The following is a 120,176-nucleotide window of genomic DNA, read 5'->3' on the forward strand; positions in this document are numbered from 1 at the left end:
AACTGCTTTGCTTTATCTTGGCCAGGTCGTAGTTGTAAACGAGAACTTGTTCTCAACTGGTTAAATAAAGGTGAATTGGTGAATATTTTTATATATAAAAAAAAAAATCCCCTTACAGGGCTAGAGAGACTAGCGGGTCAAAACTGTCTCCCCAAACTCAGACCTCTGTGACCAGGCCACTGATAGGTTGCTGGGGTCAGGTGGTTGGTAGGGGGCTGGACACCTGATAGTCCTCTTGCCTGCTCAGGTCAGATCTGCCTCAGTCTCTCTCCAAGTGGACATGTGTGATGGGGTGAGTGGACAGAAGTGAGTTGGTGCTACTTTTGTAACTTGTGCATTTACTTTGTACAGTTACAATCTCTGTGTTATTGTTCAGTCGTTGGGCTTTGTCTTATACAGCCCTTTGCTTATGCCACTGTCACTTTATACAGTCCATATTATTATTGCTCTTCCACTATCGTATCTGGTTAACCATGCATTGCCATGCTATGTTTATTATGTATAGTATTTTCATTCATATCACTCTTTGTAGGTTGGCAGTTATTGTCATGAATCTTGTTCTGGAGGCAGCTCTGTAGAGTGGTCACTAGCTGGCACAGCCACAGTCATAAAATCTGATTTTAAACGTAACCGTATTCTTAACCACACTGCTAACATTAACCTTAAATTTGGACTTTGCAGCTGGCCCAGCAAGCAGAAATCGCCCAGTTCTGCCTCCAGCGCAAGATTCATGACAATAAACGTCAACATGCGAACCACGTCCATCTCATATCCCCTCTGGAAATAAAGTTCCTTCTTGTGTGTAATTTCTCTGTGAGGTTGCCTTGTTCCTCTGACTGGGAAAGTTGCCGGTGAGTCACAGACCAGCCCAACTGGAGAGCCGCTCTATTTTAGATTAGTTGGCGTTATTCTTCACAGGTGCTAATAGACAATCAGCTCTCATCTCTTTCACAGTCCCTCTCCCCCTCTGGGCTAGCTGGCCCAGTTTGACAGATTAAGCATTGGTTTCTGAATTAATGCTCTGGATTACATAACTCTGACTAGAAATGAATATACAGTATAAAAGATGTCACACAGACACATATACCCTTAACAACCACAGATCTAGGGTCAGGTTTTACTGTCATTTCTAATCATGGGAGGTGATTAAATGGACTTCTGATCTGCTGTGTGGGGGCGATTGCTAGCCAAGCATGGCTGTCTCTTTCTCTATTCTCCCCTCTTGTTCTCCTCCTGTCCCTCATCTGTTTCTTGCTCTACTAATTATTTATTGTTTATACATTTTATTTATTACACAGGTATACAGAACCTAAATAAATAAATAAAAGAACATGATAATGGACTCCAAAGCAAACTGTAACAATTTACTCTATAGCGGTAGACATTGATATTGTGTACCTGAAATTTCCTTATATACCCCTCTCTCCCTCCCCGTAATTACTATACCCATATGGATTTCCTGCTAAGCCCTCACTACAACAAGAATTCTACATGACCCAGCTATGCCCATATTTGCAGCTCCTGCCAGATTAAGACACAGAAATGGACTCATACATACACACACTCACAGACACACCTGATACAGTCACTCCTCTGGAATGCTGGAAATATTTCTCTCCTGTGTGTGTGTGTGTGTGTGTGTGTGTGTGTGTGTGTGTGTGAGACTGAAAACTGACAGTGCACTGACTGTTCCTCTCAGGATGATCTTGTTCAACCTCTCTCTTTAACATCTTATCTCTGCTTTGCATCTAAGTCCCAACATTTCTCACTCATCCACTCAACTTCACTCTCTATTTCACCCTTTTACTCTCAGCTCTATTTGTAGCCTCTTCTCTCTCTCTCTCTCCCTCTCCTCTCTGCCTCTCTTTCTCTCTCTCTCTCTCTCTCTCTCTCTCCTCTCAGCCTCTCTTTCTTTCTCTCTCTCTCTCTCTCTTTCTCTCTCCCTCTCTCCTTTCTGCCTCTCTTTCTTTCTTTCTTTCTTTCTTTCTTTCTTTCTTTCTTTCTTTCTTTCTTTCTCTCTCTCTCTCCCTCTCTCTCTCTCCATTCTCTCTTGTCCCACTTTCCTCTCCTGCTGTTCTTCTCTCCACCAGAGGATGCCAGTGAACATCTATCTAGTTCATGTAGCAGGATATTCCATTCAGTTTATCATCTTTCATAGGAAAGTAAATTTCCATAAAGAAAGACCTGCTCACAGTTAATGCTGCTTTATTCCTGCACAGCAATGAACAAAGCGTTTTTGGCCAAGCATTATTGTGGTTATTTAGGACTAGAATTCGTTTTACAGTCAGGAATTGAGAATACAGACTTCAGCAAACAAGACACAGTTGATTGACGATGATGATGAAGATTGTGATGCTGTTACTACTATTTAGGATGATCTTGATGAAGATGGTGTGTGTGATGATACACAGTGATGATGATGCTCTAGGCTACATTAAGTACTTATAGAACATAAAGACATTCTTCGTTTTATGGCACATTAGCCTGAAGATACAATAACACTTAACCTAACCTTGGATCGAGTATTTTTTCTATCTCACTCACACCAAGTGTGCGTGCGCGTGTGTGACATTGTGGGCGTCCCTGTTTCCAGGAGAACCGCCCGCCGCTCGTGCTGCTTGGCCACTCCCGGGGAGCGCGAGACTACACTGTTTCGGGCGCTTTGCTTTGCTGTCTCAGTGTGTATGCGAATGTGCTCACTGCTCTCTCGTGGAGTGTGTGTGAGTTTTCACCATTCACTCGTGCAGGGGGCCGGTATAAAGCATGTAGTACCTGGATCACCTCGGGGTCTCGAGCCGTATTCCCACCGGGATCAAACGGAAAAACGGATTATATTACCCATTGTGGAATAGTATTAATGGACGCCTAACGGGGATCTAACGGGGACTATAACGGCTGGAGGGGAGAGAGGGTTTCTCTTCTCAGTAAATGATCGGAGAGGAAGCTTCCATTTTGAGAGAGAATCATGGCGAGCGACTCCCCTGCCCGGAGCCTGGATGAGATAGACCTGTCAGCGCTACGGGTAAAGAGAGTGTGTGTGTTGATTGAGTGTGTGTTCGTGATAAAATGGAGACTGTATGAATGAGACACGGCGTCTCGGCACCTGACCCATCCCCCGTTAACGACAGTTTCTCTTCACCTTACCGACTGTGTGTATGTCTGTGTGTGGTTGGCGTCCTCGAACCATCGTTAACGGCCATGCACGCGACAACATCCGCTGATCAGATATAATTAATTTGGATCAACCGACGTCTGCTATAGCCTACTACAGCGATGCGACATAACAGCGATGCGACATAACGAGGGGAGGGGGGTACAGGGGTATAGAAAAGGAGTTGATGATTTGATCCTCGTCTCTCCTCGGTAATGGCAACTCCCTCCCACGCGCTTTAGAACCTCGGAAAGCGTTTTCTTCTCAACAATTGGAACGTGATGTAATGGAGCCCTGGGCCTGTGTACTGTAGTATAGCCCTCTGTATTTGGGGCAGATGTTAAACTGTCAGTCGTGCAGCCTCACGCCGCCCCTGACACACACACACACACAGCCTACACACACACACGGTTGAATAATATTAGAGATATCAGCAGAAGCGGTTTCCGCCATTTCGTGGCATTGTGGGGAGTCCGTGACAGCGGCCTCATAGCACTAGTGTCTGTTGACAACCTTTAGTCTTGCTGGGTGAGATGAGAGGCTCATTACAGGCAGGTCGTTACACAACATGATCTTACCTGCAGTACCTGGATCAAGCCCCAACATGACCCAACAATGCTGTGTGTTTGCTTGCTTGCATTTGTCCTAATATGGCCATGGCTGTGAATGATGCACATACTATGCAAATACATACACATTTGCGGAATCTTTGGACTGTGTAAATCTGGCACATCCAACAGCACATCGACTTATTCATCCTCTCTCTTGAGAAATGTAGCCAAACAATTTGCAGAGCTCTCTCTTTCTCCCAGCCTGTCTCCCTCACTAGTTATATCTCTATCTTCTCCATCTACCTCTGATAGATGTGTGACAGTTATTACACACACACACACACCTGGCCTCTCTCTCTCTGAGCTCATGTCCAGAGTCTGCGGTGCGACTGGAAATGAGGTCACAGAAAGCTGGGGAGGATTTCAGTGTTGTGCACACTACCCATGATAGATGGGCATTTACTCTTCCTGGTCGGTCTCACTTCCCCTAGACCAGGGATGTTAAGCAAGACCTGATGAGAAGCCCTAGACAACCACGCAAAGGCACTATGGAGTTATTTTCCCTGGTTGACACAGACATGCTCAGGAAAGTGATTTCACAACTTAAGCCTTCTACCTGCCTTCTCAATCCTATCCCCACCACCTCCTTCAAAACTGTTTTTAATTGCATATCTGAGGAAGTGCATGCTATTATTATTATCTGACCTTGCTGGTTGTCTATGAACGTTTGAACATCTTGGCCATGTACTGCTATAATCTCCACCCGGCACAGCCAGAAGAGGACTGGCCACCCCTCACAGCCTGTTTCCTCTCTAGGTTTCTTCCTAGGTTCTGGCCTGTCTAGGGAGTTTTTCCTAGCCACCGTGCTTCTATATCTGCGTTGCTTGTTGTTTGGGGTTTTAGGCTGGGTTTCTGTATATCACTTTGTGACATTGGCTGATGTTAAAAGGGATTTATAAATACATTTGATTGATTAATTAATCACTTTTCACAGGCACTTTCCCTCTGCACTAAAAACGGCTATGATGAAACCTGTTCTGAAGAAAAGTTATCTAGAGTCTTCAGATGTTAGCAGTTTCCGGCCAGTCTCCATTCAACCAGTTGAGTTTATATATATTACCCCTTAGAGTAGTGTTATCAGAAAGCACAGCATTGGCCTCCCGAGTGGCCGAGCTGTCTAAAGCACTGCATCGCAGTACTTGAGGTGTCAATACAGACCCGGGTTTGATACCAGGCTGGTTCACAACCGGCCGTGACCGGGAGTCCCATAGGGCGGCGCACAATTGGCCCAGTTTCGTCCGGGTTAGGGGAGGGTTTGGCCGGTGAGGCTTCACTTGGCTCATCGCGCTCTAGCGAGTCCTTGTGGCGGGCCAGGTGCCTGCAGGCTGACTTTGGTCGGCAGTTAAACAGGGTTTTCTTCAACACATTGATACAGCTGGCTTTCGGGTTAAGCGGGCAGGTGTTACAACTTCTTAGCTATAGCCCCCTTTTCCCCCAATTTTTGCCTAAATGACATACCCAAATCTAACTGCCTGGAGTTCAGGCCCTGAAGCAAGGATATGCATATTCTTGGTCCCATTTGAAAGGAAACACTTTGAAGTTTGTGGAAATGTGAATTGAATGTAGGAGAATATAACACAATAGATCTGGTAGAATAAATTACAAAGAAAAAAACAACTGGTCTTTTTCTACCACCATCTTTGAAATGCTATCCAGCACTCTGGTTGTAATTCCGATAGTGTCCACAAGATGGCAGCGGTGTATGTGCAAAGTTTCAGATGGATAATTTGAAGTATGAGTGAACTACAATACTTTGTGTTAAGTCCTCAGGTACATTTGGGCAAATTGTGAAGGAGACATTCTTATTACATTTTTCTGCAAGAATATAGTCAAATCTGTATACTTGGACTTGATTTAGCTTTCTAAGTATTAGTAGCCATATTATAAGTTCAACATTTGCAAAACAACCAGTTTTCATAACTTCATAACTCTGAATTAGAGGTCGACCGATTATGATTTTTCAATACCGACACCGATTATTGGAGGACCAAAAAAAGCTGATACCGATTAATCGGACAATTTTATTTATATATATATATATTTTTTAAATGTCACCTTTATTTAACCAGGTAGGCTAGTTGAAAACAAGTTCTCATTTGCAACTGCGACCTGGCCAAAATATAGCAAAGCAGTGTGACACAGACAACAACACAGAGTTACACATGGAGTAAACAATAAACGAGCCAACAACACAATAAACAAATCAATGACACTGTAGAAAACATAAACTCTATATACAGTGTGTGCGAAAGGCATGAGGAGGTAGGCAATACCTAGGCCATAGGAGCGAATAGTTACAATTTAGCAGATTAACACGAGTGATAACTGAGCAGATGATGATGTGCAAGTAGAGATACTGGTGTGCAAAAGAGCAGAAAAGTAAATAAATAAAAACAGTATGGGGATGAAGTAGATAGATTGGGTGGGCTATTTACAGATGGACTATGTACAGCTGCAGGGATCGGTTAGCTGCTCAGATAGTTGATGTTTAAAGTTGGTGAGGGAAATAAGTCTCCAACTTCATCGATTTTTGCAATTCGTTCCAGTCACTGGCAGCAGAGAACTGGAAGGAAAGGCGGCCAAATTGGGTGTTGGCTTTGGGGATGATCAGTGAGATATACCTGCTGGTACGTGTGCTACGGGTGGGTGTTGTTATCGTGACCAGTGAACTGAGATAGGGCGGAGCTTTACCTAGCATAAACTTATAGATGACCTGGAGCCAGTGGGTCTGGCGACGAATATGTAGCGAGGGCCAGCCGATTAGAGCATACAGGTCGCAGTGGTGGGTGGTATAAGGTGATTTGGTAACAAAACGGATGGCACTGTGATAGACTGCATCCAGTTTTCTGAGTAGAGTGTTGGAAGCTATTTTGTAGATGACATATCCGAAGTCGAGGATCGGTAGGATAGTCAGTTTTACTAGGGTAAGTTTGGCGGCGTGAGTGAAGGAGGCTTTGTTGTGAAATAGAAAGCCGATTCTAGATTTGATTTTTGATTGGAGATGTTTAATATGAGTCTGGAAGGAGAGTTTACAGTCTAGCCAGACACCTAGGTATTTATAGTTGTCCACATATTTTAGGTCGGAACCGTCCAGGGTGGTGATGCTAGTTGAGCGGGTGGGTGCGGGCAGCGAACGGTGGAAAAGCATGCATTTGGTTTTACTAGCGTTTAAAAGCAGTTGGAGGCCACGGAAGGAGTGTTGTATGGCATATATATTTGTAATAATGACAATTACAACAATACTAAATGAACAATGTACACTTTTATTTTAACTTAATATAAAACATCAATAAAATCTATTTAGTCTCAAATAAATAATGAAACATGCTCAATTTGGTTTAATAATGCAAAAACAGAGTGTTGGAGAAGAAAGTAAAAGTGCAATATGTGCCATGTAAAAAAAGCTAACGTTTAAGTTCCTTGCTCAGAACATGATAACATATGAAAGCTGGTGGTTCAATATTCCCAGTTCTTAAATAATCCCAGTTAAGAAGTTTTAGGTTGTAGTTATTATAGGAATTATGACGCGTCAACTATTTCTCTCTATACCGTTTGTATTTCATATACCTTTGACTATTGGATGTTCTAATAGGCACTTTAGTATTGCCAGCCTAATCTCAGGAGTTGATAGGCTTGAAGTCAAAAACAGCACTGTGAAGCAAGCTTTGCTAAGAGCTGCTGGCAAACGCAGTAAAGTTTGAATGAATGCTTACGAACCTGCTGCCGCCTACCACCAGTCAGTCAGACTGCTCTATCAAATATCAAAAACGTATAGACGTAATTGTAATAAACAAAGAAATACGAGCCTTTGGTCATTAATATGGTCAAATCCGGAAACTATAATTTCGAAAACAAAACGTTTATTCTTTCAGTGAAATACAGAACCGTTCCATATTTTATTGAACGGGCGGCAACCCTAGGTCTAAATATTGCTGTTACATTGCACAACCTTCAATGCTATGTCATCATTATGTAAAATTCAGGCAAATTAGTTTGCAACGAGGCAGGCGGCCCAAACTGTTGCATACATATACCCCGACTCTGTGTGCAATGAACGCAAGAGAAGTGACACAATTTCCCTAGTTAATATTGCCTGCTAACATTAATTTACTTTAATACACTTTCTTTGCAAATTGAACGAGTGGAAATACAAAATCGATCGTGCATGCTATATGGACCCTTTTAGGATATGAAAAATTATTTTATCTAACAAAACAACACTTCATGTTTTCTCTGGGACCCTTCGGATGATAATAATTCAGAATGTACAGTTGAAGTCGGAATTTTACATACACCTTAGCCAAATACATTTAAACTCAGTTTTTCACTATTCCTGACATTTAATCAAAGTAAAAATTCCCTGTCTTAGGTCAGTTAGGATCACCACTTTATTTTAATAATGTAAAATGTCAGAATAATATTAGAGAGAATTATTTATTTCAGCTTTTATTTCTTTCATCACATTCCCAGTGGGTCAGAAGTTTACATACACTCAATTAGTATTTGTTAGCATTGCCTTTAAATGGTTTAACTTGGGTCAAACGTTTCAGGTAGCCGTCCACAAGCTTCCCACAATACGTTGGGTGAATGTTGGTCCATTCCTTCTGACAGAGCTGGTGTAACTGAGTCAGGTTTGTAGGCCTCCTTGCTCGCACACGCTTTTTCAGTTCTGCCCACACATTTTCAATAGGATTGAGGTCAGGGCTTTGTGATGGCCACTCCAAAACCTTGACTTTGTTGTCCTTAAGCCATTTTGCCACAACTTTGGAAGTATGCTTGTCCATTTGGAACCAAGCTTTAACTTCCTGACGGATGTCTTGAGATGTTGTTTCAGTATATCCACATAATTTCCCTACCTCATGATGCCATCTATTTTGTGAAGTGCACCAGTCCCTCCTGCAGCAAAGCACCCCCACAACATGATGCTGCCACCCCCGTGCTTCACAGTTGGGATGATGTTCTTCGGCTTGCAAGCCTCCCCCTTTTTCCTCCAAACATAACGATGGTCATTATGGTCAAACAGTTGTATTTTTGTTTCATCAGACCAGAGGATATTTCTCCAAAAAGTACAATCTTTGTTCCCATGTGCAGTTGTAAACCATAGTCTGGCTTTTTTATGACGGTTTTGGAGCAGTGGCTTCTTCCTTGCTGAGCGATATCGGACTCATTTTTACTGTGGATGTAGATACTTTTGTACCCATTTCCTCCAACATCTTCACAAGGTCCTTTGCTGTTGTTCTGGGATTGATTTGCACTTTTCGCACCAAAGTACGTTCATCTCTAGGAGACAGAACATATCTCCTTTCTGAGCGGTATGACGGCTGCGTGGTCCCATGGTCTTGGCTGATTTCTTTTGATTTTCCCATGATGTCAAGCAAAGAGGTACTGAGTTTTGAAGGTAGGCCTTGACATACAGAAACAAGTACACCCCCAATTGACTCAAATGATGTAAATTAGACTATCAGAAGCTTCTATAGCCATGACACAATTTTCTGGAATTTTCCAAGCTTTTTAAAGCCACAGTCAACTTAGTGTATGTAACCTTTGACCCACTGGAATTGTGATTAAGTGAAATAATCCGTCTGTAAACAATTGTTGGCAATATTACTTGTGTCATGTACAAAATAGATGTCCTATCTGACTTGCCAAAACTATAGTTTGTTAACAAGAAATTTGTGGAGTGGTTGAAAAACGAGTTTTATTGACTCCAACCTAAGTGTATGTAAACTTCCGACTTCAACTGTAAGTATACATTTCACCTTCCGAGGTGAATTATTAAACTTATCGCTGTGAATAAAGTGTTTTGTTGTTAGGAGCTCTCCTCACAATAGCATGGACTTTTTCCACAGTAATAGCTACTGTAAATTGGACAGTGCAGTTATATTAACAAGAATTTAAGCTTTCAGACGATATAAGACTCTTATATGTACCGACATTTGTTGTTTCTCTAAAATATGCGATCTTGGACCTAACGCGCTGAAGGGACGCCGATCCTGAAGAAGTTTTAAGAAACGCGGTTTTGCAGGTCATGCTCTGGAGGAGTTGCAGCGATGAAGCAATATTGTAATTAGATCGCAATTGGATATCACAAAATTGGGGAGAAAAGGGGGTAAAAAAATAAAAATAAACACAGCATTAATTATCACTGCTTTGCAGATGATACACAACTTTACATTTCTATGTCACCATTGATAAATGATTAGACTGTATTCGTGATTTAAATACTTAGATGGCTCACAACTTCAGCTAAATCAAAACAAGCCCGAGATACTTATTGTTGGAGTGAAAGCACAGAGAGAGATTCTGGCCGCACATTTGAATTTGTGGGCAATAAAGATAAAACGCCAAGTAAAAAACCTAGGTGTCATTTTAGATTCTGAACTCAATTTCGAATCACACATTAGGAATTTTTCAAAAATATCTTTTTAACACCTGAGGTGCATTGCCAAGGTGCATCTGTTTGTCTCTCAGGCTGATACAGATTGACTCATCCATGCTTTTATTACAAGCAGGCTTGACCACTGTATTGCTCCCCTGTCTGGTCTGCCCAAGAAAGCCATTGGTCAACTGCAAAACATACCGAATGCTGCAGCACGGGTACAGTGTTCAGTGTGTCAAATCGGTGGGCATGCTGTCCGGTCCTCTGGCAGTCTCTATGGGGGTGCCACAGGGTTCAATTCTCGGGCCGACTCTTTTCTCTGTATAAATCAATGATGTTGCTCTTGCTGCGGGCGATTCCCTGATCCACCTCTACGCAGACGACACCATTCTGTATACTTCCGGCCCGTCCTTGGACACTGTGCTATCTAACCTCCAAACGAGCCTCAATGCCATACAACACTCCTTCCGTGGCCTCCAACTGCTCTTAAACGCTAGTAAAACCAAATGCATGCTTTTCAACCGTTCGCTGCCTGCACCCGCACGCCCGACTAGCATCACCACCCTGGATGGTTCCGACCTAGAATATGTGGACATCTATAAGTACTTAGGTGTCTGGCTAGACTGTAAACTCTCCTTCCAGACTCATATCGAACATATCCAATCTAAAATCAAATCTAGAGTCGGCTTTCTATTCCGCAACAAAGCCTTCTTCACTCACGCCGCCAAACTTACCCTAGTAAAACTGACTATCCTACCGATCCTCGACTTCGGCGATGTCATCTACAAAATAGCTTCCAACACTCTACTCAGCAAACTGGATGCAGTTTATCACAGTGCCATCCGTTTTGTTACTAAAGCACCTTATACCACCCACCACTGCGACCTGTATGCTCTAGTCGGCTGGCCCTCGCTACATATTCGTCGCCAGACCCACTGGCTCCAGGTCATCTACAAGTCCATGCTAGGTAAAGCTCCGCCTTATCTCAGTTCCCTGGTCACAATGGCAACACCCACCCGTAGCACGCGCTCCAGCAGGTGTATCTCACTGATCATCCCTAAAGCCAACACCTCATTTGGCCGCCTTTCGTTCCAGTTCTCTGCTGCCTGTGACTGGAACGAATTGCAAAAATCGCTGAAGTTGGAGACTTTTATCTCCCTCACCTGCAGCTGTACATAGTCTATTGGTAAATAGCCCACCCAATTTTACCTACCTCATCCCCATACTGTTTTTATTTATTTACTTTTCTGCTCTTTTGCACACCAATATCTCTACCTGTACATGACCATCTGATCATTTATCACTCCAGTGTTAATCTGCTAAATTGTAATTATTCACCTACCTCCTCATGCCTTTTGCACACAATGTATATAGACTCTTTTTTTCTACTGTGTTATTGACTTGTTAATTGTTTACTCCATGTGTAACTCTGTGTTGTCTGTTCACACTGCTATTCTTTATCTTGGCCAGGTCGCAGTTGCAAATGAGAACTTGTTCTCAACTAGCCTACCTCGTTAAACAAAGGTGAAATAAAAATATTTAAAAAACTGACCAAGACCAGACAGAGAGAACACATTACACCGGTTTTAAGGTCTCTGCACTGGCTGTCTGTTAGTTTTAGAATTGATTTTAAGTTTCCTCAATTGGTTTTTAAACCAATCCACGATTGTGCACCCCAATACATATCAGACATACTTTTAAGTTATGTACACAGTAGGTCCCTCAGGACTTCTGACACTGGCCTTTTAACTTTTCCCAAAGCCTAGGACCAAGAGGAATGGAGAGACAGCCTTTAGTTACTATGCCCCCAGCCTCTGTAATAACCTGCCAGTGAACCTGAGGGAGGCCGAAACTGGACATATTTAAAAGAGATCTTAAAACACAACTTTTTCGCTTGGTTTTCCTTAGGGTTCGTTCAGTTTATATTGTTTTTCTTTAGTATTTTTTCCTATTATGTTTGTTGTGTAGTAAATATTTTTATTTATAGTTTTTTTTTTTCCCCTGTGAAGCACATTGCGTTGCAATGTAAGCTGATATAAGACTGGTAAATTAACAAACCTGGCATAGGGCTAGAAAATGCGAAATTGTAAACTAACGTGCGTTTGATACTAGCGCCGCCTTAACGCCAGCCGTTAATAGCACCCATAATCTCATATTTATGGTTTAATATCTAATGCTCTCATCTAGAGGGGTTAGTGACTAGGGGGTTAGTGGCTTCACTCCCTGAGAGTTGTTTATATCAAGGGCCATTTAGAGATCAAAGATTAAATGAGGAGACTAATACATTAATCAACTTCCAGACACCCTCATAACTTGAGTGGTATGAAGCAAGAAAATTTGCACAATATTCATATTGACATTGCTATTAACGCGCACATACACACGCATAGGCACACACACTCACGCCAAGCCATGACTCCAATGCTTTCTCCTTTCTCACACACACGTGTGAGGAGACATCTATGTGTGTGGTGGTGCTAGTTAAAAGACAGAGAGGTTGTGTGTAGATGTCAACCTGTCTATAGAGCAGTGTTCTAGGTTTAGAAGTGCTTCTGTTTCACCTTGAATAAAAAAGAATGTCACTTTTTTTTGCAAATCCCATCTGGGAGTATGTGGCTGATTCCCTGCTCCCTATCTCTCTCAATCTCTCTCTCTTGCTCTCTTCCCCTCTCTCGCTTTCACATACACACACTCTCTATGAGTCTATCTAGTCACAGTGTAGAGCTATAGATCTCAAGTCTGACTGTGTGTGTGTGTGTGTGTGTGTGTGGGGGGGTCAGATTCCACAGGATCTGAATTCTTGAGTAAAGAGTTTCAATGCTTGACTAACTATTCTCTCTTCTCTCTTCCCTCACTCCTACTCTCCCGCTCTCTGCTCCCTCCAGGACCCTGCTGGTATATTTGAGCTAGTGGAGTTGGTGGGAAATGGAACCTACGGGCAGGTCTACAAGGTAAGACACACCCCTCACCACACTCAACCTACAGCGTGCCCGAGGACTCCTCCCACTTGGGCTCTGTCACCAAAGACAGTATAGTATGAAGATAGGCACAAACTGCTTTCCAATAGAAATCCCTGATCCCACTTGTAAGCGACGTTATGGCAATGTTGGCTAGCTAAGCTCGTCCGTAGAAACTAGATGTCGACCGATTATGAATTTTCAAAGCCGATACCGAGTATTGGAGGACCAAAAAAAAGCCGATAGCGATTAATTGGTTGATTTTTATATATATATATTTGTAATAATGACAATTACAACAATACTGAATGAACACTTATTTTAACTTAATATAATGCATAAATACAATTCAATTTAGTCTCAAATAAATATTGGAAGATGTTCAATTTGGTTTAAATAATGCAAAAAACACAGTGTTGGAGAAGAAGGTAAAAGTGCAATATGTGCCATGTAAAAGAGCTAACGTTTAAGTTCCTTGCTCAGAACATGAGAACATATGAAAGCTGGTGGGTCCTTTTAACATCAGTCTTCAATATTCCCAGGTAAGAAGTTTTAGGTTGTAGTTATTATAGGAATTATAGGACTATTTCTCTCTATACCATTTGTATTTCATATACCTTTGAATACTGCATGTTTTAATAGGCACTTTAGTATTGCCAGCCAGATCTTGGGAGTTAGACTTGATAGGCTTGAAGTCATAAACAGCGCTGTGCTTCAAGCATTACAAGATCTGTTGGCAAGTGCTGTTTGAATGAATGCTTACGAGCCTGCTGCTGTCTACTACCGCTCAGTCAAACTGCTCTATCAAATATCAAATCATAGACTTAATTATAATAAAGACACAGAAATGCGAGCCTAAGGTCATTAATATGGTCAAATCCGGAAACTATCATTTCTAAAACAAAACGTTTATTCTTTCAGTGAAATACGGAACTGTTCCATATTTTGTTGAACGGGTGACAACCCTAAGTCTAAATATTGCTGTTACATTGCACAACCTTCAATGTTATGTCATAATTATGTAATATTCTGGCAAATTAATTACGGTCTTTGTTAGGAAGAAATGGTCTTCACGCAGTTCGCAATGAGCCAGATGGCCCAAACTGCTGCATATACCCTGACTCTGCTTGCACTGAACGCTAGAGAAGTGACACAATTTCCCTAGTTAATATTGCCTGCTAACATGAATTTCTTTTAACTTAAGATGCAGGTTTAAAAATATATACTTTTGTATTGATTTTAAGAAAGGCATTGATGTTTATGGTTAGGTACATTGGTGCAACGATTGTGCTTTTTTCGGGAATGTGCTTGTTAAATCATCACCTGTTTGGCGAAGTAGGCTGGGATTCGATGATAAATTAACAGGCACCGCATCGATTATATGCAACGCAGGACAAGCTAGTTAAACGAGTAATATCATCAACCATGTGTAGTTAACTAGAGATTATGTTAAGATTGATTGTTTTTTTATAAGGTAAGTTTAATGCTAGCTAGCAACTTACCTTGGCTCCTTGCTGCACTCTTGTAACAGGTGGTCTCCTCGTGGAGTGCAATGTAATCGGCCATAATCGGATTCCAAAAATGCAGATTACCGATTGTTATGAAAACTTGAAATCGTCCCTAATTAATCGGCCATGCCGACCTCTAGTAGAAGCACATTATCTGGTCTAACGGTCGTCTCACGTCAACATGTTAAGCTGTCTGTCCTGCAGCCTTATACTGACACACACAGCCTGCACACACACAACGGTTGAATAATATAAGAGATAACCGCAGAAGCGGGTTCTGCCATTTCTTGTGTGTGTGTGTGTGTGTGTTTTGACAGCCTTTAGTCTTGCTGGGTGAGATGAGAGGCTCATTACAGGCAGGTCGGTACACAACATGATCTTGACTGCAGTACCTGGATCAAGCCCCAACATGACCATGGTAGTGCTGTGTGTGTCTGTATGTGTGTTTGCTTGCATTTTCCTCATCTTCCTCATATTCCTCATATCGTCAATGACTATGCAAACCCACACACGTGTACACTACTGGTCAAAAGTTTTAGAACACCTACTTATTCAAGGGTTTTTCTTTATTTGACTATTTTCTCCATTGTAGAATAATAGTGAAGACATCAAAACTATTAAAAAACACATATGGAATCATGTATTAACCAGAAAAGTGTAATACTTTTGACCAGTAGTGTACATACAAATTTGCTGTATCTTTTGGAGTGTGGCAATCGAGAAAATGAGTAACTAACGAAGAATTTTTCACTTCTCTCATTGACTTCTCAAACCCCAAACCACTGTTTTGTCTGCTTTGCAAGCATTCCCGGAAGTGTTGCGATGTTGCACCTGTGGGTTTACAAACGTTGTGGTGCCACCTTCCACTGACCTGTTAGAGCTTAACAGTGAGGAGCTGAGAGCTGATGAGTTTTATTTGTCGCCATGTTTTTCACTTCAGGGCCCGGTTGAGAATCAACTCCTGGCCCCTAAACCCAAGCACTTGTGTAGTTCTGAAAACACAAAGTGTAGCTAGTACTTCTTACCTCTTCAATCTCCAAGAGACAATGGGTTTGGTGCTAGGGGTTGTTTTTGGACAGGGCCCAGGTATCGATGCACTCGGTTGCACTTTAAACAAATGTGTGCCTTTATTTAACTAGGCAAGTCAGTTAAGAACAAATTCTTATTTACAATGATGGCCTAGGAACAGTGGAAACTGCCTTGTTCAGGGGCAGAACGACTGTTTTTTACCTTGTCAGCTCGGGGGTTCGATCTTGCAACCTTTCGGTTACTGGCCCAACGCTCTAACCACAAGGCTACCTGCTGGTTACTGGCCCAACGCTCTAACCGCAAGGCTACCTGCTGGTTACTGGCCCAACGCTCTAACCACAAGGCTACCTGCTGGTTACTGGCCCAACGCTCTAACCGCAAGGCTACCTGCTGGTTACTGGCCCAACGCTCTAACCGCAAGGCTACCTGCTGGTTACTGGCCCAACGCTCTAACCACAAGGCTACCTGCTGCCCCAAAAGCACTTGCTTTCTCTGCCAGTGGCTGTTTTAGGTCAAATGGCTCTGATGCACTTGTTGTAAGCTAACTTGTGAGATTGCAGCCAGGGTTGTCTGAACAGGGAGTCTGTTGCACACTGTTTGTCAGGCAGAGATGGGTAGGTTTGTGTGAAGCTGTAGGCCTATTTGTTTCCATGTTATCTATCTTTTCACTGGAAGACAAATTGGTAGGTCTCATAGCCCCTTCAGTCCTTCTCTCTTCCTCTATCTCTCCATGTCTCCATGTCTGTCTGTCTTGGTCTCTGTTTTTGTCTCTGTCTCTGTCTCTCTCTCTCGTGTGTTGGGTCTAATCAGTAGAGTTAAAGTACTCCAACAGATCAGGAATGCGAGGCATGTCTGAACCAATGAGTGTTTTTATGCCTCAGGACACCTATAAAGGGAGTATTCTGTCCTTTTCTCTCCACACACACACACACACACACACACACACACACCCATTACCGCTCTATCCAGTTCAATTATGTTTTTTCCATTTCGATGTCTATTGATTCAAGTATTATTTTATCTGTGTTATACACTGAGTGTACAAAACATTAGGAACACATGCTCTTTCCATGACATTGACTGACCAGGTAAATCCAGGTGATACCTTATTCATTTCACTTGTAATATCCACTTCAATCAGTGTAGATGAAGGGGAGGAGACAGGGTAAAGAATGATTTTTAAGCCTTGAGACAATTCAGACGTGGATTGTGTATGTGTGCCATTCAGAGGGTGAATGGGCAAGACAAAATATTGTGCCTTTGAACGGGGGTATGGAAATAGGTGCCAGGCGCACCGGTTGTTGGGTTTTTCACACTCTACACTTCCCCATGTGTATCAAGATTGGTCCACCACCCAAAGGACATCCAGCCAACTTGACACAACTGTGGAAGTCAACATGGGTCAGCTTCTCTGTGGAACACTTTCAACACCTTGTCGAGAACAGAAGAGTGACTTTTAACAGTTTGGTTCAGCTTCTCTGTGGAACACTTTCCACACCTTGTCGAAAACAGAAGAGTGACTTTTAACAGTTTGGTTCAGCTTCTCTGTGGAACACTTTCAACACCTTGTCGAGAACAGAAGAGTGACTTTTAACAGTTTGGTTCAGCTTCTCTGTGGAACACTTTCCACACCTTGTCGAGAACAGAAGAGTGACTTTTAACAGTTTGGTTCAGCTTCTCTGTGGAACACTTTCCACACCTTGTCGAAAACAGAAGAGTGACTTTTAACAGTTTGGTTCAGCTTCTCTGCCTGTCAAATACATTCAGTGTGTCTGATGCAATACTAGGAAACAGCTACGGTGTTTGTGTGTGTTGTAACCCCAGCTCACATGTCTGCCTGTCTGGACCACAGTGTAAAAATCCCTGTGACTTAACAACGTGCCAGGCCTGTTGCTAGGCTACCATGAGGAAGTGCTTCTATGTGTTATGGCAGTGATGTGGGAATTGTTCCTCACTATAAAGGCAAACACTAGTGTAAAGTAGCTGCCTCTGCTGGCAGCTGATATACAGCAGATCTAGATGGAGCCTTGTCAATGCACATCAGAGGCAGTCGTTTGTGTTGGCCGGCTGGCCGGTCAGCCATCTTGGTCAGGCTGAGAGCTGTGGCTCTGGGACCAAAACACACAGATTACAGGATGGTAATGTTGGCAAAACTGATTTATTTCAGATTTCTCTCTCTCTCTCTCTCTCTCTTTTTTTTTTTCAGGGTCGGCATGTCAAAACAGGCCAGCTTGCGGCCATCAAAGTTATGGACGTCACTGGCGTAAGTCACATGCACGCACGTGCGCACACACACACACACACACACACACAAATATAAAGAAAGCTATCCCAAATTGTTCTCAACTGTGTTTGTATCACTATAAGGTGTGCGTGTGTGTGTTCCAGGATGAGGAAGAGGAGATTAAAGCAGAGATCAACATGTTGAAGAAGTACAGCCACCATCGGAACATTGCTACCTATTACGGTGCCTTCGTCAAGAAGAACCCACCTGGTATCGACGACCAGCTATGGGTACGTACGTGTTTGCATGTGTGCATGACTGTCAGTTCTGTTCAGTTTGGTGTGTGTTCATCTCTCTGTGTCTCTTCCTGTGTCTCTCTCTGTCTCTCTGTAGTTGGTGATGGAGTTCTGTGGGGCAGGCTCGGTGACCGATCTGATTAAGAACACCAAGGGGAACTCTCTGAAGGAGGAGTGGACTGCCTACATCTGCAGAGAGATCCTCAGGGTACCACCCTCTATCTAGAACTAATGCAATCAACACATTTGGAATGAGACCTACTGAAATAATGTCTTCTAATTACCAACCTCTATCTCTCTCTCTATTGCTAGGGTTTGACCCATCTCCACCAACACAAGGTCATCCACAGAGACATCAAGGGTCAGAACGTCCTGCTGACAGAGAACGCAGAGGTCAAATTGGGTGAGGCAGACATGCAGGCAGACATGCAGGCAGACATGCAGGCAGACATGCAGGCAGACATGCAGGCAGACATGCAGGCAGCCATGCAGACAGGCAGGCAGACAGCAAGCAAGCAAACTGTTTAAACTTGTGTGTGTTCCAGTGGACTTCGGTGTGAGTGCTCAGTTGGACCGTACTGTGGGGAGGAGGAACACGTTTATAGGAACGCCCTATTGGATGGCTCCTGAAGTCATCGCCTGCGACGAAAACCCTGAGGCCACCTACGACTTCAAGGTACCTTAGCAGACTGTGTGTATATAAGTGTGTTTGTTTCAGGGGTATTTTCCCTTGTCATCTCCTCCATCCCTACTAACTTCTTGCTCTCTCTCTCTCTCTCTCAGAGTGATCTGTGGTCTCTGGGTATTACGGCTATAGAGATGGCAGAAGGAGCACCGCGTAAGTACCAGCGCCAACCACAACACAGGCTGGCACAACACCGTGACATTAGACACGATCAGACGTTGTGTGCCTTGGTTGGAGGCGTTGTGGTTTGTTATTGGGGGTATCTTGAGATGGGTATTGTGTGTTTGTGTCAAGGCTCTGGTGTTAACCCTTTCTTTTCCTCTCTGCAGCACTGTGTGACATGCACCCAATGAGGGCTCTCTTCCTGATCCCCAGGAACCCCGCCCCCAGACTCAAGTCCAAGAAGTGGTGAGTTACCAAAAACACACACACACATTCACACAGGCATTCACTATGTTATCACTGTGTGCGTTCAGGTCTAAGAAGTTCCAGTCGTTCATTGAGAGTTGCTTGGTGAAGAGTCATGGTCAGAGACCCAACACAGAGCAGCTGTTGAAGCACCCCTTCATCAGAGAGCTGCCCAACGAACGGCAGGTCCGCATCCAACTGAAGGACCACATCGACAGAACCAAGAAGAAACGCGGAGAGAGGGGTGAGACATACAACAGAGGGCTCAGATCCCACTGTGTCGGCCATTGACGTGTGTTTGTAACTGCTTAATGTGTGTGTTTCTAACCGCGTGTAACAGATGAGACAGAGTATGAGTACAGTGGCAGTGAGGAAGAGGAGGAGGAACGGGACATGGGGGAGCCAAGGTAGGGTGCTTGTGTTCTTTTTCTGTGCTTGTGCATACATGCGCTGGTGTGTACATGCGTATTTGCTTCCAAATGAGATTTACGCTCATCAACCTTCCCTCTCCTATCCCTTCTCTCATTCATCCTTGTCCAGCTCCATCATCAACATCCCTGGGGAGTCGACGTTGAGGCGGGACTTCCTGCGGCTGCAGCTGGCCAATAAGGAGCGTTCTGAGGCTCTGAGGAGGCAGCAGTTGGAGCAACAGCAGAATGAAGAACACAAACGCCTCCTGTTGGCAGAGCGACAGAAACGCATAGAGGAGCAGAAAGAGCAGAGGAGGAGACTGGAGGAGGTAGAGCGCTGTTGGGAAGAGCAGCATGATCTATGATGCACACCTGAACCCTACTCTGCTGCCTCAGATCCTTTCTGTACACGTTGCATTTTCCAGCTCAGCTTGATAACATATCTGGGGCCAGCTTTGAAAACCTATATAAAAAGATGCTCACCCTACAACATTCATTCTCTGTCTGTCTCTTTCTGTCTCTCTCACTCCCTCCATCTCTCTCTTTCTCCAACAGCAACAGCGTAGGGAACGTGAGATGAGGAAGCAACAGGAGAGAGAGCAGAGGAGACGCTATGAAGAGATGGAACAACTACGGAGAGATGAGGAGAGGAGGCACGCAGAGAGAGAACAGGTACACACACAGGTAACACTCAAGTGCGCGCACACTCTCTCCCTCTCTCTCTCTCTCTCTCTCTCTCTCTCTCTCTCTCTCCTCTCTCACACACATTCTCTCACACACACACACACACACTCTCTCACTCACATCAACTAGGATTCACCCCATTCTGTCAGAGCTATTTTGCAGTCCAGATATAGACTTAACATAGACCAGTCATGAGGCTGACATTTAGGTGTTATGAAGCTACATGTCCCAGGCCAGGTGTAGTAAGAGTCTGGGTCAAGGATCCGGATGGTTCTGTTTCACTAACGCTTCTCTTTCACTCTTTTATCTTACATTCAATATTAAGACTCTCTCTCACCCTCTCTCTCTCTTCTCCCTTTTGTCCCTCTTACCAAGTCTCCTCTCTTCTATGTTGGATTTAATCTTTACTTCTGGTTCTTTCTCTCTTTCAGCAAATCTTCTCCTTAATCTGTCTGTGTACAACCTCTCATTCTTTCTTTGTCCCTCTTCTCTCCTTTCTCCTCCTCTCTCCACGTCACACACTATTTCTGCCTCCTCCGACTGCTCTGATGACTCACATGGCTGCTCTCCTACTGCTCTGATTGGCTGATATCCTGGCTATCTGGCCTGTGATTGGTTAGGAGTATATCCGTAGGCAGCTGGAGGAGGAGCAAAGACAGCTGGAGATTCTACAGCAACAACTACTCCAGGAGCAGGCCCTACTGATGGTAACCTCTCACGCTTGACCTCTCATCCCTGAGTCCTCAGCCTATCACTGCTAACCCTTTCCTCAATGGTGTGTCCAGACCATTTTAGGGGGCCATAACAGACCCCGTTTAGGGGGCCATAACATGGTTCAACACCAGTTGAGGCTGGTGACTTGAATAATTGAGCAGGACGCACCGCACAGACTGCAAAGCTTCTTTGGAAAACTGTCTAAGACATAGTTTTAACCTACAACATTTATTAACGGCATTTCTAGTCAAATATTATGGGGAATGGGATTAGGAAAGTTCTTCTAGGGAGTAGCAGTGCAGGACGGGCTCATCATGGACGGTGATGAGAAGACGAGCTCAACTCTTCCTCTAGACATGCCACTTCTTCACCATGGCTATCTAGCTCTCTACTCCTACTCCACATCTCAGTAGAGCCTCCACAACAACCCCATAGCTCTCTACTCCTACTCCACATCTCAGTAGAGCCTCCACAACAACCCCATAGCTCCCTACTCCTACTCCACATCTCAGTAGAGCCTCCACAACAACCCCATAGCTCTCTACTGTTACTCCACATCTCAGTAGAGCCTCCACAACAACCCCATAGCTCTCTACTCCTACTCCACATCTCAGTAGAGCCTCCACAACAACCCCAAAGCTCTCTACTCCTACTCCACATCTCAGAAGAGCCTCCACAACAACCCCATAGCTCTCTACTCCTACTCCACATCTCAGTAGAGCCTCCACAACAACCCCATAGCTCTCTACTTCTACTCCACATCTCAGTAGAGCCTCCACAACAACCCCATAGCCCTCTACTTCTACTCCACATCTCAGTAGAGCCTCCACAACAACCCCATAGCTCTCTACTTCTACTCCACATCTCAGTAGAGCCTCCACAACAACCCCATAGCTCTCTACTTCTACTCCACATCTCAGTAGAGCCTCCACAACAACCCCATAGCTCTCTACTCCTACTCCACATCTCAGTAGAGCCTCCACAACAACCCCATAGCTCTCTACTCCTACTCCACATCTCAGTAGAGCCTCCACAACAACCCCATAGCTCTCTATTTCTACTCCACATCTCAGTAGAGCCTCCACAACAACCCCATAGCTCTCTACTCCTACTCCACATCTCAGTAGAGCCTCCACAACAACCCCATAGCTCTCTACTCCTACTCCACATCTCAGTAGAGCCTCCACAACAACCCCATAGCTCTCTACTCCTACTCCACATCTCAGTAGAGCCTCCACAACAACCCCATAGCTCTCTACTCCTACTCCACATCTCAGTAGAGCCTCCACAACAACCCCATAGCTCTCTACTCCTACTCCACATCTCAGTAGAGCCTCCACAACAACCCCATAGCTCTCTACTTCTACTCCACATCTCAGTAGAGCCTCCACAACAACCCCATAGCTCTCTACTGTTACTCCACATCTCAGTAGAGCCTCCACAACAACCCCATAGCTCTCTACTGTTACTCCACATCTCAGTAGAGCCTCCACAACAACCCCATAGCTCTCTATTCCTACTCCACATCTCAGTAGAGCCTCCACAACAACCCCATAGCTCTCTACTCCTACTCCACATCTCAGTAGAGCCTCCACAACAACCCCATAGCTCTCTACTCCTACTCCACATCTCAGTAGAGCCTTCACAACAACCCCAAAGCTCTCTACTCCTACTCCACATCTCAGTAGAGCCTCCACAACAACCCCATAGCTCTCTACTCCTACTCCACATCTCAGTAGAGCCTCCACAACAACCCCATAGCTCTCTACTCCTACTCCACATCTCAGTAGAGCCTCCACAACAACCCCATAGCTCTCTACTCCTACTCCACATCTCAGTAGAGCCTCCACAACAACCCCAAAGCTCTCTACTCCTACTCCACATCTCAGTAGAGCCTCCACAACAACCCCATAGCTCTCTACTCCTCCTCCACATCTCAATAGAGCCTCCACAACAACCCCATAGCTCTCTACTCCTACTCCACATCTCAGTAGAGCCTCCACAACAACCCCATAGCTCTCTACTCCTACTCCACATCTCAGTAGAGCCTCCACAACAACCCCAAAGCTCTCTACTCCTACTCCACATCTCAGTAGAGCCTCCACAACAACCATATAGCTCTCTACTCCTACTCCACATCTCAGTGTAGCCTCCACAACAACCCCATAGCCCTCTACTCCTACTCCACATCTCAGTAGAGCCTCCACAACAACCCCATAGCCCTCTACTTCTACTCCACATCTCAGTAGAGCCTCCACAACAACCCCATAGCCCTCTACTTCTACTCCACATCTCAGTAGAGCCTCCACAACAACAACCCCTCCTACTGCACATCTCAGTAGAGCCTCCACAACAACCCCATAGCTCTCTACTTCTACTCCACATCTCAGTAGAGCCTCCACAACAACCCCATAGCCCTCTACTCCTACTGCACATCTCAGTAGAGCCTCCACAACAACCCCATAGCTCTCTACTTCTACTCCACATCTCAGTAGAGCCTCCACAACAACCCCATAGCTCTCTACTCCTACTCCACATCTCAGTAGAGCCTCCACAACAACCCCATAGTTCTATTGTGGCGCCAGCATAAACAGTGTGTCGTTGCGTTCCTCCCCTTGTAAACCGTGAGCGTGTGTGTGTGTGTGTGTAACTACAGGAGTACAAGCGTAAGCAGATGGAGGAGCAGCGGCAGGCAGAGCGTCTCCAGAGACAGCTGCAGCAGGAGAGAGCCTACCTGGTGTCCTTACAGCAGCAGCAGCAGCAGGAGCCACGGCCACAAGACAACAAACAGCTGTACCACTACAAAGACACAGCCCCCAATAACGACAAACCTGCCTGGGCCAAGGAGGTACTGTTGATACACTCAGCACTTGTACATGGGTTCAGTTCATGTGGTTACACCAGCAGTATAGTTTGAAACATTGACATCGTCTCCTACAATGATCTGTCTTTCTCTTTCTCGCTTCCAAAAGCAGGGTTGATGTTTTCTGAAGAATTGGAGCCCTGTAGCGTTGCTATGTCTGAACTTTAAGATATCTGACAACGTCTCTCTCTTACTCAGGCACACACAGCGTCTCCGTCATGGACTGATCCTCTACTGGTTTATGTGTTTGAAAAGTTTTGTTCAGCTTCTGCCATGGTAATGTGTGTGTGTGAACTGACAGTATGTCCACCTGTATGTATGTGTGTGTGATGTTCTATATGACGCCCCCTGTCTCTAGGTGATGCGTCGAGCCCAGAGTAACTCCCCTCGTATACCTCCCAAGAAGCACCACTCCTTTAACCTGCCTGGAGACGCCAGCCTATCACACCTCCTCCTGCTCCCTGGTTACAACCCCCGCTCCCGCCCCCCCTCCTACCCCGCCCAATCAAGTCACTCCAGGGAGAGGCTCCTCCAATCTGAAGGCCATAATGTGACTGTTCCGTGTATACGTGTGTCCTGCACCTCTGATCCTGCCCCTGACTCCTCTTATCCAATCCTGCTTCATCCCGAGGCCAGAAGGAGGAGCCCTGAGGGAAGAGTCCAGGAGTCTAGGGGGAGGAGTCCAGGTCGACTGGTCAGTCAGGGAGACATACCCACTTCCTGTTTGTCTAACACACTTCCTTCCCCTCTCTCTCTCCAGAGGTGGACTAACATTACTCGACTGGTGTGTCTGGGGAAGCTCTCTCTTTTCCTAACCTCCTTTCTTCTGGACATGACTCTCCTGTCCCTATTAACCATTTTCTCTTCCCTTGCACCAGGAGACGGACTCCTGAAAAAACCCTGCCTGGAATGTTCTATGTTCTAGAATGGTGGCTGGTGTTTTCTACAACAACTTCTTTCCCTCTCTAAGTTCTGGTGCCTGGCATCTTTTAGAATGGTCATAGATGTACTTTCAGAGACTAACAGACTTGTCATTTCTAGATTATGGCCTGTAAGTGTGCCATGAACCCCTTCCTCCCGTCTCTCTCTTCCTCTAGTCTTTACACCCGACTGATCGGTCTCCTTCAGAATCTCAGCTCTTCAAACTGAGTGTTTTAGTCTGCTTCATGTTCAGGCACCAGGCTTCTCTCAGGGACACACTGCAGCTCCTGATTTAGCCTAGATCCAGGCCACACACATCACCAGGCTTGCCCCCCAGTGGCCACTGTGGGCTGATGTAGGCCAGCCGTGGCTATATCTGTCTCAACACACATGGGTGTATCTGCTTCCCTCTGGACGCCCATACACCAGTACATACACCGGGAACACACACACACACACACCGGCATGTACACACACATGCACACTGTAACCAGGTTTGTCTCTGGGCTTCTCCTCCATGGTAACGGCTCTGAGGGAAACTGGAGGTTTGACACACGTCACCCAAGACACACAAACATACAATGATAAATCTGTCACTGACGGCAAATATAAATGATTGTGCTCTAACTTTGTGTGCGGGTGGGTGTGTGTGTATGTGTGTGTGTGTGTGTGGCAGGTGGAAGAGCGTTCCAAGCTGAACAGACAGAGTTCTCCAGCACTGCAACATAAAGTGTCCAACCGTATCTCTGATCCATCCCTGCCCCCCCGCTCAGAGTCGTTCAGCAGTGGGGGCATACAGCAGGCCCGAACACCCCCCATGCACCGCCCCGTAGAACCACAGGTGTGTGTGTGTGGGGGAGTGGAAGTGTGTGGGTGCATGTGTACAGTATATGTAGGTGCACGTTTACCCTTTATGATGTTTGTTTCTCCTCCTTTCATTTTTCCTTCCCCTCCCCCTCTACTTTCCTCACCTCCTTCTCCTCTCCCCTCCCCCTCTACTTTCCTCACCTCCTTCTCCTCTCCCCTCCCCTCTACTTTCCTCACTTCCTTCTCCTCTCCCCTCCCCCTCTACTTTCCTCACTTCCTTCTCCTCTCCCCTCCCCCTCTACTTTCCTCACCTCCTTCTCCTCTCCCCTCCCCCTCTACTTTCCTCACCTCCTTCTCCTCTCCCCTCCCCCTCTACTTTCCTCACCTCCTTCTCCTCTCCCCCCCTCTACTTTCCCTCACCTCCTTCTCCTCTCCCCTCCCCCTCTACTTTCCTCACCTCCTTCTCCTCTCCCCTCCCCCTCTACTTTCCTCACCTCCTTCTCCTCTCCCCTCCCCCTCTACTTTCCTCACCTCCTTTCCCTCTCCCCTCCCCCCTCTACTTTCCTCACCTCCTTTCCCTCTCCCCTCCCCCTCTACTTTCCTCACCTCCTTCCCTCTCCCCCTCCCCCCTCTACTTTCCTTACCTCCTTCCCCACTCCCCTCCCCCTCTACTTTCCTCACCTCCTTCCCCTCTCCTCCGGCTCCTCCTCTCTTCCTCCTCTACACCTGCTCCTCTACCTGCCTGGTGCTGATGTATGATCCTGCTCCTCTACCTGCCTGGTGCTGATGTATGCTCCTGCTCCTCTACCTGCCTGGTGCTGATGTATGATCCTGCTCCTCTACCTGCCTGGTGCTGATGTATGATCCTGCTCCTCTACCTGCCTGGTGCTGATGTATGATCCTGCTCCTCTACCTGCCTGGTGCTGATGTATGATCCTGCTCCTCTACCTGCCTGGTGCTGATGTATGATCCTGCTCCTCTACCTGCCTGGTGCTGATGTATGATCCTGCTCCTCTACCTGCCTGGTGCTGATGTATGATCCTGCTCCTCTACCTGCCTGGTGCTGATGTATGATCCTGCTCCTCTGGTCTGTTATGGTCTGGTCTTGTCAGATGGCCCACCTGGTGCAAGTGAAGTCCCATGGTCTGTCTGGGTCCCAGTCTCTCCACGACCCTGCAGGGGTCACAGGCCTGTCCCCCTCCCCATCCTCCGGCCGCCCCCCCATGCCCCGCCAGAACTCTGACCCTACCTCAGACACCCCTCCTTCTATACCTCTTCCCCGCCTCGCTCCCCCCCTCGACAAACTGGACCGCAGCTCCTGGCTACGAACAGACCTAGACCTACCTCCTAAGGTCTGCATGACAATGTCTGTTTGTTTTTGGTTGGAATACAATGTCTCAGAACTTTTATGGACCCTTTGTTTATCTCAAATCACTATGTACAGTTGAAGTCGGAAGTTTATATACACTTAGGTTGGAGTCATTAAAACTAATTTTTCAACCACAAATTTCTTGTTAACAAACTATAGTTTTGGCAAGTTGGTTAGGACATCTACTTTGAATGACACAAGTAATTTTTCCAACAATTGTTTACAGACAGATTATTTCACTTAGAATTCACTGTATCACAATTCCAGTGGGTCAGAAGTTTACATATACTATAAACAGCTTGAAAATTCCAGGAAATAATGTCATGGCTTTAGAAACTTCTGATAGGCTAATTTACATCATTTGAGTCAATTGGAGGTGTACCTCTGGATGTATTTCAAGGCCTACCTTCAAACTCAGTGCCTCTTTGCTTGACATCATGGGAAAATGAAAAGAAATCGGCCAAGACCTCAGAAAAAAAATTGTAGACCTCCACAAGTCTGGTTCATCCTTGGGAGCAATTTCCAAATGCCTGAAGGTACCACGTTCATCTGTAAAAACAATAGTGCGCAAGTATAAACATCATGGGACCACGCAGCTGTCATACCGCTCAGGAAGGAGACGCGTTCTGTCTCCTAGAGATGAACGTACTTTGGTGTGAAAAGTGCAAATAAATCCCAGAACAACAGCAGAGGGCCCGTGAAGATGTTGGAGGAAACCGGTACAAAAGTATCTATATCCACAGTAAAAACGAGTTCTATATCGACATAACCTGAAAGGCCGCTCAGCAAGGAAGAAGCCACTGCTCCACAACCGCCATAAAAAAGCCAGACTACGGTTTGCAACTGCACATGGGGACAAAGATTGTACTTTTTGGAGAAATGTCCTCTTGTCTGTTGAAACTAAAATAGAACTGCCATAATGACAATTGTTATGTTTGGATGAAAAGGGGGGAGGCTTCCAAGCCGAAGAACACCATCCCAACGTGAAGCACGGGGGTGGCAACATCATGTTGTGGGGCTGCTTTGCTGTAGGAGGGACTGATGGACTACACAATATATATGGCATCATGAGAAAATTATGTGGATATATTGAAGCAACATCTCAAGACATCAGTCCGGAAGTTAAAGCTTGGTCGCAAATGGGTCTTCCAAATGAACAATGATCCCAAGCATACTTCCAAAGTTGTGGCAAAATGGCTTAAGGACAACAGTCAAGGCATTGGAGTGGCTATCACAATGCCCTGACCTCAATCCTATAGAAAATGTATGGGCAGAACTGAAATGGCGTGTGCGAGCAAGCAGCAAAGAGGCCGTCAAACCTGGCTCAGTTACACCAGCTCTGTCAGGAGGAATGGGCCAACATTCACCCAACTTATTGTGGGAAGCTTGTGGAAGGCTACCTGAAATGTTTGACTCAAGTTAAATAATTTAAGGCAATGCTACCAAATACTATTTGAGTGTATGTAAACTTCTTAACGGGATCGATATGACAACAGCCAGTGAAAGTGCAGGTCGCCAAATTCAAAACAACAGAAATCTCATTATTCAAATTCCTTAAATACATACATGTATCTTATACCATTTTAAAGGTAATCTTGTTGTTAATCACATCACAGTGTCCGATTTCAAATAGGCTTTACAGCGAAAGCACCACAAACGATTATGTTAGGTCACCACCAACTCACAGAAAAACACAGCCATTTTTCCAGCCAAAGAGATGAGTCACAAAAAGCACAAATAGAGATAAAATGAATCACTAACCTTTGATGATCTTCATCAGATGACACTCATAGGACTTCATGTTACACAATACATGTATGTTTTGTTTGATAAAGTGCATATTTATATAAAAAAATCTCAGTATACATTGGCGCGTTACGTTCACTAGTTCCAAAAACATCCGGTGATATTGCAGAGAGCCACATAATTTTACAGAAATACTCATTATAAATGTCGATGAAAATACAATTGTTAGACATATAGGTATGCCTCTCCTTAATGCAACCACTGTCAGATTAAAAAAAAAACTTTACGGAAAAAGCAAACCATGCAATAATCTGAGAACGGCGCTCAGAAAAAACCCAAAATTATCCGCCATGTTGGAGTCAACAGAAATCAGAAATAACATTATAAATATTTCCTTACCTTTGATGATCTTAATCAGAATACACTCCCAGGAATCCTAGTTCCACAAATGTTTGATTTGTTCAATAATGTCCATTATTTATGTCCAAGTAAGCTACTTTTGTTAGGGTGTTTAGTAATCAAATCCAAGCGCTCGTACAGGTCTAGCCGAACGTCGTAGAAACATTTCAAACTAATTATAGAATCAATCTTTAGGATGTTTTTATCATAAATCTTCAATAACGATCCAACCGGAGAATTTTATTGTCTGTAGAAAAGCCATGGAACGCAGGTCGCTATCATGTGAAATGCGCATGACCAGGACCTGGCTCTCTGCCAGATCACTGACTCAAAGAGCTCTCATCCGGCCCCACATCACAGTAGAAGCCTCATTCAAGTTTCTAAAGACGGTTGACATCTAGTGGAAGCCTTAGGAAGTGCAACAACCAATATCCCACTGTGTATTCAATAGGGGCTGGGTTGAAAATCGACCAACCTCAGATTTCCCACGTCCTGTTTGGATTTCTTCTCAGGTTTTTGCCTGCCATATGAGTTATGTTATACTCAGACATCATTCAAACAGTTTTAGAAACTTGAGAGTGTTTTCTATTCAATACTAATAATAATAATATGCATATATTAGCAACTGGGACTGAAGAGCAGGCTGTTTACTCTGGGCACCTTTCATCCAAGCTACTCAATGCTGCCCCTGCAGCCATAAGAAGTTAAAATAAAGTAATGATCCTAACTGACCTAAGACAGGGAATTTTTACTCTGATTAAATGTCAGGAATTGTGAAAAACTGAGTTTAAATGTAATTGACTAAGGTGTATGTGAACTTCCGACTTCAACTGTACATACAGTTTAGCAAACTTAGTTTGCGATTGAGAATACAGTATATGATCTACTCAGACACTCTGTGTCCCACTTAGACCTTTTTTAACTGATTGTTATTGGTTCTCTCTCTCTCTCTCTGTGTGTGTGTGTGTGTGTGTGTGTTTCTTTTTTTACTATCCTTGTGGGGACTGGAAGTCCTCACAAGGATGGTAAAACAAGTCAAATTCAGACAAGTGGGGACATTTTGCCGGTCCCCACAAGAAAAAGGCTATTTTAGAATTAGGTTCAGGGTTAGTGGTTAAAGAAAACAGGGTTTTGAAGGGGAACATTTTTTTTGGTATTCACAAGGATATTAAAAAACAAACCTGTGTGTGTGTGTGTGTGTGTAGGTGCCCCAGAGGACCACGTCTATCTCTCCAGCCCTGGTCAGGAAGAACTCTCCTGGGAACGGACCTGCGGGCCTTGCTCCTAAAGCTGGAGCACACCTGATACGGGCCAGGTACACACACACACATATACTATACACACACTCCATGTTCCTTTGTGAATCAGGCAGTTTAATGTTGTTTGTGTGTGTTGCTGTAGTAACCCAGACCTGCGTAGGACTGATGTCCCAATGGAAACTCCCCTGAAGAGGAAGAGCAGTGGCAGCTCCTCCAGCTCCTCTACCCCTTCCTCCAAGGGGGGCAGCAACGAAAGAGGTACACACACACACACCACCACACAGATTCCCATGTGTGTAACTGTAAATGTTTCAACCCTTAACACTCTATACAGTCAGAGAGAAGATGTGATTGGTTGACTATTTAGTGAGCAGAATGTGATTGGTTGACAGGGGCAAATCAAGCGGAGGGTTCTGGGGCATCGGCCCAGGAGACCAAAGAAGAAAACAGAGATGTGACGCTGACACGACCTAGCAGGCCCGCGGTAAGTACAGACACACAGAGAAAAACACAACCCATTCTCTTCTCTGAACTAACCAATACATGTCTCATCTCTCTTTCATCTTCTCTCGTCTCTGTCCCTCCCACATTCCTTTTTTATTTTCTCCCTCTTTCCTCTCTCTGCGTTTTTCTCCAACTTCTTTAGAGCTATAAGAGAGCTGTAGATGAGGTTAGTGGCATTTCTCCTCCCCCTTTCTCCATCTCTCCCCTGTTCACTTCCTAGCTCTTTCACTCATTCACCCACTCAGATATTTACTTACTCTCCACCCCCCATCTAAGGCTGTTGCGGTGACCGTATTACCACCATACTGGCAGTAAAATTGAGTCACGTTAATCTCCTATTGTGCTCTCAGGACATGCGTTGTTAGTACTCAACTCACTAACGACCATCAGGTCCTAATGGTCTGGTTCTCAGGGCTCTGTTGTCCATCTAACCACTCTGACAGCAATGCTAATGCAATCGAAAATCACATCAAAAATACTTAGCATCAAAACAGCATTGTCCTTTTAAAACTCACTTCATGGTGCCTCCCGAGTGGTGCAGCGGTCTAAGGCACTGCATCGCAGTGCTTGAGGCATCACTACAGACCCGGGTTCGATCCCAGGCTATGTCACAACCGTCCGTGACCGGGAGTCCAATAGGGCGGCGCACAATTGGCCCAGTGACATCCGGGCTAGGGGAGGGTTTGGCCTTGGGGGGCTTTACTTGGCTCATCGCGTTCTAACAACTCCTTGTGGCGGGACGGGCGCCTGCAGGCTGACTTCGGTCCTCAGTTGAACAGCACATTGGTGCAGCTGGCTTCCCGGGTTAAGTGGGCAGGTGTGGTGGGTCATGTATCGGAAAACGGATGACTCGACCTTCGCCTCTCCCAAACCCATTGGGAAGTTGCAGCGATGAGACAAGATCGTAATTCGATCGCAATTGGATATCACAAAATTGTTGAGAAAAAGGGGGTAAAAAAAATTATATATATATATATATACATACAGTACCAGTCAAAAGTGTGGACACCTACTCATTCCAGGGTTTTTCTTTATTTTTACGATTTTCTACATTGTAGAATAAAACTATGAAATAATGACAGATTCTTCAAATAGCCACCCTTTGCCTTGATGACAGCGTTGCACACACTTTGTATTCTCTCAACCAGCTTCATGAGGTAGTCAACTGGAATGCATTTCAATTAACAGGTGTGCCTTGTTAAAAGTTATTTTGTGGAATTTCTTTCCTTAATGCGTTTGAGCCAGTCAGTTGTGTTGTGACAAGGTAGGGGTGCTATACAGAAGATAGCCAGCCCTATTGCACTTGCAAAAACCATAAAGCGCTATGATGAAACTGGCTCTCATGAGGACCGCCACAGGAAAGGAAGACCCAGATTTAATTCTGCTGTAGAGGATAAGTTCATTAGAGTTACCAGACTCAGAAATTGCAGCCCAAATAAATGCTTCACAGAGTTCAAGTTCAGACACATGTCAACAATCAACTGTTCAGAGGAGCCTGTGAATCAGGCCTTCATGGTTGAATTGCTGCAAAGAAACCACTACTAAAGGACACCAATAATAAGAAGAGACTTGCTTGGGCCAAGAAACATGAGCAATGGACATTAGACTGGTGAAAATCTGTCCTTTGGTCTGGAGTCCAAATTGGAGATTTTTGGTTCCAACCGTTGTGTCTTTGTGAGACGCCGAGGAGGTGAACGGATGATCTCAGCATTTGTGTTTCCCACCGTAAAGCATGGAGGAAGAGGTGTGATGGTGCTTTGCTGGTGACACTGTCAGTGATTTTATTTAGAATTCAAGGCACAATTAAACAACATGGCTACTACAGCATTATGCACCGATATACCATCCCTTCTGATTTGTGCTTAGTGGGACTATAATTTGTTTTTGAACAAGACAATCACCCAACACACCTTCCGGTTGTGTAAGGGCTATTTGACCAAGAACGAGAGTGGTGGAGTGCTGCATCAGATGACCTGGCCTCCGCAATCACCCGACCTCAACCTAATTGAGATGGTTTGGGATGAGTTGGACCGTAGAGTGAAGGAAAATCAGCCAACAAGTGATCAGCATATGTTGAAACTCATTCAAGACTGTTGGAAAAGCATTCCAGGTGTAGCTGGTTGAGATAATGCCAAGAGTGTGTTAAGTTGTCAACTTTGAAGAATCTCAAATATAAAATATATTTTGATTTGTTTAACACTTTTTTGGTTACTATCTGATCCCATATGTGTTATTTCATAGTTTTGAAGTCTTCACAATTATTATACAATGTAGAAAATAGTAAAAAATAAAGAAAAACCCTTGAATGAGTAGGTGTGTCCAAACATTTGACTGGTACTGTACATTGATCAATCACAGTAAGAGTTTTTTTTAATCTGAGTAAATTACTTCAAACGGGTTGAAACTGAGTGGAAAAAATTGTCTTTGGATGTTGTTTTTAAAAGCCTAACAATGAAATGGGCAGAGCTTTCAAAGGTGATGATTAATTCAAAACACCCATACACATATTAGAGCTTATGCATAGGCCTATATATGGGCCCAAGCCCATTAAAATGATTGTAGTCTTACAAGACATAGCCCCTGTCTGTCTGTGTGGTGCGAGTGTTTGTCTATCGCTCCGTATGTAGCCAGTTGATGTGATAACCTTCTTGTGGTTTGACAGAAATACTTTTCCCCAAAACCTTCTCAATTAAAGGCTAACTGTAAAGTAGGCTTAATTGGAGGAAGTATATCATATGTTATTTGCAGACTTTACCATGAAATGAGCAGCAGCAGTACAGGACCATCGATAGACCAGCACATTAGATGGCACATTCCTCAATGGCTAGATGCACCAATAAAGGGCCAGATGTGCAATTAAAGGGGGATTATACTCAATCTAAATCTGTTCTTTCAGACACCCAATAAATGGTCTTCTGATGTGATTTAAGCGTTGTTATGGACTCAGAACATCCAATTTCATTGTTTCTCTGTGAGAAATTGTAATTTTGAGAGTAAAATAAAAATATAAAACCAGGAAAAATATAACCGAAAACATAATTTGGGAAAATATAAAAAGATTTTATAGGGCCCCCCCTTAGTTGTTTATTAACCATTATTTTACCAGGTCTATTGACAGAAAACAGGGTACAAGAGAATGTAGCGCACTAAGGAGCTGAAGAAGAAGTGCAGGGGAGAAGAGTGCCTATTTGAAAGCTAGAAAAAAATAAGTAGCTCGCAACATGTTCAATTTTTTAGAAGTAGCTCTCGTGCTACAAAAGGTTGGAGAACCCTAGTCTATCGCCTATTACACACGGAACCCTAGTCTATCGCCTATTACACACGGAACCCTAGTCTATCGCCTATTACACACGGCAGCCTAGTCTATCGCCTATTACACACGGCAGCCTAGTCTATCGCCTATTACACACGGAACCCTAGTCTATCGCCTATTACACACGGAACCCTAGTCTATCGCCTATTACACACGGCAGCCTAGTCTATCGCCTATTACACACGGAACCCTAGTCTATCGCCTATTACACACGGCAACCCTAGTCTATCGCCTATTACACACGGCAGCCTAGTCTATCGCCTATTACACACGGAACCCTAGTCTATCGCCTATTACACACGGCAGCCTAGTCTATCGCCTATTACACACGGAACCCTAGTCTATCGCCTATTACACACGGCAGCCTAGTCTATCGCCTATTACACACGGAACCCTAGTCTATCGCCTATTACACACGGAACCCTAGTCTATCGCCTATTACACAGCCTAGGGAACCCTAGTCTACTATTACACACGGAACCCTAGTCTATCGCCTATTACACACGGCAGCCTAGTCTATCGCCTATTACACACGGAACCCTAGTCTATCGCCTATTACACACGGCAGCCTAGTCTATCGCCTATTACACACGGCAGCCTAGTCTATCGCCTATTACACACGGAACCCTAGTCTATCGCCTATTACACACGGAACCCTAGTCTATCGCCTATTACACACGGAACCCTAGTCTATCGCCTATTACACACGGCAGCCTAGTCTATCGCCTATTACACACGGAACCCTAGTCTATCGCCTATTACACACGGAACCCTAGTCTATCGCCTATTACACACGGAACCCTAGTCTATCGCCTATTACACACGGAACCCTAGTCTATCGCCTATTACACACGGAACCCTAGTCTATCGCCTATTACACACGGCAGCCTAGTCTATCGCCTATTACACACGGAACCCTAGTCTATCGCCTATTACACACGGAACCCTAGTCTATCGCCTATTACACACGGCAGCCTAGTCTATCGCCTATTACACACGGAACCCTAGTCTATCGCCTATTACACACGGCAGCCTAGTCTATCGCCTATTACACACGGCAGCCTAGTCTATCGCCTATTACACACGGCAGCCTAGTCTATCGCCTATTACACACGGCAGCCTAGTCTATCGCCTATTACACACGGCAGCCTAGTCTATCGCCTATTACACACGGCAGCCTAGTCTATCGCCTATTACACACGGAACCCTAGTCTATCGCCTATTACACACGGCAGCCTAGTCTATCGCCTATTACACACGGAACCCTAGTCTATCGCCTATTACACACGGCAGCCTAGTCTATCGCCTATTACACACGGCAGCCTACACGGCAGCCTAGTCTATCGCCTATTACACACGGCAGCCTAGTCTATCGCCTATTACACACGGAAGCCTAGTCTATCGCCTATTACACACGGGCAGCCTATTACACAGTCTATCGCCTATTACACACGGCAGCCTAGTCTATCGCCTATTACACACGGAACCCTAGTCTATCGCCTATTACACACGGCAGCCTAGTCTATCGCCTATTACACACGGCCTATTACACAGAACCCTAGTCTATCGCCTATTACACACGGAAGCCTAGTCTATCGCCTATTACACACGGCAGCCTAGTCTATCGCCTATTACACACGGCAGCCTAGTCTATCGCCTATTACACACGGCAGCCTAGTCTATCGCCTATTACACACGGAAGCCTAGTCTATCGCCTATTACACACGGAAGCCTAGTCTATCGCCTATTACACACGGCAGCCTAGTCTATCGCCTATTACACACGGCAGCCTAGTCTATCGCCTATTACACACGGCAGCCTAGTCTATCGCCTATTACACACGGCAGCCTAGTCTATCGCCTATTACACACGGCAGCCTAGTCTATCGCCTATTACACACGGCAGCCTAGTCTATCGCCTATTACACACGGCAGCCTAGTCTATCGCCTATTACACACGGCAGCCTAGTCTATCGCTCTATTACACACGGCAGCCTAGTCTATCGCTCTATTACACACGGCAGCCTAGTCTATCGCCTATTACACACGGCAGCCTAGTCTATCGCCTATTACACACGGCAGCCTAGTCTATCGGAGAATTACACACGGAAGCCTAGTCTATCGCCTATTACACACGCAGAACCCTAGTCTATCGCCTATTACACACGGCAGCCTAGTCTATCGCCTATTACACACGGCAGCCTAGTCTATCGCCTATTACACACGGCAGCCTAGTCTATCGCCTATTACACACGGCAGCCTAGTCTATCGCCTATTACACACGGCAGCCTAGTCTATCGCCTATTACACACGGCAGCCTAGTCTATCGCCTATTACACACGGCAGCCTAGTCTATCGCCTATTACACACGGCAGCCTAGTCTATCGCCTATTACACACGGCAGCCTAGTCTATCGCCTATTACACACGGCAGCCTAGTCTATCGCCTATTACACACGGCAGCCTAGTCTATCGCCTATTACACACGGCAGCCTAGTCTATCGCCTATTACACACGGCAGCCTAGTCTATATACACACGGAAGCCTAGTCTATCGCCTATTACACACGGCAGCCTAGTCTATCGTCTATTACACACGGCAGCCTAGTCTATCGCCTATTACACACGGCAGCCTAGTCTATCGCCTATTACACACGGCAGCCTAGTCTATCGCCTATTACACACGGCAGCCTAGTCTATCGCCTATTACACACGGCAGCCTAGTCTATCGCCTATTACACACGGCAGCCTAGTCTATCGCCTATTACACACGGCAGCCTAGTCTATCGCCTATTACACACGGCAGCCTAGTCTATCGCCTATTACACACGGCAGCCTAGTCTATCGCCTATTACACACGGCAGCCTAGTCTATCGCTATTACACACGGCAGCCTAGTCTATCGCCACACGGCAGCCTAGTCTATCGGTATTACACACGGCAGCCTAGTCTATCGCCTATTACACACGGCAGCCTAGTCTATCGCCTATTACACACGGCAGCCTAGTCTATCGCCTATTACACACGGCAGCCTAGTCTATCGCCTATTACACACGGCAGCCTAGTCTATCGCCTATTACACACGGCAGCCTAGTCTATCGCCTATTACACACGGCAGCCTAGTCTATCGCCTATTACACGGCAGCCTAGTCTATCGCCTATTACACACGGCAGCCTAGTCTATCGCGTATTACACACGGCAGCCTAGTCTATCGCTCTATTACACACGGCAGCCTAGTCTACACACGGCAGCCTAGTCTATTACACACGGCAGCCTAGTCTATCGCCTATTACACACGGCAGCCTAGTCTATCGCCTATTACACACGGCAGCCTAGTCTATCGCCTATTACACACGGCAGCCTAGTCTATCGCCTATTACACACGGCAGCCTAGTCTATCGCCTATTACACACGGCAGCCTAGTCTATCGCCTATTACACACGGCAGCCTAGTCACAGATTACACACGGCAGCCTAGTCTATACACACGGCAGCCTATTACACACGGCAGCCTAGTCTATCGCCTATTACACACGGCAGCCTAGTCTATCGCCTATTACACACGGCAGCCTAGTCTATCGCCTATTACACACGGCAGCCTAGTCTATCGCCTATTACACACGGCAGCCTAGTCTATTACACACGGCAGCCTAGTCTATCGCTATTACACACGGCAGCCTAGTCTATCGCCTATTACACACGGCAGCCTAGTCTATCGCCTATTACACACGGCAGCCTAGTCTATCGCCTATTACACACGGCAGCCTAGTCTATCGCCTATTACACACGGCAGCCTAGTCTATCGCTATTACACACGGCAGCCTAGTCTATCGCCTATTACACACGGCAGCCTAGTCTATCGCCTATTACACACGGCAGCCTAGTCTATCGCCTATTACACACGGCAGCCTAGTCTATCGCCTATTACACACGGAAGCCTAGTCTATCGCCTATTACACACGGCAGCCTAGTCTATCGCCTATTACACACGGCAGCCTAGTCTATCGCCTATTACACACGGCAGCCTAGTCTATCGCCTATTACACACGGCAGCCTCAATCGCCTATTACACACGGCAGCCTAGTCTATCGCCTATTACACACGGCAGCCTAGTCTATCGCCTATTACACACGCAGCCTAGTCTATCGCCTATTACACACGGCAGCCTAGTCTATCGCGTATTACACACGGCAGCCTAGTCTATCGCCTATTACACACGGCAGCCTAGTCTATCGCCTATTACACACGGCAGCCTAGTCTATCGCCTATTACACACGGCAGCCTAGTCTATCGCCTATTACACACGGCAGCCTAGTCTATCGCCTATTACACACGGCAGCCTAGTCTATCGCCTATTACACACGGCAACCCTAGTCTATCGCCTATTACACACGGCAGCTATTAACACGGCAGCCTAGTCTATCGCCTATTACACACGGCAGCCTAGTCTATCGCCTATTACACACGGCAGCCTAGTCTATCGCCTATTACACACGGCAGCCTAGTCTATCGCCTATTACACACGGCAGCCTAGTCTATCGCCTATTACACACGGCAGCCTAGTCTATCGCCTATTACACACGGCAGCCTAGTCTATCGCCTATTACACACGGCAGCCTAGTCTATCGCCTAGTCTATTACACACGGCAGCCTAGTCTATCGCCTATTACACACGGCAGCCTAGTCTATCGCCTATTACACACGGCAGCCTAGTCTATCGCCTATTACACACGGCAGCCTAGTCTATCGCCTATTACACACGGAAGCCTAGTCTATCGCTTATTACACACGGCAGCCTAGTCTATCGCCTATTACACACGGCAGCCTAGTCTATCGCCTATTACACACGGCAGCCTAGTCTATCGCCTATTACACACGGCAGCCTAGTCTATCGCCTATTACACACGGCAGCCTAGTCTATCGCCTATTACACACGGCAGCCTAGTCTATCGCCTATTACACACGGCAGCCTAGTCTATCGCCTATTACACACGGCAGCCTAGTCTATCGCCTATTACACACGGCAGCCTAGTCTATCGCCTATTACACACGGCAGCCTAGTCTATCGCCTATTACACACGGCAGCCTAGTCTATCGCCTATTACACACGGCACCCTAGTCTATCGCCTATTACACACGGAACCCTAGTCTATCGCCTATTACACACGGCAGCCTAGTCTATCGCCTATTACACACGGTTGAGAACCCTAGTCTATCGCCTATTACACACGGAACCCTAGTCTATCGCCTATTACACACGGCAGCCTAGTCTATCGCCTATTACACACGGCAGCCTAGTCTATCGCCTATTACACACGGAACCCTAGTCTATCGCCTATTACACACGGAACCCTAGTCTATCGCCTATTACACACGGCAGCCTAGTCTATCGCCTATTACACACGGCAGCCTAGTCTATCGCCTATTACACACGGCAGCCTAGTCTATCGCCTATTACACACGGCAGCCTAGTCTATCGCCTATTACACACGGCAGCCTAGTCTATCGCCTATTACACACGGCAGCCTAGTCTATCGCCTATTACACACGGCAGCCTAGTCTATCGCCTATTACACACGGCAGCCTAGTCTATCGCCTATTACACACGGCAGCCTAGTCTATCGCCTATTACACACGGCAGCCTAGTCTATCGCCTATTACACACGGCAGCCTAGTCTATCGCCTATTACACACGGCAACCCTAGTCTATCGCCTATTACACACGGAACCCTAGTCTATCGCCTATTACACACCTAGGCAGATTACACACAAAAGGGCAGAACCCTAGTCTATCGCCTATTACACACGGCAGCCTAGTCTATCGCCTATTACACACGGCAGCCTAGTCTATCGCCTATTACACACGGCAGCCTAGTCTATCGCCTATTACACACGGCAGCCTAGTCTATCGCCTATTACACACGGAACCCTAGTCTATCGCCTATTACACACGGCAGCCTAGTCTATCGCCTATTACACACGGCAGCCTAGTCTATCGCCTATTACACACGGCAGCCTAGTCTATCGCCTATTACACACGGCAGCCTAGTCTAGATATTACACACGGAAGCCTAGTCTATCGCCTATTACACACGGGAATAGTCTATCGCCTATTACAGAACCCTAGTCTATCGCCTATTACACACGGCAGCCTAGTCTATCGCCTATTACACACGGCAGCCTAGTCTATCGCCTATTACACACGGCAGCCTAGTCTATCGCCTATTACACACGGCAGAACCCTAGTCTATCGCCTATTACACACGGCAGCCTAGTCTATCGCCTATTACACACGGCAGCCTAGTCTATCGCCTATTACACACGGCAGCCTAGTCTATCGCCTATTACACACGGCAGCCTAGTCTATCGCCTATTACACACGGCAGCCTAGTCTATCGCCTATTACACACGGCAGCCTAGTCTATCGCCTATTACACACGGCAGCCTAGTCTATCGCCTATTACACACGGCAGCCTAGTCTATCGCCTATTACACACGGCAGCCTAGTCTATCGCCTATTACACACGGCAGCCTAGTCTATCGCCTATTGCCAGCCTGGTCTACACACGGCAGCCTAGTCTATCGCCTATTACACACGGCAGCCTAGTCTAGCCTATTACACACGGCAGCCTAGTCTATCGCCTATTACACACGGCAGCCTAGTCTATCGCCTATTACACACGGCAGCCTAGTCTATCGCCTATTACACACGGCAGCCTAGTCTATCGCCTATTACACACGGCAGCCTAGTCTATCGCAGCCTAGTCTATCGCGTATTACACACGGCAGCCTAGTCTATCGCCTATTACACACGGCAGCCTAGTCTATCGCCTATTACACACGGCAGCCTAGTCTATCGCCTATTACACACGGCAGCCTAGTCTATCGCCTATTACACACGGCAGCCTAGTCTATCGCCTATTACACACGGCAGCCTAGTCTATCGCCTATTACACACGGCAGCCTAGTCTATCGCCTATTACACACGGCAGCCTAGTCTATCGCCTATTACACACGGCAGCCTAGTCTATCGCCTATTACACACGGCAGCCTAGTCTATCGCCTATTACACACGGCAGCCTAGTCTATCGCCTAGTTACACACGGCAGCCTAGTCTATCGCCTATTACACACGGCAGCCTAGTCTATCGCCTATTACACACGGCAGCCTAGTCTATCGCCTATTACACACGGCAGCCTAGTCGCCTATTACACACGGCAGCCTAGTCTATCGCCTATTACACACGGCAGCCTAGTCTATCGCCTATTACACACGGCAGCCTAGTCTATCGCCTATTACACACGGCAGCCTAGTCTATCGCCTATTACACACGGCAGCCTAGTCTATCGCCTATTACACACGGCAGCCTAGTCTATCGCCTATTACACACGGCAGCCTAGTCTATCGCCTATTACACACGGCAGCCTAGTCTATCGCCTATTACACACGGCAGCCTTACACACGGCAGCCTAGTCTATCGCCTATTACACACGGCAGCCTAGTCTATCGCCTATTACACACGGCAGCCTAGTCTATCGCCTATTACACACGGCAGCCTAGTCTATCGCCTATTACACACGGCAGCCTAGTCTATCGCCTATTACACACGGCAGCCTAGTCTATCGCCTGTACACACGGCAGCCTAGTCTATCGCCATTACACACGGCAGCCTAGTCTATCGCCTATTACACACGGCAGCCTAGTCTATCGCCTATTACACACGGCAGCCTAGTCTATCGCGTATTACACACGGCAGCCTAGTCTATCGCCTATTACACACGGCAGCCTAGTCTATCGCCTATTACACACGGCAGCCTAGTCTATCGCCTATTACACACGGCAGCCTAGTCTATCGCCTATTACACACGGCAGCCTAGTCTATCGCCTATTACACACGGCAGCCTAGTCTATCGCCTATTACACACGGCAGCCTAGTCTATCGCCTATTACACACGGCAGCCACAGTCTATCGCCTATTACACACGGCAGCCTAGTCTATCGCCTATTACACACGGCAGCCTAGTCTATCGCCTATTACACACGGCAGCCTAGTCTATCGCCTATTACACACGGCAGCCTAGTCTATCGCCTATTACACACGGCAGCCTAGTCTATCGGTATTACACACGGCAGCCTAGTCTATCGCTAGTCTATTACACACGGCAGCCTAGTCTATCGCCTATTACACACGGCAGCCTAGTCTATCGCCTATTACACACGGCAGCCTAGTCTATCGCCTATTACACACGGCAGCCTAGTCTATCGCCATTACACACGGCAGCCTAGTCTATCGCCTATTACACACGGCAGCCTAGTCTATCGCCTATTACACACGGCAGCAGCCTAGTCTATTACACACGGCAGCCTATCTATCGCTGATTACACACGGCAGCCTAGTCTATCGCCTATTACACACGCAGCAGCCTAGTCTATCGCCTATTACACACGGCAGCCTAGTCTATCGCCTATTACACACGGCAGCCTAGTCTATCGCCTATTACACACGGCAGCCTAGTCTATCGCCTAACACACGGCAGCCTAGTCTATCGCGTATTACACACGGCAGCCCCTTTCAAAAGGTTGCAGCCTAGTCTATCGCCTATTACACACGGCAGCCTAGTCTATCGCTCTATTACACACGGCAGCCTAGTCTATCGCCTATTACACACGGCAGCCTAGTCTATCGCCTATTACACACGGCAGCCTATTACACACGGCAGCCTAGTCTATCGCCTATTACACACGGCAGCCTAGTCTATCGCCTATTACACACGGCAGCCTAGTCTATCGCCTATTACACACGGCAGCCTAGTCTATCGCCTATTACACACGGCAGCCTAGTCTATCGCCTATTACACACGGCAGCCTAGTCTATCGCCTATTACACACGGCAGCCTAGTCTATCGCCTATTACACACGGCAGCCTAGTCTATCGCCTATTACACACGGCAGCCTAGTCTATCGCCTATTACACACGGCAGCCTAGTCTATCGCCTATTACACACGGCAGCCTAGTCTATCGCCTATTACACACGGCAGCCTAGTCTATCGCCTATTACACACGGCAGCCTAGTCTATCGCCTATTACACACGGCAGCCTAGTCTATCGCCTATTACACACGGCAGCCTAGTCTATCGCCTATTACACACGGCAGCCTAGTCTATCGCCTATTACACACGGCAGCCTAGTCTATCGCCTATTACACACGGCAGCCTAGTCTATCGCCTATTACACACGGCAGCCTAGTCTATCGCCTATTACACACGGCAGCCTAGTCTATCGCCTATTACACACGGCAGCCTAGTCTATCGCCTATTACACACGGCAGCCTAGTCTATCGCACGGCAGCCTATCGCCTATTACACACGGCAGCCTAGTCTATCGCCTATTACACACGGCAGCCTAGTCTATCGCCTATTACACACGGCAGCCTAGTCTATCGCGTATTACACACGGCAGCCTAGTCTATCGCCTATTACACACGGCAGCCTAGTCTATCGCCTATTACACACGGCAGCCTAGTCTATCGCCTATTACACACGGCAGCCTAGTCTATCGCCTATTACACACGGCAGCCTAGTCTATCGCCTATTACACACGGCAGCCTAGTCTATCGCCTATTACACACGGCAGCCTAGTCTATCGCCTATTACACACGGCAGCCTAGTCTATCGCCTATTACACACGGCAGCCTAGTCTATCGCCTATTACACACGGCAGCCTAGTCTATCGCCTATTACACACGGCAGCCTAGTCTATCGCCTATTACACACGGCAGCCTAGTCTATCGCCTATTACACACGGCAGCCTAGTCTATCGCTATTACACACGGCAGCCTAGTCTATCGCCTATTACACACGGCAGCCTAGTCTATCGCCTATTACACACGGCAGCCTAGTCTATCGCCTATTACACACGGCAGCCTAGTCTATCGCCTATTACACACGGCAGCCTAGTCTATCGCCTATTACACACGGCAGCCTAGTCTATCGCCTATTACACACGGCAGCCTAGTCTATCGCCTATTACACACGGCAGCCTAGTCTATCGCCTATTACACACGGCAGCCTAGTCTATCGCCTATTACACACGGCAGCCTAGTCTATCGCCTATTACACACGGCAGCCTAGTCTATCGCCTATTACACACGGCAGCCTAGTCTATCGCCTATTACACACGGCAGCCTAGTCTATCGCCTATTACACACGGCAGCCTAGTCTATCGCCTAGTCTATCGCAGATTACACACGGCAGCCTAGTCTATCGCCTATTACACACGGCAGCCTAGTCTATCGCCTATTACACACGGCAGCCTAGTCTATCGCCTATTACACACGGCAGCCTAGTCTATCGCCTATTACACACGGCAGCCCTAGTCTATCGCCTAGTCTATTACACACGGCAGCCTAGTCTATCGCCTATTACACACGGCAGCCTAGTCTATCGCCTATTACACACGGCAGCCTAGTCTATCGCCTATTACACACGGCAGCCTAGTCTATCGCCTATTACACACGGCAGCCTAGTCTATCGCCTATTACACACGGCAGCCTAGTCTATCGCCTATTACACACGGCAGCCTAGTCTATCGCCTATTACACACGGCAGCCTAGTCTATCGCCTATTACACACGGCAGCCTAGTCTATCGCCTATTACACACGGCAGCCTAGTCTATCGCCTATTACACACGGCAGCCTAGTCTATCGCCTATTACACACGGCAGCTTAGTCTATCGTCTATTACACACGGCAGCCTAGTCTATCGCGTATTACACACGGCAGCCTAGTCTATCGCCTATTACACACGGCAGCCTAGTCTATCGCCTATTACACACGGCAGCCTAGTCTATCGCCTATTACACACGGCAGCCTAGTCTATCGCCTATTACACACGGCAGCCTAGTCTATCGCCTATTACACACGGCAGCCTAGTCTATCGCCTATTACACACGGCAGCCTAGTCTATCGCCTATTACACACGGCAGCCTAGTCTATCGCCTATTACACACGGCAGCCTAGTCATCGCCTATTACACACGGCAGCCTAGTCTATCGCCTATTACACACGGCAGCCTAGTCTATCGCCTATTACACACGGCAGCCTAGTCTATCGCCTATTACACACGGCAGCCTAGTCTATCGCCTATTACACACGGCAGCCTAGTCTACACACGGCAGCCTAGTCTATATTACACACGGCAGCCTAGTCTATCGCCTATTACACACGGCAGCCTAGTCTATCGCCTATTACACACGGCAGCCTAGTCTATCGCCTATTACACACGGCAGCCTAGTCTATCGCCTATTACACACGGCAGCCTAGTCTATCGCCTATTACACACGGCAGCCTAGTCTATCGCCTATTACACACGGCAGCCTAGTCTATCGCCTATTACACACGGCAGCCTAGTCTATCGCCTATTACACACGGCAGCCTAGTCTATCGCCTATTACACACGGCAGCCTAGTCTATCGCCTATTACACACGGCAGCCTAGTCTATCGCCTATTACACACGGCAGCCTAGTCTATCGCCTATTACACACGGCAGCCTAGTCTATCGCCTATTACACACGGCAGCCTAGTCTATCGCCTATTACACACGGCAGCCTAGTCTATACACACGGCAGATTACACACGGCAGCCTAGTCTATCGCCTATTACACACGGCAGCCTAGTCTATCGCCTATTACAGCCACGGCAGCCTAGTCTATCGCCTATTACACACGGCAGCCTAGTCTATCGCGTATTACACACGGCAGCCTAGTCTATCGCCTATTACACACGGCAGCCTAGTCTATCGCCTATTACACACGGCAGCCTAGTCTATCGCCTATTACACACGGCAGCCTAGTCTATCGCCTATTACACACGGCAGCCTAGTCTATCGCCTATTACACACGGCAGCCTAGTCTATCGCCTATTACACACGGCAGCCTAGTCTATCGCCTATTACACACGGCAGCCTAGTCTATCGCCTATTACACACGGCAGCCTAGTCTATCGCCTATTACACACGGCAGCCTAGTCTATCGCCTATTACACACGGCAGCCTAGTCTATCGCCTATTACACACGGCAGCCTAGTCTATCGCCTATTACACACGGCAGCCTAGTCTATCGCCTATTACACACGGCAGCCTAGTCTATCGCCTATTACACACGGCAGCCTAGTCTATCGCCTATTACACACGGCAGCCTAGTCTATCGCCTATTACACACGCAGCAGTCTATCGCCTATTAGTCTATCGCCTATTACACACGGCAGCCTAGTCTATCGCTATTACACACGGCAGCCTAGTCTATCGCCTATTACACACGGCAGCCTAGTCTATCGCGTATTACACACGGCAGCCTAGTCTATCGCCTATTACACACGGCAGCCTAGTCTATCGCCTATTACACACGGCAGCCTAGTCTATCGCCTATTACACACGGCAGATTTCAAAAGGTTGGAGAACCCTAGTCTATCGCCTATTACACACGGCAGCCTAGTCTATCGCCTATTACACACGGCAGCCTAGTCTATCGCCTATTACACACGGCAGCCTAGTCTATCGCCTATTACACACGGCAGATTTCAAAAGGTTGGAGAACCCTAGTCTATCGCCTATTACACACGGCAGCCTAGTCTATCGCCTATTACACACGGCAGCCTAGTCTATCGCCTATTACACACGGCAGCCTAGTCTATCGCCTATTACACACGGCAGCCTAGTCTATCGCCTATTACACACGGCAGCCTAGTCTATCGCCTATTACACACAGATTTCAAAAGGCAGCCTAGTCTATCGCCTATTACACACGGCAGCCTAGTCTATCGCAGCCTAGTCTATCGTATTACACACGGCAGCCTAGTCTATTGGCAGCCTAGTCTATCGCCACACGGCAGCCTAGTCTATCGCGTATTACACACGGCAGCCTAGTCTATCGCCTATTACACACGGCAGCCTAGTCTATCGCCTATTACACACGGCAGCCTAGTCTATCGCGTATTACACACGGCAGCCTAGTCTATCGCCTATTACACAGAAGCCTAGTCTATTACACGGCAGCCTAGTCTATTACACACGGCAGCCTAGTCTATCGCGTATTACACACGGCAGCCTAGTCTATCGCCTATTACACACGGCAGCCTAGTCTATTACACACGGCAGCCTAGTCTACTATTACACACGGCAGCCTAGTCTATCGCCTATTACACACGGCAGCCTAGTCTATCGCGTATTACACACGGCAGCCTAGTCTATCGCCTATTACACACGGCAGCCTAGTCTATCGCCTATTACACACGGCAGCCTAGTCTATCGCCTATTACACACGGCAGCCTAGTCTATCGCGTATTACACACGGCAGCCTAGTCTATCGCGTATTACACACGGCAGCCTAGTCTATCGCGTATTACACACGGCAGCCTAGTCTATCGCGTATTACACACGGCAGCCTAGTCTATCGCCTATTACACACGGCAGCCTAGTCTATCGCCTATTACACACGGCAGCCTAGTCTATCGCGTATTACACACGGCAGCCTAGTCTATCGCGTATTACACACGGCAGCCTAGTCTATCGCCTATTACACACGGCAGCCTAGTCTATCGCCTATTACACACGGCAGATTTCAAAAGGTTGGAGAACCCTAGTCTATCACCTATTACACACGGCAGATTTCAAAAGGTTGGAGAACCCTAGTCTATCGCCTATTACACACGGCAGATTTCAAAAGGTTGGAGAACCCTAGTCTATCGCCTATTACACACGGCAGCCTAGTCTATCGCCTATTACACACGGCAGCCTAGTCTATCGCCTATTACACACGGCAGATTTCAAAAGGTTGGAGAACCCTAGTCTATCGCCTATTACACACGGCAGCCTAGTCTATCGCCTATTACACACGGCAGCCTAGTCTATCGCGTATTACACACGGCAGCCTAGTCTATCGCCTATTACACACGGCAGCCTAGTCTATCGCCTATTACACACGGCAGATTACAAAAGGTTGGAGAACCCTAGTCTATCGCGTATTACACACGGCAGATTTCAAAAGGTTGGAGAACCCTAGTCTATCGCCTATTACACACGGCAGCCTAGTCTATCGCCTATTACACACGGCAGCCTAGTCTATCGCCTATTACACACGGCAGCCTAGTCTATCGCCTATTACACACGGCAGCCTAGTCTATCGCCTATTACACACGGCAGCCTAGTCTATCGCGTATTACACACGGCAGATTTCAAAAGGTTGGAGAACCCTAGTCTATCGCCTATTACACACGGCAGATTTCAAAAGGTTGGAGAACCCTAGTCTATCGCCTATTACACACGGCAGATTTCAAAAGGTTGGAGAACCCTAGTCTATCGCCTATTACACACGGCAGCCTAGTCTATCGCCTATTACACACGGCAGCCTAGTCTATCGCGTATTACACACGGCAGATTTCAAAAGGTTGGAGAACCCTAGTCTATCGCGTATTACACACGGCAGATTTAAAACAATTAAATGACTGATTACAAAAGGTTGGAGAACCCTAGTCTATCGCGTATTACACACGGCAGATTTCAAAAGGTTGGAGAACCCTAGTCTATCGCGTATTACACACGGCAGCCTAGTCTATCGCGTATTACACACGGCAGCCTAGTCTATCGCGTATTACACACGGCAGATTTCAAAAGGTTGGAGAACCCTAGTCTATCGCGTATTACACACGGCAGATTTCAAAAGGTTGGAGAACCCTAGTCTATCGCGTATTACACACGGCAGATTTCAAAAGGTTGGAGAACCCTAGTCTATCGCGTATTACACACGGCAGATTTCAAAAGGTTGGAGAACCCTAGTCTATCGCGTATTACACACGGCAGATTTCAAAAGGTTGGAGAACCCTAGTCTATCGCGTATTACACACGGCAGCCTAGTCTATTGCGTATTACACACGGCAGCCTAGTCTATCGCGTATTACACACGGCAGATTTAAAAACAATTAAATTACTGATTTAAGATGTCTTTGGTGCATTATTGGTCTAGCCTATACACCTAAATTGAACATATTCTAGTTATCGGCTTTGAGTGTGGAATCTATTAGTATGCATACTGGATGGACTGGTTACCTTGTGCTACGCTCCAAACTTTCTATCCATGAGTCTGGGAGAGAACGTATAGGCCTAGACAATGCTTTTAGTTCATTGATTGTGCAGGGCAGCTTACAGTAGCTTGCAGCTTTCAGCCTATAGTGAATACAGTGCCTTGCGAAAGTATTCGGCCCCCTTGAACTTTGCGACCTTTTGCCACATTTCAGGCTTCAAACATAAAGATATAAAACTGTATTTTTTTGTGAAGAATCAATAACAAGTGGGACACAATCATGAAGTGGAACGACATTTATTGGATATTTCAAACTTTTTTAACAAATCCAAAACGGAAAAATTGGGCGTGCAAAATGATCACTTTTACACTCAACATAGCCACTTCATATGCACACTCGCTCCGGAATGGGAAAACATACTTTCTATTTTATTCAGCTAAGTTATTATATTACTTACTATAAAATCATATAATATATAATAATGGCACGGGACTTATAAGCATATCTTGTCTGCTAAATGAACAAGTCTACAGCCTATGGCATGGCGCATAGCCAGATAACATACAGTAGGTCAACTCATATTCTGTTTTTCTGAAATACACTGAACAGCAACATGTAACATGTCTGTTTCATGAGCTGAAATAAAAGATTGTTAGTCACATGTCTGTGGAACTTGTTCAGTTTATGTCTCAGTTTTTGAATCTTATGTTCATACAAATATTTACCACATGTTAAGTTTGCTGAAAATAAATGCAGTTGACAGTGAGAGGACGTTTCTCTTTTTGTTACTGAGTTTATCTGTATTCCCATTCAACGTGCACCTGTGTAATGATCATGCTGTTTAATCAGCTTCTTGATATGCATCACCTGTCACGTGGATGGAATATCTTGGCAAAGGAGAAATGCTCACTAATAGGGATGTAAACAAATTTGTGCATTTATTAGACTTTTTAAAAATGTAGATGTTCCAAAGGCACACATCGGTAGCTTGTATACGTGAACGCCTGGAAATGCTAAACATGTTTGTTAAATAACGGTCAATTAACGTAAGACTGGCAGTGTTTTGCATGACAAACGGCTGACAAAATGTCATAACCGCCACAGCCTTCTCTCTCTCTCTCTCAATCTTTCTCTTGGAGTACAAAGGTTTGTGTATCCCTGCAGTAGTTATAGCTTCATTCTTACATCTCTCTCTCTCTCCCCTTTTCTCTCTCTTATTGCCTCTCTTTCTCACTCTGTCTTTCTCTATTTTCTCTCCACCTCTATCATCCAGGAGGAGATGGTAAGATATCTATTGATCCCCATGTGCACGCTCATATCCACACTGTCCCCACTTTTCACATGCACGCCCAGGGCCGGATTAAGAAATCATAGGCCCTGAGCCTTTTTTCCCCTTCCCGGGACACACATCATTTGGTGTAAACAAGTCTGTGCACCAAGATGCAATTCGATGCTTGTTAAATTTACTGTTGAAGAAAAATACCCTTTATAAATAAAGCCATACTAATGTTTGCCATGTGGCATAGGCTATTAATTGAGCAGGGGCATTTTTAGGATTTCCTCAAAAAAATTGTCCTTTTAATTAAAAACGCACTTCATGCAATTCGTCATTTTCATGACAGAAGACATTGACTGAACATTTTTTAATACCACACAAATGACAGAAATTAGTGGCTTCTCAAACACTGACAAACTGAGATCAATCTGGTCTTTAATTCAGACAAACAATAGCCCAGGTCAATGAAGCAACACACAGATTGTACAATATTAGGAGGCAATATACATTACCAGTCAAAAGTTTGGGCACACCTACTCATTCAAGAGTTTTTCTTTATTTTTACTATTTTCTACATTGTTGAAATATAGTGAATACATCAAAACTATGAAATAACACATGAATTAATTTAGTAACCAAAAAAGTGTTAAACCAATCTAAATATATTTTATATTTGAGATTCTTCAAAGTAGCCACCCTTTGCCTTGATGACAGCTTTGCACACTCTTGGCATTCTCTCAACCAGCTTCACAAGGTAGTCACCTGGAATGAATTTCAATTAACAGGTGTGCTTTGTTAAAAGTGAATTTGTGGAATTTCTTTCCTTAGGCTACTGCCACAACACACAGCATTATCTCAAGATAAGCTACTTTGAAAACCAGTGCTGCTGTTAGCTAATGTTTGTTTATATTGGTTCTACAGACAGACTAGTCATCTTTTTTCAGCAGCAGGCATTTTCTTTCCAAACTGTACATTTTTCCTGCCATTTTATTTTGAAATCTGAAAAAGGCAAACTGACAGCTGCAATCAACCATAGAAATATAATCCATAGATGGCAGTTCCCATTCAAGTCAGGACTGGCATCCATTGCTATTGTACCAATGAGTTTAACAGTCAAATTGCCAGGGTAAGGGGTTACAATACCCTTCTATGGATTATATGTCTATGGCCACAACGCAACAAGCTGTAACCTATATTTGGTGTGTATGCTGCCCAAACTGTAGCCTTGCCGACTGTTGGCATACTGGTAACTGTGAAAATAAAGAAAACAACACTTGTGTAAACAAGGGATACAAAGTATATGTTATGGTGTGGGGGGCATGTTCCTGTTATGGTTTAGGTCCACATGTAGAATCTATGCTGAAGCTGTTCTAGCATCTCGTGGTGACGCAACACCCTTTTAAGACACTTTATGTTAATACACTTTGTGTTGGTTTTTCCTTAATTTTGACCAATACCTGTATGTGCTTGTGATAAAGTTAACCACCATTATTAAAAAACAATAAAAAATCCTCTGTTGGCTAAATGATTCTTTCTGATGTATTTTGAACATTGAGAGCGGACTTGTTTGGTTGGATAAAATTATAATAATAAAAAACGTAATTTCCTCTCTTGGGCCCTCACGGGCCTGGGCCAAGGGGCTTCATCCCCGGTAAGCCCCTACATTAATCCGACCCTGTGCACGCCCCTCTCTCCTCTAGCTCACCTGTTTTGCTCTACCTGTTCCGTGTGACAGGCAGACGGGGGAGCATGGAGCTGTGTTTCCCCTTAAACAGATAACAAATCACCTCTAACCACTGACCATAAGGGTTGAGTTCCCAGGACCCTAACCCTTCTGTTAGTGACCTTTCTTGACTCCATCCTGACTGAATCCTCATTGTTCCTCACTCACACTCTGAGGAAGGACGAGTTAGCCGCTGAAAAATGTTTAAAATGTTGTGCCAATAAAATGTTCCCCATAAATCAAAGCAACTGTTACTGCACTCACGACATGAGTGCTGACCTTTTATAATATCCTCTACTGACCTTTGACCTCCTCACCTCCAGGACCTGACGGCTCTAGCCAAGGAGCTGAGGGATCTGCGTCAGGGGGAGGAGCCTAATCGCCCGCCCGTCAAGGTGACGGACTACTCCTCATCCAGTGACGAGTCACAGAGTGACGAGGAGGGAGAGGGAGGAAGTAACGACGGCTCTGTGTCTGTCAGCGACATCCCACGCATCATGTGAGTGTGTGTGTGTGTATTTGCATTTTAATATATGCATTTATTTTATTGTAGCTATGTATCTTAAATCTGTAATATGTAACTTTTTGGCAACCAGAACAAATCCACATAGAAATGTGAGTTATAGATCTAATTCCATTGAAAGCAAGTCTAAAAAGCTGTAGATCTTTCTACAGTATGTGCACTATTTGCTGGTTTTGTACACCAGTTTCAAACAGTTGATAATAGAATATTGTTGGTTCTGGAAACCATATTTCAGTGGTTTAAATGTGACAATGATTCTCTACACATAAACTTAAATTACTATTAGAATTTTAGCAACCAGGAAATGGCAGAGCGATGTCTGCATAGGGCATCTTTTAGTTTTTTAAACGTGTGTGTGTGTTGTCAGGCCGGCTGCGGGGCAGAGTAGTGGTGAGGTGTACGGTGTGATGGGAGGACATAATGATTCCTACGGCAACCGTTCCCAAGACAGCACCCTGATGATGAGAGAGGTCAGTTGCCTTTCACTTTTAACCCCTGACCCCTGGGCTCCACTCTGCTTGCTTAATACACAACTCAGCATCCTGGCATGCACTCGGCTCTGCGTGTGTCTGTCTGTGTAGAATGAGTCTCTGCATTGTCACCAGCCGTCGCTCAGCTTCTTCAATCCTTTGGGTTTACCCACCTTCCACATCAGCGGCAGAACATCCACCTTAACCACAGACCCAGATGAACCTCTAAACCTCACCTTAACCATTAGATTCCAACCTTAACCTTACCTTAACCACAAATCTAGAATCATCTTACCTTTCCCAAATCCTACCCATCACAGGGAAATAGATTAATCTGAACACAGATCAGTGTGTAGAGTGGCCCTCACTCTCTCTCTGTTCCAGACCTATGGGGACAGGAGGCGGAACTCCGCTCTCGCCGACAGCAACGGTTTCCCCGGAAACGCCAATCTGCCCGATCTGGTGCAGCAAAGCCCCTCCCCCATGGTCTCCCCTGGCGATGGCTCTGGGCGCAGCCACCCCAAAGTAGGTTCACTAGACCCCTACACCCTAACTGCTTATGCCCTTGCACCCTACACCCTTACTTGCTAGCCCTCTACACATAAGCCCCCTACATTCTAGCCCTGTACACACAAGCTCCCTCCTCCCTAGCCAGCAGATCCGACCCGCTTGCTTACAGCTGCATTAAGGTCGGACAGGCTTCCTGTGTAGATTAAGACACCATGGATGGAGCCAGTGTGAGATATGGCTCAGAAACTTAACTCAATCCAGGGATGAGAAATGTGTTGTACTCCAAATTGTCCCAACTAGGGCCGACCCCTTTTAGTCGACTGGTCGATTATTTGGTCGATAGGCTGTTGGCTGACCAAGATTTCTTTAGTCGAGCAGAAAAAATATATAATAATGATCATGGTGTACAAGACACCTGTCTGATTCGCTCTGTGTGGACTGATCCATTGTGGAGGCCGTGGGGATGGCACAGTCCATCGCTTTAAGACGTGCTACTGAAATTATATATGGTTATATTACATAAACAATGGTGCAACACTAATAAAAAAAATAACATTATTTTATAACAAATGCGCTTTCTCCCTGGCAGCGGTTATGAAACACATCAGTGCGCTGTTGAATTGGTGCCTTTTCCTAGACCATTTTGCTATGTGCATAATAGCAAAGTTAACCAGCATATCGGTGTTGAGAACAATGCCGGAGGCAGCAGCAGAATGAGGAGATGACAATACAGCCCTTGCCTTTTTGCCTAAGAAAAGTGAGGAGAGAGGAAACCAGAACTTAAGTAGGTCTATAATCAATAGCCTAACTGTTAAATGTGCCTGTCTTTATTAATCATCAATATATCTACAGAAGTAAGACAGATCCTGTTTCTCTTGCCTGTTTGAGTGTGTGTTTAATAGCCTACTGATTCCATGAGCACCAAGCTTCACACAGCAATTTCACAAATTCGGCTGTTTCTAATCTTCTCTGTAATAAAGGCTTTACTTTGTTAGAACAGCCTCTCTGGTATTATTTCTAATTGTTCTAATTGTTTCAAATTGTTTGAAAAATAATATTTATAATAATAATAACTAGTTATAGTTAGTTATAATTAGCTTAAACAATAAATAAACCGTTCCATTTCAGAAATTGCATTCATGAATGAATGCGACTGTTTAGTCTTTGCTGTAATAAAGGCTTAACAAAAAAACAAAATTTTAACAGACTCTCTGGTACGCTTTATTTAGTGTTTACATTGTTCCAAATGGTCAGACAAATTCTATTGTAATCTATACAACACGCAGTTAGTCACACATAATATGCACGCAGGGTTTGTCACATTTATTCCACACATCGGACTTCCCCTTTACCTCCTGAGCAACCTGGAAAATATTCCCCTGTTTCAAGTTTATTTGTCACGTCCTCTGCATCCATTTTGAGTTCATATGTGTTACGGTGTTCAGAGTTTGTTATAACCAATTTATTGATGTGATTAGGATATGCTATAGGCACGGGCCTGCCCACTCATTAGGCAGCAACAACACATCCAACAACAACACAAAACCTAAAATTCTGCCCAAAAACAATGACACTTTCTCTCAACCAGTGACGTATGGGCTCTTTTGGTGAGGGCTGATGCCGATCTTTGATAAGCATTGCCCACTTTGTCAAGGGCAGGGACTAAAAATATTTTGCTTGTCCGTTCCCAGCGTGCCTCTCCAGGGTGCTGTTGGAGAGACACATCTCTGCAGCGCTGCACCAACGTTCAGTAAAAAAATGATCTAACATAAATCATGTAGCAGATACAGGATATCAAATCAAATCAAATTTATTTATATAGCCCTTCGTACATCAGCTGATATCTCAAAGTGCTGTACAGAAACCCAGCCTAAAACCCCAAACAGCAAGCAATGCAGGTGTAGAAGCACGGTGGCTAGGAAAAACTCCCTAGAAAGGCCAAAACCTAGGAAGAAACCTAGAGAGGAACCAGGCTATGTGGGGTGGCCAGTCCTCTTCTGGCTGTGCCGGGTGGAGATTATAACAGAACATGGCCAAGATGTTCAAATGTTCATAAATGACCAGCATGGTCGAATAATAATAAGGCAGAACAGTTGAAACTGGAGCAGCAGCACAGTCAGGTGGAAGTTGAAACTGGAGCAGCAGCATGGCCAGGTGGACTGGGGACAGCAAGGAGTCATCATGTCAGGTAGTCCTGGGGCATGGTCCTAGGGCTCAGGTCCTCCGAGAGAGAGAAAGAAAGAGAGAAGGAGAGAATTAGAGAACGCACACTTAGATTCACACAGGACACCGAATAGGACAGGAGAAGTGCTCCAGATATAACTAACTGACCCCAGCCCCCCGACACATAAACTACTGCAGCATAAATACTGGAATCTGAGACAGGAGGGGTCAGGAGACACTGTGGCCCCATCCGAGGACACCCCCAGACGGGGCCAAACAGGAAGGATATAACCCCACCCACTTTGCCAAAGCACAGCCCCCACACCACTAGAGGGATATCTTCAACCACCAACTTACCATCCTGAGACAAGGCTGAGTATAGCCCACAAAGATCTCCGCCACGGCACAACCCAAGGGGGGGGCGCCAACCCAGACCCATGATATGAAAGAAAGACTATCAAATCAAATTGTATTTGTCATATACACATGTTTAGTGCCTTTTCCTAGACCATGTTGCTATGTGCATAATAGTTTGTATATGTCAATTTTTTGACAAGCTGATCATAGTGAAAAAGAAAATACTTCTGTATTTCCCGCTGTCTAAACACAATGCAAATAGGCAATAACTCCTAATAAAGTTTGATTGCTGATATTCAGAGCTTAAATAGCCATTGATTGATTAGTTACAGGAATCAGGACTAATAAAGACAATGCTATGGCCTGTTTTACAAACGGTGGGCCTACCATACTGATGGGCATTCATAAAATTCCATTGAGGGCCGACATGGTAGGCTACACTCTAGTAAGCACGAGCAGACGTCTTTTGGATGTCGTTCTTTGTCCTGTCCGGATGTTGTTCTTTGTCCTGTCCGGATGTCGTTCTTTGTCCTGTCCGGATGTCGTTCTTTGTCCTGTCCGGATGTCGTTCTTTGTCCTGTCCGGATGTCGTTCTTTGTCCTGTCCGGATGTCGTTCTTTGTCCTGTCCGGATGTCGTTCTTTGTCCTGTCCGGATGTCGTTTTTTGGTGTTTTACAAACAGTAGGCTTACCACATAGACTGGCATTCATAAAATTGGATTACAGGCAAGACTGTAGGCAACACCTCTGTAAGCACAGACCAACGCTGTTGCCTTTTTGGATGTCTTTTTTTGGTGCAGTTCCGGACCGGTCTTGATTTCCACATCCACGGACATTGGTTTTTGGTCCGGTCTGGACCAACTCTAAATCAATCATAGACATCTATGCTAGGTTCAGATTTTTCATCTATGTTTGGACCAGCCTTGATTTGGTACAAACATAGACGTCTATAAATAACATTTTCAACTTTCATTCGGAACCAAAATTGAGCCTAATTTCAGCATCCGTAAAAATATATATTTTCAATGCCTGTGAAATCCGTATTTTCAACATCAGGAAAATAAGGATTTTCGACTTTCATTCAGAACCAAAAATGAAACTGATTTCAACGTCCGGAAAAGATGCCTTTTCAGCATCCTGGAAAATATATATTTTAAACATACAGAAAATGCCTTTTCAGCATCCTGGAAAATATATATTTTAAACATACAGAAAATACCTTTTCACCTTTCATTCAGAACCTAAATTTAACCTAACATGCTGACCAGACCAGACCAGACACGTTGCGTGCGCATCGCAAAATGAATTTAGAAATCCATGTTATTCAATTATTGCACCCACACTGCTCGCGCACGCCAACGAGCGTCTGCGATGTCAAGGGCTAAAATAGAACTCCTTTCTATTTCTGACGCAGATCGCGCTGAAAGTCCTGCCTCTCCTATCTCCTCATTGGTTTATAGAAGTAGGTACCCACGTGCCATCTCCTCATTGGTTATACCCACGTGGGTGATTGAAAGACGAACTGTTTTGCCGGTCATCGTGGTAATACTATGAAAGTTTAGATGCCGATCACCATATAAGTTCAAAGATGAAAAAGCCTGGAAGGAGGAGAGATGACTAGAAACGATTCGGTTGGCTGTTTTATGTGTCGATTAATTGTCGGAGTAGAGGAGCTTTTGCATTTCAGGTAAAATAACAACTCAATGTTTATATCCCAGGACAAATTAGCTAGCAACAGCAAGCTAGCTAAATAGGACAAATTAGCAAGTGCAAGCTAACTAGCTAAATTACCATACATGTTTAATGCTTTTTGACCTGTCCCCAAATGAATGTCATTGGTTCTGAGTTTGTTTTGATATTTTAACCTGCGTGTAGTGATCGCGTTTGGTGTAGTGGGACAACATAAATGTATGCACGATAGCACACGCGCGTAGCCGCTTTGGGTTCCGTGTAAGTTCAAAGTCTGGGAAATACTTATTTTAAAAGTCTTTTCAACTTAATTTTGCTTACTGGGACGAGTCTAGTTTTGCAGGGGGTTTCATCTTTTGGGCTCGCCTATGCCGGCAGAACGGCAAAGACCGGCCCTGGCATGTTCAGATGCAATTAGTTTTACTGGTGGGGGGGGGTTGGGTTATGTACTTATGTGCACGAGCACAAAACACCACATCTTGTCCTATTCTGCCGTGGCACTATTTTTTACCTGGCAGGAGAGTAAAATTTCCAACCAGAATAACCTATTGTTTTTTGGCAAACTCCAAGGTTCTCTGATAATACTAGTCAAGTGCGAACACGGACAGCGCAATACACACTTTGATGTTCTGTGGTGGTCGCTGCAGCACGGAGGAGAGCGAGACAACGGGTGCCAGTCACAGTAGAGGTCGTTCAAACTTCTCGGAGTAACATTTGGGATAATGGGACAATTCGGAGGACAACGCATTTCTCGTCCCTGAATTGAGGCACTGTCCGAGCCATATCTCGCACCAGCTCTGTGGTGTCTTAATCTACACAGGAAGCCTGTCCAACCTTAATGCAGCTGTAAGCAAACGGGTCGGATTTGCTGGCTACCTAGCCTTGTTGCTCTGTGCCCTTGTGCTCTCTCTGCATCCTGTACTAAAACAAACAAAAAAACTCACCCTCTGTCAAGTCTGACTTAGACCTAGACGCTGAGTCTGTCTGGCTCGCGATTAAACCCACTCTAACCTAGTTTAATCCAGTCCATAACCATTTCTTCCATACGTTCTCTTCCTTTTTTGCTGGTCACATTCTCTGCTCTCTCTGCATGCTGTGTGTTTGCATGGCAAACCAAGCCTAATGTTGCTCAACACACTTTCTGCTCTGGCAACCCATAAGTGTATGCTGAAAACTCTCACCACCTGGCAACCTGTTGCCTCAGGACAGAAATTAGGGCCTGGAGTTTTTCTTGTTTAAATGTTCAGGGAAAACTCTGAACCCTACCTATAATGCTCTGAGATCCTGATCCCACCCCCTCTCTCTCTGATTTGCAGTATGGCATGGGCAGTGGGAGTGGCTCCAAGTCCTCCTCCTTCACGCCATTCGTTGATCCACGAGTCTACGGAACCTCCCCCACCGATGATGATGATGAAAACTCTGCCTCTGGTGAGTCAGTTATCTTGTCAATCTTCTGTCATCCTTGCTGTAGCTCTTGTTGCCAGTAAATTGCTTAGGAAGGAGGAGGTGGCATGAATGTTGCTCTAAGGTTGTAATGTTGTGTGAACATACTGTACAGGGTGTCCTGTTGTTGTAAGTTTGAAAGGTTTTGTGAACATTAGTATAATGTTATCCTGTGGTTGCAGCTCTCTTTACAAATGAGCTGCTGCTTCAGGAGCAGGAGCAGGCCAGACTGAACGAGGCCAGAAAGATCAGTGTGGTCAACGTGAACCCGACCAACATACGACCTCATAGTGACACGCCTGAGATACGCAAATACAAGAAGCGCTTCAACTCTGAGATACTGTGTGCTGCTCTCTGGGGTAAGACACTTGAAATGCTGTGCGTGTGTGTGTTGGAAGGTGTTTTCTGTGTCCATATATCCATGACTTTTGTATCTATAAGTGTCCATATATCCATGACTTTTGTATCTATAGGTGTCCATATATCCATGACTTTTGTATCTATAGGTGTCCATATATCCATGACTTTTGTATCTATAAGTGTCCATATATCCATGACTTTTGTATCTATAAGTGTCCATATATCCATGACCTATGAAATCTTGGAATCGTTCTTGACTGTAATGTGATTTGTAGATTCAAATAAAGTATTTAAAATGTGTGTGTCTAGGTGTGAACCTGCTGGTGGGGACAGAGAACGGTCTTATGTTGCTGGACCGCAGTGGTCAGGGGAAGGTGTATAACCTGATCAACCGCCGACGCTTCCAACAGATGGACGTTCTGGAGGGCCTCAACGTCCTGGTCACCATATCTGGTAGGGCTGACTGCAGCAAGACAGCTACTTGAACACAGTTAGACTTTAACAAAGGGTTCTGTGGCCCCATCGAGTAACATTTATGGTGTTCTTCTGTTTTTGACTTTGGGGCCAGACAGTTAAAAAGCACAAAGGCAGACTTGTGTTTCCTAAAGAGCTGGAGGCCTGTAGCATTACTTTGTTCAGATTCTATGATCACTCTCAAATAGCCAACAGGCTTAATACCTTCCCTCCCTCCCTCCCTCCCCTTCCCTTTCCTCTCTCTCTCTCTCCCTTCTCCTTTCCCTTCTCTCTCCTCTCCCCTCCTTCTCTCTCCCTTCTCCTTTCCCCTCTCTCTCCTCTCCCCTCTCTCTCCTCCTACAGGGAAGAAGAATAAGCTGCGTGTGTACTACCTGTCCTGGCTGAGGAACAGGATATTACACAACGACCCCGAGGTGGAGAAGAAGCAGGGCTGGGTCACTGTAGGAGAGCTGGAGGGCTGCGTGCACTACAAAGTCGGTATGTGTGTGGACTGGGGGCATGACGTTTAACTCTGGGTGTCTGTGTGTTGCATTAGCCCATTAAGCTAAAGCCAAGGCATTATCACCGGGTACTAACACAAGTGATTGACTCTCCTGTGTGTGTGTGTGTTTCCAGTGAAGTATGAGAGGATCAAGTTTCTGGTGATCGCTCTGAAGAACTCAGTGGAGATCTACGCCTGGGCACCCAAACCCTACCACAAGTTCATGGCCTTCAAGGTAACACACAGAAATATTATCTTATTATCTTAATTCCTCCCCTACCAGTGTGTAGCTCCCACCTACTCTCACCTGGGTGATGCCGCAGCAGCCATTTTGTAGCTGAATGCTCTCCACAGTATCTCTCTCAATAATGTCTATCTTTCTCTCTGTTCCCCACTGTCTTTCTCTCTCTGTCTGTCAGTCGTTCACTGACCTACAGCACCGCCCCCAGCTGGTTGACCTGACAGTGGAGGAAGGTCAGAGGTTAAAGGTCATCTATGGCTCCAGCGTTGGGTTTCATGTAATCGATGTCGACTCTGGCAACCCGTATGACATCTACATCCCCTCCCACGTAAGGCTGTGTGTGCATGCGTGTGTATGTGTGTGCGTGCGTGGTCAGAGAAGGACTACTGAACCAGGTAACATCTGATTTCTGCACTCTGGTGGTGAAAAGATGGTTTCCCTCTGAACTACTACATTTTAAATGGTAACCGTACCTACTGTGTGGCGGTTCTGGTTTCAGGGCTCAAATACCATGACGGTTACCATTTATGTTGTTGAAACCATGACAAGGCTGTTTTGTTGACATTGTGTGTTACTACCATGGTGATTGTGTGACTGATGGAGTGGGAGATTCCATTGTTGCAGCAGTTTCTCATCGCACAGGGGGGTGGGGAGCTGGCCACAAGACAAGGGGGGGAGAAGGGCTAGAAAGAGAGATTTGGAGGTAGAGGAGTTGCGGGGGTCATGTTCTGTGCCAGCCAGGCTGACACCAGCCCCCCACCCCTCCACTGTGTGGTATCTATCGCCCCCGGCAGATTCAGAGTCAGGTGACGCCCCATGCCATCGTGGTGCTGCCGCGGACCGACGGGATGGAGATGCTGCTGTGTTACGAGGACGAGGGCGTCTATGTCAACACCTACGGACGCATCACTAAAGACGTGGTGCTGCAGTGGGGAGAGATGCCTACTTCTGTTGGTAGGTCACACACACTATATACACAACTCTCACTGCCACCCTCACAAACACTTCTATGCCTCTCACTGGTTCATAAAATACATCCCTCAATACCTCTCACTAGTCCCTCTCTTTACCTTGGCTACCCCTCTCCCTCACTATTCCGCACAACCATGCACTACCCCTCACTACCCCTCTATACTCCCTCTCTATCCCCCTCTGATCCACTAGTACGGCTAGGACTCCTAGTCTTTTCAGCTTACAACCCCAGACTCAGCTCCAGCCCCTGCTCCCCAACTACAGCCCCTGCTCCCCAACCAGGGCCAGCTCCAGCCCCTGCTCCCCAGCTCCAGCCCCTGCTCCCCAGCTCCAGCCCCTGCTCCCCAGCTCCAGCCCCTGCTCCCCAACTCCAGCCCCTGCTCCCCAACTCCAGCCCCTGCTCCCCAACCAGGGCCAGCTCCAGCCCCTGCTCCCCAGCTCCAGCCCCTGCTCCCCAACCAGGGCCAGCTCCAGCCCCTGCTCCCCAGCTCCAGCCCCTGCTCCCCAACTCCAGGGCCGGCCCCTGCTCCCCCCAGGGCCAGCCCCTGCTCCCCAGCTCCAGCCCCTGCTCCCCAACTCCAGCCCCTGCTCCCCAACTCCAGCCCCTGCTCCCCAACCAGGGCCAGCTCCAGCCCCTGCTCCCCAACTCCAGCCCCTGCTCCCCAACCAGGGCCAGCTCCAGCCCCTGCTCCCCAACTCCAGCCCCTGCTCCCCAACCAGGGCCAGCCCCTGCTCCCCAACCAGGGCCGGCCCCTGCTCCCCAACCAGGGCCGGCCCCTGCTCCCCAACCAGGGCCAGCCCCTGCTCCCCAACCAGGGCCAGCTCCAGCCCCTGCTCCCCAACCAGGGCCAGAACGAATGAGTTTCTAATGGCGGGCACATTTCTTCACCGGACCTCCTATATGTGCATGCGCATATTCACCATTTGTTTTAGGAGTGTTATAGTGAAAACCATAGGCAGCTTGTGAGTTTCAAGGTTGGGGAAGCTACAGTTTATCCTACCATCTCTACCGATCTGCATTTCGTGGAACAGTTTCATTTCAATAATAACGTTTTTGTCTCTCAAAATCAGTGTTACATGGTCAATCATGAATCTGAAGTAAAACAATAAAAAGCTAAAAGTAAAAACTCAACAAAGGCGAGAGCATCAGCCTCTGCCATATGGACACATTGATACACTGGCGGCTAAACTCAGAGATCGCCTTCAGGCCAATGCAGTAAGCCTATAACTTAATCGTCAACTAAGTAAAATACATTGGCCTAAAGTCGACTATTAAACATCTCTCTACTCCGCCTCTCTGCCTCCCTTTTTAATCTGTCTTGATTTGAGCTATTGCTGGTGAAGTGCAACATTGTATCAATTCATCAACTGGATCCAGCCCCAAGCTGTCTCTAGGGAACGTGCAACATTATATCAACTAACCTATTCCAGGTCTTCAGAGTTTCCTGTGCCATTGAGCTCAGACAGCTGTTTTTTTTATGACATTTCCACTGGATATATTATTATATATATATTTTTCATTATTTAACCTTTATTTAACTAGGCAAGTCACTTAAGGACAAATTCTTAATTACAATGACGGCCTACACCGGCCAAACCCGGACGACGCTGGGCCAATTGTGCACCGCCCTATGGGACTCCCAATCACGGCCGGATGTGATACAGCCTGGAATCGAACCAAGGACTGTAGTGACGCCTCTTGCACTGAGTTGCAATGCCTTAGACCGCTGGGCCACTCGGGATCCCATGGATAATATGGAATAATCAGATCAAGATATTCTGTTCTTTTACACCGATGTGTGATTCTCAAGGCCGGGAGTGTTGGAAAGATTTTTCAAATACTGAGAAACTGTCATTCACAAAAACAGACTTTGTTGACTTACTGTGTGAGGTGAAGAAAGAAATGACTGAGAAGCTCAGTTTATTAGTGGTGGATGTGGTGAGCTATAACAATCAAAAATCAGACATTGCCAAATGGGTACTTAACTACTTTTGCACGCAGCAGGCCAGGTAGGCCTACTTCTGAGTGTGCTCAGGCACGTGTGCTCCCTCAACTTGATCAGGAAATAGAAACCAGACACATGCTCATTGCTCACATGGAGCACTCCAAACAAAAACAATTGACAAATCTGGTAATTGTTATTAAATAAACCAAAACTTGTTTCTCACAAGTGTAGCAGGTTGTGAACTCTGCAAACAACGTTTCCTGTCTGATAATGATTATGGTAAATGACTGTAATTAATACATTAACAGAAATTCATGTAACCAAATGACAGGGGATTAACAGTACATCTACTAGACCTGCTGATGTGTTATGGAGAATTACTCAAAAAATAAACAATCAGCGGTCTAAGGCACTGCAGTGCTTGAGGCGTTAGTACATATCCAGGTTCGATCCCGGGCTGTGTCGTAGGCGGCTTTGACCGGGAGACCCATGAGGTGATGCACAATTGGACTGAATTAATGTCTTTCTATCGGTGCGCGTCTCTGTGAAATAAATTATTAATATTTCAATATTTTATTTGGACGGGCAAGGAGATGCGGTAGGGTGGGCCAGGCCCCCTAAGGCCCGCCCATAACGCCAGACCTGTCTCCAACCCCTGCATTCTAACCCCTGCACTCCAACCCCTGCACACCAACCCCTGCACTCCAACCCCTGCACTCCAACCCCTGCACACCAACCCCTGCACTCCAACCCCTGCACTCCAACCCCTGCACTCCAACCCCTGCACTCCAACCCCTGCACTCCAACCCCTGCACTCCAACCCCTGCACACCAACCCCTGCACACCAACCCCTGCACACCAACCCCTGCACACCAACCCCTGCTCTCCAACCCCCGACCAAATACCTCATAGTAGTTTTACATGTAGCTTCCACTTCCAAATGCAATATAATAACACACACAATTGCAACCCATAGATCGACAGTTACAGACACTCTGCATGCTCCTACAAGTGATGCCCCTCGACCTGGACTTCTCACACTCCTTACCCCTAGAGTACTACCCCTCCTCAGCACAGGGAGGAATGTTTCTGTGTCTGTTTGTCTGCTACTTTATGTTATTCATGTTGTTTTTGTGTTGTTTGATTGACAACCAGATGATACTGAAATCTAATGGATATCTAGCTGTACATGAATATATCTACCTGTCTCTCTGGGTCTGGGATCTGCCTACCTGTCTCTCTGGGTCTGGGATCTGTCTACCTGTCTCTCTGGGTCTGGGATCTGTCTACCTGTCTCTCTGGGTCTGGGATCTGTCTACCTGTCTCTCTGGGTCTATGATCTATCTACCTGTCTCTCTGGGTCTGGGATCTGTCTACCTGTCTCTCTGGGTCTATGATCTGTCTACCTGTCTCTCTGGGTCTGGGATCTGTCTACCTGTCTCTCCGGGTCTAGGATCTGTCTACCTGACTCTCTGGGTCTGTCAGTCTCTCCAGTTCTAGGATCTACAGTTGAAGTCGGAAGTTTACATACACTTAAGTTGGAGTCATTAAAACTTGTTTTTCAACCAGTCCACAAATTTCTCGTTAACAAACTATAGTTTTGGCAAGTTGGTTAGGACATCTACTTTGTGCATGACACAAGTAATTTTTCCAACAGTTGTTTACAGACGGATTATTTCACTTATAATTCACTGTATCACAATTCCAGTGGGTCAGAAGTTTACATACACTAAGTTGACTGTGCCTTTTAAACAGCTTGGAAAATTCCAGAAAATTATGTCATGGCTTTAGAAGCTTCTGATAGGCTAATTGACATCAAATGAGTCAGTTGGAGGTGTACCTGTGGATGTATTTAAAGGCCTTCCTTCAAACTCAGTGCCTCTTTGCTTGACATCATGGAAAAATCAAAAGAAATCAGCAAAGACCTCAGAAAATAATTAAAGACCTCCACAAGTCTGTTTCATCCTTGGAAGAAATTTCCAAATGCCTGAAGGTACAATGTTCATCTCTACAAACAATAGTATGCAATTATAAACATCATGGGACCACGTAGCCGTCATACCGCTCAGGAAGGAGACGCGTTCTGTCTCCTAGAGATGAACATACTTTGGTGCGAAAAGTGCAAATCAATCCCAGAACAACAGCAAAGGACCTTGTGAGGATGCTGGAGGAAACGGGTACAAAAGTATCTACATCCACAGTAAAATGAGTCTGATTTCGACATAACCTGAAAGGCCGCTCAGCAAGGAAGAAGCTACTGCTCCACAACCGCCATAAGAAAGCCAGATTGCAGTTTGCAACTGCACATGGGGACAAAGATTGTACTTTTTGGAGAAATATCCTCTTGTCTGATGAAACTAAAATAGAACTGTTTGGCCATAATGACCATTGTTATGTTTGGAGGAAAAAGAGGGAGGCTTGCAAGCCGAAGAACAACATCCCAACCGTGAAGCACGGGGGTGGCAGCATTATGTTGTGGGGGTGCCTTGCTGCAGGAGGGACTGGTGCACTTCACAAAATAGATGACATCATGAGGAGGAAAATTATGTGGATATCATAACCCCGCTCCTCCGCTCTCTCCACTGGCTTCCAGTTGAAGCTCGCATCCGCTACAAGACCATGGTGCTTGCCTACGGAGCTGTGAGGGGAACGGCACCTCAGTACCTCCAGGCTCTGATCAGGCCCTACACCCAAACAAGGGCACTGCGTTCATCCACCTCTGGCCTGCTCGCCTCCCTACCACTGAGGAAGTACAGTTCCCGCTCAGCCCAGTCAAAACTGTTCGCTGCTCTGGCCCCCCAATGGTGGAACAAACTCCCTCACGACGCCAGGACAGCGGAGTCAATCACCACCTTCCGGAGACACCTGAAACCCCACCTCTTTAAGGAATACCTAGAATAGGATAAAGTAATCCTTCTCACCCCCCCTTAAAAGACCTAGATGCACTATTGTAAAGTGGCTGTTCCACTGGATGTCATAAGGTGAAAGCACCAATTTGTAAGTCGCTCTGGATAAGAGCGTCTGCTAAATGACTTAAATGTAATGTTAAATGTAAATGTAATATATTGAAGCAACATCTCAAGACATCGACAGGAAGTTAAAGCTTAGTCGCAAATGAGTCTTCCAAATGGACAATGACCCCAAGCATACTTCCAAAGTTGTGGTAAAATGGCTTAAGGACAACAAAGTCAAAGTATTGGAGTGGCCATCACAAAGCCCTGACCTTAATCCCATAGAAAATGTGTGGGCAGAACTGAAAAAGTGTGTGCGAGGAAGGAGGCCTACAACCTGACTCAGTTACACCAGCTCTGTCAGGAGGAATGGGCCAAAATTCACCCAACTTCTTGTGGGAAGCTTGTGGATGGCTACCTGAAACATTTGGCCCAAGTTAAACATTTTAAAGATAATGCTACCAAATACAAATTGAGTGTATGTGAACTTCTGACCCAATGGGAATGTGATGAAAGAAATAAAAACTGAAAGAAATAATTATCTCGACTATAATTCTGACATTAAATAAAGTGGTGATCCTAACTAAGACAGGGAATTGTTACTGATTAAATGTCAGGAATTGTAAAAAAAAAAAAAAGAATAGTTTAAATGTATTTGGCTAAGGTGTATATAAACTTCCGACTTCAACTGTATCTACCTGTATATCCAGGTAGGATCTATCTATCTGTCTTTCTGGGTCTAGGATACGTCTACCTGCCTCTCATTTTCTGTTTGTTTTTATGTACGCATGTCAAATACATTGTCTTTATTTACTGAGTGTACAAAACATTAGGAACACCTGCTCTTTCCATGACAGACTGACCAAGTGAATCCAGGTGAAAGCTATGACCCCTTACTGATGTCTCTTGTTAAGTCCACTTCAATCAGTGTAGATGAAGGCAAGGAGACAGAATAAAGATTTTTTAAATGTATTTTTAGCCTTGAGACGTTTGTGTATGTGTGTCATTCAGAGGGTGAATGGGCAAGTCATCTATTTAAGTACCGTAATTTCCGGACTATAAGCCGCTACTTTATTCCCACGCTTTGAACCTCGCGGTTTATACAATGACGCGGCTAATTTATGGATTTTTCCCGCTTTCACAAGATTCATGCCGCCAAAAAACTGAGCACCGTCACATAATGTGACGTAAATCGAGCGCGCTCAAACTTCCCATCATTCTGATTACGGTAGTAATTTTGTCACCCTCATCATGGCAAAGACACGGAGAAATGCATATGATGCAGCTTTCAAGTTGAAGGCGATCGATCTGGCTGTTGGAAAAGGAAATAGAGCTGCTGCACGGGAGCTTGGCCTTAATGAGTCGATGATAAGACGTTGGAAAGCAGCGTGAGGAACTGACTCAGTGCAAAAAGACAACAAAAGCTTTCAGAGGGAAGAAAAGCAGATGGCCCAAAGTATTTGCAGCCACTCGACATCAGTGTAAATTGTGCATTTAAGGTGGCGCTCCTTGTTCAGTGGGAGGCTTGAATGACAAGTGTGGAGAAATCCTTCACTAAAACGAAGAGCAACTTATGGTCAAGTCTGCCAGTGGGTCCTGACAGCGTGGAGCATTGTCAAAAAATCCACTATCATCAACGGGTTTCGAAAGGCTGGACTGCTGCATGTTGAAGGGGCAGCATGAGCTCAGCGGGGTATTTGCCTCCGGATGAAAGTGACGAGAGCGACAATGAAAACGATCCAACATCGGATGAAGCAATTCTGAGGCTATTCAACTCCGACACCGAAGGAGATGGCTTCAGTGGTTTCAGTGCACAGGAGGAGGAAGATAGTGACCAATGACTTTCTTGGTAGCCCACTGTTTAATTTTTGTTACAAGCCGTGTTTCGTTTAAAGGCTGTGTAAAGTTCATTTGTTTCAATGTACCGGTAAGCACCTGCGGCTTATAGACATGTGCGGCTTATTTATGTACAAAATACATATTTTTTAATAATTCAGTGGGTGCGGCTTATATTCAGGTGCGCTTAATAGTCCAGCAATTATGGTACCTATGGTAGTAGGTGCCAGGCGCACTGGTTTGTGTCAATAACTGCAACACTGCTGAGTTTTTCATACTCAACAGTTTCCCATGTGTATCAATGGTCCACCACCCAAAGGAAATCCAGCCAACTTGAAAGAACTGTGGGAAGTATTGGAGTCAACATGGGTCAGCATCCATGTGGAACGCTTTCGAAACCTTGTAGCGTCCATTAAGACAAATTGAGGCTGTTCTGTGGGAAAGGGGGGCGGGGCATGCAACTCAATATTAGGAAGGTGTCTTTAATGTTTTGTACGCTCAGTGTACATATGTCAAATACTTTCAAGTACATGAGTTGCGCTTGATTAAATTTCCTCTGTGCCATGGACTAGCTCCAACGGCGTAAGGTCCAAGCTAAATCAAGCTCACCTCAAGTATTTGACCCAGGTCTATTAACGACGCAAATCACATCTCTAACTAATTATAAAGCTCAGGGTCAGTAACAAGGATCTTATTGCTTTAATCACACTAGATCTAGAATGGGTATTGATAGATCCCTCTGATCCCTTCAGATCAGCTCCGCTTCTCTTCTGTCTCTCCACACTTAATACCGAGCCTCAGTTTATCATGCCTGTCTGGTTGACTAGTTCTGTTTTCATTTGGCTCGTTCTGTCTTTGTCTGAAACACTGTGTTTGTGTTGTTGTATTTTGAGACTGCACTCAGTTCCTAGGAACTTCTACCCCTGAGTTTGTCTCGTTCTTTTAAAGGCATCTCCACCCCGGCCCCAACACACACACTATATAAACACATACAGCCCCAAGCCACCCAATACAAACCAGTACACACATACACATTCACACACGGACTGGCACACACACCCACACACTAACAATCCAGTCCGTTGGCCAGCTCACTCCCTGAGCACAAAGGAGCTGGATGACAGAACTGGGAGGTAAAATCACCCAATCATCATCATGCTGCTACTACTGTAACCATCCTCACAGCATAGTCATCAGTCACCTGCAGAGTCTCTGCTACAGTACAACCACCCAGGGGTAAACCCAGGGCAGGGTTACCGTCCACGTCAAACCACTATACCAGAGTCATCACAGTTGACCCTCAGATGACCTTCTCTCCCAGTAGTGCTCTACGGTTGACTTTGACTATGCCCCCATAAATCTGGGCATCTCTCTTATTAGCGTTATCCCTGGGTCTGTATGAAACTGCCCTCCCCATCCCCCCTCGGGGTGGACAGCTCAGGTGTTTGAGTTTTATCCGTCGTTCAGAATGAGATACAGAAACTGCTGCAATGATTTCCTCCCGGAGGCGTGGCCTAGGGGTGTGATCTGTGACTGGTTTGAGTGAGTGCTCTCCTGTCCATTCCCCTGTCTGTGTGTCCCTGTCCCTCCCCCAGCCTACATCCACTCCAACCAGATCATGGGCTGGGGAGAGAAGGCCATTGAGATCCGCTCCGTGGAGACGGGACACCTCGACGGAGTTTTCATGCACAAGCGAGCTCAGCGACTGAAGTTCCTGTCGGAGAGGAACGACAAGGTGTGTGTTAGCACGAACACATGTACATGTATACAAGCACAAGAGCACCCACACATGCTGCAAAACCTACATTTATAAGCCAACACACATGCTTACTCTCCTCACTTCCCATGATTCTTTGTGCTGTGTGCAGGTGTTTTTCGCCTCTGTGCGTTCCGGCGGCAGCAGCCAAGTCTTCTTCATGACCCTGAACCGGAGCTCTATGATGAACTGGTAACCCTGGCAACCCCTCCTTACATCCTCCCTCCATACTGTACATGCCTAACCAGAGGACAGGATGGAGGGATGAAAAGAGAGAACTGAGACAGATGAGTGAACACAGAGTGGCGGCGGCTCAGTGGAGACGGGAGGAAGAGAAAAACCGTCTTCCGTCCAACTCTCATCGCCAGCCAGCCAGCCAGACGTCTGCAGTACTAACCTCCCTCCACCAGAGGAACCAGAGATGAGCTCTCCAACAACTTTCCAGATACGCTCAGACAACACTCTCTCTGTGGTGCGTTTAGTTTCTCTCAGGCACCGTCCAAGATGGCCCATATTCCCTATACAGTGCAATACTTTTGGCCAGAGTAGGGAATAGCGTGCCGTTTTGGATGTAGCCTCAGTGTTTTGTTTTTGGGAGGTGGTGACAAGAGGTGCGGGTGTAGTCTCCCTCATGGGGTCAGGGGTCAGTGACTGAGGGTGTTGTCATGACCCCTGACCTGTGTGCGTATATACGCGGTGGGGCTGAGTAGATTCTTGACTGCAGGAACACTTGAAAAAATACAAATATTGTCACCGGTGGTCACAGAAAATATATATACTCTTGTCATTCTTGTTCTAGTTCACCTGTGCTCCCCTCTTTCTCTGTGACTTCTATTTTACATTCAATCTATTTGGCATATTTATATTCTGTGTGTTTCACATCTGTAAATACACATTCTATGATCTGAAACGGAGCTGCTTCCCTATCAGACACTCTTACACTGAGACGGAACAATGGAGGACAGAGAAAAGGAGGAGATGGAGAGAATGATGAGAGCAGTCTGAGTTTGTTTAGTTCATCTTCCTCCTGTAGAAATTTCATTTAAAAAATGTGACCTGCTTCTTCATATTAAAGACTGCAAGAGAGGGAGGAGTGATGGAGAGACAGACGTTTGGGTTGGTTAGTTGTCAGGCTTCCTCCTACACCACCTCTTCTCTCATCTCTTCCCCCCTTCCATTAGTTGACCTGCTCCTCTACATTTGCATAGTGACACCTATTCCACTTGTCGCCATCACTTTTGACTTCTAAACTAAGGCAATACACAGGTGTAGTCTGACTGGACAAATGCGTGGTTGGAAAGATTTAACTTTCCAAAATGAGACCCACCATGTTATAGTCAGTCAATACCTTAAACTGGGGGTGGGGGTGTAAATGTACTCAAAATAGCTTTAGATGGCCAGGTGGAATGACCACATGAATCTCAAACCGTTAAGTTTTATCACATTTAGTCTCCTAGGATACTGTGTCTGACACTACCTGCAAAGGTAGTAGAGAGTTGATATGATAAAGCATTTGATTATGATATCTAATGGATAATTTAGAGAAAGACCATCATGTTCATACTATAAGGCTTTCTACAGAGTAGAGAAAATGGTTTCTACAATATGTTTTTATCGTGTTTAGTGTGAAGTATCAGACTTTGAACATGTGTGGAAGAATGAAAGTGTGCGCGTGCATGTGTGACTTGTCTTCCCTGCTAACAGTACAGAATTAAACTGCCACTGTTAGGTGTGTGTGTGTGTTCACCTCATCTGAATCACTGGAATCAATAACCCGCCCCCCCAGACTGGTACTCCAGTCAACTACAGTGGGGAGAACAAGTATTTGAACCTGCAAAATCGGCAGTGTTTCCTACTTACAAAGCATGTAGAGGAGGTCTGTCATTTTTATCATAGGCACACTTCAACTGTGAGAGACGGAATCTAAAACAAAAAAATCATAATGTGATTTTCTGGATTTAAGTAATTAATTTGCATTTTATTGCATGACATAAGTATTTGATACATCAGAAAAGCAGAACTTAATATTTGGTACAGAAAACTTTGGTTGCAATTACAGAGATCATACGTTTCCTGTAGTTCTTGACCAGGTTTGCACACACTGCAGCGGGGATTTTGGCCCACTCCTCCATACAGACCTTCTCCAGATCCTTCAGGTTTCGGGGCTGTTGCTGGGCAATACGGACTTTCAGCTCCCTCCAAAGATTTTCTATTGGTTTCAGGTCTGGAGACTGGCTAGGCCACTCCAGGACCTTGAGATGCTTCTTACGGAGCCACTCCTTAGTTGCCCTGGCAGTGTGTTTCGGGTCGTTGTCATGCTGGAAGACCCAGCCACGACCCATCTTCAATGCTCTTACTGAGGGAAGGAGGTTGTTGGCCAAGATCTCGCGATACATGGCCCCATCCATCCTCCCCTCAATACGGTGCAGTCGTCCTGTCCCCTTTGCAGAAAAGCATCCCCAAAGAATGATGTTTCCACCTCCATGCTTCACGGTTGGGATGGTGTTCTTGGGGTTGTACTCATCCTTCTTACTCCAAACACGGCGAGTGGAGTTCAGACCAAAAAGCTCTATTTTTGTCTCATCAGACCACATGACCTTCTCCCATTCCTCCTCTGGATCATCCAGATGGTCATTGGCAAGAGTGAGATTTTGCATGGAGCCCCAGACCGAGGGTGATTGACCATCATCTTGAACTTCTTCCATTTTCTAATAATTGCGCCAACAGTTGTTGCCTTCTCATCAAGCTGCTTGCCTATTGTCCTGTAGCCCATCCCAGCCTTGTGCAGGTCTACAATTTTATCCCTGATGTCCTTACACAGCTCTCTGGTCTTGGCCATTGTGGAGAGGTTGGAGTCTGTTTGATTGAGTGTGTGGACAGGTGTCTTTTATACAGGTAACTAGTTCAAACGGGTGCAGTTAATACAGGTAATGAGTGGAGAACAGGAGGGCTTCTTAAAGAAAAACAAACAGGTCTGTGGGAGCCAGAATTCTAACTGGTTGGTAGGTGATCAAATACTTATGTCATGCAATAAAATGCAAATTAATTACTTAAAAATCATACAATGTGATTTTCTGGATTTTTGTTTTAGATTCCGTCTCTCACAGTTGAAGTGTACCTATGATAAAAAATGTCAGACCTCTACATGCTTTGTAAGTAGGAAAACCTGCAAAATCGTCAGTGTATCAAGTACTTGTTCTCCCCACTGTATGTGTTGTTTAAGCGTAACTGTCCTTGTACAGAGACATGATTTTGATTACATAGACGTCCTCCCCTGCTTTACTTCTCACTCTGTGTCTGGATGTCTGTGTCTGACATGTAAAGTACATGGCAGCCCTATCTCACACTGTTGGCCACATGATTTCCCCCTGCCCCTTTGTCCCCCATGTTCAGCTCCATAACACACACACACACACACATACACACACAAAGAAACAAGCACCTGTGACATACTAAATATTGGGATGATGTCCTGCTCTGTTGAGGATCCATATGATTTCCTTGTTTGAGAGCTATTCTCAGTTGTGATTTTCATGTTTTTTTCTTGAATTAGAACCAATGTCAATACTGCTGTACGTAGATCTGGAGTCATAGAGGGCTCTGTCTTTGGCTCCATGGGATTAGCTGTGTATGGTAAACTACCCAAGGTGCTTCACCTCCATGATCTGTGTTTTTGTGACAAAGTGCTTGAAGTGGAATGAAATAGGTACCAGTACTTATTTAAATTCTACAGTACAGGTAATCTCGACACCCAGAACCAAATCTCAGCTTTTAAGGCTGTCACAAGAGACTATAGTACATGGGTCCATATTTTAGAGCCAATGTTCTGTAAGAGGTGCCAGTACTCAAGCAGTAGCATATCAGAGGAGGCTGTACTCCGTACCGATCAGGACCGACCCACTGGTCTGAGAGCACTTTTCTAGCGTTCTTTTCTGTCTGTCTGCATGTGGAGGTGTGGGGAGAGAGAAGCGGGGCACACTGCAGTAGGCCTACTTACAGGTTCTTTAGACTTTGGGCCTCCAAGTTTGGCACATCACAAATATGTATGTTTTAAATATAAGTGAGTAGAATTGGATTAAACATTGATTATAAGGGAACAATGTTGGGATGGTATCTGTACACTGGATCCTAGCTTCCTTAGAGTGTTTAGCAATAAAGAGCAATAGCTACTGACTTCTTTAGTCTTCTGCTGTTACTTCTCTGTGTCACCATGACAGACACAGAGGTACAGAGGGAGGATGTATGGGTGATGAGCATGGATACATGTGATTATTGATGGTGATTAATTAATGTGACTGGAGCCATTTTGTTTGACTTTTCCATGTAACCTATTCACACACTTCATGTTTCCAAATGACAACATGCATTAGAAATGTGCTGTTTTTTTCTTAAATAAAATAAGTTAAACATGAGCTATGTGTGAAATATCTTGTCTGTACTCCTCTCTCTCTCTCATCATAAAATTATTTCGTTATTATGAGCCTACCAGGGCTGTGGTCAATTCAGAAAATACTCTAAAATTCCAATTCTCTTTAATGCTTTTCAATTAGTATTTAATTTTTTTAAAATTGGAGTTTGGTTCACTTTCTGAATTCATTGGAATTGAAATGGAATTAACCCCAACCCTGGAGCCTATATTCCTTTTCATCTAGATTCATGCAGTGCCTTCAGAAAGTATTCCCCTTGACTTTTTCCAAATGTTGTTGTGTTACAAAGTGGGATTAAAATTGATGTAATTGTCATTTTCTGTCAACGATCTACACAAAATAATCTGTAATGTCAAAGTGGATGAAAAATGTGAACATTTGTAAAAAAAATAAAAAAAAAAAAATATATATATATATATTTAATAAAACATATATATATATCTTGATTTGATAAGTATTCAACCCTCTGAGTCAATGCATGCTAGAATCCCCTTTGGCAGTGATTACAGCTGTGCCTTTCTGGGTAGGTTTCTAAGAGCTTTACACACCTGGATTGTACAATATTTTCACAATATTCTTTAAAAAATTAGTCAAGCTCTGTCAAGTTAGTTGTATAACATTGCTTGATAGCCATTCTCAAGTTTTGCCATAGATGTTCAAGCCTATTTAAGTATAACTAGGCCACTCAGGAACGTCTTCAGCAAATAGTTATCATCCTAGTTTGTAGGTACTTTGCTGTTTTATTGTCATTAACCCCACACTACGGAACCATATATGTTGCAGTATTGGCTGAACACTATATTAGGACCATAGCAGTATGTTTTATTATAGGGGTATGTTGGGAGAACACAGAAGAAAATATTTGGACTACCGCTTTAACGGAAACCATATAAATGTTCCTCTGTCTACGTATGCCGCAGTTAAATTGGTCGCGCTTGCGCAGTCCTGTTCTTCTTTTTCTTGGAAGGTAAGTGGTGCATGCAGCATGCTTCTGTTCACGGGGGAAAATTGACAACTTTTAGTAGTTTTATGTCAGTTTATTTTTGACTGGACATATTCCTTTTAGGTTTTGGTAGTGGAAAGCAAAGGTAAATTTTAAATTTGCTTCACGAGTGTAGGTGCATTCGGCGACAGGGTGTTGGTCTCATGTTTCTGAATCCACCGATTTTACGCTAATGGAAGAGGCATGAGGCCTTCTGCGCGCTTGTTGGATGTTGCTAGTCATGTCTTGCTAGCCTAGCCTGCTAAACTAGCCGAATGTGTAACTGCCCTAGGAAAACTAACAATGTTGTAATGTACATTACATTGACATGAGACAATTTAACAAAGATGCCAACTGCTTTTTTATAAGTGTTTATCACTTCCTAATTAACATTTTTGTGTCTAAGCAAAGTATTGTGATGAGGTCGCTAATTGCAACGTAGCTAGCTAACGTTAGCTAATTGGCTAGGTAATGCAATGTGTTCGTAAAACAAATCTGGGAAGTTGTGATGACTTAAAATTACCCCGAACGTTTTTACAATTAACTTCTCGCTTATGGCATGGAATTGTCGTCATACTAGTAACGCTAGCTAGCAAACTATCGCGTCTTTCAATCTAATTTAGCCATCTGGTTACCTGGCTAATACATTAACCCTTCTATTTAAAATCCAATGTGTCTCTTGTTAATCAATACTATTTGGTATGGTGGTTAACGTTGTCTTCTATAATCCGTAGTCGGTGTTTTTTCTCTCCCAATGTTGATTCTCAAAGCTAGTTACAATGAATACACAGCGTGTAGGCCGGGCCAGTAGCTAACTAGCTTATTGTTAGCCTCTTTCTGCTAACCTATCCAAACTTGTGTGAAGTTGGCTGAACGGTATCACTGGTGCTTGTGTGAATCACATTAGCAATCTGACGTTAGCGCAGTAAGTTGTCTAGCCAACAATGATAATAAATGTTGTCCGGTCGGCTGCGAGCGTCCCGGGCCAGGCCTCCGTTATTTACCGGGGCACTATAATACGGCAGGTTCATCGTGACGTGAAGCAAACTCCCGTTCTGCCTCCCGAACAGAGGCGCAGGCCAAACTGGGACACGTGGACAGGGCGTGGGGATGATCGTTAACATGACCAGGTCGGGCCCTGATCCAGTCTTTTGGGCTGATTTGCGAAATGGGTTGGCAGTCGCCTGTTAAATTTGACTGAGGTCCACGTGTGCTGGGACGTCCATTATTCCCACGTTGTCACCCACTGCATGATTTTGGTTATAATGGACATGAGTACGGGAACTGATGTCAACTATCTTTAACCAGACTAGTGAAACTATTTCGTGGAATAGCTTTGGTTGCATGGCCAATAAGGACAATTTTGAACCCATATATTTTTGCATTGCGTTGACTAGTGTTTTTGATGCACACCGAAAAAGACAAGCATTTCCCCGTCTCACGCCTCATGTCCACCAAATGTGTCAACTCTTTGGGTTCTGACGGAAGTCATTCATTGTCTATGGAGCAGTCCGCAATGGGGGGCACTACGAGTACCACATGCCTTCAATATTTTCAGCTCCGTTTTATTTGCTGTTCAATGGTACAGACTCCAACTAGCTAGGTTAAAAGTTATTCACATGTGCGTCAAGTACAAAAATGTAGGCTGGTCATCCTGCAAAACGCATTTGATGTCACTCCCTCCGTTGCAACTGCTCCCATTAGGCCTACGGATAAGATAACCAAGCTACATTCCTTGCCAAATTCAGAATGGACTGGTTGAAGTAGGGAAATGTTCCAACTAGCTGCAGTTCTGAAATCAATGCCTCCCGTCTGTTCCACGTAGGTTATTTGTGAACTGTTAGTGGCATTTAGAATTGGCTAGGCTATAACCCCAACACACTGAAAATATTCTGACATTATTTTATTGAAGACAGAAAATACATCAGGATCATTATTTAACTTGCCAAGTTAATTATGAACAAATTCTTATTTACAATGATGGCTGAACCCTAACCTGGACTACGCAGGGTCTGTAGTGACTCCTCTAGCACTGAGATGCAGTGCTTTACACCTCTGCGCCACTCGGGAGCCCAGGGCCTACACACCAAACGAATGTGGTGGCCCTAAATTATCACCATGCGGTGTTAAATGTGGAATAGTCAATCCTTTTGCAAAATTCCAAATGGGCAGAATAAACTAAATTTGCAGTCTGTATATCGGGGTTTGGTAAAAAAAATTACCTCTTGGAGCTACCCATCCCGGATCCGGGAATTGTCAGCAACTACACTAATTAGCATAGCGCAACGGTCAAAAATATTACTAGAAAATATTCACATTCATGAAATCACAAGTGGAATATAGTGAAACACAGCTTAGCCTTTTGTTAATCACCCTGTCATCTCAGATTTTGAAATTATGCTTTACAGCCAAAGCAAGACAAGCGTTTAAGTTTATCGATAGCATAGCATTTATGTCCAGCTAGCAGCAGGAAGCTTGGTCACAAATCAGAAAAGCAATCAAATTAACGTTTACCTTTGATCTTCGGATGTTTTCGCTGACTAGACTCCCAGTTAGACAGCAAATGTTCCTTTTGTTCCATAAAGATTATTTTTATACCCAAAATTCCTCTGTTTGTTTGTCACGTTATGTTGAGAAATCCACTGGAAATAGCGGTCACGACAACGCCGGGGAAAAATTCAATTTATTTCCATAATATCGACAAACATGGCAAACATTTTTATAATCAATCCTCAAAGTGTTTTTCAAATATCTATTCGATAATCTATCAACCGGGACAATTGGCTTTTCAGTAGGAGCGAGAGGAAAAATGACTACCTCTGTATTTTACGCAAGAATCACAGAGCCCTCAGCTGGCCACTTACGCAATGTAGTCGTTTACGCTCATTCTTCAACATAAAGGCGAAACTACGTAGAAAAGGGAATTTGGTTGATATCCCTTTCAGTGGCCAATAGGGGTACATAGGAACACAACGGTTTCAAAACATGAGTCGCTTCCTGATTTGATTTTTCTTGGGCGTTCGCCTGCAATGCAATATCAGTTCTGTTATACTCACAGACAATATTTTGACAGTTTTGGAAACTTTACAGTGATTTTTATCCTAAGCTGTCAATTATATGCATATTCTAGCATCTGGTCCTGAGAAATAGGCGGTTTACTTTGGGAATGTTATTTTTCCAAAAATAAAAATAGTGGTGTTACTAAACTGATCAGATCTAGCGCATCTTAGACTTGCTTTCAATGAGTGACATCTTTAACGAATTTCTGTGAATTTGGTCCGGTTTCCCATGAAGTTACATATTTCACCTTTTTAAACATGTCCAACGATGTTATGAATTTCACAAGATGATAACAGGGCAGCCAGGTCTAATTCTAGCCTGGGCTACTAATCATGTTCTTTTATCAAGAACTAGTCACAAGCTGCTACTGCTAGAATTGGGACCATTTGCTTCTCTTTTGACCTGAACTACAACGAACAGTAGGTAAATGTAATGGCTGTAATGTTTCTAATTAAAATGACTGCGGCAAGTTACTTTAAATTGATACACTAGCAATATTTTCGGGCAACTGAGTTGGTAGCATTGAGCAACATGAATAGATTTCATGACTCCAACTTAATTTCCACATTTCTTCACTCATCTCCTATATCTTGACTACCACATATGTACTGGAATATATCAGCTAACAAACAGCAACTGAGGCCTTGCCCCTCCCTTGTTCATCCGCTCGACCTACTGTCAGTCAAGTCATCGGCAAGGCGAACATAACTCAATTTAGCCAGTGTTTTAGTAAACCGTTCTAAGCAAACCATCTAGTTAAACATACCAAAAGCTATTTAAATTGGTCCGGTTGTCCCATTGACATGGCATGGATATCAGTTGGCCTGCTAAACATGACAAACTGAACACAGTAAGGGATCATGATCTAACATTGTAATGAAGCAACATATGATATGCGACTGGCCACCTCACTCCATAATGGATGTGAAGGATGTGCGCTTAAAGGGTCCGTACATTGAAGAAATGGAGATGCGCTTAACCGCGTCCAAAGATTTATTGCCGTTAATGTTTTACTCGTTGACTTTGACAGCCCTAGTATTCATACATGGAAATAAATTGGCAGTGCTGTTGCTGTAATTGCCTGATATAACCGATACATGTGTTCCTCTGCAGTACCCCCTAATCCATCGCACCATGGCAGATCCCGAACTTGACTTCACCACCGGAGAGTCTGGTGCCTCCGCCACCATTCCTATGCAGTGCTCTGCCCTGCGAAAGAACGGTCACGTGGTGTTAAAGGGACGCCCATGTAAGATTGTGGAAATGTCCACCTCCAAGACCGGAAAGCACGGACACGCCAAGGTAGGGGGTTGCCTAGACGCGCATACAAATACTACATGCCCTAGGGATGCCTCTGCTACATAGTGGCAATGTCCAGCAGCATCAGTATTAGGGAGTTTGTGGGGAACAGACTTCTGGTGTACTTTCGTTGTCCACGTCTGAAGTAATTGACCCAAAAATGCTTTGTTTGAATTTTCCAGGCATAACTTGATTCATCAAATTAGGTTTTACTTAACTTGTTATGACTGTTATTAGTTGTGTGGTTAAACTCTGTTCTCTTAAGTTGATGTTTATCCCTCTTCCTCTTTTAGGTTAACATGGTGGGCATTGACATCTTCACCAACAAGAAGTATGAGGACATGTGCCCCTCCACCCACAACATGGATGTGCCCCACATCAAGAGGAATGAGTTCCAGGTCAGTGTGACCAGGGTGGAAATGAACACATGCCAAAAGCGGGTAGATTTTTGGCAATGTTGTGATGTCTATTTCACCAGCCACATTGGTGACTGGTCATTTTATTAAAAGCCTAAATGTAGAAATTGGTCGACTTGCCCTGAAAGAGTATTAGTGGAACTTTGTCTTTGCGTTTCTTGGCTAGTTGCATTGTTTTGTACACATGGTGTACAAAGGTTGTTCAATATTAGTTTGAGTTTGCTGCAGTGGTCTGCGCAGGTACTCAACTCTGATGGACACTGTGTTACCATGGTAATGGCCCCCCAGCTGAAAAGGGAGCAGCTGAACATTTGTCTTAACTTGTGACTCAAATATTTGGGGGTTATATTGTGCTTATTTTGAGCATGGAACACAAATGTTTTGATTAGCTTTCAGTAATTTCTTATTATAACACTCAATTGAATTGTTCATCTACATTTTATTTGTTTTAAATATCACCTAAACCTCTCTGGGATTTTCGGGGCGGTAGTGTCCTGCCAGTGAAAGTGCAGGGCGCCAAATTCAAAAACACAAATCTCATAATTAAAATTCCTCAAGCATACAAGTATTTTACACCATTTTTAAAGACACAATTCTCATTAATCCAGCCGGTGTCTGATTTCAGAAAGTCTTTACAGCGAACGCACCACAAACGATTATGTTAGGTCACAGAGGAACACAGCCATTTTTCCAGCCAAAGAGAGGAGTCACAAAAAGCACAAATAGAGAGAAAATGAATCCCTAACCTTTGATCTTCATCAGATGACACTCATAGGACTTCATGTTACACAATACATGTGTGTTTTATTTGATCAAGTGCATATTTATATCAAATCTCATTTTAACCTGTTGCTTCTACTCGGGACGCTTGCGTCCCAACTAGAGCTCTGGAAATGCAAATGCACTACGCTAAATGCTAATAGTATTAGTTAAAACTCAAAAGTTCATTAAAATACACATGCAGGGTATCGAATTAAAGCTACACTCGTTGTGAATCCAGGCAACAAGTCAGATTTTTAAAATGCTTTTCGGCGAAAGCATGAGAAGCTATTATCTGATAGCATGTAACACCCCAAAAGACCCACAGGGGACGTAAACAAAATAATTAGTATTTCGGCGTTACACAAACCGCACAATAAAATAGAAAACATTCATTACCTTTCACCATCTTCTTTGTTGGCACTCCTAGATGTCCCATAAACACTATTTGGGTCTTTATTTCGATTAAATCGGTCCATATAAAGCCTAGATATCGTTATATGTAGACTGTGTGATAAACGAAAAAAACACAGTTTCAAAACGTAACATTTTTTTAAATTCAAAAAGTCGACGATAAACTTTCACAAATCACTTCGAAATACGTTTGTAATGCAACTTTAGGTATTAGTAAACGTTAATAAGCGATAAAATTCATCAGGAGGCGATGTAAAGATCATTAGCTGTCCGTCTGGAAAAATGTCCGGCTAGAAACTCAACGACAATATCCGGTCCTAGACCGGATTAGATACGGTGTCCTGTATGTGTTTGACCAAGAAAAAACTCGAAGGGAAATGACAAGACTCTAGACACCCTGTGGAAGCTGTAGGTACTGCAACCTCAGTCAATTAATTGTGGTTCACGTTTATCAATGGGTTCAAGTAGCGCATGGATATATTTTCCCCATTTTCAGTGATCAGTTTTTCCTGTGCTTTTCGATGTAAATGCCGTTCTGGTAAAGCCACAGCAGTGATTTAACCAGTTTTTAAACGTCTGAGTGTTTTCTATCCACACAGACTAAGCAAATGCATATACTATATTCCTGGCATGAGTAGCAGGGCGCTGAAATGTTGCGCGATTTTTAACAGAATGTTCAAAAAAGTAGAGGGTCGACTGAAGAGGTTAAATTAGCGTGTTCAGTAATTCTAAAACATGTGGTGATTTAGCAGAGCCACATCAATTCACAGAAATACTCATAATAAACATTGATAAAAGATACAAGTGTTATGTGTGGAATTGTAGATATACCTCTCCTTAATGCAACCCCTGTGTCAGATTTCAAGAACTTTACGGAAAAAGCACACCATGCAATAATCTTGAGTACGGCGCTCAGAGACAAACAGCCAGAGATCGGCCATGTTGTGTAGTCAACATTAGTCCGAAATTATAAATATTCACTTACCGTTGATCTTCATCAGAATGCACTCCCAGGAATCCATCGATAATAGCTTCTTTTGTGAGGGCGTTTGGTAAACAAATCCAAACGCGCGTGCAAGTCTACCCGAAAGGTCGGACGACAAGTCCAATAAGTTACATTACAGGTCGTAGAAACATGTCAAACTAAGTATAGAATACATTTTTGGGATGTTTGTATCATAAATCTTCAGTAATGTTCCAACTGGAGAATTCCCTTTTCTGTAGAAAAGCAATGGAACGCGAGGTAACTCACATGACCAGACCTGACTCATTCCCCTCTCATTCGGCCCCACTTCACAGTAGAAGCATCAAACATGGTTCTAAAGACTGTTGAAGCCTTAGGAAGTCCAACGTGACCAATATCCCACTATCTTCAATAGGGAATGAGTTGGAAAAACAACCAACCTCAGATTTCCCACTTCTTGGTTGGATTTTTTTCTCGGGTTTTTGTCTGCCATATGACATCTGTTATACTCAGACATCATTCAAACCGTTTTATAAACTTCAGTGTTTTCTATACTAATTATATGCATATTCTTGCTTTTATGGCTGAGTAGCAGGCAGTTTACTCTGGGCTAGAGGTTGACCGATTATGATTTTTCAACGCCAATACAGATAAATCAGCCTTTTTTTGGGGGGGTTAATGACGAATACAACAACACTGAATGAACACTTATTTTAACTAAATGTAATCAATAAAAAGCCATTTCTCCTCAAATAAATAATGAAACATGTTCAATTTCATTTAAATAATGCAAAAACAAGTGTTGGAGAAGGGAAAGTGGTGGTGGTTCCTTTTAACATCAGTCTTCAATATTCCCAGGTAATAAGTTTTAGGTTGTGGTTATTATAGGACTATTTCTCTCTCTACCATTTGTATTTCATATACCTTTGACTATTGGATATTCTTATAGGCAACTTAGTATTGCCCGTGTAACAGTTTAGCTTCCGTCCGTCTCCTCGCCCCTACCTGGGCTCGAACCAGGAACACATCGACAACAGCCATCCTCGAAGCATCGTTACCCATGCAGAGCAAGGGGAATAACTATAGGTCTCAGAGCGAGTGATGTTTGAAACGCTATTAGTGCCCACCCCGCTAACTAGCCAGCCATTTCACTTCGGTTACACGAGCCTAATCTCGGGAGTTGATAGGCTTGAAGTCATAAACAGCGCAATGGTTGAAGCACAACGAAGAGCTGCTGGCAAAAATGCACAAAGGTGCTGTTTGAATGTATGCTTACGAGCCTGCTGGTGCCTACAATCGCTCGGTCAGACTGCTCTATCAAATCAGACTTAATTATAACATAACACACAGAAATACGAGTCTTAGGTCATTAATATGGAAACTATCATCTCGAAAACAAGACATTTATTCTTTCAGTGAAATACGGAACCGTTGCATATTTTATCTCACAGGTGGCATCCAAAAGTCTAAATATTCCTGTTGCATTGCACAACCTTCAATGTTATGTCATAATTACATACAATTCTGGCAAATTAGGTGGCCCAAACTGTTGCATATACCCTGACTCTGCGTGCAATGAACGCAAGAGAAGTGACACAATTTCTTTTAGCCAAATATGCAGGTTTAAAAATATATACTTCTGTGAATGGATTTTAAGAAAGGCATTGATGTTTATGGTTAGGTACACATTGGAGCAACGATACGCACCGCATTGATTATATGCAACGCAGGATAAACTAGTAATATTATCAACCATAACTAGTGATTATGGTTATTTTTTTATAAGATATGTTTAATGCTAGCTAGCAACTTACCTTGGCTTACTGCATTCGTGTAACAGGCAGGCCCCTCGTGGAGTGCAATGAGAGGCAGGTGGTTAGAGCATTGGACTAGTTAACTGTAAGGTTGCAAGGTTGAATCCCAGAGCTGACAATGTGAAAATCTGTCGTTCTTAACCCACCGTTCCTAGGCCATCATTGAAAATAAGAATGTGTTCTTAACTGACTTGCCTAGTTAAATAAAGGTGTCAGAAAAAAATAACGATGTCCAAAAATACAGATTTACGATTGTTATGAAAACTTGAAATTGGTCGACCTCTACTCTGGGCACCTTATTCATCCAAGCTACTCAATACTGCCCCCCATTCAACAAGAAGTTAAGTACTCTTTCAAGAATTGTCATCGTTAAAGACCTGAACTAATAAATCCGTATCACGCAGCATTTTGTGACAGGGCAGGCACTTGGATGTTCAGTTGTAGAACATCATTCAACTTCTTACTATTTTAGCATTGGATAAGACTGGGGTCAAAATGAAACTGACTTGAGCGATATACTTCATTACTACTTCTGTTTCGGTGTTATTATGGATAAAATAATTGGCATGGCTTGTAGATTTTAAATCTACCTGCCACAGTGGCTGGTGGAACAAAGAGTGACTTTCCTGCCTCGTGTGACCTCACTTCCTGTCAGTGCTCATTCCCCTATGCCAGGGTTTCCCAAACGTGTTGGGTACAGTTTGGTGTTTGCCCAAGACAGCTGACTCAAATAACCAACTCATCAAGCTTGAATTTTTTTAATCAGCTGTGTAGTGCTATGGCTAAAGGTGCACCGAGGTGGCCAGGACAAATTTGGGGAAATGCCCCATGTCACTCGTTCCCACATAGTTGGAATGATACCAGTACTAATTCAGAATGTGAATTAGGCATTATGATCAGGACACTACTTTTCCAAGAGACTAGCAAATCCATTCAACACTAGTCCTGTAGTTGGTCAGTTTTCAGTGTGGAGTAGTGGGACTGGCTCTACACGCTCCCAGTCTGGCCTGCTGTCACCTATGAGGTGGCGCAATGTGATTGGCCATATAATCTTGATCGCCCAGGCATGATGTCATCCTAGTCCATAGAGCTTGTATTTATTGAGCTTTAATGCACTTGATAGTTGCTGTTAAGGCATTGAAGTTACTGTCCACGATCCTTTGTTTATTGACGTGTTGTCAGTGTTTACGTACTTTGCTACATTACCTGGGGGGAGACTTGGGCCTCAAAGCATAATCAAATGCGCTTGTATGTGTTAGGCTTCGCCTGGTCAATTGGGTGACCTCATAGTTTCTTGGTACATTATTCAACTGCCTTGGGAGTAATGCTGTTGTGCTGATCACAATGGCTTTCTCTTTCTGGGAACAATGTGTCCACAGCTTGTGCCTCTGCTGTCAGCACTGGCCCTTGATTGGTCACAGTAATTTTCCCCTTTGCAATGTCACCTTTTTTTCTTTTTATTGACACTTTGATGACATTTTTACTGTGAATTTGGTGTTGGAGTGTTGCCCCGTGTTAATGCATGACGATCACCCAGCACTGTGCCAATACCCGTGGCGTGAGTGTGAATGGTTCATGCTACAGAAATCTCCTTGGAGATGGCTGTTACACCAGAGTGATCACATCACAAACCTCTGGTGCGATTGCTAACATAACAAATGCACATTTTCTCTAACATACTAATCTCACACATTGTCGTGCAGTTTTCTGCTTAGTTCCCTATCTGCACAGCCTGGCTGACATTAAGACCACTTGGAGTGTGCGTTTGTCTGACTGTAACCTGTTTGTTTTCAGCTGTTGAACATCACTGATGGGTTCATGTCCCTCATGGGTGACAATGGTGATGTGAGGGAGGACCTGCGTGTGCCTGATTCAGACCTGGGCAAGGAGATCGAGCAAAAGTTTGCTGCAGGTGAAGATATCCTGGTGAGTGTGGCTGGCACAGTGTTGGCTGGGGTGTTGTGACATTTGACAGTTTATTTTGAGTGGTGCCTACGAAGAATATTAACCATTTCTCTGCCTGCAGGTCTCTGTGCTGGCCGCTATGGGGGAGGAGTGTGCTGTGGCCGTTAAGCAGATGACCGGTGGCAAATAGAAAGACCAGACTGGGCTGCCCAGGCAACAAACTCCACCCACAACCAGTCTAGCATTCTTATTGGTTATTCTGTCACCAAAGCGACGGCCTTCAGACAACTTCAATCATTCTGTTGTGATTCCTTTTTTTCTCTTTTTGGTTTTCTCTCCGACGCTGTCGGACTGTCCCACCGTTACAGCGGCTTGCTCGCTGTTGGGTGGCATTCTGCCGGATCACTGAGGTTTAGTTATACATAATCTACTATATAAAGAAAAATACTTTCAAAATATAGATTTTCTTTTTTGACTTCCTCATTCCTGTTTATTTTTGCCTTCGAGATGTTTTGGTCTTGCCACATACATTCCAGAATGTTTAAAATAATGATGGGATCCAGCTTTTTGTATGATTATTTTTTTATATTACTTAGATTGAATAGAACAGGTCTGATGCCTTTGGTGGGAGGAGGGGGCTGGAGGCCCCTTTTACTGTCCAACTCCGTTGGGGTTGTCCCTCTCTGGCCGCCTTACTGCTGCTTCCCAGCATGGCCTCTGCTCTGGCAGATCAGACAACTCAGATGCTTTTCTCCCAAGCCACGAACGATGGTGGCAGTCCCACCCTAGCATTTAAATAAACCTTCGATATCAAGAAAGAGAACATTAGAGAAGATGCTAAATATGAAACCAAACTTCAGTGATTTCTCTTGTCAATGCCGCTCTGTCTGTTTAGGAAGCTGAGGGCCCTGTGCGCTTACCTCTATTGTCACCACGGCAACCTGGCCCCGGCCCGGCTGCCCTGGGCATCCCATAATAGTCGAGTCTGAGGTGTTGGTGTGGCAGCGTGGGCTTCCGGAATGTTCTGGAAGGCAGTTTGCAGTGAGGTGTGTATGAGGGCAGGGGGGGGTGGAGTTGCAAACTTATTTTGTTCACTCGAGGCCTTTGTCACCTGACTGGAGATGGCAAAAAATAAAGTTAAAACAAATAGAACGTTTTCTTAGTTGTGGTTTGTTTTCTCACTATAATGTTCCACTGTCCCAATGCCTGGCTGAAGTAAAAAAAAGTATGATACAGAAATGGATAGGTTTGAGCTTTGGTTGGGAACTCTGCACTCCAATTTCCCTGGAACCATATGGTATGCTACTCTGTATATGCATAGTACACTGAACAAAAATATAAACGTAAAATGTAAAGTGTTGGTTTCATGAGCTGAAATAAAATATCCCAGAAATGTTCCATATGCACAAAGCTTACTTCTCTAAAATTGTGGGCATTTCTCCTTTGCCAAGATAATGCATCCATCTGACAGGTGACATGTCAAGGGTACATTGTGCTAGGAACAAAGGCCAGTAAAATGTGCAGTTTAGTCACATGCTACAGAAATTGCAAATGGCATGCTGATACGGAATATCCACCAGAGACTTGATTGTCCATTTCTCTACCATAAGCGAAGTCAATGACTTGAGCGTTTGGCAGTATGGTGTACCGGCCTCACAACAAAATACGCAGAACCACGCCACCCCAGTACCTCCACGTCTGCTTCACCTGCATTATCGTCTGAGACCAACCAACCGGACCGCTGAAACTTGGTTTGCGCAACCTGAAAATTATCACAAAATGTCAAACCGTATCAAGGAAGCTCAACTGCGTGCTTGCCCTAACTTGCATTGTAACTAACTAAAGTTGGTAGTTGTTCACTGACACGCTGAAGAATTGTGCTTATCACGGATGATTCCAAGTTTCACCTGTACCAGGCAGGTGTCGTATGGTGTGGGCGAGCGGTTTGCTGATGTCAACGTTATGAACAGTGTGAAGACGAGTAGGAGAACATTATACTCTTTTTATTTTTTTTAAGTATTATTTTTAAGGTATTTGACAATGTGAAATCCATAAATATAAGGCCTAATGGATTGATTTTAATTTGATCCCTGGCATCTGGCACATCCTTTAATGTGGATTTGTCTTCCATTTGCTGGGTCTGTTAAGTAGAATGCTGTAGTCTGATAGAGGAAGCCTCACTGTTGACTGCCTAACCTTTTATCTTTTAGGGCAGTTTGCTAAAGCTGTTTTGAGGAACTTGTACAGCCTGGGTTTGATACCTGACACCCAGTGAAGTACTCACACTGCTGCTTCCTGTGCCCTTCTGGTCTGGCCCATTGCCCAGACTAGAGTACACTGCAACAGAGGCAAAGCACTGCAGATACCAGTGTTCAGGGCTCAGCTAAGACTCCATGACTGAACTGCAGTGTCTGGGTTTGAGCCAGGATGAAGCCCTGTCCCTGCAGGGGCCTGTATGGCTGTTGAGCCACACTCTGCCTGAATGCCTGCCACTGCAGTGTGAAGATAACTCATTAATTCTCTTCACACAATGTATACTCACGCATACAATTGTACACATCTGTATGCTCTCAGAAACCTGGACAATGAGTCAGATCAGTCTAACACTAGACTAATGCATATAGAATAATTAGGTAAAGGAATTAAATGTAAGGTTGGTGTGTTTAGGTCACTCAGTAAGCATTTTGGCAACAATACAGACCCATTACATCAGTAAAGCCACAACCCTGCTGTTGTGTCAATCGGATTAATGCAGGTGCTTAACAGGGCTCAAGCCTGTGGGGGGCCCAATATGAAACTAAAAAGGAAATATATAGAGTATACATTATAGGCTGGGTGGTTTGAGCTTTGAATACTGATTGGTTGACAGCTGTGGACCGTATACCACGGGTGTGACATAACATTTTTTTATTCTAATTACATTGGTAACCAGTTTATAATCGCAATAAGTTACCGAGGGGTTTGTGACATGGCCAATATACCACGGCTAACGGCTGTAACCAGGCACTGTATTGCGTGTAAGAACAGCCCTTAGCCGCAGAATATTGGCCAAATACCTACCACAACCCTTATTGCTTAACTTTTGACTGGTAGTGTATATAGTTAACACCTACTCATTCAAGGGTTTTTACTATTTTCTACATTGTGCAATAATAGTGAAGACATTAAAACTATGAATTAACACACATGGAATCATGTAGCAACCACTAGTGTTACATTTGTTTAAATAGATTTTATATGTGAGACTAGAGTACACTCTAGTCTTCAAATAGCCAATCTTTGACTTGATGACAGCTTTGCACACTTTACATTCTCTCAACCAGCTTCACCTGGAATGCTTTTCCAACAGTCTTGAAGGAGTTCCCACATATGCTGAGCACTTTTTGGCTGCTTTTCCTTCACTTTGCGGTCCATCTCATCCCAAGACATCTCAATTTCGTTGAGGTCGGCAGATGCATCACTCCTTGGTCAAATAGCCCTTACACAGCCTGGAGGTGTGTTGGGTCATTGTCCTGTTGAAAAACGAATGATAGTCCCACTAAGCCCAAACCAGATGGGAGGGTGTATCGCTGCGGAGGGCTGTTCTAGCCATGCTGGTTAAGTGTGCCTTGAATTCTAAATATAGCAGTGTCACCAGCAAAGCACCCCCACACCATAACACCACCACCTCCATGCTTTACGGTGGGAAATACACATGCGGAGATCATCTGTTCACCCACACGGCGTCTCACAAAGACACTGGTTTGAACCATAAATCCAATTTGGACTCATCAGACCAAAGGACAAATTTTCACAGGTCGAATGTCCATTGCTCATGTTTCTTGGCCCAAGCAAGTCTTATTATTGGTGTCCTTGAGTAGTGGTTTCTTCGCAGCAATTTGACCATGAAGGCCTGATTCACGTAGTCTCTGAACAGTGGATGTTGAGATGTTACCTGAACTCTGAAGCATTAATTTGGGCTGTAAACTCAACTTATTCTCTGGGTCTTCCATTCCTTTGGGGGTCCTCATGAGAGCCAGGTTTTTGCGATTGTACGTGATGAATCTTTCCGTTTTGACTGACCATGTTTTAAAGTAATGATGGACTGTTTCCCTTAGCTTATTTGAGTGGTTCATGCCATAATATGGACGTTTAAATTATTTTTTTAACCTTTATTTAACTAGGCAAGTCAGTTAAGAACAAATTCTTATTTACAATGACGGCCTAGAAACAAGGGGTTAACTGCCTGTTCAGGGGCAGAACGACAGATTTGTATCTTGTCCCCTCGGGGATTTGAACTTGCAACCTTCCGCTCTAACCACTAGGCTACCCTGCCTCCTCATGGTCTTTTACCAGATAGCCCTATCTTCTGTATACCCCCTACTTTGTCACAACACAACTGATTGGCTCAATTGCATTAAGATGGAAAGAAATTCCACAGATTTACTTTTAACAAGGCACACCTGTTAATTGAAATGCATTCCAGGTGACTACCTCATGAAGCTGTTTGAGTGAATGCCAAGAGTGCAAAGCTGTCATCAAGTCAAAGGGTGGTTACTTTGAAGAATCTCAAATATAAAATGCATTATGATTTGTTTAACACTTTTTTGGGGGGTTACAACATGATTCTATGTGTGTTATTTCATAGTTTGATTTCACCGCCATTGGACTCTGGAGCAGTGGAAACGTGTTCTCTGGAGTGACGAATCACGCTTCACCATCTCGCAGTCTGACGGATGAATCTGGGTTTGGCTGATGCCAGGAGAACGCTACCTACCCCAATGCATAGTGCCAACTGTAAAGTTAGGTGGAAGAGGAATAATGGTCTGGTGCTGTTTCTCATGGTTCGGGCTAGGCCCCTGAGTTCCATTGAATGGAAATCTTAATGCTACAGCATACAATTCTGTGCTTCCAACTCTTAACAGTTTGAGGAAGGCCCTTTCCTGTTTCAGCATGACAATGCCCCCGTGCGCGAAGCGAGGACCATGCAGAAATGCTTTGTCTATTGGTGTGGAAGAACTTGATTGGCCTGCACAGAGCTCTGACCTCAACCCCATCAAACAGCTTCGGGGTGAATTTGAATGCAGACTGCAAGCCAGGCCTAATCACCCAACATCAGTGCCCGACCTAACTAATGCTCTTGTGGCTGAATGGAAGAAAATCTCTGCAGTAATGTTCCAACATCTAGTAGAAAGCCTTCGCAGATGTGTGGAGGCTGTTATAGCAGCAAAGGGGGGACCAACTCCATATAATATCTGTAATTTTGGAATGAGATGTTTGACGAGCAGGTTTTTGGGTGGAAAAATACAAAATATATACTACATACTGTGTACACTACCTGACTAAAAGTTTGTGGAGACCTGCTTGTTGAACATATCATTCCAAAATAATGGGATGAAATAATGAATGCACAAGAATTGGCGGGAGACAGCTGTGCCATATCTTTGCCACACTCCTCCCCTTGTTGCGAGCTCACAGAACAGGGCTCCGGGCAGCCGAGCGGAAATGGAGGAAAACTCGCCTCCCTGCGGACCTGGCATCCTTTCACTCCCTCCTCTCTACATTTTCCTCTTCTGTCGCTGCTGCTAAAGCCACTTTCTACCACTCTAAATTCCAAGCATCTGCCTCTAACCCTAGGAAGCTCTTTGCCACCTTCTCCTCCCTCCTGAATCCTCCTCCCCCCCCTCCTCCCTCTCTGCAGATGACTTCGTCAACCATTTTGAAAAGAAGGTCGACGACATCCGATCCTCGTTTGCTAAGTCAAACGACACAGCTGGTTCTGCTCACACTGCCCTACCCTGTGCTCTGACCTCTTTCTCCCCTCTCTCTCCAGATGAAATCTCGCGTCTTGTGACGGCCAGCCGCCCAACAACCTGCCCGCTTGACCCTATCCCCTCCTCTCTTCTCCAGACCATTTCCGGAGACCTTCTCCCTTACCTCACCTCGCTCATCAACTCATCCCTGACCGCTGGCTACGTCCCTTCCGTCTTCAAGAGAGCGAGAGTTGCACCCCTTCTGAAAAAACCTACACTCGATCCCTCCGATGTCAACAACTACAGACCAGTATCCCTTCTTTCTTTTCTCTCCAAAACCCTTGAACGTGCCGTCCTTGGCCAGCTCTCCCGCTATCTCTCTCAGAATGACCTTCTTGATCCAAATCAGTCAGGTTTCAAGACTAGTCATTCAACTGAGACTGCTCTTCTCTGTATCACGGAGGCGCTCCGCACTGCTAAAGCTAACTCTCTCTCCTCTGCTCTCATCCTTCTAGACCTATCGGCTGCCTTCGATACTGTGAACCATCAGATCCTCCTCTCCACCCTCTCCGAGTTGGGCATCTCCGGCGCGGCCCACGCTTGGATTGCGTCCTACCTGACAGGTCGCTCCTACCAGGTGGCGTGGCGAGAATCCGTCTCCTCACCACGTGCTCTCACCACTGGTGTCCCCAGGGCTCTGTTCTAGGCCCTCTCCTATTCTCGCTATACACCAAGTCACTTGGCTCTGTCATAACCTCACATGGTCTCTCCTATCATTGCTATGCAGACGACACACAATTCATCTTCTCCTTTCCCCCTTCTGATGACCAGGTGGCGAATCGCATCTCTGCATGTCTGGCAGACATATCAGTGTGGATGACGGATCACCACCTCAAGCTGAACCTCGGCAAGATGGAGCTGCTCTTCCTCCCGGGGAAGGACTGCCCGTTCCATGATCTCGCCATCACGGTTGACAACTCCACTGTGTCCTCCTCCCAGAGCGCTAAGAACCTTGGCGTGATCCTGGACAACACCCTGTCGTTCTCAACTAACATCAAGGCGGTGGCCCGTTCCTGTAGGTTTATGCTCTACAACATCCGCAGAGTACGACCCTGCCTCACACAGGAAGCGGCGCAGGTCCTAATCCAGGCACTTGTCATCTCCCGTCTGGATTACTGCAACTCGCTGTTGGCTGGGCTCCCTGCCTGTGCCATTAAACCCCTACAACTCATCCAGAACACCGCATCCCGTCTGGTGTTCAACCTTCCCAAGTTCTCTCACGTCACCCCGCTCCTCCGCTCTCTCCACTAGCCAGCTTCCAGTTGAAGCTCGCATCCGCTACAAGACCATGGTGCTTGCCTACGGAGCTGTGAGGGGAACGGCACCTCAGTACCTCCAGGCTCTGATCAGGCCCTACACCCAAACAAGGGCACTGCGTTCATCCACCTCTGGCCTGCTCGCCTCCCTACCACTGAGGAAGTACAGTTCCCGCTCAGCCCAGTCAAAACTGTTCGCTGCTCTGGCCCCCCAATGGTGGAACAAACTCCCTCACGACGCCAGGACAGCGGAGTCAATCACCACCTTCCGGAGACACCTGAAACCCCACCTCTTTAAGGAATACCTAGGATAGGATAAAGTAATCCTTCTCACCCCCCTTAAAAGATTTAGATGCACTATTGTAAAGTGGCTGCTCCACTGGATGTCATAAGGTGAATGCACCAATTTGTAAGTCGCTCTGGATAAGAGCGTCTGCTAAATGACTTAAATGTAAATGTTAAATGTTGCAACATTTAAATATTATACTCAAGACACATTATCTTCTAGAATCTAGGTGCTTTTCACTGACAGCCACAACTCAATCAGCTAGACCTATTGCCAGAGGCAGTTTGGAACTCTGTAGTGAATGTTGCAACCGAGGACAGACGATTTTTACATGTTACGTGCGTCAGCGGTCCCGTTCTGTGAGTTTGTGTGGCCTACCACTTTGTGACTGAGACATTGTTTCTCCTGGAAGTTTCCACATCACAATAACACTTACAGTTGACTGACCGGGGCAGCTCTAGCAGGGCAGTAATCTGACGAACTGACTTGTTGGAAAGGTGGCATATTATGACGGTGCCAGGTTAAAAGTCACTGTGCTCTTAAGTAAGGCCAGCCTACTGTCACAGTGTGTTCGATTATATATATCTTAGCAACGGGTTTGGCTGAAATAGCCAAATCCACTTATTTGAAGGGGTGTCAAAAGACTTGTGTACGGTCATGGCCAAAAGTTTTGAATGACACATTAATTTCCACAAAGTTTGCTGCTTCAGTGTCTTTAGATATTTTTGTCAGGTGTTAGTATGGAATACTGAAGTATAATTACAAGCATTTCACAAGTGTCTTAGGCTTTTATTGACAATTACATGAAGTTGATGCAGAGAATCAATATTTGCAGAGTTGACCCTTCTTTTTTAAGACCTCTGCAATCTGCCCTGGCATGCTGTTAATTCACTTCTGGGCCACATCCTGACTGATGGCAACCCATTCTTGCATAATCAATGCTTGGAGTTTGTCAGAATTTGTGGGGTTTTGTTTGTTCACCCGCCTCTGGAGGATTGACCACATGTTCTCAATGGGATTAAGGTCTGGGGAGTTTCCTGCCCATAGACCCAAAATATTGATGTTTTGTTCCCCGAGCCACTTAGTTATCACTTTTGCCTTATGGCAACGTGCTCCATCATGCTGGAAAAGGCATTGTTCGTCACCAAACTGTTCCTGGATGGTTGGGAGAAGTTGCTCTCGGAGGATGTGTTGGTTCCATTCTTTATTCATGGCTGTGTTCTTAGGCAAAATTGTAAGTGAGCCCACTCCCTTGGCTGAGAAGCAACCCCACACAGGAATGGTCTCAGGATGCTTTACTGTTGGCATGACAGTAAATGACATGACAGGACTGATGGTAGCGCTCACCTTGTCTTCTCCGGACAAGCTTTTTTCCGGATGCCCCAAACAATCGGAAAGGGGATTCATCAGAGGAAATGACTTTACCCCAGTCCTCAGTAGTCCAAACCCTCTACCTTTTGCAGAATATCAGTCTGTCCCTGATGTTGTTCCTGGAGAGACGTGGCTTCTTTGCTGACCTTCTTGACACCAGGCCATCCTCAGTCTTTGCCTCACTGTGCGTGCAGATGCACTCACACCCGCCTGCTGCCATTCCTGAGCAAGCTCTGTACTGGTGGTGCCCCGATCCCACAGCTGAATCAACTTTAGGAGACGGTCCTGGCACTTGCTGGACTTTCTTGGGTGCCCTGAAGCCTTCTACACAACAATTGAACCGTATTCCTTAAAGTTCTTGATGATCCGATAAATGGTTGATTTAGGTGCAATATCCTTGCCTGTGAAGCCCTTTTTGTGCAAAGCAATGATGAAGGCACGTGTTTCCTTGTTGGTAACCATGGTTGACAGAGGAAGAACAATGATTCCAAGCACCACCCTCCCTTTGAAGCTTCCAGTCTGTTGTTCGAACTCAATCAGCATGGCAGAGTGATCTCCATCCTTGTCCTCGTCAACACACACACCTGTGTTAACGGGAGAATCACTGACATAACGTCAACTGGTCCTTTTGTAGCAGGGCTGAAATGTTATTTGGGGATTCAGTTCATTTGCATTTATCTGATCACTCTTCATAACATTCTGGAGTATATGCAAATTGCCAAAATATAACCTGAGGCAGCAGACTTTGTGAAAATTAACATTTATGTCATTCTCAAAACTTTTGGCCACGACTGTAATATACTGTATCTGCCAAAATAAACGAAACACCAACATAAAGTGGTGTTCGGCCACCACGACTTGCCAGTTTGAATGCCCCTTGGCATAGATTCTACATGTGGGCCTAAACCATGCCAGGAAAATGCACCCCACGCCATAATATATACTTTATATCCCTAGTTTACTCAAGTATTTACTTTATTTTGGCAGTTACCAGTATGCCTAGAGTTGTATTGTGGCTATAGACATAATCCATAGAAGGGTTTTGTAACCTCTTACCCTGGTAATTTGACTATTAAACTCTAGGGGTACAGTAGCAATGGATGCCAGTCCTGACTTGGAATGGGAACTGTCATCTATGGGTTATATTTCAATGGTTGGTTGCAGCTGTCTTTGTGTTTTGAAGATTTCAAAATAGTAAAAAATGAAGCCCCGGGGCCTATGATTTCTTAACCTGGCCCTGCTGTCAATGATTCACCACTCTCTCCAGTCTGCGTGAGTGCTGTCTGGCTGCTCTTTGGACCCAATTTGGCCTTTGGAGTGGATTTTTTTTTTAAAGGCAATGCCATCACAACCAATAACCAGTGAAAGCCTCTATTTTCCTCACTAATAGTATATTAGTAGATTTGTCACAATAGATGCAAAGTTAAAATATAGTGTCTCATTCATGGTAAATGATAATGGTCAATTTCACAACTATAAAACACGAGTGATCTATGAATAAAGAAATTAAATGTATGGAATAGTATTTCATCCATTACAAGTGTACTGCAGAATAGTGAAAATGGAATTGTATAACGGTCCCCCAACTGACGGCCCGCGGGTGGTTTTCTTTGCCTGCCCCCCTCAAGCTTTCTGAGCGCAAAAATAATACGATTATTATGGGTTGGACATAAAAGACGTTTAGGAAGAAAAAATACACCAGGAAATCAGTTCCAAGTTATTTTAATTCAATAAATCTGTTACCAAGTATTGTTCATCACCTAACGTGATCATATACGAACGTAAGCAATGTTTAAACAGATTATGTTTCAGTCAAACACATGTTTTTGCGTATTGCGGTCTACAAATTATTTGTAATTTTGTTCGGATCCCATGATCATCCGCCCAAGAAAAAATCGTCTGGCGGCTGAATCTAGTTGATGATCCCTGCTGTGGAATATCCCACATTCCAATTTGGAATGCCATTCACAGAACGATGACCATATTAGGTAAGGGGCCTGCGTAACTAGGTGTAAGATCACCGCAACTTCCTTTATACTCATCACTCAACATGGCACCGGTATGTGAAAAGAGCTCTTCTGAACTTTTTTTTTTAAATCATTAATTTCACTTTTACTTAACAAAATGTGTTAATTACTTTACATTGTGCTATATAATAAATCAAGTATAAAACTACTCCCCATTCATTTGTAGTCAAGGTTTAGCTAGTTTACGTTAGCTTGGCTTGTTAACGTTACACATGTTCAGTTTCAAAGATGGCAATTACTGTAAAGTAAGTTCAAAGCATAGATTCAAGATAGCTATTTGTTTTCACAATTGATACCATTTTTTTTACAAGTATGTAATTTGCAGTCTCTTCTCACTAGCAATGGCATAAATACATTTTACCTCATTTTGAATTGTCGGTCAGTGTGAAATGAATTGGATCCATTGTGCCTAATCAGAAAGGGGTGAATTTGCTATTACAGTACTCCAGTCTGGGGACAGATAAATCATGTCAATTAGATCCCTATTCTAATCTCTGAGAGATGTGGTTCAGGAGAAACATTAGATTGAGGAAAGCCTTTCATTGCTATCTGACCCATTGTAGCTCAAATTTAATTTGTCACATGCTTCAGTAAACGACAGATGTAGACGAACAGTGAAATGTTTACTTACGGGCCCTTCTCAACATTGCAGAGAGAAAGAAAATTTAGGAATAATAAAGTAATAATGAGTAACGATTACGTGGCTATATACACAGGGTACCAGTTCAATGTGTTTTTGTTGTTGTAATGTAACCTTTATTTAACTAGGCAAGTCAGTTAAACTTCTTCAGGATCGGTGGGTCCCCTGGGGGACGGTTGAGCTAACGTATGCGATTAGCATGAGGTTGTAAGTAACAAGAATATTTCCCAGGACATAGACATATCTGCTATTGGCAGAAAGTTTAAATTCATGTTAATCTAACTGCACTGTCCAATTTACAGTATATATTACAGTGAAATAAAACCATGCTATTGTTTGAGAGTGTGCACAGTTGTGAACATGAAAAGTTATTAAGAAAAATTATTATTTACAATGACTGCCTACCCCGGCCAAACTCGGACGACGCTGGGCCGATTGTGCGCCACCCTATGGGACTCCCAGTTACGGCCGGGTGTGATACAGCCTGGATTCAAGCCAAGGGCTGTTTTTTAAATCCACTTCTTGCACTGTGATGCAGTGCCTTAGACCGCTGCACCACTCATGAGCCCAATATGAGGTAATTGAGGTTGCTATGTACATATAACTAGGAATGAAGTGACTTGACAACAAGATGGATAATAAACAGTAGTTGCAGCGTATGTGCCAGGGTCGTAATTATAATATATATTGGGGGAGGGACACCCCCAATAACAAATTGCCATTATTATTACTACCAGTTCTAATGTTACGGTGTACTGCAGTTCTGCGTGTGGTTTGTCCAAGTAGTTTTGCCGTTTCTCGACTGCTGTGGGTCAGTACAATCAATGTCAAACATGTGTATTAAACATTTGAAAACAAGAATGTAATATGAGTGTAATGTAGTCTATATCACTCGATTGTGATAGTTTTAATGTCAACACGTCGTTTTGCGCTGGAACGGTAATTGTGGAAATAATATTTAGCTAAAAAGTGTCAATATTTGCATGGAGTGGAAACAAACGTTTTTGGTGAAAACGGGCCGATTTGCGAGTGCTAATCAATCAACCACCACTAACGTTAGCTATCATAGCTAAATTACCTGGAAAATTAATTAGCCACACATTCACCAGGGACCAACAATGGTGCTCACGAGCGTATTCAACTTATGTTAATGTCTTTATTAGGTTATATTTGTCAGAAATCCCAAGTGAAGTCTGAGTAAAGTGTCAATCATTTATGTTGCGCAGCATGTGTAATTTATGTAGACAGTAGTAGCTTTAATTTATTGCATATTAGTATAGTGTACTGTATAGCTGTACTTGCTTATGATAAATATAATTATTAGTGTTTGATTAAAGTGCAAGCAGTTTTATTACAGTCAGCTTTCAGTCCCAGTGAGTGTCATCATGAGCAAGAGGAAGGGTGGCAGTGACATTCATCAGTTTTTTGGGCAGTCTCAGAATTTTTTACATTTTTATTTAACCAGTTAGGCCAGTTGAGAACAAATTCTCATTTACAACTGTGACCTGGCCAAGATAAAGCAAAGCAGTGTGACAGAAACAACACAGTTACACATAAACAAACGTACAGTCAATAACGCAATAGAAAAATCTATGTACAGTGTGTGCAAATGTAGAAGATTAGGGAGGTACGGCAATAAATAGGCCATATAGGCAAAGTAATTACAATTTAGCATTAACACTGGAGTGATAAATGTGCAGATGATGATGTGCAAGTAGAGATACTGGGGTGCAAAAGAGCAAGAGGATAAGTAACAATATCGGGATGAGGTAGTTGGGTGTGCCATTTACAGATTGCCTGTGTAGAGGTACAGTGATTGGTAAACTGCTCTGACAGCTGATGCTTAAAGTTAGAGAGGGAGATGTAAGACTCCAGCTTCAGTGATTTTTGCAATTCGTTCCAGTCATTGGCAGCAGAGAACTGGAAGGAAAGGTGGCCAAAGGAAGTGTTGGCTTTGAGGGTGGCCAGTGAAATATACCTGCTGGAGCGGTGCTATGGGTGGGCATTACTATGGTGACCAGTGAGCTGAGAAGGCGGGGTTTACCTAGCAAATACTTATAGATGACCTGGAGCCAGTGGGTTTTGTGACGAATATATAGTGAGGGCCAGCCAACGAGAGCATACGGGTCGCAGTGGTGGGTAGTATTATGGGGCTTTGGTGACAAAACGGAATGCATTGTGATAGACTATTTTATTTTTATTTCACCTTTATTTAACCAGGTTGGCCAGTTGAGAACAAGTTCTCATTTACAACTGCGACCTGGCCAAGATAAAGCAAAGCAGTGTGACACAAACAACACAGAGTTACACATGGAATAAACAAATGTACAGTCAATAACACACTAGAAAAGTCTATATGCACTGTGTGCAAATTAAGTAAGATTAGGGAGGTAAGGCAATAAATAGGCCATAGTGGTGAAAGTATTACAATTTAGCAATTAAACACTGGAGTGATAGATTAGCAGGAGATGAATGTGCAAGTAGAGATACTGGGTTGCAAAGGAGGAAAAAAATACATAACAATTTAGGGATGAGGTAGTTGGGTGGGCTGTTTACAGATGGGCTATGTGCAGAATGCAATGATCTGTAAGCTGCTCTGACAGCTGACACTTAAACGTTAGTGAGGGAGATATGAGTCTCCAGCTTCAGTACTTTTGCAATTCTTTCCAATAATTGACAGCAGAGAACTGGAAGGAAAGGCGGCCAAAGCAGGAGTTGGCTTTGGGGGTGACCAGTGAAATATACCTGCTGGAGCGCGTGCTACGGGTGGGTGCTGCTATGATGACCAGTGAGCTGAGATAAGGCGGGGCTTTACCTAGCAAAGACTTATAGATGACCTGTAGCCAGTGGGTTTGGTGACAAATATGAAGCGAGGGCCAGCCAACGAGAGCATACATGTCGCAGTGGTAGGTAGTATATGGGGCTTTGGTGACAAAATGGATGGCACTGTGATAGACTGCATCCAATTTGCTGAGTAGAGTGTAAATGACATTGCCGAAGTCATGGATCGGTAGGATACTCAAAGTTTTACGAAAGAAGAATAAGTTGTGAGCAGTGAGGAAATGAGTACCAGTCAGATGATAGAAGTCTACAGTAGTACAAGAGATGAGTCAATGTTTCTTGATATAATAATCATTGCCATTCAGATCAGAAATGGTTAGTAATCCATTCCTGAACATCATGGCAAGAAACACCACTTGTTTACTGGTAATATTTCTTTCATGTTCACTCTGGTGCGTTCAGAGTAAGGAGGATGAGGATGAGAATGCCAACAGGGCAGGGAAAGCAGGTGACATGGAGGTGAGTGAGAAAAGGAGTAAATATTGATGGTTAAGACAGTTGATGGTTAAGAATAATGACATAACAGCTGTCTAATCCTAATGTTAATTTAAACAGATATTCCTCTAAGTATGACTTCTCATGTGTATTTCAGATAATACAATCAAGCAGTTTTATGAAGATTGTTGGGGGTGTGAAGTACTTGGTGCAGCAAGGTCAGGCTTTTTGAGGCGTTGATAAGGAAAGTGGGAATTTCAGCCAGCTTCTAAAGTACAAGGCAGAGGGCGATGCAGAGCTGACCACCTGGTTGAAAGGTCACTTTGATTTCACCAGTCCCCAAATGCAAAACGAAATTTTGAAGCTGGTGGGCAATATAATCGTCAAAGAAATTCTGTCGGAAATAACATCAATGCCAGTGGTTCAGTTCGCACTTATCATTGATGGCACCCAGGATATATCAGGAGTTGATCAGGAGTCAATATGTTTGAATGCACCCAGGATATATCAGGAGTTGATCAGGAGTCAATATTAGAGGTCGGCCGATTATGATTTTTCAACGCCGATACCGATTATTGGAGGACCCAAAAAAGCCTATACCGATTGGCCGATTTTTGTGTGTGTGTGTGGGGGTGTGTGTGTGTAATGACAATTACAACAATACTGAATGAACAATGAATACTTATTTTAACTTAATATAATACATAAATAAAATCTATTTAGTCTTAAATAAATAATGAAACATACTCAATTTGGTTAAAATAATGCAAAAACAGTGTTGGAGAAGAAAGTAAAAGTGCAATATGTGCCATGTAAAAAAAGCTAACGTTTAAGTTCCTTGCTCAGAACATATGAAAGCTGGTGGTTCAATATTCCCAGTTCTTCAATATTCCCAGTTAAGACGTTTTAGTTATGGTAACTATGACGTGTCAAATATTTCTCTCTATACCATTTGTATTTCATATACCTTTGACTATTGGATGTTCTAATAGGCACTTTAGTATTGCCAGCCTTATCTCAGGAGTTGATAGGCGTGAAGTCATGAACAGTGCTGTGATTCAAGCATTGCTAAGAGCTGCTGGCAAACACAGTAAAGTTTGAATTAATGTTTACGAGCCTGCTGCTGCCTACCACCACTCAGTCAGACTGCTCTATCAAATATCAAATCATAGACGTAATTATAATATAATAATCACAGAAATATGAGCCTTTGGTCATTAATATTGTCAAATGATAATTCCGAAAACAAAACGTATATTCTTTCAGTGAAATACGGAACTGTTCCGTATTTTATCGAACGGGTGACAACCCTAAGTCTAAATATTACTTTTACATTGCACAACCTTCAATGTTATGTAATTAGTTTGCAATTACAACGAAATTGCAACTAAATACTTATTTTCCACCATAATTTGCAAATAAATTCATTAAAAATCCTACAATGTGATTTTCTGGATTTTTTTTCTTCTCATTTTGTCTGTCATAGTTGAAGTGTACCTATGATGAAAATTACAGGCCTCTCTCATCTTTTTAAGTGGGAGAACTTGCACAATTGGTGGCTGACTAAATACTTTTTTTGCCACACTGTACCTTCCACAACCATAAGACCCACTAATAAGTTAATCAAAATAGTTGTACCTGCTTTTTTTGCAATAATCACTGATCTGGCTTTCAGGTTTGTCTATAAAAATTCAATTTTTGTTACAAATTTAACCAGAACCATTCATAATGCACATTCTCTAATAATGTAGCAAGCATTATAGAAAATTAACACAGTATCATAAACAAATCTCTCAAACACAAGCCCAGGTGCTAGTGAGTAGCCAGCTAATATTTATAATTCATGTTCAGCCAACTTGGATCTAGGTATAATTTCACAAGCTCTGAATTCAGCTAGCAAGGCAAAACAGTTCAATTGTTATGAACACAACCTTCTGTCCGTCTCCAACTGTTTGAACAGCATGCTAGCCTGTCCACTATGTTCAGATGTTTAAATCAAGTGGCTTACCTTATTTCTCAGAATGAGAACGAGTTGCCAATTCCTTTATAATTGTTTTTTTGCTTATTGCACATTTATAAAAGACTAAACAGCTAGTATAACAATCTTTATTTGACTAAAATGCTGCTAGTGGTATGTGGTACCATAATGGTACCATGGTACCATTTAGAATGAATGTTCATTGGTACATCTGTTTTAGTATATTCTGCTCTGCTTGAATTTTGAGGAGTTGAAACATAAACAGGATATGGTTTCGAAAGTTCAACTTCTCCTCTATTACAGTAAAATAATGTCTCCATGTGTTTCGGTGTCCATATTAGAGGTCGACCGATTAATCGGAATGGCCGATTTAATTAGGGACGATTTTCAAGCTTTCATAACAATCGGAAATCTGTATTTTTGGGCGGCGATTAAAAAAATAAAATAAAAACTTTTTAAAAATGTATACCTTTATTTAACTAGGCAAGTCAGTTAAGAACACATACTTATTTTCAATAATGGCCTAGGAATGGTGGGTTAACTGCCTTGTTCAGGGGCAGAACGACAGATTTTCACCTTGTCAGCTCGTAATCATAATCACTAGTTCTAACTACACATGGTTGATGATATTACTAGTTTATCTAGCGTGTCCTGCGTTGCATATAATCGATACAATGCTGGGAATGATTTCAAACAGCACTTTCGTGCGTTTTGCCAGCGCTCTTCGCAAGCACAGTGCTGTTTATAACTTCAAGCCTATCAGCCTAATGGCTGGTGTAACTGATGTGAAATGGCTAGCTAGTTAGCGCTAATATCGTTTCAAATGTCACTCGCTCTGAGACTTGGAGTAGTTGTTCCCCTTGCTCTGCATGGGCCGCGGCTTTTGTGGAGCGATGGGTAACGCTGCTTCGAGTGTGGCTGTTGTCGATGTGTTCCTGGTTCGAGCCCAGGTAGGGGCGAGGAGAGGGACGGAAGCTATTCTGTTACACTGGCAATACTATAGTGCCTATAAGAGCATCCAATAGTCAAAGGTATATGAAATACATATGGTATAGAGAGAAATAGTCCTATAAATACTATATTAACTACAACCTAAAACCTCTTACCTTGGAATATTGAAGTCTCATGAACCACCAACTTTCATATGTTCTCATGTTCTGAGCAAGGAACTCAAACGTTAGCTTTTTTACATGGCACATATTGCACTTTTACTTCTCCAACACTTTGTTTTTGCAGTATTTAAACCAAATTGAACATGTTTCATTATTTATTTGAGGCTAAATAGATTTTTATTGATGTATTATATTAAGTTAAAATAAGTGTTCATTCAGTATTGTTGTAATTGTCATTATTACATACATTTTTAAAAATCTGCCAATTAATCGGTATCAGCTTTTTTTGGTCCTCCAATAACCGGTATCGGTATCGGCGTTGAAAAATCATAATCGGTCGACCTCTAGTCCATATGCCCGATTCTGTTGGACCAAACCTGAAATGCGAATAGCGAGTTGAAACCGTTTGTCATAGAGGAATAAGTGATCACCCATCTTTGTTGTTGTGAGTGATAGGGGGAGGGGCTTGGGTGAAAGAGGAAAATTGAAATCTGTCCAAAATAAGCACAATGCTCTTATTTTGAACCTTAACTTGTCACCTGCCTTCCCGCCATTGGGAAAACGACTCACATAAGGAGTTAGGGCGGAGACATGAGCATTATATACTGATTTCTGGTGTAAATGGGAAGCTATTCAGACCCCTTTTTAAAATGTTGTTACGGTACAGCCTTATTTTAAAATTGATGAAGTCGTTTTTCCCCTCTCAATCTACACACAATACCCCATAATGACGAAGCAAAAACTGTTTTTTAGAAATTGGTGAAAATGTTTAACTTAAAAAAAAAAACGTAAATATCACATTTACATAAGTATTCATCCCCTTTACTCAGTACTTTGTTTAAGCACCTTTGGCAGTGATTACAGCCTTGACTCTTCTCGGGTAGGACACTACATTTCTCCGTTCATCTTTCCCTCGATCCTGACAAGTCTCCCAGTCATTGCCGCTGAAAAACATCCAAACAGCATGCTTCACCGTAGGGATGGTGCCAGGATTCCTCCAGATGTGGCATTCAGGCTGAAGAGTTCAATCTTGGTTTCATCAGACCAGAGAATCTTGTTTCTCTGTTCTGAGAGTCCTTTAGGTGCCTTTTGGCAAATTCCAAGTAGGCTGTCATGTGCCTTTTACTGAGGAGTTGCGTCCGTCTGGCAACTCTACCAAGAAGGCCTGATTTGGTGGAGTGCTGCAGAGATGATTGTCCTCCCATCTCCACAGAGGAACTCTGACAGAGTGACCATCAGGTTCTTGGTCACCTCCCTGACCAAGGCCCTTCTCCGATTGCTCAGTTTGGCCGGGCAGCCAGCTCAAGGAATGATGAATTCCACTTAGATGGTGGGGACCTTCAATGCTGCAGAAATGTTTCAGTACCCTTCCCCAGATCTGTGCCTCGACACAATCTTGTCTCGGAGCTCTACGGACAATTCCTTCGACCTCGTGGCTTAGTTTTTGACATGCACTGTCAACTGTGGGACCTTATATAGACGTGTGTGCCTTTCCAAATCATGTCCAATCAATTGAATTTACCACATGTGGACTCCAATCACGTTGTAGAAACATCTCAAGGACGATCAATGGAAACAGGACGCACCTGAGCTCAATGTTGAGTCTCATAGCAAAGGGTCTGAATACTTGTGTAAATAAGGTAATTCTGTTTTTTTTTATGTGCAAAAATGTCTAAAATCTGTTTTTTGCTTTGTCATTATGGGCTATTGTGTGTAGATTGATAATTCGTTCAAATATTGAATCCATCTGAGAATAAGGCTGTAACGTAACAAAATGTGGAAAAAGTCAAGGGTCTGAATACTTTCCGAATGCAGTGTATATCACCCAGCCCTATAATGCAGTCAAGATGCTCTCAATGGTGCAGCTGTTTAACTTTGAGGATCTGAGGGCCCATGTCAAATCTTTTCAGCCTCCTGAGGGGGAAGGCTTTGTTTTGCCCTCTTGACATCTGTGTTGGTGTATGGGTACCGTGATCAATCCTTAGTGATGTGGACACCGTGGAACTTTAAGCTCTCGACCTGCTCCACTACAGCTTGTCGACGTGAATGAGGGCGTGCTCGGCCCTACGTTTTCTGTAGTCCATGATTAGCTCCTTTGTCTTGCTGACGTTGAGGGAGAGAATCATTAGCTGAAGCAGAAGAAACAGACTGTGGTCAAGAGCGCCAAGAAGGGGGTTCACACTGGACCTGACCCACCCTGTGGAGTACAGTATCCTGGACTCTGCCAACTTCGTAAGTTACCGGCACCGCTTCACCAGACACCATAGGGCTACTGCTCATGGTCTTCATCATTAAACAGGCTAGGGATATTATGCTCTATCATTGTGTAATGTTTGTCTAACTCTGTGTGTGGATTATGGTAACATTCCCTAGCTGACTAGGGTTCCCTTCCCTAGTCACTGCTCTTTCCAACAGGAAACCTTTCTCAATGAGAGGGTAAAGGTCAATGGCAAGACAGGAAATCTGGCAAATGTAGTCGAGATCAACCTTCTGAAAAACAAGCTCCACGTCACAGAACCAGCTTTCCAAGAGGTAAGCTATCGGTGTCGATAGTCTACTACTACTAATAACTCCATTGAGTGTGCCTTTTTTAACTAGGAGTAGGTTTGAGGAACTCCCTGGCCTCAACCCTTTAGGACAGGTCTGAGGTGTACTCCTCCCCTTCTTTGACATCAAACTCCTCCTCTCCCATTGGTCCACAGGTACCTGAAGAAGAACAACCTCCGTGATTGGTTGAGAGTCGTGTTGTCAAACAAGGAGACTTACGAGCTGAGATACTTCCAGATCAGCCAGGAAAAGGACAATGGCGAGTAGAGCCAAGCTCCGCCCACCTGCCCCAGCATGCAGGACTGGAGACTGGCCAGTCCATCACACTTGCCACTTGTTTGTGAGAGGGAAAGTCTTCTGTGAGAGACATTTGTATTTGTCAGTGGATAGACTGTAAACTTCAGTGTGTCATCATGTCTCTAGTTTTGATGGGAGAATAAATTAGATCAACAAAACAGCCCTGGTGTGTTCTGCTTGAATATTTTGTGGGTGCATGACTGTTTCAATGAAGTATGAAGTTCAGTGAGAAATGATTGTCACAGAACTTCTCAGATGACTATCATAGGTGTAATTCCCAGTATGTCCACCTGATGTCACCATACGCTGTGTTACTGCATCCTGCCCTGCTGTTATATTGTTATAGTCATCTGAGATAGTGCGAATCAGGACCGCTAATGGCAATGCTGGCTAAACTGGAACGTTTACAATGTAAAATAAATAACCTCACTGCTGCTCTACTCTATGAAGATGGAGTATGTGATTATCATACTATAAGCAGAGCACAAACCCTACCATACCATCTTTGCTTTACCCGACCCCAGTGTAGATGCTTTCAGTTCACTATAACTCAAACAAATCTTTCTAACCAGCAAACTGTTTGTAGCAGTACTCTGTATAAGGTATGTTGAACTGAGTCCGATTCAGAACCGCAGGTGGTTTTCCTGTTGTCCCATTGCTGCCAAGATACTTTTGTATATATAGTGTATGTAGACACCCTTTCACATTAGCACACAGCCATGCAGTCACCATAGACAAACATTGGCAGTAGATGGCCCTACTGAAGAGATCAGTGACTTTCAACGTGGCACCGTCATAGGATGCCACCTTTCCGAGAAGTCAGTTTGCCAATTTCAGCCCTGCTAGAGCTGCCCCGGTCAACTGTAAGTGCTGTTATGATGACGTGGAAAAGTATAAGAGTAGCAACGGCTCAGCCGCGAAGTGGTAGGCCACACAAGCTCACAGAACGGGACCGCTGAAGCGCGAAGCGCATAAAAATGGCAACACTCACTACTGAGTTCCAAACTGCCTCTGGAAGCAACGTCAGCACAATAACTGTTTGTCGGAGCTTCATGAAATGGGTTTCCATGGCCGAGCAGCTACACAGAGGCCTAAGATCACCATGCGCAATGCCAAGCGTCGGCTGGAGTGGTGTAAAGCTCGCTTGGACTCTGGAGCAGTGGAAATGCGTTCTCTGGAGTGATGAATCACGCTTCACCATCTGGCAGTCCAACGGACGAATCTGGGTTTGGTTAATGCCAGGAGAACGCTATGTGCCCCCATGCACAGTGTCAACTGTAAATTTTAGAGTAGGAATAATGGTCTGGGACAGTTTTTTTATGGTTCGGGCTAAGCCCCTTGGTTCCAGTGTAGGGAAATCTTAACTCTACAGGACAATGATATTCTAGAAGGTTCTGTGCTTCCAACTTTGTGGCACCTGTTTTGGGAAGTTCCTTTCCTGATTTCAACATGACAATGTCTCTGTCCACAAAGCGAAGTCCATACAGAAATGGTTTGTCGAGATCGCTGTGAAAGAACTTGATTGGCCTGCACAGAGCCCTGAACTCAACCCTATCGAACATCTTTGGGATGAATTGGAACGCCGACTGCGAGCCAGGCCAAATCGCCCAACATCATTGCCCGACCTCACTAATGCTCTTGTGGCTGAATGGAAGCAAGTCCCTGCAGCAACGTTCCAACATCTAGTGGAAAGCTTTCCCCGAAGAGTGGAGGCTGTTATACAGCAAAGGGGCGACCAATTAATGTCCATGGTTTTTGGCCATGTAGTTTATGATCTGGACAAAACGGTGAGAAGCTCCCCTTCTCCGTTCCTCTTCACTATGTGGTAGCAGTTCGCCCCTCTATCCTTTATAGTGTTCGATATGTTAGATTGGCAGTGAATTTTATTAAGCTGTTATGTTATATAATCGTCTACCTTGGCTGATGTGTCAGAATGTCAGTAAATGCTTTATATTCCCAGGAGCAGAGCAATGTTTTCCTGGGACTGATCCCACCCTTTCATCTGTGAGAGTGTGTACATGTGTTAGTGATCTTTGTCATGTTGGAGACTAGTGTGTGGAACCGTTCACAGTAACAGCTTGTTTTCAGGCGACCTGGGTTCGATACCTGGTTAGTTGTGTGTGTGGATGCATGGGTGTATCTGGTCCTGCTTCCCACTCGCTGATCTGCTCTCTCATCTGCTGTGGACAAAACACACTGCCTCAGGAATGCCCATTTCACCCTGCAACTTCCCACTAGCGTGTGTCCATCTGTAATAGTGAAAGGCTACACACCCCTTGTGTAACAGAGTAAGAACCTATATCCTGTTGTATTTGTGGAAGTTTGCCCAAATTAGTTAGTTTCACAAATTCAATTAATGTTATTGAGTTCCTGTTAAAATATATCTATAGTTTAATTTATTTATATTGACATGTTTAATTAATGCGTAATTGACTAACATCCTGTGGTTGGTTGACGATATTGCACCCCATCTTCTCTATTATTTTTGCGCACCATTTTCTGGAATTAATGGTAGATCGGAAGTCCTTCTCCACTCCTTGCCCAGTTAAAAGCAATTTAAAAATATATATAATTCCGTCCAAACTGTCAGGATTTGTATTAACAAATGTACAACGTATTAACATGTAGTTTGTCATAATAGGAAGTGTATTTTGGTTTTAACCGTGTTTTAACCGTGTTTTCTTGTTAACTTGTTAGCTATACTAGCGCTCGTCCTGTTAGATATGTTAGAAATATTAGAGACAGGAGGAGTTATAAATCCCAGTTGCAAATGAATGGAGGAACAACGTCCCACCCAGCAGACTGTCGACCAATCGCCTTCACGTAGTCATTCGGCGTTACGCAATCCATTTTCAAAGTCAGGGTACGAGTTGATTAACTTGCCTATACTACTCGAATGTACGTAATATCACGATTCCAAAGACATACAATATTACAGATAGAAAGTTAATTATGTGACTTTAAAAAAATATATATTAGTAATGTTGTACTTATTGTCGACGAAATTCATTGTAATGTTGGGTTTTTGATCTAGCGCCCCCTTGTCCCAGAACGCACCGCGTGGCCCATTGAACGTTAATACGATTCCAGCGAAGTTCCCCATCTCTTCAAAAGTATTTCGGGCCATGTACACTGTTAGCTAGCATGTTTCCTGCTCACCAGACGTGCTACCTTGACCCAGACCAGCTGTTTCGACTCTCCGTCAACCTGTTTCTCTCTCTCACTGGCTGCAGTCCAAATACGTTATTTTTACCTTATTTTTTGCATCTCTCTCGCTCTCTCCCACTACCGCACCTACTGTTACGACCTCTGAATCACAGATAGAACAATGAGACAGATATTTCACCAGATGTGCCTTATTTAAAAGTGAAGTTGTTTCAGTCCCATATGTCATGTATTTCTGGAATGGCCTTTTAAGTAATATTAATTGGAAAAACGTTTGGTCTCTCTCTGAAGTTTCTTCTAACTAATACGTTTAAATAAGTTTCTTATAAATTAATTCCACAAGTGCTACCATACTAAACATTATCTTGAAAAGTTTAAACAAAAATAGACATGGATGTTTCTTGTACCTTCTGTAATGAACAACCGGAGACTGCTTTTATTTTGTATTTTGGTATTGCTCTTTTACCTGGAAGCTATGGCAAGATACAGTATCTGTAGATTGTTTTAGATCATATACATGCACATTTTGCTCCCTACTTGAAAAATGTGATATTCTTTTTTTTTTTTACAAAGTATAGTTAAGTGTATGCAAAGCCTTTCTTCTTAATCAATCTCATTGTTATTTTAGCTACATTCCATATTATAAATGTAAATGAAATAAACCTCAGTTTATTTTTTTTGAGAATGAAATGGAACAATATATAAACAATTTCTTCTCATAACAAAAAAGGAATCAAAACTTTGAATGTTTTACATTTTTACAAGGTCTTTATATAATGTATTGTCTTTATTCCCCTGTTTGTATACTGTTTGTATAATCTGTTGTGTACTCTGTTTTTGTATATGATATATTTTGAATTTATTTCCCCAAAATTATAATAATAATAATTCAACGGATTTGTAAATGAGAAGCATCCAGTTGGTGTTTCCATTCACTACTAGTGATGGGCATTCCGGCTCTTTTCAGTTAGCCGGCTCGTTCGGCTCAGCTCACCAAAAAGAGACTGCGCTTTTGGCTCCCAAATGGCTCTTTAAAAAATATATGTTTTGTATTTTTTCAAGTCAAACCATTTGCAAGAGTTTGACTATGATTGGTGTTAAAACAATTCCAATTAAATTATTAAGTGAAATAATACTCTACCTTAACCACAATGTATTTATGAAAAATAATGTTTGCTATGAAAAAGAATGCTATTAAACATTTGCATTTAAAGTATAACTTTTTAATGTAAAGAATAACTGTCTCGTACAGTTGTTGAACAAGTGATTTTGAAAGGGTTTTCCTGCTTGGAATTGTGTACATTGGATTTAGGCTCTCCCTCACGCATCTTTGGTTTATTGGTTGACACTGCGTGTCTGATTAACAGGAACAACAGGTGAGGCTGTTAGTCTGAGCAGACAGTCAGAATGAATGTGTGTGCGCTTGAGCATTTAGGCCTATATTATTATTTTTATTTTTTTGTTCTATTAATTAATAGCAGCATCAGTCACAACCAGGTTCAAAGTGTGAGCCCCACATGGCACCAATAGAGCTCTTGGATTCATTTCCAGGAGTCTGGCTTGGACACCTTTGTTTTCACCTCTCATGTTGGCCCCATTATCATAAGACTGTCCTCTGCAGTCTTCAAAAGGAACTTTTAGCTCCTCTAATCAGGGATGCCAAATGTTGGCCCGTGGACTCCTCTGCCTCCAAAAGCGACATAAAATGTTCCTTGTATATGGGGCTCCTCCTTCAGTGGCACAATTGTAATCACAACTGACAACTGTTTAGTGTGGCTGACATCTGAGGTTAATCTAGAATGATAGAGAATAATTTTGCCAACTTGATGCCACTCACCATTATTGAAATTACCTGCTCAACAAATCAACAAGTTCATCCCTTACTGAGCTGAGGACCTAGTCAAGACAATCACAGAATACCTTTATGATGTCACCGCAATGAAAGTTAACCAAATCAATAATATGCTAGTTAGGTTGAAATCGTTTTACTGCAGGCTACACACATTATCATGATGAAACTGTGTGAAATTATATCCAATGTTATGTAAACTAGTTGGACAGGAAACGGAATATTGTCACCCTATGTGTAATAGCATAGCAAGCAACATAGGCTAACAAACATAAGTGTTAGGCTAGTATATTTCATTAAATGCATAATTTTATACTCATAAAGAGATAACATAGCTGCATACCTTTATCTTTTGAGTGTTTCTCCTCTTCTTCTTTCCTTTTTTTCCTAAACGTAGGATCCTGATGGCTTAGACCCTTTCTTATCCATTTGTGTTGATTTAGCACTCGAAGATCAATACATTACCCATCCCCCAACACTGTCAACCAAGAGTCAAGACTAAACCAATTCACCTTGGTGCAGACTGGTTTTATATTATTCGTAACAAAAAAAAATGCAACAATATGTCTGTGAAACTATATATTCACAGTTTTATGAATGAATTGTGGTTTATTTGGTATCATTTCGAGGTGTGACTGATTTTACTCATTGCATTAGTACTGCACAAAGTTTGAGGTGCGCTATTTGATAGATTCCCCCGCTCTCCCTACCTGAGGCTTCCAGTGGGGAGACCTGAGGTCAACTTCAGGTCAGATACAGTGCAGATTCATTCTTGAAATTCATTATTTTACACAGTATCTTATTACAGCACTGGCAAACCATGGTTGACCAACTCCCTGACCAAAATAGCTGACCTTTATCCCATCATAAAAAGGTTCATGTCCATTCTAGTATTGCAAAAACATAAGAAGATTATTTAGAAAAAAAGAAGTTCATAAGATATTTTATAATTGCAATTCCTCAACAATATCATAAGTATTAAGGATTTTTCTTATGAACTTCTCAAATATATTCATACACATCTTCTTGTCACGCCCTGACCTTAGAGATCCTTATTTATTCTCTATGTTTGGTTAGGTCAGGGTGTGACTCGGGTGGGAGAATCTATGTTTTCTATTTCTTTGCTGTTTTTGCCTAGTGTGGTTCCCAATCAGAGGCAGCTGTCTATCGTTGTCTGATTGGGGATCATATATAAATTGTCATTTTCCCTTTGGGTTTTGTCGGGAGTTATTTTCTGTTTAGCTGTTTTGATGCCTGACAGAACTGTGCGCTTTTGTTTTTTCTACTTTGTTATTTTGTTGTGGTCAGTTTATTAAAAATCATGAACGCCCACCACGCTGCACCTTGGTCTCCTTCTTCAACCCACAAGAGCCATTACACTTCTTGTGTGTTGCTAGGCAACCATTCTAGCTATCAATGGCAATCATGTTAGAATATTTCTTACTGGGATTACTGTTTTAAAACATGTTCTTGGGTTTAAAATAATCAATATTGAAACTTTCAGATTAAGTTTGTCAATGAATTAAACATTTTCAATTGCTTTTTGGTTCTAGTTCCCGACCATGCAGTAATATCTAACAAGTAATCTAAAAATTTCACAACAACAAAGGAATAAATATGAATATGTACATATAAATATATGGATGAGCGATGGCTGAACGCCATAGGCAAGATGCAGTAGATGGTATAGAGTACAGTATATACCTATGAGATTAGTAATTTAGGGTATGTACACATTATATAAAGTGACATTGTTTAAAGTGACTAGTGAAACATTTATTACATCCAATATTTTATTATTAAAGTGGCTAGAGATTTGAGTCAGTATGTTGGCAGCAGCCACTCAATGTTAGTGATGGCTCTTTAACAGTCTGATGGCCTTGAGATAGAAGCTGTTTTTCAGTCTCTCGGTCCCAGCTTTGATGCACCTGTACTGACCTCGCCTTCTGGATGATAGCGGGGTGAACAGGCAGTGGCTCGGGTGGTTGATGTCCTTGATGATCTTTTTGGCCTTCCTGTGACATCGGGTGATGTAGGTGTCCTGGAGGGCAGGTCATTTGCCCCCGGTGATGCGTTGTGCAGACCTCACTACCCTCTGGAGAGTCTTATGGTTGTGGGCGGAGCAGTTGCTGTATCAGGCAGTAATACAGCCTGACAGAATGCTCTCGATTGTGCATCTGTAAAGGTTTGTGAGTGTTTTTGGTAACAAGCCAAATTTCTTCAGCCTCCTGAGGTTGAAGACGCGATGGTGCGCCTTCTTCACCACGCTGTCTGTGTGGGTGGACCATTTCAGTTTGTCGCGATGTGTACGCCGAGGAACTTAAAACTTTCCACCTTCTCCACTACTGTCCCGTCAATGTGGATAGGGGGCTGCTCCCTCTGCTGTTTCCTGACGTCCACGATCATCTCCTTTGTTTTGTTGACGTTGAGTATGAGGTTATTTTCCTGACACCACACTCCGAGGGCCCTCATCTCCTCATTGTAGGGCGTCTCGTCATTGTTGGCAATCAAGCCTACCACTGTAGTGTCGTCTGCAAACTTGATGATTGAGTTGGAGGCGTGCATGGCCACACAGTCGTGGGTGAACAGGGAGTACAGGAGAGGGCTGAGAACGCACCCTTGTGAGGCCCCAGTGTTGAGGATCAGTGGGGTGTAGATGTTGTTACCTACCCTAACCACCTGGGGGTGTCCCATCAGAAAGTCCTGGACCTAGTTGCACAGGGTGGGGTCGAGAACCAGGGTCTCGAGCTAAATGAAGAGTTTGGAGGGTACTATGGTGTTAAATGCTGAGCTGTAGTCGATGAACAGCATTCTCACATAGGTATTCCTCTTGTCCAGATGGGTTAGGGCAGAGTGCAGTGTGATTGCGATTGCGTCATCTGTGGACCTATTGGGGCAGTAAGCAAATTGGAGTGGGTCTAGGGTGTCAGGTAGGGTGGAGGTGATATAATCCTTGACTAGTCTCTCAAAGCACTTCATGATGACGGAAGTGAGTTTCGTTTAGCACAGTTACCTTAGCTTTCTTGGGAACAGGAACAATGGTGGCCCTCTTGAAGCATGTGGGAACAGCAGACTGGGATAGTGATTGATTGAATATGTCCGTAAACAAAACAGCCAGCTGGTCTGCGCATGCTCTGAGGACACGGCTAGGGATGTCGTCTGGGCCGGCAGCCTTGCGAGGGTTAACACGTTTAAATGTTTTAGTCATGTTGGCTGCAGGGAAGGAGAGCCCGCAGGTTTTGGTAGCGGGCCGTGTCGGTGGCACTGTATTGTCCTCAAAGCTAGCAAAGAAGTTGTTTAGTTTGTCTGGGAGCAAGACATCGGGGTCCCGACCGGGCTGGCTTTTTTTTTGTAGTCCGTGATTGACTGTAGACCCTGCCACATACCTCTCGTGTCTGAGCCGTTGAATTGCGAATTTCTTAGGTCTACAGTTAAGGAAAAAATGGCAGTTAAGAAGAGATTTCTTCTTTAAAAGGTTTTGTGAATCTGGGTCCTGGGCAGCTCCAGCAAGATACACATGCCCAGGCTGTCTGTCTCCTTGGTGATGAATAATATATATGTTTCTGATCATATGGACCGGCTTCTGAATAACTTCTATTTTCTCCTTGGCTGCTCTCTACAGAGGACAGGGAACCAGTGGCAATTTTAGCATGGGGCAAACAAAAAAACACAACACTAAACAATACATTAATTGATCTATAAAGGTGACAAACTGTACCCACCAATTGTTAGGGCCTTCATAAAGCTGTCCCAACAGCAGTCCCAACACTTTACCACTGCTACACCTGGCTATCAGTGGAGCCTTGTCTGACAGTGAAACTGTTCATTCAGCCTCATTTACTGCTTTTAGAAAAACATAGCTGATATGGCTGACTTGCTTAAACAAATGTGGTTTCCACTAACAAATGAAATGTACAAACTATGGCATAAAGGGACGACAAGCAGATAAGAGTCAATCCGTAATTTCTATTAAGACATTAATGAGCGAGCTAGGACGGACATAGTCACTATAACTATTTGTTCAGCACTTTTTAAATGTACGGTGACATAATTCAGAACATGGGACGTTCTTACAGTGTTCTACCTGTACACCAAGTCAGAACCGTAGGATAAATAAATCGAACATATAAGCAGACAATGAAAGCGCTTACAAAATTCAATGATTACATTTCTCTAAAACAGGTAATAGGCTACATGAGCACCACCAAGTCAGAACAGTAGTGGAAATTAAGAGGGGAAAATAGACCAAATTATTAGGGTGAGGCACATGGGCTACTAACATCTTAATACACAACATACACTTTTTGTTACTTTCAAAGCTACAGTATAATATCTCCCTGGCATATTACATCATTTATGCAGCAGCATACAATACATTTTTGGACTCACCTTGTTGTGCTGTGCTCACTTGAACAGGAAGGTGCTGCGGTGGACCTTCCTGGGCTAATTTTGTCATCAGAGTGGCATTCTCTGGATTTATGGTGCTTTCAAAACAACTGGGAACTCAGGGGAAAAAAACAAGGTCGAATCATAATGACGTCATTGATCTTTAGGTCGTAGCTCTAGAAATAGGCCGGATTTACAATTCCGAGTTGGATGACAGTTCAAAACGTATTTTCCCAGTCGAAACTTCCCAGTTGTCTTGAACTCACTGAAGTCAAGTTTTCGCAGTTCCTAGTTAAGTTTTTTGAGCACGGCACAAATCATGCTTCATTGACAGCATGGCAAATGTTTAATGTTTATAATTTTAAACTTGGAAAAGAGACCCTTAATCCCAGATTTGGGACCACATACCACTCCACTGAATAGCAGGCTAGTGATTAGCCACTGTCATGGATTCCTTCCAAACCACTCATTGTTGAATTTGTGATATCCAACTTGTTGTGTAATGTTTATGTCCAATGGCTGATGAGCACCAATACATTTTATTTATAATTTCTCTTCATAATTTCTCTTCATATGCCAAGGATTAAAAAGGATTTGCCAGTAGATTGTCAACTTGATTCATGATGATGACTGCTAGACAAGATTTTGAAAGTATGATGTTGACTGTCCTTGAGCAGTCCAATCAAAGCTACTGTAGATATAACGTGATTTGACGTAATTGTACCTGTGGCCAATGACCTTGAGCCTTATTGGATGGGTACTTTTAATGTAACCCTATGGCAGCACCCAAGAGGCTTGAATTTCTTAGCTCTACCCTTAGATTTGGAGGTGACATAGTGTTCCGATGAGTGACAGAACACTGAGCCAATCACGGCGCAACTAAAGGACACTACTAACCCCTACGCTCCTTAAGTTCCGCTTGCTGCCCCACCACCACAGAAACACACTAAGCTAGGCTGAAACATCTGCATTTTGGAGCTGCTTTACTCAAGAAAGCAAAAAAGAGACTGTGTTTGTATGCGGCTTTATTAACTCAATGATTATTATTTATTTATTTTACATTGTTTGCAAACTGATATGTGACACGTATTAGTGCCCAAAACAGGCAAGAAATTCCTTATATTAAGAAAACCAGACAGCACCATTTAATTATTTTTATTTGTATTTTTGTTACGGCTGGTCAGGGTCACACTCCAACATCATTTACGGCTAGCCAGGGGCACACTCCAACATCATTTACGGCTAGCCAGGGGCACACTCCAACACTCAGACATCATTTACAAACAAAGCTTGTGTGTTTAGGGAGTTCGCCAGATCAGAGGCAGTAAGGATGACCAGGGATGTTACTTTTTTCCATCAAAGTAATTGTCTGCATAATTTCCAACCCCCGTATACATTGCATTCAGAAAGTATTCAGACCCCCTGACTTGTTCCACATTTTGTTATGTTACAGCCTTATTCTAAAATTGATTCGCTTCGGGATCGTACCCTTTTTTAAAATTTGACATATACCCAAATGTTGCTCAGGACCTGAAGCACGGATATGCATATTCTTGACACCATTTGAAAATAATCACTTTGAAGTTTGTGGAAATGTGAAATAAATGTAGGAGAATATAAAAACAAATCTGGTAAAAGAAAATACATACAAAAAACATGCAGGTTTTTTTCTTTCTTTGAAATGCAAGAGAAAGGCCGTACTTTCAGGTAGGAGTCTAGGTGTAATTTAGATTTTGGCCAACAGATGGCAGCAGTGTGTGTGCAAGGTTTCGGACCGGTTCAGTGAAGAATTCCACTACTGCATAATATTTTGTATCAGGTCTGCCAGGAGTTTGCCCAAATGTGCCGAATTGGTCAATTGATACATTTTTAAGTCCATAACTATAGAGAACATACAAAAATGCTATGGTAATTAAAAATGTAAGTTTACACTCTCCCAGGAATGTGATACATGATGGATCCTTAGCTTATACACTAACTTTCACACATCTAGATGGCCGGGCAGGGTGGGTGTGGAGCCAGAGACAGCAGGGGGGTCAAACTGTAGACCCCAGTTCCTACATTTGAACATAAAAATTGATTTTATCACACAAAACTATGCTACATTTTATCTCTGGGACCCTCAGGATAACAAATAAGAGCAAGATTACTGAATGTAAGTACATTATTTACCTTCAGAGGTGAATGTATCAAACCAGTTACCGTGATAAAAGTTTTTTGTTGTTGTGCACTCTCCTCAAACAATAACATGGTATTTTTTCACTTTAATAGCTACTGTTAATTGAACACTGCAGTTAGATTCACAAGAATTTAAGCTGTTGTATACAACATCATTCTAGTCACATTAGCCCTCGGTTTAGGGACACCCACCCCGATTTTCCCTCATCAATCTACACAGAAAACAAAACAGCTTTTTAAACATTTTTGCATCCCAGAGTCGCCTCTTCACTGTTGACATTGAGACTGGTGTTTTGCGGGTACTATATAATGAAGCTGCCAGTTGAGGACTTGTGATGCGTCTGTTTCTCAAACTAAACACTCTAATGTACTTGTCCTCTTGCTCAGTTGTGCACCGGGGCCTCCCACTTCTCTTTCTATTCTGGTTAGAGAGAGTTTGCGCTGTTCTGTGAACAGAGTAGTACACAGCGTTGTAAGAGATCTTCAGTTTCTTGGCAATTTCCCGCGTGGAATAGCCTTCATTTCTCAGAACCAGAATAGACTGTCGAGTTTCAGAAGAAAGGTCTTTGTTTCTGGCCATTTTGAGCCTGTAATCGAACCCACAAAAGCTGATGCTCCAGATACTCACAGATCATTGCACATGTACACAGCCCATCTGTAAATAGCCCATCCAACTACCTCATCCCCATATTGTTATTTATTTATTTATTTATTTTTTGCTCCTTTGCACCCCAGTATCTCTTCTTGCACATTCATCCTCTGCACATCTATCACTCCAGTGTTTAATTGCTAAATTGTAATTACTTATTTATTTATTTCCTTACCTACATAATCTTACCTCATTTGCACACACTGTATATAGATTTTTTCTATTGTGTTATTGACTGTACAGTTGTTTATTCCATGTGTAACTCTGTGTAGTTGTTTGTGTCGCACTGCTTTGCTTTATATTGGCCAGGTCGCAGTTGTAAATGAGAACTGGTTCTCAACTGGCCTACCTGGTTAAATAAAGGTGAAATAAAAAATAAAAAATACTCAACTAGTCTAAAGAAGGCCAGTTTTATTATTTATTATTATATAACAATGTACACTGTATTTCTGATCAATTTGATGTTATTTTGTTGGACAAAAATGTTGCTTTTCTTTCAAAAAGACCCAAAACTTTTTCTAAGTGACCCAAAACTTTTGAACGGTATTGTATATAAAAAAAACTCAACTCGCCTCCCGGGTGGCGCAGTGGTTAAGGTCGCTGTACTGCAGCGCCAGCTGTGCCACCAGAGACTCTGGGTTCGCCCCCAAGCTCTGTCGTAACCGGCCGTGACCGGGAGGTCAGTGGGGCGATGCACAATTGGCCTAGCGTCGTCCGGGTTAGGAAGGATTTGGCCCATAGGGAAATCCTTGTCTCATCGCGCACCAGCGACTCCTGTGGCGGGCAGGGTGCAGTGCGCGCTAACCAAGGTTGCCAGGTGCACAGTGTTTCACACATTGGTGCGGCTG

At 44.2% G+C, this 120,176-nt stretch overlaps 2 protein-coding genes and 1 long non-coding RNA gene across 13 annotated transcripts; all 3 read left to right on the forward strand.

Moving 5' to 3' along the window:
* The first annotated feature begins 2,643 nt into the window (after nt 1-2,643).
* On the forward strand, nt 2,644-74,891 carry LOC115104992 (TRAF2 and NCK-interacting protein kinase-like). Of its 11 annotated transcripts, none has more exons than XM_065007033.1 (33): nt 2,646-3,022; nt 13,027-13,092; nt 17,842-17,898; nt 18,024-18,149; nt 18,253-18,363; nt 18,468-18,558; nt 18,701-18,831; nt 18,939-18,993; nt 19,170-19,248; nt 19,317-19,492; nt 19,589-19,655; nt 19,789-19,987; nt 20,214-20,342; nt 20,963-21,049; nt 23,713-23,904; nt 24,278-24,613; nt 25,517-25,681; nt 26,760-26,999; nt 30,367-30,476; nt 30,563-30,678; nt 30,813-30,904; nt 52,632-52,807; nt 53,199-53,301; nt 53,686-53,826; nt 59,336-59,447; nt 59,645-59,821; nt 60,132-60,275; nt 60,639-60,773; nt 60,912-61,012; nt 61,197-61,346; nt 61,813-61,972; nt 70,319-70,458; nt 70,592-74,891. In XM_065007033.1, the coding sequence occupies exons 1-33, from the start codon at nt 2,966-2,968 to the stop codon at nt 70,673-70,675; spliced, it is 4,305 nt and encodes a 1,434-aa protein (XP_064863105.1). In that variant the 5' UTR covers nt 2,646-2,965; the 3' UTR covers nt 70,676-74,891. The 11 variants fall into 11 exon arrangements, with proteins under 11 accessions (XP_064863112.1, XP_064863105.1, XP_064863106.1 ...); XM_065007034.1 differs by having other exon boundaries at nt 20,214-20,330; XM_065007040.1 differs by lacking the exon at nt 61,813-61,972 and having other exon boundaries at nt 2,644-3,022; nt 70,592-70,680.
* Nucleotides 74,892-75,810: 919 nt separating this feature from the next.
* Nucleotides 75,811-87,917, forward strand: LOC115104993 (eukaryotic translation initiation factor 5A-1-like). Its single transcript, XM_029626485.2, has 5 exons — nt 75,811-75,873; nt 80,062-80,250; nt 80,541-80,645; nt 86,409-86,540; nt 86,641-87,917. The coding sequence occupies exons 2-5, from the start codon at nt 80,083-80,085 to the stop codon at nt 86,707-86,709; spliced, it is 474 nt and encodes a 157-aa protein (XP_029482345.1). The 5' UTR covers nt 75,811-75,873; nt 80,062-80,082; the 3' UTR covers nt 86,710-87,917.
* A 17,514-nt stretch (nt 87,918-105,431) lies between these two features.
* On the forward strand, nt 105,432-107,261 carry LOC115104572 (uncharacterized). Its single transcript, XR_003859772.2, has 3 exons — nt 105,432-106,489; nt 106,639-106,789; nt 106,960-107,261. It is a non-coding gene; the product is annotated as an uncharacterized LOC115104572 (long non-coding RNA).
* Nucleotides 107,262-120,176: the final 12,915 nt, after the last annotated feature.

Source organism: Oncorhynchus nerka, linkage group LG22, assembly GCF_034236695.1.
Source record: "Oncorhynchus nerka isolate Pitt River linkage group LG22, Oner_Uvic_2.0, whole genome shotgun sequence".
NCBI lineage: Eukaryota > Metazoa > Chordata > Actinopteri > Salmoniformes > Salmonidae > Oncorhynchus > Oncorhynchus nerka.

Excerpts from the sequence above, each read along its gene's own strand:
- LOC115104992 (XM_065007033.1), top strand. The coding sequence starts at position 2,966 with ATGGCGAGCGACTCCCCTGCCCGGAGCCTGGATGAGATAGACCTGTCA. Across the intron at positions 19,493-19,588 it reads GAAGAAACGCGGAGAGAGGG|ATGAGACAGAGTATGAGTAC; the intron begins GTGAGACATACA and ends CGCGTGTAACAG. Across the intron at positions 60,276-60,638 it reads CGTCCTGGTCACCATATCTG|GGAAGAAGAATAAGCTGCGT; the intron begins GTAGGGCTGACT and ends CTCCTCCTACAG.
- LOC115104993 (XM_029626485.2), top strand. The coding sequence starts at position 80,083 with ATGGCAGATCCCGAACTTGACTTCACCACCGGAGAGTCTGGTGCCTCC. Across the intron at positions 80,251-80,540 it reads GAAAGCACGGACACGCCAAG|GTTAACATGGTGGGCATTGA; the intron begins GTAGGGGGTTGC and ends TTCCTCTTTTAG. Across the intron at positions 80,646-86,408 it reads TCAAGAGGAATGAGTTCCAG|CTGTTGAACATCACTGATGG; the intron begins GTCAGTGTGACC and ends GTTTGTTTTCAG.